The 144,179-nt window shown below is 31.6% G+C and overlaps 4 protein-coding genes across 8 annotated transcripts in view; 3 read left to right on the top strand and 1 right to left on the bottom strand.

Annotated features, from left to right (window-relative positions):
- LOC142321764 (adipokinetic hormone/corazonin-related peptide receptor variant I-like) overlaps positions 1–11,535 on the top strand; it is a 737,321-nt gene extending 725,786 nt beyond the window's left edge. For all 3 annotated transcript variants that reach the window (XM_075360128.1, XM_075360129.1, XM_075360130.1), the window contains one exon: positions 11,326–11,535. In XM_075360128.1, coding sequence (XP_075216243.1) covers positions 11,326–11,520 — 195 coding nt within the window. In that variant the 3' untranslated portion in view covers positions 11,521–11,535. The remainder of the gene's footprint in view (positions 1–11,325) is intronic.
- An 8,040-nt stretch (positions 11,536–19,575) lies between these two features.
- Positions 19,576–37,704, top strand: LOC142321161 (protein CIMAP1D-like). The gene is made up of 4 exons (XM_075359155.1): positions 19,576–19,591; positions 22,308–22,520; positions 26,746–26,947; positions 37,295–37,704. Exons 1-4 carry the CDS (start codon positions 19,576–19,578, stop codon positions 37,572–37,574), a joined length of 711 nt encoding a protein of 236 aa, XP_075215270.1. The 3' UTR covers positions 37,575–37,704.
- Positions 37,705–57,842: 20,138 nt separating this feature from the next.
- mRpS16 (mitochondrial ribosomal protein S16) lies at positions 57,843–61,129 on the top strand. Its single transcript, XM_075360127.1, has 3 exons — positions 57,843–58,206; positions 59,423–59,582; positions 60,887–61,129. Exons 1-3 carry the CDS (start codon positions 58,069–58,071, stop codon positions 61,006–61,008), a joined length of 420 nt encoding a protein of 139 aa, XP_075216242.1. The 5' UTR covers positions 57,843–58,068; the 3' UTR covers positions 61,009–61,129.
- Positions 61,130–69,700: 8,571 nt separating this feature from the next.
- Cdk7 (Cyclin-dependent kinase 7) lies at positions 69,701–128,248 on the bottom strand. Of its 3 annotated transcripts, XR_012755713.1 has the most exons (10): positions 128,038–128,248; positions 118,845–118,904; positions 113,330–113,438; positions 110,334–110,506; positions 105,945–106,072; positions 98,376–98,553; positions 87,699–87,871; positions 86,400–86,509; positions 82,954–83,060; positions 78,249–79,174 (listed from the first exon to the last, which is right to left on the bottom strand). XR_012755713.1 is itself a non-coding variant. In XM_075360124.1 (9 exons), the coding sequence occupies exons 1-9, from the start codon at positions 128,089–128,091 to the stop codon at positions 69,716–69,718; spliced, it is 1,113 nt and encodes a 370-aa protein (XP_075216239.1). In that variant the 5' UTR covers positions 128,092–128,248; the 3' UTR covers positions 69,701–69,715. The 3 variants fall into 3 exon arrangements, 2 of the variants coding, with proteins under 2 accessions (XP_075216239.1, XP_075216240.1); XM_075360124.1 differs by lacking the exons at positions 78,249–79,174; positions 82,954–83,060 and adding an exon at positions 69,701–69,843; XM_075360125.1 differs by having other exon boundaries at positions 78,249–83,060.
- Positions 128,249–144,179: the final 15,931 nt, after the last annotated feature.

Here is a 144,179-nt window from a genome sequence, read left to right as displayed (position 1 = left end):
TCACTTAATAATAAACTTATATCACTTAATAGTAAAAAATGAATGATTACTTAAAAAGAATTTTTTTTATTTCTTATTGAAAATGAATGTCAAGATTCTTAACAGTTGAATAAATAAATGTTTTTTATGCGTTTATTAATATATTGTTTTTCATAGGATCAGCTGTCACAATTAATACTACATCATACCCTAGTAATATTGGTTTACAAAATGAATAATATGTCCTGCACTATTTATTATGACTTGTGACTTTTTATGTACTTTTTTTTTGTCTTCAGTCATTTGACTGGTTTGATGCAGCTCTCCAAGATTCCCTATCTAGTGCTAGTCGTTTCATTTCAGTATACCCTCTACATCCTACATCTCTAACAATTTGTTTTACATATTCCAAACGTGGCCTGCCTACACAATTTTTTCCTTCTACCTGTCCTTCCAATATTAAAGCGACTATTCCAGGATGCATTAGTATGTGGCCTATAAGTCTGTCTCTTCTTTTAACTATATTTTTCCAAATGCTTCTTTCTTCATCTATTTGCCGCAATACCTCTTTGTTTGTCACTTTATCCACCCATCTGATTTTTAACATTCTCCTATAGCACCACATTTCAAAAGCTTCTAATCTTTTCTTCTCAGATACTCCGATTGTCCAAGTTTCACTTCCATATAAAGCTCCAAACATACACTTTCAAAAATCTTTTCCTGACATTTAAATTAATTTTTGATGTAAACAAATTATATTTCTTACTGAAGGCTCGTTTAGCTTGTGCTATTCGGCATTTTATATCGCTCCTGCTTCGTCCATCTTTAGTAATTCTACTTCCCAAATAACAAAATTCTTCTACCTCCATAATCTTTTCTCCTCCTATTTTCACATTCAGTGGTCCATCTTTGTTATTTCTACTATATTTCATTACTTTTGTTTTGTTCTTGTTTATTTTCATGCGATAGTTCTTGCGTAGGACTTCATCTATGCCGTTCATTGTTTCTTCTAAATCCTTTTTACTCTCGGCTAGAATTACTGTATCATCAGCAAATCATAGCATCTTTATCTTTTCACCTTGTACTGTTACTCCGTATCTAAATTGTTCTTTAACATCATTAACTGCTAGTTCCATGTAAAGATTAAAAAGTAACGGAGATAGGGAATATCCTTGTCGGACTCCCTTTCTTATTACGGCTTCTTTCTTATGTTCTTCAATTGTTACTGTTGCTGTTTGGTTCCTGTACATGTTAGCAATTGTTCTTCTATCTCTGTATTTGGACCCTAATTTTTTTTAAATGCTGAGCATTTTATTCCAGCCTACGTTATCGAATGCCTTTTCTAGGTCTATAAACGCCAAGTATGTTGGTTTGTTTTTCTTTAATCTTCCTTCTACTATTAATCTGAGGCCTAAAATTGCTTCCCTTGTCCCTATACTTTTCCTGAAACCAAATTGGTCTTCTCCTAACACTTCTTCCACTCTCCTCTCAATTCTTCTGTATAGAATTCTAGTTAAGATTTTTGATGCATGACTAGTTAAACTAATTGTTCTGTATTCTTCACCTTTATCTGCCCCTGCTTTCTTTGGTATCATGACTATAACACTTTTTTTTAAGTCTGACGGAAATTCCCCTTTTTCATAAATATTACACACCAGTTTGTATAATCTATCAATCGCTTCCTCACCTGCACTGCGCAGTAATTCTACAGGTATTCCGTCTATTCCAGGAGCCTTTCTGCCATTTAAATCTTTTAATGCTCTCTTAAATTCAGATCTCAGTATTGTTTCTCCCATTTCATCCTCCTCAACTTCCTCTATAACACCATTTTCTAATTCATTTCCTCCATATAACTCTTTAATATATTCCACCCATCTATCGACTTTACCTTTCGTATTATATATTGGTGTACCATCTTTGTTTAACACATTATTAGATTTTAATTTATGTACCCCAAAATTTTCCTTAACTTTCCTGTATGCTCCGTCTATTTTACCAATGTTCATTTCTCTTTCCACTTCTGAACACTTTTCTTTAATCCACTCTTCTTTCACCAGTTTGCACTTCCTGTTTATAGCATTTCTTAATTGCCGATAGTTCCTTTTACATTCTTCATCACTAGCATTCTTATATTTTCTACGTTCATCCATCAGCTGCAATATATCGTCTGAAACCCAAGGTTTTCTACCAGTTCTCTTTATTCCGCCTAAGTTTGCTTCTGCTGATTTAAGAATTTCCTTTTAACATTCTCCCATTCTTCTTCTACATTTTCTACCTTATCTTTTTTACTCAGACCTTTTGTGATGTCCTCCTCAAAAATCTTCTTTACCTCCTCTTCCTCAAGCTTCTCTAAATTCCACCGATTCATCTGACACCTTTTCTTCAGGTTTTTAAACCCCAATCTACATTTCATTATCACCAAATTATGGTCGCTATCAATGTCTGCTCCAGGGTAAGTTTTGCAGTCAACGAGTTGATTTCTAAATCTTTGCTTAACCATGATATAATCTATCTGATACCTTGCAGTATCGCCTGGCTTTTTCCTAGTGTATATTCTTCTATTATGATTTTTAAATTGGGTGTTGGCAATTACTAAATTATACTTCGTGCAAAACTCTATAAGTCGGTCCCCTCTTTCATTCCTTTTGCCCAGCCCGTATTCACCCACTATATTTCCTTCCTTGCCTTTTCCAATGCTTGCATTCCAATCTCCAACTATTATTAAATTTTCATCTCCTTTTACGTGTTTAATTGCTTCATCAATCTCTTCGCATACACACTCTACCTCATCATCATCATGGGCGCTTGTAGGCATATAGACGTTAACAATCGTTGTCGGTTTAGGTTTTGATTTTATCCTTATTTCAATGATTCTATCGCTATGCGTTTTGAAATACTCTACTCTCTTCCCTATCTTCTAGTTCATTATGAAACCTATTCCTGCCTGCCCATTATTTGAAGCTGAGTTAATTACTCTAAAATCACCTGACCAAAAGTCGCCTTCCTCTTCCCACCGAACCTCACTAATTCCTACTATATCCACATTTACCCTATCCATTTCCCTTTTTAAATTTTCTAGCCTACCAACCTTTTTTAAGGTTCTAACATTCCACGCTCCGACTCGTAGAATGTTATTTTTTAGTTTTCTGGTGACCCCTTCCTTAGTAGTCCCCACCCGGAGATCCGAACGGGGGACTAGTTTACCTCTGGAATATTTTACCAAGGAAGGCACCTCCATCATTGCTATATGAAAATGCAGAGAGCCACATTTTCTTGGAAAAAAAGCAGCTGTAGTTTTCCATTTCTTTCAGCTGCGCAGTACTCAGAGGACTGAGTGATGTTGATATGGCCGTTTAAGTCATTGTGACTCACGCCCCTAACAACTACTGAAAGAGCTGCTGCCCTCTTTCAGGAATCATTCCTTAGTCTGGCTCTCAACAGATACCTCTCCGATATGGTTGCACCTTCGGTCCAGCTACTCTGTATCCCTGAGCACTCAAGCCCCTCACCAACGGCAAGGTCTCATGATTCATAGAGGAGGTTTTATGTACTATCACTTAAGAAAGTGATAGTTGTTATAATACACTGATTTTACAATTTTTTTCATTTAATTATCTTGTTTTAATACAGATTTATGAATAACTTTTTAATTAATTTCTAGATTATGTCCAGTGTATGAGAATGTGAAATGACCTCTTACTTTCTGTTACTTATTGCTATACTACATTATAATAATATTGTAACATAATAGTTTATGAAATCATACGAGTAAGCCTTTCTTTTTTTCTAAAAAGTCAGATACTACAGGTAAATTAAAAAAAAATTAATTTAATAATTTATTGATATAAATATGTTACCAGTCTTGAAATTGTGACAAGTTAAAAGTTGATTTTTTTTTCAGGTGTTCCACACTTGTATCTGTATTACATCTAGGGCCAGATTAACCAATAGATAAATAAGACAAATGTCTAGGGCTCATAATTCAGAAAGGCCCAACTAGAGTAAAGGAAAAAATAAATAATGATTTTTTTAAAAATTAAAAAATATTTTTAAAAGGATGTCTCCCAACATGGTGTATTTTTTAAAAAGATAAATATTTTAAAATATTTTAAGTACTACAATTTAAAAACAAAAGATAATAAAAAATTTTAAAAAGTATTTTTCATTTTAAAATCAAATAAAAATATAAAAAGGTGGCTTTTTGTTTTTTCTGATACTGAAAACGGAATTTACCAAATACCCTTCAATCTTTGTTTGAAGTTTTCTGTAACTTTCTTGGACACCAAATTTAAATTTTGTTTAGAGCCCAATAGAGGCTTAATCCAGTAGTGATTACAGCCGGTCAAATTGTAATTTATGATCTTCCAATTACAACCAATGATGTGATTCATTTCATTTACAGTACTCTGAAAATAAATGGAGGTTGATAAAAAGGCCAGTTGCTTGCAACATATAATTCCTAAATTAATATCATATGAATATGGTGCAGATAAAAATGAAGAAAACAACATCAGATTACATAATATGATCTTTAATTTCAGTAAAGTGAAAAGATAATAAGCAAATTTTAATAGGAAGCAATAATAGCACTCTACAATTTTTTTATGAACATGTGTGTGGTGTGTGCTCCATGGAAATTAGCAACAATTCTGATCAGTTGCTAAAACAACTGAAGGAATGTGCAACTGAAGGAAGAAGAACAGAATTTTATGATCGTTTTATTTTATGATCGACACTACCACACTTCTGAAATTTTATAAAAATATGTAACTATATTTCTTGTTGGTAATTATCATTTATTTTATTTAACGATTGTTTTGATAGATTGTCTTTTAATGATAAAAAAAATTTATTGCTAAGATATTTTGAAATTAGAAAAGTTCCATAGGCAACTAGAGGAAACTGTTTATAATTTACTTGCTAGGTAATAAATATTTCCTGCTACGGCAGGAAACCCCACACACCCAGCAGAATGGGCTGCTGGACATCTGGTTGCAGATTTTCCCTCCTCCTATGTAAACCAAAAAAAAGGTAGTAAATGTAATAATTTTTGGCTTAGCCATGAAGATTAAAATTTAAGAATGATTTTGCTTAAATTATATATATACAGGTAGTAAAACTAAGAAAGTTTTCATCCCTGACTTCCCAATAATTGACCTTAATGTAATTTTATTGTTTAAAATGTAATATTTCTCATTCATGTAAAGTTAATTCAGGGTTGGGTGTACATTAACGTTACACATGGAAAGCAGTTGATTGAAAATTTAAATTTGTTAAATTCATTAGGTCCTTACCTTATCAGAAATGCAGGAGGGTAACCAAACCAATTTTATTTATATTTTAAATAAAAGAAATATTATTATTTATTTAGCATATGGCATACAAATCTCATAAAACAAAAGTAAATTGCATATAATAATAAACAATATCAAAATAGAGTTATTCTAAATTAGTCACTGACTTTGTATAATAAAGAGTGATGCTAATGGAGTAATATTAAATAACTAAGTATAGGCAGTAAATTCACAAAATTTGTTTCCAATACAGAAATTTATAGAATAAAAAGGTTTTTTTAGACATTTTCGATACAGCTTCCTGTTTTCTCTTGGCAGATATCCCATGAATAAAGAATTTTATTCCAGAAACGTAGAAGTAGGCCAACATTTGCTTGTGTCAATGTATCTGGATATGCATAACAGAATTGAGAGTTTCAGAAAGTGAGGGGATAAATAGACATTCTCTTTCATATAACTTCTACAGAGAAAAATCTAATTATGTTAGTTTTGAAGATCATGATGGCCAGATATTATTCCAGCATGACCAATTAAAACAGAAATTTTATGAGAGAGATATACTGTATACCTATGATAGCAACAATATATTAGTATAGCATCTTGAACATGAAATTTTCTCCCACCTCTTGCTACAGCTAAGGCATCAGCCATACTCATCACAGTGCTTAGAACTCAAAAATATTTATTTTTGGCCAGTCTCATATATGTTGGCATTACCTAACAGATTATAGTTTGTGCCAATTTTTTATGGTTAATTTTATTACTAAAGAAAAAGGTTGCATCATCACTAAATACAATCTTATCAAGAAAACCACCTTCAATTTCCATTCTATTCTTTATGGTTGCACGAAACTTGTACTGTTTTTTTCACCATCCATCATTCAATATTTAAAGCAGTTTCCTTTCTTCAGTACAAAATTTTAAAATCCTAAAAAGTGACAAATTTGGATTCTTAGATGCACAATGGGTTGATATACAACCTTATAAGAAAGGGTAAACTTGAATTTTGGATTACAGATCCAAACTCCTAAGCATTTAAACACTTAATAGAAAAAATATATTTTACCTAATTTCTATTGAAGAGAAACATTGGCCTTTGTACTTCTTGACAGAGTATTAAAATATTATTGAAATAAAATAAAAATAGAATAATTTTAAAAAATATAATGAAGGATGGAAGGCCAGTAAAAATGACACTACACACTCTTAACTATCAGTGTCTATTGTAACAAGGTATATTATACTCACAATAATAAAATAATGAATGCAAAGCTCCCTGAAAAAATAATTTCCAATTTTTTTTTTTAAATAAACTTTCTGGCCAATTTTTTGGACTTTTTTACTCTTGAAAATGTTTGCCTGGAAGATCAAGGTTTGAATCATTAACTGTTTGATTAGCAATAAAGATATTAAGACTGGCTATAAGCAGTTGTTTTTCTTCAGTTTTGAAGGGCTACCTTTATTTACACTTCCACCAAGATTTAACACTTCATTTCTTTCAAATAAGTTGAATATTTTCTCTTAACAGATATATTTCTAACATTTTTTAAAAAGTAACAGACTGTTCAATTATAAATCGCCAGGACAGGCAACTTCTATTTTTCTATTCTTTGTAAAGGGTAAATTTATTTTACTCTTGCATTTCAATTTTTTATAATAAAATTTATATGTTGTGCAGTAAAGTTGAGGCACATACTAAAAAATGATCAATTCCTATTTGGGATCAAATTAATGTGGCAACAATGATAATTAATACTGATCTTTATGATAAAATAATGCACAGTATTGTAAATACTGTCTGTACTCCTCAGTAATCTATTCATAACACCAAATGTAGTCAGTTATTGTATTATGTAGTTATTTTTGTATCATTATTATACCTGAACCTGTAATAAATTAATCATACTAACAATAAAACATTGAAATAAAAATTTAAGATAGATCTAAAAAGTTAAAGTACAAACATATAAGCTGGGATATTATATAATCAAGCTGATATTTCATCACTAAACCTTTTATGATCCATAATTGTAAGAATTTCAACTAAAAGGCACATTTGGCTCTGGACCAGATGTTAAATTACCTCAATGAATAATCTGTCCTCCCCAACTGCCCCATTTCATTAACCTTCATCCCTTCTTCCCTGTTGATAATTGTGTGAATATGCCTAATCCTGCTAAGTTCTCCATGTGAAGATGCCAGGATCTGAAGAGCCAAAACTTCCTTGATAAATGGTAGGGAGTGCCAGTGAACCTAACAAAGGAGCTACAAAACTTTATAGTAGTGAACCTATCTAGTAGCTATAAAATTAGGCCAGGGGCTGAAGTGCTTTTTGGACCTCCCTATTCCTCCAAAAAATTATACTTTCACTGATAGAAAATGCTCTCTAACAGGAAAGGTGCTTCTTGCTTTCATTTTTGTAACTACTTTTGTTACTTTATTTTTCTTAACCATATAATGATCTGGACCCTATTTTTTTTGTTTTTGGGGGTTTGCAACCTTATTTCTTTTTTTCCACTATTTTTAAAATTTCTTGGTACACCAAAAACATTTTGGCTATGTCTTTGTTGATACTCCTACATAATACAAAAAATTAAATGATTTTAATTCTGTTGGTTTAATTGGATTGCAGAATTGCACAATTCTTTTATCTATAGCATCCACCATAATGTTAATCTTACTGGTTCTTCATCCATGAAAAAAGAATAGCAAAAGCGTATTTTGAGATAACTTTTTCAGAATTGATTATTCTTTTTATAGTAAGAAATTTTTTTTATCATACAAGCCAAAGAATTTAATTTAATTGATGCCTTATTCTGAAATTTTGCATACTGCCTGCCATTTTAAAATAAATTATAAGACTCTAGAAAGTTATATGATACGAAACTTTTCATAAATTAAGAAAGTTTTATACTGTTATTGAACTAAATAAAAGCAATACAAGCAATTAGTTATCTACTAAAGAATCCCTCATAAATAAATGACAAATTGCCATTTGTTAAAATTTCCAGGTCAGTAAGCAAAATAAACTTTTAATGATTTGACGATTTTGTGTAATATATTTTATGTTTATTAAGTGGAATTTATATCGAGTATCTGATATAATACAGTTCTTAAAATTCTTATTGATATTCACAATTTAATGTACTATATATTATTTAAAACTGAAAGTTGTTATTGTAAATGCTGTCATTAACTTTTGTGAGTGAAGTTACTTTTTCATTTTAAAGACTATGAAGAAGCACAAGAAGAGTGAAAAAAGTTTAACATTCAAATGTAAAAATATTATCTTACTTTCAGATCATGCTTACAATCAGACCCCATTGCCAAAAAAAGCTGAAATAAAAGTTAATTAAAAATAAGCATATTATTTTATTTTTTTAAGTTTTTCATTCAGAGATTTTGTATATAATTGTAAATACACATAAATATATTATTTGTAGTATTAGTAGGATTTTATGTATAATAACAATCAAATTAATTAAATTTTTTTCATAAGCATAAAAATGTAAGTTTTTATTATTACTTTAAGAATGTATTTTTGATCGATTCACTGATTCCAAAATGCATATTTATTCAACAAATAAATCCTCACATATAACTCTCAGTATATTATTTAAAATAAAGAAATTTAGGCATAATAAAAAAATATTCCAAGTTAATCAGTGTGTATTACGCATCTCAAGCAGCCAGCTTACTCCATTACTATGAGGTTAGCTCATGTCTAATTTAACAATATTTTTCATCTCTTCCCATGACTTCCAAGTTGTCTTCTTCCTATTGCTTATGAGCCTTTCTTTTTCTGTTTAGCCTCTGAAACCACCATAAGGTATTACTTCAGAGGATGAATGAGGATGATATGTATGAATGTAAATGAAGCATATCTAATCTTACACCGTCTCAGGTCGACCACTCCTGAGATGTGTGGTTAATTGAAACCCAACCACCAAAGAACACCAGTATCCATGATCTAGTATCCAAATCTGTTGGAACTCTCAACTTTGAAATCAGCTGATTTGCAATGACAAGTTCACCACTAGACCAACCCATTGAGCTTGAGCCATCATCACCTGCTCATCCTCCTCCCTTTCCATAAAACATACCCCACATAGTACAGAGAAATTGAATTTCACTAGCATCAGTACCCCTCATTTGCTGTGTTGTCAAGGTACAAATTTCTACACCATTTAATAAAACTATTCTGCCAATATGTTTTAAAGTTTCAGGGTTCTCTAAAATCGAACTTCATTCTTATCAGTCCGGTCATCCTTTAATCATATCTTGTTTAATGATCATAATAGTTGATGCCACATAATATTTATATATTTTTTTAAATCTTTTGTAGACAACAGCATTTTTTTCACTTATTTCTTTCATCTAATCTTCCTCATAAGGTTGTAATGCAATAATAAACTTTTTCATTTATTCTTGTATAAAATTTATCCACTACGATGTTTGTTTAAAATGGATCTTCAACAATGATATATCAATAACCTTAATTTTTCCATGTTGTAATTACAAAGCCAAATTTTTATAGAATAATGAGTAGAGGGGGAAAATATAGCACATTAAAAACTAACGACTGAAAATTAGTCATTTATTCCATAAAAAATAAACTTAGAAAAAAATTGTTTTGTTCATTTTAAAATTTGTCAACAAATTAAAAATTGTTCTGATGTAATAATGCATCTTTTACCATTTTTAGGTAAACACCAATTCATTTAAAGGATTTTCCTACCACTTTATTTAAAATTAAATTAAAAAATTTTCTTTTACAGTCCATATACATTACTCAATAACATATATTAACTGGAAAAAGAAATTTCCATTTATGTTTATTATATACAATCTGTTTACTATTATTTTACATATTTATCCCTTCTTTTTTTAAATAGATTCTGTTTTGTTTTTTTTAATACTGATCAGATTACAGTTTTAGTAAGGTTCCCTTTTATCAATTACAGGAAATGTGGAGGAAATGTCTCTGATGTAATAAAGACTCTGTTTTTCATACAGAAAGTTCTGGGTTTGAACCCCAGTCAAGCATTATATTTTTATGCTAAAAAATTAATTTCTCATATAAAAGAAAAAAAAAGGTTGGTAAGTTACATACCATTTAGAATGAAATATTTATTTATCAGCTAGTTTTAACATATTCGGTTGAAAGCTTGTATTGCAAATAGCAGATATGTTTTGTGTGCTGTTGGAAGTAAAATAACAATTGGATAGCAATGAGACAATAAGAGAAGAAATAGGAGAGCAAACAGGATTTGGATGAGTGAGAGTAGACTGATTTGGCCATATTGAAAAGATAATATTGGGAAGTTACTATATACAGCACTGTATTGATAGTAAATGAAAATAGACTGTCAAATTAACCAAATTAAAGAATTTAGATATCAGAAGATTTTAGTATAAAAATTAGTATAGAGGGAAAAGATGATAGGTGGAGGGAAAGTTTTAATCATTGGCAAAAATTAAAATTTCATTAAAAGCAACAAAAAAATCTATGCTGACATTCCACGACAGCACCATCAACAAATGAATTTAAAAGAACATATAGTGATGAGTAATTTGTCTGATTCCCTGTGTTTTCACTCTTTCCCCCATCACTATCACTTCCCTAAAGTTTAACTGATATTTGTGAATTGCAATACATAATACTCTGTATTACATTGACCAGGTGTTATGGAATTTTTTTTGTTGCAGTACATTTCACAACTTTAATGTTCAACTTTATCAGAAGCTTTAAGTATAAGCAGGAGCTCTGATTTTCTAATTATGTTCTCAAAATAACTTTTAAATACAACTTATAACTTATAAGATCTAACAATATATAAGATGTATTAAATATTATAATATATAACTTTTATATATTATATTGGAAGTACATAACTTTAAACTATTATTCTTCAGGAAAGACTTTTTCTTGAAAAATTTTCATTTAGAAAAATTTTCTAATGGATTTATTCTTTAACTGAAATTTCATCATGAAAAATAATATTTCTCAGTATATTTAGTAAATAAACAATAAATTGTACTCTTGTTTCAGTGTAACACTCAATTAGAATCAGTCCACGGATCAGCTGATGTTGTACGTTTGGTAAGTTGGAGAAGATCTGCCTCAACACCATCTCCATCAGCAAAACAATCTCCATCTCGTCAAGACAAAATTTGTGTATCATGTCGTGCAAGAGTTATTGTCTTTAGGAGATCAGATAGTGCCAAAATTGTAGCAAAAAATTAATTAATCTCATTTATATGAGGTTATTTAATACTCATTTTTATTAAAGAACTATAATTAATTACTATTTGTATTATTGTTTTCACTGCTTCAGTATTGATATTTTTTTTTTACTGTATTTAAATAAGCACAAATAACAGATACTATGTTTCCCTTAGTTTGTAGATAGAAGATATAAAAACATATTAATAATTCGATTTTGTCATTCATACACTGATCCCTTCTTTATCCTTAACTGAACAAGCTTATCTTGATGAAGTAGCATAAATGTACATAACTGTTATAAATGATGACGATTTTCATGAAATCAAGTATATCAATCAAACAATAACTAAATGACTGTAAAAATCCTTGAATGCACTAATATTAATAATAAAATATTCCTGCACATCATCTTCCAGTTATTAAACATTTCTCCAACTGTGGTCACATGCTGTGATAATGGTCAATAAAGGTACATGTTCTGGCTGTGAAAGACAAACAGAACACCTACTTACACTATTTGTTCATAATGCATCATACTATACCAATTACATATGTTAATTAGTATTCACAATTGATTGATATGTTTTACTGATTGTATGCATTCATATAAAACACCTCCATTCATAAAAGATTATAAAGAGTACTACTGCTTACTATTTTGCTAAAATAAAAATTTATTAAAGATGAAATTTCAACATTGTTAACTGATTTACTAAAATCAATCTCTGCAATATACAGGAATATTAAAAAGTAAACAATACTATAAAAACAGATATATTGTTACATGTTCGCCACTCAATCAGGATATTAAGAGAGACAATTTAAAATGTTTATATAATTATTAGTTTAGAACATAATTAGTTTAAGAACATAAAGAAAATAATATTAATAATAAATTACAAACCGGATTACGTGCATTTGCATATTAAGCCCATTCTCACCGATTATTGCATATTTTCCTTAAAATCTAGTGATAATGAATATTTTCGCTATATTTACAATATTTTTTGGTAGAGTACCTAATTAATAAATGAAATCTTTTGTTGTAGCTAGCCAAACCTATTAGCCACACAGCTCAGAGCTAGGATTACCATATTTGTTTGGCACCAACCCAGGACATATTTTTGAAATTACTTAAAAGTCTTTAACAGTTTACTGAAACATTTTTTACTACACATGACTCTTTTCAGAAATGATTTCTTTTAATTACATCATTAAATTAATTACAACAATAAATTCTGAATTTATTTTAACAATTAGCAGATGTTTAATTGTAGATACTGAAAGTCTACCCGTTTTTGCAAACCAAATGTTCCCCGTAATTGAAAAAACTCTTCTCAGCTGGAGCAGATGTCCCAGGCAAAGACATTGCAAACTCAACCATTTTAGAAATATTGCAACATGAAATATCAGTCTTTTGAAAAACCTTAAAAATTACTTTCCACTTCTCTTCAATAGTATCTGTTACTTTTTCAGAACTTGAACCACAACATACCCTTTGGTTTTGAATTACCTGATTCAACAATGTACATTCATCAAATAGGTCATAATATATGGAATGTTTTATAATTTCATTAACAACTTGTGCACTCTCTTCTAAATCAGACTAGACAATTTCAGTTTGTAAATTTATCCACTGAAAATTACTAACTTATTTAAATTACTAACAGGTTCTCCATAACTTGTATTGGATACTAGAATTATAAAAATTGTCTATGCTTGAGAAGAATTTTTGTTCCTGAATATCATTTTCTTTCAGAACGCATAGCAATTCTTTGGCAGAAGATTGTATAAATTTGTGGGTTTTTAAGTTTTCCAATATTTTTGAAACATCTTATAACAATCGGAACAAGTTTTAGTTCACTTCTGTTTGAGCTGTCTATCCTTACTGTTCCATAATAAATGTTTTCCAAAGAACACAGCACATTATGAAATATAAATGGCGAAATAATGTTAACAATAGTCTCTGTTTTGGTTCAAGCAGATGAAAATTTTGGGTGAAATAATTTCTTAGCCAGTTTAGATGTGCAGTCTGATGTTTTGAATCAGAGTTCATGTCAAGCAGTGTGGTATGAAAATGTCTTTAGCAGCACACTCCAGATCAATGTTGTTGTTATTCCAATCTTTGCCTTTAAAAAAATCTCTTATGTTTGCTGAAGCAGTAACATTAATAGCACTTCTATGTTTAGCTGTTTTCACGCGGTCTTCAATATCACCCTTTCCTTTATGTGCAACAGAAAATTTTCCAGTATATAGTGTGTGCAATAAACATGTTCATTGTTACTGTCATTACACAATTTCAAAAATTTGTATTCCTGTTGCGGGTTATAGTAAACACATTTTTTCGTTTGCCCATTGCTAAACGATGAGACAAAAAACGAATAGAGATAAAATGATCAAAAACTTGTAGATGAGTTACTTCACACAAGAAAACAAGAAACACATTGCCCCTGTTGTGTTGCCAAATTACTAAAATGTTGTGGTGAGACCGGTAGCTACGCCAACATCAAAACTGACATCACCACTTGCTCCAAGGTTGGCTGAGAGATGCACAGCCATAAGAGAATGTTTAAAAACACAATGTCGAACATATAGGTCTAAAATTAGAAAAAAATCCTCACCAGTCATAAAATTCTCAAACCACATACATTTTTGCAACCCCAGACATTACCCCGGTCAACACTAAAAAGCCAGGACTCTCTGGACGTCCTGGGATTAGCCTGGGCTAATCCCATATGAATGGTAAGCCTATATATGAGTATATAATAATGATTGTGCCATGAATAGTATCACTAATGGTGATAGTAATAGGACTAACTAAGACTGACTAACTAACTAGGACTACACTTCATTTACCCTCATACATATCATCCTCATTCATCCTCTGAAGTAATACCTGAACAGTAATTCCCAGAGGCTAAACAGGAAAAAGAAGTTAAAATCAGCTCTACGTTTGTCTTTTAAAAAACAAACCAAATCTATATGAACTGAATTTTGCAATATGGCTATCCCCTAAACATTTTTACTATTCATCACAACCCTAATAAATGCCACCTTTATTTAGATTATTTTTTTTATCATATTTAAATGTAACATTCTCAAATAGTATTTTTATAATTTTTCTTTCATATTAAAATAAAAATGTAAATTTCCTTCTCACAAAACCTGACAGCTTACCTGTATTTCTTCTCAAAATTTATTACTCAAGGTCAAACCTCATTGTTATTAAATTAATATTTCAAGTAAAACCATTTTAATTGAGCCATGTTTAAATTGTCTGTCAGCTCCCATTGTACTGCTTGGATAAGGCTGCTGTAGCTCTATCAAAAACGAAAAAATTTCTAAAACAAAGTTCCTGTTCCCACTTTCACATATTTCAAAATATCTACTAGGTTTGTAAAAAAAAGTTCCAAATGCTAGAGGTGCTAAAAGACAGAATAAAAGTAACTCAATCTTATTTTCAATTAGAAAACCCTGAATCAACAGTAATCAGTAGCTGATTAATTTTTATCCATTAACATTAGTAACCTCCTAATAAGTTTTAGTAAGTTCTGTGTGAAAGATATACTATGGTTATTAACAAACTCTACAAATAAGACATAACTCTTAATTACCCTAATTCATTCAAAAATCTTATAGTTTTAAAAAACCACTAAAGTTAAAACATATATATATAAATATATATAATATTCAAAAATCTTATGCACTAGCTGATGACATTTATTTACATTATTCATGTTAAAAATCAGAGTTGTAAGTGATATGTCTTGTGAAAATGTATGCCACATACAAAAGTTTGATTCAAAGGGATACTGTTCTGCTGAATAACATTAGACTTGCTTCTTGTAACCATCAGAAACTACTACTGCAATCCATTTCCTCTTTGCAGTCAGCTTCAACTACTGTTTTCCCAATCTTATCCCAGATTATCTGAGTTGATTGTCCAGTTAAAAAGTATTAATTTTAATAAGTTATGATTGTTTCATGTTAACATTTAATTATAATTTTTCATTACATTGTTGAAAAAGATATGTTAGTGATGTACATATTGACAACAAGAGTTCTAATTTAAACTGAACAATGCAATACTGATAATATAAAATATTTGCTGATAAAATAGGCCAGCTGTATATAAACAAATTTATTTACTTTTATAAATGAATAAGAAGAATGAGACAGATTATGTATTTTATTAATGAAGAAGAAAAAGAGTGAGTCTTAACATAACTGCCTGTTCTTTTTAAATATTAAAAGTGCACATATTAGAAACAATATGAGAAAATAATCATATTAATAATCATTCATTTTTAATCACAAGTCATACAAATAATCATGTAATTAACAGTATAATTATAAATGAATGAATCATATAAATAATATAACCTAAAATGTTGTATTCTTAACAAATGTGCAGTTATGCATATCGCTTAAACAATGAATGACATCACAAATAAATTAATATAGATATTGAGAATAGATTATACATAATACAATATTTATGAGCATAGTAACAATCATACAGTGTGAAAACAAGTCAAATGAAATTACAATAATAAAATATGTAAATAATTAAATTAATCATTGTAATTTGGTAATAAGCATACTTTTTGGACAGGTTTTTTTTACCATTGACTATCTAAATCAACAAGTTTTCAATGCATGGGTGAAGAATTTTCTTTGGTAATTAATATTAAATCTTCAATACAAAGGTTACAGGAAGGAAAACACCATTTATTGCATTGCTGAAGATAATGTAAATAGTTCTTAGACCAGCATCTCCAAATAGATTGCACAAATTTTTGGAGTAGTTGCCAATGGTCTAAATGGGTAATTTCAATTTCTGGTTATTCAGACACTGAAGTGAGCAAACCAATGAGAAAGTATCCTGGTGATAGAGGTTCTGAATTTCTGATCTGTATAAATAGTGAAAATATCATGGGAATTGAGCTCCCCCATAAACCATCAAAATGGGAAGAAAATGGAGGTTTTTTTTTGTCTTCAGTCATTTGACTGGTTTGATGCAGCTCTCCAAAATTCCCTATCTAGTGCTAGTCGTTTCATTTCAGTATACCCTCTACATCCTGCATCCCTAACAATTTGTTTTACATATTCTAAATGTGGCCTGCCTACACAATTTTTTCCTTCTACCTGTCCTTCCAATATTATTCCAGGATGCCTTAGTATGTGGCCTATAAGTCTGTCTCTTCTTTTAACTATATTTTTCCAAATGCTTCTTTCTTCATCTATTTGCCGCAATACCTCTTTGTTTGTCACTTTATCCACCCATCTGATTTTTAACATTCTCCTATAGCACCACATTTCAAAAGCTTCTAATCTTTTCTTCTCAGATACTCCGATTGTCCAAGTTTCACTTCCATATAAAGCGACACTCCAAACATACACTTTCAAAAATCTTTTCCTGACATTTAAATTAATTTTTGATGTAAACAAATTATATTTCTTACTGAAGGCTCGTTTAGCTTGTGCTATTCGGCATTTTATATCGCTCCTGCTTCGTCCATCTTTAGTAATTCTACTTCCCAAATAACAAAATTCTTCTACCTCCATAATCTTTTCTCCTCCTATTTTCACATTCAGTGGTCCATCTTTGTTATTTCTACTACATTTCATTACTTTTGTTTTGTTCTTGTTTATTTTCATGCGATAGTTCTTGTGTAGGACTTCATCTATGCCATTCATTGTTTATTCTAAATCCTTTTTACTCTCGGCTAGAATTTTAATTTAATTTTGTTTAGCCGATGTAATCTTAATTTTAAGTTTATTCCTGTTTTATAAAGTTTAATTAAATGTACGTTATTAGGGTGCGCTTTTGTTTTTTTGTATAATGAATTGCGTATTGATATCATTTCACATAGTTTATCTGTTATCCATGGTTTTAATTTTTTGAATTGCTTACCCTGTATGACTAATTGAGTTTTAGATTCGTTTATATTTTCAGTAAATTTTCTTATGAAAATATCAAAAGCTGCTGATCGCCAGTCTACTTTAGCGATAAGGGAAATGAATTTATGAAATTTATGATAATTTTAATAGCATTCATATTATTCTCATTTTTAATAGTATTGGAATGCGACACATTACAGATATGTGATATCCCGACGCCTATAAGACTATGATCTGTTATCTGCAAATGACTCACAGTTGAAACTACTTCATAATTATTTTTATTTTCTATTCTTGACAATAAATGATCAATGCATGTTCCACTTGTAAGTCGTATGGGTTCATTGACTAATGATTCAAATCCATGGCAGTTATAAATAGTTTTATATTCATCTATTAAGTTAATTATGATAAAGTCAGATCAATATAGATCTGAATATGAAGGAGGTTCAGAAAGCTATATCCACTAATTTGTTTACAACTCTTTTTGTAGATGTTTATTGATCATTATCTCCTACTTTCATTTTTTTTCTAAAATTCATTATCACATACTCTGACATATGTCTTCTAATTTCTAATTTTGAAATCATATGTTCAATCATTTGAGATTACATAATGTTGAATTCTTACCTTCTGTTGTGCTTACCTTACTCCCAAGTTTAAAGCAGTTTTTTATGTATTTTATTTTCATAAAACTGCTTTCTGATTTAGGTACAATTCCTTAACAAATCTCTTATCTTTCTAGTGCAATCTTTGAACTTTAATATTTCCGTTAACATATGCTTTTTAACTAATGTGAGATTTTCAAGTGTCAAATTGGTTTGCACAAAGTATAAGATGTTATCTAGGAGCAGCATAAAAATACCTTAAGATACTGTTTATTAGGTGCTACTTACCATGGTCATAGAGAAGATTTTGAAAAAAACACCAAAATGACTGAAATTAAGTTGAGGATCACCAATGATCCAAACTGTACAAAAGTAATGCCACAGTACATTATTACCACAATGCCATGAGGATCACTGGTGAACCTCAGTAATAAAATATATGTTACTTTGATTTAACTTTTATGAAATCTTAGTTATAAAAGATTCCGTATATTATCAGAATACATGGGCAGATGTATGTGTGTTCACAGGAGAAGGAAGCTTTTTATCTTGCTTTATATCTTTCTGATGGTTTATTTTTATATATTAACTTTGATATAGTGGCATAAGTAATAATGGAAGGGAATCAAAATATTGTTCTTTATTATGTAATGTTTGGAGAATCACTAACTGCAGCCTCTCTTAATATAGGAACAGATCCTACTCTGCAGTTACCTCTAGCAAAGGGAGCAGTTGCTTAAGTGCTAAGTTCTTCTTAGTCTACTTTGTTACTTTCAACCTTTTGCCAGTTATCACAAGGCACAGAGTTGGGAAACCCTATGCCAGTTAGAATTACCTGTCAGTAATTAAGCTACTGGCATAAGTCTCAGGATCAACACAGAACCAAGTCTTCAGCAGGAATAGTTATGTAAAAATTGTAAAAATATTTCTGTTCTGGAAGTCTTATTTTTAAAAATATACCTTTTATTGATATATATATATATCTTCTTTTTTTTTAAATTAACAGTAGCAAAATCTAATCATTTCTTAAAAATATTTTAGACAGTGTTTAAGGAAATTTCTTTAATTTAAATGGGAATAGAAAAAATAAATTTCTTTGATTTAAATAGGTTTAGGAAGAAGTTAAGCCAACATCCATACAATTTGACATTTTGTCAGGGCACAATGTTTATTATTACCATAAACTGAAAACTGAGATTGTCTTAATCTATGTTGTTAAATTATGGTAAATAGTAATGCTTGACGAATAAAATAAAACTGAAAGAATTTTATTTTACACAAGTACTTTTCCATAGAAAAATTATACAAATTTATAAATGTATTTTGTTACCATGGATTATTTAAAAACTATATAAATTTGTTAAAAATGTTGGTTTTGATGTATTATTATATTTACTTTGTTTATAAATATTAAAAGAAAATCGTTAAATTCGGTTGATTTATAAGTTATATTCAAAATAAATTAGACATATGAAGTTAAAAAATTAAATTGATATTAAATTTAATTTCCCTCTATATTACATTTTATTCAACATTCGACAACCATATTGCTGACAGCATTATGGTTGTCAAAGGAGGTATGTAAATTATTGTTTAAAATATTTTTATCACACGTTTTCAAAATACACAAAACGGCCTGTAAAAATTTTGTTTGGTTAAACTGTTACACTAATTAAGAATAAGATTGTATAAACTCAAATTTATTTAATAATTAGTAACATAAAATACAATAGTTATTCTGTTGAAACGTAATAGTTATTCAGCTTGCACCATTCGACTATTTTATCAATACAAATTATTTTTTTCTCACTGTTGCATACCGTTGCCAACTTAATACAAATTTATTAAATGTTACATATGATTAATTTATTATATATTCAACGCACCTCCTTAAATTTGTATTTTCTTTTCTTTATAATTTCAACATTTCTCTAAATTTTACAAACTTTGTTTTACACAACAATGTAGTACATCTGAATTATTTTCCGACTTTATATTAATTATCTTTATTATAATTTTCATTTACAGAATGATACTACACTTTAGTATGCTTAGATTTTTTTAAGTTAAATTTATCGTATTTCACTAAAATTAACGCTCCGGAGTTACCCTCCTACATTTTAACAGCTTTATTAATTTCTTTCAGTATACCACGTACAAAGTTAACATCTGGCACTGTCTCGGTTAACTCTACGTACTCGGCGAACGTTGATGATTTAACTAGCAAGATTACCAATATTACCATTATTGAATAATCTTATTACGTACCCTGATGACGATTTCATATCCGTAATATCATCTGCCCATCAGCATCAACTTAACAATGAATAATCTTAATTTAACAGCATCAACTAAACAATTCATAATCTTAATTTAACACTTTGAAAGTTAGTTTTAAATCTTTAATGAAATAAAAATACAGTATTTTAAAATTCTAAGAGCGTATTTAAATTGAGTTTCATCGTAGCATCTTTGAAATATGCTTAAATAACTCTTACCAAAAGCAATTTCGGTCTCGTTCCTTTACTTATGTACATAAGTGCATCTATAAATGTATGTATTTTACTCTACTACCTATTTCATGTGCAGGTTCTAATTTTAAATTGGTATCCATTGACGATTAGAAAAACAAATTATACTTTAAGATAATTAGATTAGTAAGGCTATGGCCAGACGAGCGTTTTTTTCATGCTGTAAACACAGCTTCTTTTCACGCGGTTAAAAATCCACACACAGCCGGCCAAAGGTGCGTGTTTCTTTAATGTGAGCTCAGTCGTTTGTTTGTGCTTTCCAGTACAACGTGGATCCATTTTCAAAAAACAAAAATGTTGTTAACACGTTAAGTGCCTTATTAATTGTTCCCCTTCAAAGAACGTACTGGTTACATTTTGTTGTAAGTGACCGAAAAGTAAAGGGAAAATACGCTTTTACAGAGTAAGCTGAAAAGGGACAAAAGCGTGATTTTTGCAACAGCCACTTTGAGCTCATTAATTGCTTTCTTGAATTCAACTAAAAATAATGTCACTTATGAAGAATTTTTTCATTTCGATACCTTCAATATTAACCAGCAACTTTAGTCTAATGGTTAAACTCATCATCTCAAAATCAGCTGATTTTTGAAGTTGAGAGTTCTGAAAGTATAGCAAGCTGGTAGCAGCAATTGTATTTGTGTATATACACACACGCAGACTTGGTAGGAGCTGGAAAACTGGTTGGAGAAAACAAACAGACTTTCAAGATTATTTCTACAAATTATTTATAAAAAAATATATTTCATTAAGTGTTTTCATAATTTTATATGTTGAATCAAGTTCTCTGATATATTCCAGTTGTTTATTCAAAATGGCAACATAAATATAATTTATAGCTTTGCATATAATTCAGCTGCTTTGCAAACATTAGCCTCATCTCCTTTTGCTCTTGCAGCAACATCTTTACAATTTTTGAACTAAAGAAATTTGAGAATCCTTTTTTCTAATTTGAATACTCAGTCCCATCAAAAAACAGTATTATTTTCATTTATACCATTTTTCTTAGCATTTAATAAAACAAAGATAGACTTTTTCTTCTTATACAAGTTCTTTTCATTTTTAATTCCCACTTAATGTTTATTTTCACCCTTTTTATTAATATAACCATGCTCTGTTACCATGTTATAATGTTACAATAATATTGTAGGAACTTAATTTATATAATAATTAGTAATAAAAATTAATACAATATTACTCAGCTGCAGTAGTAATATGTATCATTGTTCTGTTTTATTAAGACTAAAATTAATCATTTTCACCTCTTTCATAGTATTGCCAACTTAAATAAATACAAATTTATTAAATATGACATACAATTAATTTAGTACTTATTCAACACTAATTTCAGGACTTTTCAATTTTTTATGGGGAAAATAGAAGGGTTAGTACTCTGTAGATATATTAGTATTTGTGGGTTTTTTTTGCAATTTATGGATTCAAAATATTTCCCTTGGAAAAGGCTGCAGATAGTTAAATCCCTATAAGAAAGTAGTTGCTTCAAAAAATGTGAATGCACTTTACATTGAACTCAGGTCATATTTATAAAAATAAAGAAACAGATACAAAAATACAAGAAGTAATAACAAAATAACTTAATCTTCAATTAGATTTAATTCAGATCTACTGCATAAAATAAGCTATGAGTGTAAAAAGTTTAATATTTTACTCATATTTATTCCTTTTGTTAAACTGATTTTTTAAGTACTTATCAGATTTTTATTTACTTCAATATCTATCAATTCTTTCATCTTGTCTTTAATAGGTCCTGCACCAAATGTTTATAAGCTGCCAACACTTGTTGGATACCAAGCTCATGATACAACCAAAACTAGAAATCCAGCATATACTATCAGAAGTAAATTAGCACCTGATAAAACTGGTCTCGGTCCTGGATTATATGACCTTAGTACAAAAACAAGATATGGGCCTTCAAAGAGTCCAGCATATACATTCTCTATATATCATAAAGAATATTGTGAGTAAAAGTTTAGTTTTATTTATAACTTAATTTCTAATAAATTTTATAGATTTCATTGAGATTAGGACTTTTATAGTGGATTAATTGCTTGAGGCATCAGAATTACCATTAAAATACAAATCCGCAATACTACCCAGTTGTTTTACTAAAAGTCAAGTAAAATTTAAAAAATGTACTTAAGATACCATGACCTGTAGAAGACCTATAGATGTGTACCATTCCAAAAATACCGGCAAATTGTACTTCTAACCATTAAATTGGAATAATTTGGTAAACTAATTAGAAAATTCTCTGCTTTCCTAGCCTTAAGAATAATCAGTATCACTCTTACTAAATTATGTAGAAAGTCTTTTGTCTAATCTTCTAAATTTATATATATATATGAGGTGCGACAATAAAGTAATGAGGCTGATTTTTCTTTGCAAGATGTGGCAACCCTGCAGCTTGCGTAGGCACACCATCTTTGACCTTGGTCTATAAGCTATTTCTAGTCCAAGGCACATTGATGCAACTGCTCAGTCGTGAGTAGTGCTGTAATAAGTGAACAAGTGTTTGTGTCTCTCGTCACAGAAAAGAAACCGCAAAATACTGCGGAACGGTATGCCATTTCTTTTTGCGTTAAATTGGGTGAAAACGCGACGACAACTTATGGTAAGCTTCAGAAGGCTTTTGGAGAGGAGGTTATGTCAAGAGCTCAAGTTTTTCGGTGGCATAAAATTTTTAGTGAAGGCAGAACGAATGTTGAAGATGAAGACCGCAGTGGACAACCATCAACCTCACGGACAGATGTCAGCTTGACCAGGGTGCGTGAAATCGTACGATCTGATCGAAGATTATCCGTGAAAATGATTGCAGAAGAGCTCAACATCGATCGAGAAACGGTTCGTCTAATATTAACTGAAGATCTTGGTATGAGAAAGATTTGTGCAAAAATGGTCCCCAAAAATCTCACACAACAGCGAGAAACACGGGAAAATGTGGAAGCCGATCTGTTAGAGCAAACGGAAATCAATCCAGATTTGTTGAGCCGTGTTATCACTGGTGATGAAGGTTGGTTTTTTCAATACGATCCAGAGACAAAACGCCCAAAGTTCGCAATGGTGCTCAAAGAGATCTCCCAGACCAATAAAAGCTCGCATATCAAAAAGTCAAAAGTGAAATGCATGCTTGTGTGCTTCTTCGATTCCAAGGGAATTGTTCATAAAGAGTGGGTGCTTCCTGGACAAATAGTTAACCAATAAATCTACAAAGAAATTTTAGAAAGACTTCGTAAACGAGTTCTTCGTGTCCGTGCCAACATTGCTGATAATTGGATTCTGCATCACGATAATGCGCCATCCCATACTGCTCTGTCAGTACCACTGAAATATAGAAATACTGGAATGGGCACTAGCGTTAGAAATCCGTGCCAACAAAGATAGCTGATTTAGAGGTATACCTCTCTTTGTCTACAGTCCGTTCAAAAAGTATGTGACCAACATTCTAATCACAAATCACAAGTTATCTTTCATAATTCAAGTTATTGTAGAAAGTTTTTATAAAAACATTTATATGATACAATGATTAACTCAACATTTATTTAATATTCATAAGCAATGAAATTTTTCTATTAATTAAATAGAATTATGAGATTTTATCACTTAATACAACTACAATTAAGTTAATGGAATCACTTTCTGAAGGGACGGTACGTTAGGTACAATGCGCATGCGCTGCACTGTGCGACAGTGAAAACTATACCTCTAAATCAATCTGTCTCACGTTCGTTTTCCGCTCACGTTGGACATAGGCAGTGCCCATTCCAGTATTTCTATATTTCAGTGGTCAGTACAGCAATTTTTAACCTCAAAGCAATTTCAGTACTACCACAGCCACCTTATTCACCAGATATCGCTCCGTGCGACTTTTTTCTATTTCCAAGAGTCAAAATGGCGGTCAAGGGACACCATTTTCAAACAACTTAAGGTGTACAAAAGGCTGTGACGAGGGTCTTGGAGGATATTACCGAAGATTGGTTCTAGAAATGTTGCCATCAGTGGCAGAAGCGCTGGAATAAGTGTGTGAAATCAGAGGGGAACTACTTTGAAGGAGACAACACTAAAACGGTAAGCAATATTTTTTTCACATCAGTCTCATTACTTTATTGTCGCACTTCGTATATATAATACTTATTACTGCATTAGAAAATTGTTCTTAACTTATTTTCTGTGTTGTTAGATTATGTGCAATTCCAGTTTTACTATTGAAAACAATTTTTTTATACCAATAAAAAATGTTCTATTTCCATGATAAAAATTACGCAACTTCCTTGGTGATAACTCAGCAACATTAAAAAATGCTAAATTGAAGTTCCAGGATTCAATTTCAGGTAAGGTATTTCACTACTTTTGTAGCTAGGTAAACTATCTGAAGATCTTCTTCCTATCAACAGATGCCACTTCTCAAGAATAACTATAGAAACACAGCATCACTAAAATGTTGCAAATGGGTATTAATGGTATTTTCATGACTAATTATTAAACCTAATTTAATTTTTACTTCCTTGTACGAAGTAAAGAAAGTATTGTGATCATGGAAAATTTAGGTTTTCAGATTTAACGGGAATATCCATTTTGACCATCCCTGAATCCATTTTGCCTAGTTTCGGCGTGATGTATGCATGTGTGTATGTATCTCGCATAACTCAAAAACGATTAGCTGTAGGATGTTGAAATTTTGGATTTAGGACTATTGTAACATCCAGTTGTGCACCTTCCCTTTTGATTGCAATCGAATGAACCAAAAGTGTTCAAAAAATCCAAAAAACTTTGGATTTTGAACTTTTTCTTGAACTGTAGTAACAAGCCCTCATTAAAAGCTTTTCAACGATACATCAACAAAAGTGGTACTTATTTTCATTGGTTGCAGAGTTATAGACAAATAAAATTTTAATAAAATATTTGGACTTACAAGGAGAAGGCACATCAGACTTCATCTCCTTTTTTATCTTTTTTTTTTAAATATATTGTTTTATTAATAATTATTAACCTCAGATTGTAAAAAAAATTACTATAAATAATAATTAAATAATAACCATAAAAATAAAAAGTATGAAAGAATATCAGAAGTTATTAATGAAATAAAATTTTATGTACTTTTAATTTTAAAAGAATGTGTAGATGTAATTTAATAGGTGTACAAGGAAGTCATGTGTTGTCCAGATCAGATTTTCTACCATATATTAAGCGACTGACAAATTTTTACGATGCAAAATAGTAATCACTCCATGTATATTAACTAACCATTCAGGTTGATTCTGAACTTCTAACAATCACATTTCTCTTAGCAATCAAAATTACAAAGGAGATATAATATTTCCTGATATGTTTAATAAATAGATCTGCAACAAGCTGCTCAAAGCTAATAATTCAGCTGGAATAACCATATCAGACACATAATTACCTCCATTATTACACAAGAAAATGTTTGTTTTGTTTAATTGTATATTTTAATTAATAGAAACGGGACGCAGTAATTCTCCTCTCTTAAGTTATACTTAAATTTACCTTTCCTGTTTTGCATCAGGCTTGTTTAGCAATAAAACAAATTAGTTTTTGGCCAGTTGAAGCACAACCCATATCCCAGGTTTTTTTTAAAACAAATAACAAATTTTAATAATTGAAGTGTTAAAGTATTATATTTACATACATTAACAGGAAAATTGTTAATTTAAATCAAGAATGGGTTGATGTATATTGTTCAGTCTTTGAATTAAAATATAATTTCGCTACAAAGTCCATTTTCATGATGTAAGATACAGATTGGTAACACTGTGGGTCATTAGGTGACTGCAAAGATTAATCATCTACTTTTCATTCTGTAGGCAGTACAGCTGAATTGATTGATGGACAGTGCAATTCAGTATAATGTATCTGTTTACATCAGTCTAGAAATTAGTAATCTTGGTAATGTCTAGACAGTTTATTATAAATAGAAGAAACTTACCAATAATTAATTGTAGTTTCAAAGTCAACAGTATAAAATGCATTAAAAAAAGTAAATTTTTGAAATAAACTGAAAAACAACTATCTTCAGTCACTTTGCTGATACGTGTAGATTGAAGTGATTTTTTTTTTTTCATCTAAGAACAAGCAAGTATGATAACTAGTAATGTTAACAAAAGATATGTGTAGTTATATGTATTACATTAACATTAAATACATATTTAATTTATTTTTCCCAGCTCCAGTCACCAAGTCTAGATCACCTGGACCAATTGTTTATGCACCAGTTGGTGTAAGGAAAGAAAACCCACCAAAGTATACTATAGGCCATCGTACTAAGGAAAATCTTCATAGACATTCACCTGGACCAAATATTTATACTTTACCTCCAGTACTGGGACCAAAAGTTCCCAATAAACCAACTATCGGAGCATTCTCTATGTAAGTACATTATCTTGTTTTGAGATAAATTGCTTTGTAACAGTCTGTAAACTCTAATTGGGCTACATAACTATAAGCACTTAAAAATAATGTTAACAGTAGTTCATAACCATTCAAACAGTTTAAAGTAATGATGATACTTTATAAAGCTGTGTACTTTTAACTCTTGTGTATTTGTCTTTCAGTTAAATGTTTGAAGTACCGGTACTTTATGTTAGTAAATTTTAAGTTATTTCTGCTAATTTTATCCTGGAAAAATTCTAATCAAAAGTACAGTGTAGTTAATAGACTAAAGAAAGTGTGAACTAAATATGTTTGGCCTGTGTGGATTACCAAATAGTATTAAGAGCAAACAACAACAATGAGATAGGGAAAAATAAAAAGCAAACTTGGGAGAATTGAAAAGGATACTGGTTAGGAAATGCAGGAAAAATTATATACATAAATGATTAAGTATAAAAGAGAAAGAAAGAAAATGAAAGAGAATAGTACAAGGCAGTTCGGAATTAAGTTTTTACCATAGTAAAAACTATGGTTTAAAACTGTGGTTTACTATGGTTTAAAACTGTGGTTTACTATGGTTTAAAACTGTGGTTTACTATGGTTTTTACCATAGTAAAGAATGCACATCATAATGTGCATTCTTTACTCTGATTTTAGAAAAAAGATATAAACAGAGAAATAAATTGCAAATAAACTAAGGAAATAGATGTTATTATCTCAAGCAGAAGAATCTTTTAAAAAACTGTATACTTAAAAAAGGCAATGCTGTAATCTTTGTGGTGTTAGCTGTGTATATGAGTCTAAATTTCAACCCACCGGTTTGGTCTAGTAGTGAATGCGTCTTCCCAAATCAGCTAATTTGGAAATCGAGAGTTCCAGTGTTCAAGTCCTAGTAAAGTCAGTTATTTTTACATGGATTTGAATACTAAACCGTGGATACCGGTGTTCTTTGGTGGTTGGGTTTCAATTAACCACACATCTCAGGAATGGTCAAACTGAGTCTGTACAAGACTACACTTCATTTACACTCTTACACATCATCCTCATTCATCCTCTGAAGTATTATCTGAAAGGTAATTACCGAAAGTTAAACAGAAAAAAAAGGATGAGTCTAAATTTCAATTAAAGTTACAACTGTATGTACTGTATAGGATTTACTTATCACAGTAATTAAGCCTTTTTATTTTTGAATATTGAACTGTGTGTGATAAATTAAAACAATAATCATTATATATGATTTACACGATTTTAAACAAAAACTATACATAAATCTATATGTATTTTTAAAAGAAAAAGAAAAAAGTGGAACTTACATGAAAATTTGAGTTATTGAATAATGTATTTAAAATTATTTAGGCGTACTCTGCAAACATTTTAACAAAAATAATGTTGCAAGAAAACAGTATAAATTAAAGAAGTTTTACATTACTGTGAAATTTCAATATAGTATAAAATGTAATAGATCAGTAATGGATAATATTACAAGTTTATAAAAAATCAGAACAAGGATTTAGGTGAGTCCCACAATTATCTTAGAAAAAAATCAGAAATAAGAGAAAGAAAATGGATAGCAAGGACAAGCAACAGCAACAGGAAGTAATATAAACATCAGAGTACAGTAAATGTGGTATGTAGGAAGAGCACATACAGACAGATTGATGAGATCAAGCTAATGTTTAAAAATGACTGAAGGATTTTTAATTAAGGCCACTGGATTGGACCAGATAAAGAAGTCTTTATTTTGAGGATGTCATGGACTTTTTCACAACTAAGAACAGGCTGAATAAAATATACTTTTTATATATTAAATATTAGTCATTTATTCAATTAAGTATTTAATAAAGTGATTAATCCAGTCAAATAATATTTAACCAGATTACTTAAACTGTTGTTCTTTAATAAATTTATTATTATTTTAGTTTTTGGTAAATGTAATTAGCAAGGTGTTAGTAATGTCCATAAACCCCCTATAAGCTATACTAGCTTATCCTGTATAAAATTAGTCATATTAGAATGGTAATCATCAAAATTGTTATTCAAACTGTCTATTCACCTAACATATGAGTGAGACACGCTTTTTCCTAAATTGAATTAATTTAAGAGCAAATAATGTAAGGCAAATTTACATTATTAATTAATTCAATTTAGGAAAAAGCGTGTCTCACTCATACATGTCTCACACCTCCTCTATGAATCATGAGACCTTGCCGTTGGTGAGGGGGCTTGAGTGCTCAGGGATACAGAGTAGCTGGACCGAAGGTGCAAACATATCGGAGAGGTATCAGTTGAGAGCCAGACTAAGGAATGATTCCTGAAAGAGGGCAGCAGCTCTTTCAGTAGTTGTTAGGGGCGTGAGTCACAATGACTTAAACGGCCGTATCAACATCACTCAGTCCTCTGAGTACTGCGCAGCTGAAAGCAATGGAAAACTACAGCTGCTTTTTTTCCAAGAAAATGTGGCTCTCTGCATTTTCACATAGCAATAATGGAGGCGCCTTCCTTGGTAAAATATTCCGGAGGTAAAATAGTCCCCCGTTCGGATCTCCGGGTGGGGACTACTAAGGAGGGGGTCACCAGAAAATTAAAAAATAACATTCTACGACTCGGAGCGTGGAATGTTAGAAGCTTAAAAAAGGTTGGTAGGCTAGAAAATTTAAAAAGGGAAATGGATAGGGTGAATGTGGATATAGTAGGAATTAGTGAGGTTCGGTGGGAAGAGGAAGGCGACTTTTGGTCAGGTGATTTTAGAGTAATTAACTCAGCGTCAAATAATGGGCAGGCAGGAGTAGGTTTCGTGATGAACAAGAAGATAGGGAGGAGAGTGGAGTATTTCAAAACGCATAGCGATAGAATCATTGTAATAAGGATAAAATCAAAACCTAAACCGACAACGATTGTTAACGTTTATATGCCTACAAGCGCCCATGATGATGATGAGGTAGAATGTGTATACGAAGAGATTGATGAAGCAATTAAACACGTAAAAGGAGATGAAAATTTAATACTAGTTTGAGATTGGAATGCAAGCATTGGAAAAGGCAAGGAAGGAAATATAGTGGGTGAATACGGGCTGGGCAAAAGGAATGAAAGAGGGGACCGACTTATAGAGTTTTGCACGAAGTATAATTTAGTAATTGCCAACACCCAATTTAAAAATCATAATAGAAGAATATACACTTGGAAAAAGCCAGGCGATACTGCAAGGTATCAGATAGATTATATCATGGTTAAGCAAAGATTTAGAAATCAACTCGTTGACTGCAAAACTTACCCTGGAGCAGACATTGATAGCGACCATAATTTGGTGATAATGAAATGTAGATTGGGGTTTAAAAACCTGAAGAAAAGTTGTCAGATGAATCGGTGGAATTTAGAGAAGCTTGAGGAAGAGGAGGTAAAGAAGATTTTTGAGGAGGACATCGCAAGAGGTCTAAGTAAAAAAGATAAGGTAGAAAATGTAGAAGAAGAATGGGAGAATGTTAAAAAGGAAATTCTTAAATCAGCAGAAGCAAACTTAGGCGGAATAAAGAGAACTGGTAGAAAACCTTGGGTTTCAGACGATATATTGCAGCTGATGGATGAACGTAGAAAATATAAGAATGTTAATGATGAAGAAAGTAAAAGGAACTATCGGCAATTAAGAAATGCTATAAATAGGAAGTGCAAACTGGCGAAAGAAGAGTGGATTAAAGAAAAGTGTTCAGAAGTGGAAAGAGAAATGAACATTGGTAAAATAGACGGAGCATACAGGAAAGTTAAGGAAAATTTTGGGGTACATAAATTAAAATCTAATAATGTGTTAAACAAAGATGGTACACCAATATATAATACGAAAGGTAAAGTCGATAGATGGGTGGAATATATTGAAGAGTTATACGGAGGAAATGAATTAGAAAATGGTGTTATAGAGGAAGTTGAGGAGGATGAAATGGGAGAAACAATACTGAGATCTGAATTTAAGAGAGCATTAAAAGATTTAAATGGCAGAAAGGCTCCTGGAATAGACGGAATACCTGTAGAATTTCTGTGCAGTGCAGATGAGGAAGCGATTGATAGATTATACAAACTGGTGTGTAATATTTATGAAAAAGGGGAATTTCCGTCAGACTGACGTGTTATAGTCATGATACCAAAGAAAGCAGGGGCAGATAAATGTGAAGAATACAGAACAATTAGTTTAACTAGTCATGCATCAAAAATCTTAACTAGAATTCTATACAGAAGAATTGAGAGGAGAGTGGAAGAAGTGTTAGGAGAAGACCAATTTGGTTTCAGGAAAAGTATAGGGACAAGGGAAGCAATTTTAGGCCTCAGATTAATAGTAGAAGGAAGATTAAAGAAAAACAAACCAACATACTTGGCGTTTATAGACCTAGAAAAGGCATTCGATAACGTTGACTGGAATAAAATGCTTAGCATTTTAAAAAAATTAGGGTTCAAATACAGAGATAGAAGAACAATTGCTATCATGTACAGGAACCAAACAGCAACAGTAACAATTGAAGAACATAAGAAAGAAGCCGTAATAAGAAAGGGAGTCCGACAAGGATGTTCCTTATCTCCGTTACTTTTTAATCTTTACATGGAACTAGCAGTTAATGATGTTAAAGAACAATTTAGATTCGGAGTAACAGTACAAGGTGAAAAGATAAAGATGCTATGATTTGCTGATGATACAGTAATTCTAGCCGACAGTAAAAAGGATTTAGAAGAAACAATGAACGGCATAGATGAAGTCCTACGCAAGAACTATCGCATGAAAATAAACAAGAACAAAACAAAAGTAATGAAATATAGTAGAAATAACAAAGATGGACCACTGAATGTGAAAATAGGAGGAGAAAAGATTATGGAGGTAGAAGAATTTTGTTATTTGGGAAGTAGAATTACTAAAGATGGACGAAGCAGGAGCGATATAAAATGCCGAATAGCACAAGCTAAACGAGCCTTCAGTAAGAAATATAATTTGTTTACATCAAAAATTAATTTAAATGTCAGGAAAAGATTTTTGAAAGTGTATGTTTGGAGCTTTATATGGAAGTGAAACTTGGACAATCGGAGTATCTGAGAAGAAAAGATTAGAAGCTTTTGAAATGTGGTGCTATAGGAGAATGTTAAAAATCAGGTGGGTGGATAAAGTGACAAATGAAGAGGTATTGCGGCAAATAGATGAAGAAAGAAGCATTTGGAAAAATATAGTTAAAAGAAGAGACAGACTTATAGGCCACATACTAAGGCATCCTGGAATAGTCACTTTAATATTGGAAGGACAGGTAGAAGGGAAAAATTGTGTAGGCAGGCCACGTTTGGAGTATGTAAAACAAATTGTTGGGGATGTAGGATGTAGAGGGTATACTGAAATAAACGACTAGCACTAGATAGGGAATCTTGGAGAGCTGCATCAAACCAGTCAAATGACTGAAGACAAAAAAAAAAACAATAATGTAAAACGAAGGGTTTGAATAACATTAATTTAAGATAAATTTTTAATTCACATGATGTAGCTGGCATCTGACTTAAATATACCACCAAATATCTTGCATCAAGCCTAGAAAAGCTAGAGGAATATAGACTTAAAATAATTAGTTATGATTTATTTAAATAGATTCTAATTCCAGTTTAAATAATTAGGTAAATACTATAAATCCCAGAAAATAATTAGACATTTTTTAACCTTTTTTTTATAATTAACTCTTGCAGTGTTAATGCTTTTTATAAGCATAATTAATGAAGTCGAGCTTTAATATCTGTTTCTGATGCTGTTAACTACAAGTAATGAACACTTATTTTGTTTCTCAGGTCATCTTTTAAATTAAAATTTAATGACTGCTGTATATGTTTCTTACTTATGATCAGTTTTAATATATTTTTATAAAAATCACAAGATAAAGTAGAAGGGTAGTTAGAAGAAAATGTAAATGATTAGTTAGATGATAATTTTTATCATTCCATATTTTAATCTGGAATATAAAAACTGAAAAATGCTATGATGCCCAACAGAGAAATCATCATGCCAAAAATTGGGCCACCTAGTCTGAAGAAATCAAGCAAAAAATAGGGCAACTTACTTGCATATGTACACGTATATATCCTAACAGAATTTTTCAATAGTAAAATTATATTTTTTGGTTGGAAGGGATAATGAAAAATCAAGTTCTGCAAAAATCTTACATACAAAATTTATCTGATTAGCACAATTATATATAGTATGCTGTGTAGCTCTGCAGCCAGGAAAATAAAAATTTTAAACCAATTTTTAATGTCCTAAAATATTGCAATATGCTAAAAAATCAAACTACTGTCGCAGGTCGATCAGGATACTGAGAGATTTATGTTAAGAACATAAATAAAATAAAACAAATCAGTAATAATAAACAAATAATAATAATAATGGTAAACATAACCACAACAATATTAATAATAATAATAAATGTCAATAATAATAAGCAGTGATTGCATACAAAACACAAGGTTAAGGTAATTGTCAGGATTTATTTACAGGTAGTTAAACATTGAAAACCAGAATTCAGTCTCATTGACAAGATATTAGCATAACCATTAATCTTAACACTTTTAACAACTAGCCTTGTATTAACAACAATAGATATGACAAGTATAAAGTTCTTTTACTGCAAATATGTTTCCTGTTACAAATAAAACTACCCGAACAATTTATGGATGAAATTTAGTAGATATCTTTTTCACCAATTGTCTAACAGTAATTCACCAAACCACTTATTGTTTTCAAGTACTGGAATTACTTGTGATATCACCTTAATTGCATCGAACTTGTACGCACTAGAAATTCGCTCCTTCACTGACCTCCTTGCAGAATGCTCTTGCTTCAAATGTGCATAAATAACTCCTTCCTTAGAACTCTATCGTAGCACACTCTTGCAGACTCTCCTCAAAGACAGATTTTAACTCATCTTCCCTGGAGTATTATACTCCTATCCTTTTGACCTGCAGGACCAGATTCCAGTTGAGTGTGAGAAAGATTGACTGAACCCTTTCCCATGCATTAATAACCTGGATCTGGTAACTATTCTCAGAGAACATCTGTTTAGATGTGTCAGCAGGCAGTATTACAAAGGACAATTGTTAAATGGACCTGTTAGCTATACTAAAAGGATTTCTTTTAGCCCCTTTCTAGATTCCTCCCATTATTATATTTGCTACTACTTTCTTCTTAATTGGCAGGAATTTGTTACTCAGGTTCGTTATACTGGTCTTCTTACACTACCTTTTTGTTAATTATCTCATTATTCTTCCTCATTTGAATGTAAATGAATGTTGTATACTCAATTATCACATCTTGTCACTAATGAAGTGTTCTTTGGCATTATAGTGAACAGTTATTTCAATCTTCAAGTCTTCTGTTACAAATCTCTTTTAACTGTCCCAAAATAAAACCTGATACCAAGAAAAGTGTCATTCTATGACAAAAGAGTTAATCTAGAATATAGTAAAATTTTCATTACAACATACATTCTTAATGCTTGTAAAACATAGTTTTGGCAGTCAACATTCTGAATATGATGCCACAAAATTTGATCAGTGGCAAAAATACCAACCATTGATTACAAAATATCACTGAACATTAAACAATTCTACAACCCTCAAAATTTTGAGAGAAAATTACTTATTATATTTATATATGTTTAAGAACTATTATACATATATGATAGTTATTTTTGTTTAAATTACATCAAACCAAAAATTGTCTCATTAACTAATCTCCCATTAATGAACAAGTCTTTTATTTTACTAACTCTATGTAAATTGGGTGTCTGAAAAAGAACCCAGGGTTTCAAGAACAAAAATTGTTTTTATTTTGTAGTACTCAGTAGTGTTTTTTCAACATAAACTTGAAGCAGCAACAATTAAGTTTACACATTCTCACTCAGATAAAAGTCTTATATTAGATTATTACACAGATCAAGCTGTTACCAGCTCAGGCTTTAGTATTATGACCATAAGAGAAAGCACTGTGCATGAACTGGTTCACAGAAAAAAATTAATGACTTTTAACAAAAATATTACACTCTAGCCTATCATATAAATTCTTTAATGAATGACAAAATTTTACATACATCTTGTGATCAGTTTTTGAGAACCAAAAGGTTTTTGAAAGGGCATTCACCAGCTACCTAAAACAAGTGCCAAAAACACAGAAAGAATGTGACTTTCTTTCTAACAAAGTCCAAAACATTCAGTACGTAGTGTTAGCTGCCAATTAAATATTCCTAAAAGCACTGTCCATGATGTCAAGCAATTGAAACTTTGTCCTTATAAACTTCAAATACTCCATGAAATTATCACCTCAAACAGTTCAATTTGTTAATAACCATGTTAGATTTCATTACTGCTGATGAAAACTACCGGCAGTGCATTTTATTTTCTAATGAAGCAAGATTTCATGTTCATGGAATCATGAATTGCCATAATTGTCAAATAAGCAGCTCAGAAAATCACGCAAATTGGTGGAATTCATCTGCAACTTCTAGAAGTGAATGTCAGGTGAGTCATCCATTATCAAATTTTTGGGTAGTATTTTTTCCATGAGCAGACTATTACAGATACAGTGTACTGGGACATGTTAGAGAACTTTATTTTTGCAGATTGAAAATATGAAGACCTAATTTTTCAACAGGATTGAGCCCCTTTATATGATGCAGACTATGCTCAACAACAGGGTCCCAGAAGGCTGGATAGGCAGAATAGCTCCCATTGTTTGGCCACCACGAAGCTTACTTGAGCACTGGCACTAAAGCATACCAGCAGCCATGAAAGTGATTCCTGCAAATATATTTGCCAAAGTGTGGATTATTATGGTGGTCTACTTAGGTTTTGGTGTAGTTTAAGGTTTGCAGAATTGTAAACAGAGCTCATATTGAATTACATTAAGAGGTATATTAACGAAACTTTAGACTTTATACTTTAATGTAATAAAACAAAACATCTCTAATTCTAAATGTAATAAAGTAAATTTATTTTAAAGCAGCATAATTTTTTTTGAGCATCATGTAGAACTCATCTCATTATTGTATGAACAGATATTTTACCGCAATACTGACAATTTTTAACATTATCAAAGGATCATGAAATATATGATTTAAAGCACTCCATTGTTAAAAATACAACACTCCACTATATAATCAAAATTAAATATTAAAGAAATGACTATCGGTATACTGCACATTCTCCAAGTACCCTTTGCAGCGTTGTCAATCAATCTCATGACCTCGTTGGTGGCACCAGCAGTTGATCTGATATACGTTTTTGCATCGAGTCTTTCTTCCCCATAATGGTCGACTCGTGGTTGGGGGTTTCCGGAGATCAGGATAGGTATAGATACCAAAGGATTTGGCGGGGTTAAGAAGAATTTCTTCTTTAAGAAAAAATTCCCCTTATAAGACAGCGTTTGACTTAGAATATTTTCACTTACCATGAATTGCAGAAAATTTTCAGTCCTACTAACATTACTATGTAGTAAACAACTTACAGTCTTGTTCAAACTCGTACAGCTCGAAAACAAACGACCATAGTCCCTATTACTAACAACAGTAAGGACTATCTCCAAAAAAGGTTAATAAAAAATATGTCAACCAAAATCGTTAATTCATTGAAAACAATCCACTACACTTTAACCAATAATTGCCTATGCATGTACCAAAAAAATACACAGAAAAACCCAATCAAAAGGCCAAAAAACGTGGAGCAATTTTACACACGTCTCACCTGTACGAAGTCTCTTACTCAACTAATAAGTAAAATTAAAATACAATAACATCAGTTAACAAAGCCAGGTACTAATAATGATTACAAACACTCTCGCAAAATTATAATAATTTTTTTTAGCTTTCAGCTACCACAGCCCCGAAATAAAACAAATTTCATGATAAAGTAAATTACTCTTTAATATTCCAAAACACCCTTTGAAATAAAGTTTGACATTCAGAGAATATCAGCTTATAACCCAGGATTTTTGAAGCCTATACTACATTTAAAAAAATTAAGCTTTGAAGATATTTAACTAGGAAAAAACTAAAAAAAGGTTATACCCAACCCTTTAATACATAATTAATTAGGCATTAAGTGAAGTGGTACTGGCTACAAACTGTTTTTTTATATATAATTAATTTATAGAATTGAAAAATTGTTCACAGGTTTATATTATAGAAATTTAATATTACATATGAAAAATACCAAGCCCGATTGGAATTTAAACCTGGAAGCCCTTTCCAGTGAAAGATTGAGAAACACTGCCCCTCCATCCTAAGTTGGCGTTGTACTGATATTATATTATTTGTAAACTAATATATTTTTTTTGTAATTTTGCAGGGGTTTAAAGGCTAAAGAAATGAAAAGTGAAGGTATACCAGGCCCAAATAAATATGACAGTCATCGATGTTTAAATGCTGTAAAAAAAAAAATGCCAGGCTACACTATGGGTTCAAGAGTATGGCCACCTGATCCTAAAAAACCATATCCGTCTGCTAATAGATATTACATTAAACCGCCAAAAAAACCAGGTTTTACATTTGGTGTAAGACCAAATTCTTCTAAATATACATATTTTACTGTTGATGATTTACAAACATTGACTACTCAAAGAATTTAACCAAAATATTTTATAGAGATAAATGTTTTATAAAGTGTAATTTTATTGTTACTTCTTAAATTATTTGTAACAGTTTGAACTCTGCTGCAAACATAAAGATGCTGTTTAAAAATGTATCCCTCTTAACTGTTTTCCATTTTATAATACACAGATATAGGTTTTTTCTACATTTCTCAAGAGCATGAAGTTAAAATGATAAGTGATTTTGTATGTTTATCTAAATTTAAAACTGATTTTTTTTTCTTTAATTTATGTATGGTTTCAAGAAAATACATGAACATTCTTAATCACTAGCCCATTGTAAAAATTTTTTAATCTGAGACCTGCAATGCATCCTCTCATTTCTCCGACAGCTCTGACTAAAGATAAAGTCACTTGCCTGATTAACTGTCCTGTCAGTCATTGCAGGCCACAGTGAATCCTCTCCTGGTCTGCACTTCAGGACACAGAGGTCTAGATTTATTTATTTTATATTAAATTATTAATGTTTTTATAACATTCTGGGATTTGTTAGGCTTATCTAGAACTAATACAGATACAAATCTGATATACTATCTTACCATGATAATTTTTTTTACATTATATATGACATCTAGTGTGAGTCACTATTTTCTTTCACTTAGGCATTAAGATCAGGTACGCTCTCTTTATTTAATTAAATGTATACTACAACTAATTGTGTTTGTAAATCCTTATAGTAAATGAAATTATGTTTCATTTAACAAAACTATTTTTCAACTTATGACTGATGAAACTTATGAATTTCTTTAATAGATGTGTGTGTTTCTCTCTCCGCCTCTCTCTCCTCTCATCACTCCCCCCCTTTCCACCCTATCTCTGTCGCACGTGCTCTCTGTCTGTCTGTGTGTGTGTGCATGTGTATTCCTACCAAATCAAATTCCCTTCAGTTACTAGTCTACTATTCAAGTGTACTGATGCAAAGTGTATTCTAGTTATATAGGTAAAAAACTTGTAATATAGATATAATTTTAGTAAAAGGATGGCATCAGTGAAACAACAAAGATGTAAGTTTTCCTAAATTTAGACATATTACTGGAAACATAAGTAGTATTAACCCTCCCTCCACCAGATTTGACAGAAATTTAGAAACAAGTTATTTTCTTTTTTTGCTGACGAGCTATTGCTTGAGATTGTTACTGAAACCAATAGATATGCAAGAAAGAAAATTGAATTTCTACTCTCTTAGCAAAAAATTCTTCATGGAATTTATGGGTAGATATTATTACATTGTCTGAATTAAAAGCATTTATTGTTATCTTGAATATGTCCTGTAATCCTAAACCAGTCAGAAAATTATTTTTCTTAGACTGATTGGATTACCAACCCTTTTTTACTTCCTTGTATGAAGTAAAGGAAATATTGAAATCGCGGAAAATTTCAGTTTTCAGATTTAATGGAAATATCCATTTTGACAATCCCTGAATCCATTTTGCCTAGTTTCGACATGATGTATGTACGTATATATGTATCTCGCATAACTCAAAAACAATTAGCCGTAGGGTGTTGAAATTTTAGATTAAGGACTATTGTAAAATCTAATTATGCACCTTTCCTTTTGATTGCAATCAAATGAACCAAAAGTGTCCAAAAAACCCAAAATCCAAAGATTTTTGGATTTTAGACTTTTTCTTAATTACAGTAACAAGCCCTCATTGAGAGCTTTTCAACGATATACCATCATAAGTGGTACTTATTTTCATTGGTTCCAGAGTTATAGACAAATAAAATTTTAATTAATGAAATATTTGGATCAATAATAACAATAAAAAAAGAAAAATATCAGAAGTTACTAATGAAATAAAATTTTATGTACTTTTCATTTTAAAAAAATGTGTATAATAGGCGTACAAGGAAGTCAAGTGTGGTGTCCACATCAAATTTTTTAAGGAACTGTTTGTAAAGTAGAGATTTTTTTCAAATATTTTGGAGTTTGTATGTAAGAGTTTATTTGTATCACAACAAATGTTAGGCTGTTAAAAATCATTAACAAGCCATCAATAATATGTTGCTATAATAAATTTATGGGGGAGTGAATCTTGTTGACCAACATATTGCGTCGTACCCGATGACTAGAAGATCCATTAAATGGTAGCGTAAAATATTTTTTTGGCTGTTGGAAATTTCGATAGTAAATGACTTAAGTTATACAACACCAATAGATCACATGGACAAACTGAGATGAGACAAAGAAAGTTCTGTAAAAAAGTAACAGCATTGGTTAATGATGTCAGAAATTCAAGAAAGTGAGGAAGGCCCTCAAATACTGATGATGAAAGGTTGAAGAGAAAATTTCATGTGCCAGGATTTTTGGATGCCAGAAATTCCAAGGACTGTGACATTTGCAGCAACAGATCTGGCAAAGGATAGAGAAAATGTACAAGATTGTACTGTGAAACATGCCCAAAAAACCCAGATTACTTCCAAGTGTCTGCTTTAAGAGGTACCACACACTAAAAAAATGTTAAATGCAATGACTTTTCTATATTTTCAAATTTTACCAATTTTTTTTTTTAGTTTAAGCTATGTAGAATTTAATTTATTTTTTTATAACATGTTTTTTATACTTATGTACTTGGTTTTTTAAATAAAATTAACATATTTATATGTTTAAACTTGATTTATTTTTTTTTACTTCCTACCAGAGTTAAAAAATTATTTTTCCTCAGACTGACTGGATTATCAACCCTTTTTTCTTCCTTGTATGAAGTAAAGGAAGTATTGTGATCACAAAAAATTTTGGTTTTCAGATTTAATGGAAATATACATTTTGACCATCCTTGAATCCATTTTGAATAGTTTCAATGTGATGTCTGTACATACGTATTTCACATAACCCAAAAACGATTAGCCGTAGAATGTTGAAATTTTGGATTTAGGACTGTTGTAACATCTAGTTTTGCACCTCTCCTTTAGATTGCAATCAACTGAACCAAAAGTGCCCAAAAAAGCCTACTTTTTCTTAACTGCAATAACAAGCCCTCATTGAGAGCTTTTCAACAATACATCATCATAAGTGGTACTTATTTTCACTGGTTTCCAAAGTTATAGCCAAATAAAATTTTAATTAATAAATATTTGTTTCTTACAAGGAGAAGGCACATCGGTTCGAATCAGACTTCATCTCCTTTTTTTAACTTTTTCTTTTAATTTAAATATATTGATTTATTAATACTTTTAAAAAAAGAGGTTAATAATAAATTAAACGCAAACTGTAAATAAAAGTAACACCAACAAAAAAAAAAAAAAAAAAAAAAAAAAACTATAATCAAATAAAAAAAAAACTCTAAAATAAAATCCTCCTATATTAACCTCTGATTGTAAAAAAATTTTCAATAAAAATAAAAAATATCAAAAGATATTAATGAAATAAAATTTTACGTACTTTTCATTTTAAAAAATAGTGTATGTAATTTAATAGGCAAGGAAGTCATGTGGTGTCCATATCAGATTTTTTTTGTATTATATATAAACACTCAATAATAAAACATTACCTATTTTTAACTATATAAATTCAGAACATCCTGGCCTGCAATGCTGGGTAGAAGAGAGCTAAGGGTTAAATAATTGTGCACTTTTCTGAATAATAAGTACACATTCTACTTTCCAAATAATAATTATTTTAACTAAGACAATAATAATGTACATCAGTAAGTCTTTTCTTTGATGCAAACAATAGATGATTTTTTTTTTTTTTAGTGAGCAACCATCTTGGTTTTCTCCCCACCCCACCATTAAGACTGCAATAATTAAGCTTCTCCATTACTGCACCATCATCTTTGATGAGAAACCAGTAGGATTGAATTTATTCATGTGACACCTGCCTTTTTGAATTTACACTTTTCCTGTGGGAAATTCCCTTTTCCCTCACAGTGTTGCTAACCAAAATTTTTGTACGCAATAAATATTATATTATTCAAATATTTCAAAGGTTGGTAGAACAAGACTATAACTATTGTTGTCAGTTCAGAACCTGAGAAACGGTACCTGACAAAACTGGAATTGATCAAGAGAAGAAGACAGGTACAAAAGAATTATTTCAATAAATCTATAACATAAAATAGAAAATTTAGTTAATTCTTGAATGAAAAAAATGCTAGATATTATAGCACCACTATACAGATAGGACCGTATATATGAAATCTTAATTATAAAACTACTCATGCTTTACACAGGTCACATAAATATGTAAAATATATTATTTATAATTTCTATATATTATATCATTTATTCATTTTAACTGCATGCTCTTGAGGAATGTAAAAACCCCTTTATGTAGACCCCCTGACCTTCTATGGTATCATTGATTCAATGATGATATCAGTTTTGCTCAAGAACTGTCCATATTGCAACACTAGTCATGCATAAATTACAGGAGAAAAAACAGCTTTAAAATAAGCTAAATAATCAAAAACAAAATCACTTAATAATTTTAACTGCATGCTTTTGAAAAATGTAAAAACCTATGTCTGTATATGAATTGCTTCACAATGACATCTTTGTTGCTCAAGAACTGTCCACATTACACTACATACATGAAATATACATTTTTTTACAGTAGTTGTGAAATAAACACTACAAAAAGTTATTTAATTATTATTTAACATTATAAATCCAAATTAAAAATAATAAAATAGAATAAGAAGTTTTATTTTTTACATTTATAAAAAAAAAATCCTGTAACAAAAAAATGAATTATATGTATATGGTATTTCTAAGCATTTTGGTACATTTACACTCATTTTGCTAAATTTTCACCACCAGCGAGTGGTATCCTTCTTTTTCCTTTGTCTATTTTCTTTTCTTTCTTTGTCAAAACAAATCCAATGATTTGAACAGTATACTGAGCAAAATACAACTCAAACCAGCTAAAGATGACTGTTTGCTCAGAACTGCTGAAGTTATACTTTTCCCTGTTCTTTCCTTATCCATTTACCTCACCCATTGTAAAAAATTGAAAAATAATAATTTCTTATATCTCATAAATGTCTTTTTATTAAAACAAACATATTAGCCCTGCAGTTCACCTGTACTGTCTAAATCTCACCTATTTTTATTTTAATACAGTATGTCTGATTTTTAAAATTTTTTTTTCAATTTACCTTCTGACAGCCTTCTTAGAAGTTGTCGCTTTATATTTTATTAAAATACGGTTAAAGTAATGGTTGGAATTCCACTTACAGCTAAGTATCTCTCTACTCTTAACAGCAGGTCTTTTAACTTCAACATAAATCTCACAATTTAAAGAATAAACTGCTGAGTAATCACAAATAATTTATAGTTTCATTCTATAAACTTTTTGTCAACTCTAATATGAATGAGGATTATTTTGTTCTTTTTCTTGAATGTAGGGTATCATTCATTTAATTAACTACAGTAAAATTAAAATGTAGTTGTAAATATAAAATACTGATAAATAGTCATATTAATATTCACAAAAACTACCCAGTCCTTTGTTCTAATTATATTAATATAACAATGCATATTGCCATATACAGATTATAATAGACCAAAAGTCATATAAACCAGAATTTAAAAATGTACCTCTTAGCAGCATTAATGGCATATACTGTTGGTAACACTCAAGTTTTATCTAAATATTGCAAGCATTCCTGCTTGCATAAGATAAATATATTATATATTTAAATATCCAGGCATATTTGTGTTGTTAAATAGTTGTGTTGACAACAAATTATTTTTTCCAAGAGAGCATCAAGTTCTTATTTTAAAAACATATTAATTGCTGTAAATGATTTCAATCAATTTCAAGTAGCTTCAGTTTTCAAGCATACATATGACATTAGATAGTAATTTCATGATGAAGCATGATGTTCTACCTAATTACACAAGAACAAATGAATTGCAATAGTGTAAAGCAAATTACACAAGCTTCAAGAATGCATTTACATAATGAAAATATTGCCTTGTGTATCATTTTGCAAAAGAAAATAAACAGATCTTTTTTAGTAGTAGGTCTATTATTAATAAATACAATTGAAGTACAGCATAAAAAATTACAGTAACTACAATAAAAAAAGGTATTCACAAATGTGATTAAAAGAGTAAAAAGCTTTCATGGAGAAAGGAAACATAAATTTTCAATAATAAAATTAAAAATATATATTAAAATAAGTAACTATTTTATTAATATTAATAAAATATTAATTTTTATTTTATTAATCACTGTTCATTTCCTACTTCTGGCTTGCTTGGCTTTTTGGACCAAGTATTTCTTATAAATACAATACAAATGATTTATAAAACAATGTACTTGCAAAGAATATCTGTCATTGTTTTCTTGTAAAAAATAAATTTATAATAACTGTAGCTTCACATTAACCTTGGTTGAAGTTTTAAAAATTTCAAATTCTACCATTGAATATGCCAGAATGAACCATATAAGTTGTATATACTTATTTAAAACAGTTGTCAACACAACCAGCAAAAGTTGGTTTTAAATAATTTCTTAATTATTATTTCCACAGTATGGTATACCATACCAGTGATAAGTCACTGAGCGTTGTTTTTCAATTGCATGTTTGAATATATCTGAAATTTTTTGTCAGTCCTTAATTAATGTGATCCGAAAATAACCAGACCTTCAATAACCAATTTTTAGGATTTTAACCTTTCATAATATTAACCAAATAGTCTGCAGAATTTTATCATCTTAAAAAACTGTTTTTTTCTACTTGTTTATTTTACATGAAATACTTCACTGCCATTCAGGAAAGAATCCTAAACAGGACTGACCTTATAAGTGAAATGTTTCAACGTGAAACACTTCAAATAATTGAGCAGACTTTCAGAAACCAAGTTATGGGTGTTATACAAATTAAAAAGTTGTACAATCATTTTCAAAATGGCCGAATTTCAGCTGAGAGTGACCAACTAAGTGAAGGCCATCAAGAAGCCAAGATCTAAATGTCATTATTAAATATGTGTACTGATTTTGATAATCAAAAATTGTTGACTGACCTTCAATGAGTAATTGCAAATGACACTGGAATTAGTGATAGTTCTGTGCATACTATTCTAATGGACAGTTTTGGCACTCACAGGTAGGCTGTGAAATCTATGCCAAAACTGCTTTCATCTGAACAGCAAAATATTTATTTTGACTTTCACAGAACATGCTGGAGTGTGCTAATGGTGACTATAATTGGTAATGAATCGGGTCAACTCAGAAACCAAACTTGTCATCACAATAAAAATCATCATCATTCCAAGGCCAAAGAAAGCAAGACAAATGAAAAAAGGCAATGGTTTATGCAAATATAGCAGACTTTTACATCATGAATACACACCAGAAAGCCAAACTGCCAACAAAGTGTACTATCTAGAGGTCATTTATGTAATGCAGTTTAATTTGATTACATGTGTGAGAATCAACACATAGCTGTTGCATCATGATAACACACTCACCCATTTATCACTTCTAATCTGGAACGGTCAAACATGGAATTTTCAGGTTTGTCCAGATTCTTATTGCCAAACACAGCTACTTGTGATTTTTTTATTGTTCCTAAAGCTGAACATGCCACTGAAAGATTTCCAATTTGACAGCCAGCAGGACACAATGACAATATAGCCAATAGCCATTCCAAAAGAGGACTATAAAAAATGTTTCCAGCAATGGAAGAACCACTGGTTAAGTGTGCTTTGTCTCATCAAAATAATGAGCTTCACATAAACATAACTTTGACAACACTTTGTTTTTCTGTTATAGTTAGAAATTTTGTCCATATTTCTGGTATAACCCACCGGGTTGGTCTAGTGGTGAACTTGACATTGTAATCAGCTGATTTTGAAGACAAGAGATCTAAGGTTCAAATCCTAGTAAAGGCAGTTACTTTTATACGGATTTAAATACTAAACCATGGATACCAGTGTTCCTTGGTGGTTGGGTTTCAATTATCTACACATCTCAGGAATGGTTGACCTGAGATTGTACAAGACTACACTTCATTTACATTCATACATATCATCCTCTGAAGTAATGTCTTACAGTGTTTCTGGAGGCCAAACAGAAAAATAAAATATTTCTGTTATAAAGATCAAATAATACTAAAACTGTATGGACACAAATTACAATTAGTAATTGTATATGCAATCTTCCATGAAAAATATTAAAAAATGGGTCCCAGAACTGTAACCCCAGAAATTTCTGAAAAAATTATAAAACCCCAAAAAATAGGAGTAGGAAAGCATCCTTTTTAAATCTGAGATAAATTTACTTTGTTAAATTGCCAATACCCTGACAAAGTACACACTGAATCCTTTAAAAAAATAAATTGAATCCCTACAACCAGATGATTTCAAGAGCATTTGATATTCAATGACTATTACAAAGGAATTCAAGCATGCATAAATATAGCCTCACAGGATACTGACCTTCCTCTATGAATCATGAGACCTTGCCGTTTCTGAGGGAGCTTTTGTGCTTAGTGATATAAAGCAGCTGGACCGAAGGTGCAACCATATCGAAGAGGTATCTGTTGAGAGTCAGACTAAGGAATGATTCCTGAAAGAGGGCAGCAGCTCTTTCAGTAGTTGTTAAGGGCATAAGTCAGGACAACTTAAACAGCCATATCAACACTACTCATTCCTCTGAGTAATGAGCAGCTGAAAGCAATGGAAAACTACAGCTGCTTTTTTTCCAAGAAAATGTAGCTCTCTGTATTTTCATATAGCAATAATGGAGGTCCCTTCCTTGGTAAAATATTCCGGAGGTAAACTAGTACTCTGTGGGGACTAGTAAGGAAGCGGTCACCAGAAAATTAAAAAATAATATTCTACGAGTTGGAGCATGGAATGTTAGAAGTCTAAAAAAGGTTGGTAGGTTAGAAAATTTAAAGAGGGAAATGGATAGAATAAATGTAGACGTGTAGGAATTAGCGAGGTTCGGTGGGAAGAGGAAAATGACTTTTAGTCAGGTGATTTTAGAATTGTTGGGTAAAGTTAACAAAAAACACACAGCTCGTATTTGCCAAAAGAAATTGTACTTTAATTGGAAAGAAAACAAAATGAACTTAAGTTAAATCATAACCTTAAAAAATAAAAAGAAATTATGAAATTAACAAAACTTAATGATAATTAATAAATATCAGCTGAATCAACATATGAATAATGATATTAAATAAGAAAATACATGAATAAACATTTTTCAAAGACAAGTTTTGAAAATATACAATTTAACAAAGCCTGAAAACAAGAGAACATAAAACACGTTATTTACAATTATATACTTAGAAAAACATAACATCAATAAACATAGTATGACTTTCTTTCTTTCTTTTCCTGTTTAGCCTCCGGTAACTACCGTTCAGATAATACTTCAGAGGATGAATGAAGATGATATGTATGAGTGTAAATGAAGTGTAGTCTTGTACATTCTCAGTTCGACCATTCCTGAGATGTGTGGTTAATTGAAACCCAACCACCAAAGAACACCGGTATCCACGATCTAGTATTCAAATCCGAGTAAAAATAACTGGATTTACTAGGACTTGAACGCTGGAACTCTTGACTTCCAAATCAGCTGCTGATTTGGGAAGACGCGTTCACCACTAGACCAACCCGGTGGGTCAAACATAGTATGACTGGAAAACTGTTGCATTACTGACATATGCTGTAATATTGAAAAATTAGCAATGAACAAAGGTCATTAGCTTAGACAAATAAACTGCAGTAAATCTTAATTATTGGCACTGGCCTTTCCTGATTTATGAACAACAAACTTATCATTAAATAATTAAAACATGTAATTCTAGTTTAGTATAGAGAAAAGGCCACAATAATATTCTAGTACAAAAGGAATTAATTACAATAATCAAATTGACATAAGTAAACATATTAATAGAGTTCATTTTAGTAGTAAGGTTTCTTGAAAATATAAAATTACAAAGAAGTCCTAAAGCATAACTTCACATCAGGAGTAATTTTCTTTAGATTAATTTAAGAGAAGAGTACGTGAATGTTCCTCAAATTTTAATGATAAAATAACTGTTTAAACGTAATAAATAATGAAAATTGAACTTGCCTGTAGCACACAAATATTAGCAAGAGACGAACTCGTGAATGAAGGTAAATGAATACATACAGTAATCCTGGGCGTAGTCTGCAGTGGTGTATCAGGAATGCAGAGGTGAGACGTGGTTTAGAGGTAGAATAATACGTAGCAACGAGTTTGGAGATTCTGTATCGATGAAAATATAGAAAATATAGCTAGAGAAGATCCGGCGTCGATAGAATTAGCAGTTTGTAGTAATTGAAGCACTTACAAGAGAGACGTAAAATACTGAATTTGAAGATTATCTTAACAAAGAAACGAGGCTGGACGAACAAAGAAAACTGCGAAATCACGAAAAAGTGACGAGTAGAACTAGAGAATATTTTGACAGAGAAATACCGCAACGTTTATAAAGACGAAGAAAGTATTAACATTATACGAGCGAAAGAGAACATCGAAGCCTGGTCCAGGATCAAAGCGTGAAAGTCAGGACTAGAATGACCAAAGCTGGCGTGGTGAGAGTAGGGGAAGCGAACAAAGCTATGGACAGAAGAGTGTGTGTGTGTTGACAACAAGAGTAGTGTCAAGTGTTAGTATGAGAACGATTAGAAAAAACGTGTGGAATTCGGGAACGAAGACATAACAAAAATAATTTACAAGCAAGCAGACCACTAAAGAATTACGTAAGGCTGATAAAATAAATTCCTGAATACGCAAGTTGAAGAAATGACACCAGGGCAAACAAAGAGAAATAGACTTCTAGGAACTATGACAATATTGAAATTGGTTGAGAATAAAAAACAGTTAAGAATAATATATATATTAAGACTAAACAGTAAATAATAATGCGAGATATGAAATAAGCTAACACCAATATGATGATGCAACAGTCAGACAAGCTGGAGCCTGAGAGAAATGATATCGAAAACAAACCCAAAACAACCTATTTAAAAATACACGCCTTACAAAAATGCAAAATAAATTACCAAGCCTGTAAACTAAAAGACTCGACCATAACCTTGAATTCATTGGAATAAAACGACTTTACGCAAACGGCGTAAACAAGAATAATTAACTCAGCTTCAAATAATGGGCAGGCAGGAGTAGTTTTTGTAATGAACAAGAAGATAGGGATGTAGAGTAGGGAGTAGAGTATTTCAAAATGCATAGCGATAGAATTGTTGTAATAAGGATAAAATCGAAACCTAAACAGACAACAATTGTTAACATGGGATCTATATGGCTATAAGCTCCCATGATGACGATGAGGTAGAGTTTGTATACAAAGAAATTGACAAAGTAAAAAGGAGATGAAAATTTAATAATAGTTGAAGATTGGAATGCAAACATTGGTAAAGGCAAAGAAGGAATATAGTGGGTGAATATGGGTTGGGCAAAAGGAATGAAAGAGGGGACCGTTTATAGAGTTTTGCACGAAATACAATTTAGTAATTGCCAACACCCAGTTTTTAGAATCATAATAGAAGAATATACACTTGGAAAAAGCCAGGCAATACTGCAAGGTATCAGATAAATTATATCATGGTTAAACAAAGATTTAGAAATCAACTCGTCAACTGCAAAACTTACCCTGGAACAGATATTGATGGCGACCTTAATTTAGTGATAATGAAATGTAGATTGGGGTTTAAAAATCTGAAGAAAAGGAATCAGATAAATCGGTGGAATTTAGAGAAGCTTTGATGAGAGGAGGTAAAGAAGATTTTTGAGGAGGACATCGTAAGAGATCTGAGTAAAAAAGATAAGGTAGAAAATGTAGAAGAAGAATGGGAGAATGTTAATAAGAAAATTCTTAAAGCAGCAGAAGCAAACTTAGGCGGAACAAAGAGAACTGGTAGAAAACCTTGGATTTCAGACGATATATTGCAGCTGATGGATGAACGTATAAAATATAAGAATGCCAATAATGAAGAAAGTAAAAGGAACTATCGACAATTAAGAAATACTATAAATAGGAATTACAAACTAGCAAAAGAAGAGTATTAAAGAAAAGTGGAAAGAGAAATGAACATTGGTAAAATAGACAGAGCATACAGGAAAGTTAAGGAAAATTTTGGGGTACATAAATTAAAATCTAATAATGTGTTAAACAAATATGTACACTGATTTAAAATACAAAAGGCAAAGTCGATAGGTCGGTGGAATATATTGAAGAGTTATACAGAAGAAATGAATTAAAAAATGGTGTTATAGAGGAAGAAGAGGATGAAAGGGGAGAAACAATACTGAGATGTGAATTTAAGAGAGCATTAATAGATTTGAATGGTAGGAAGACTCCTGGAATGGATGGAATACCTGTAGAATTACTGCACAATGCAGATGAGGAAGCGATTGATAGATTATACAAACTGGTGTATAATATTTATCAAAAAGAGGAAGTTCTGTCAGACTTCAAAAAGAGTGTTATATTCATAATACCAAAGAAAGCAGGAACAGATAAATGTGAAGAATATAGAACAATTAGCTTAACTAGCCATGCATCAAAAATCTTAACTAGAATTCTGTACAGAAGAATTGAGAGAAGAGTGGAAGAAGTGTTGGAAAAGTCCAATTTGGTTTCAAAAAAAGTATAGGTACAAGGGAAGCAGTTTTAGGCCTCAGATTAATATTAGAAGGAAGATTAAAGAAAACCAAACCATCATACTTGGCATTTATAGACCTAGAAAAGGCATTCAATAACATAGACTGGAATAAAATGTTCAGTATTTTAAAAAAATTAGGGTTCAAATACAGAAATAGAAGAACTATTGCTAACATTTACAGGAACCAAACTGCAACAGTAATAATGGATGAACATAAGAAAGAAGCCATAATTAGAAAGGAAGTCCGACAAGCATGTTCCCTATCCCCGTTACTTTTTAATCTTTACATAGAACTAGCAATTAATGATGTTAAAGAACACTTTAGATCCAGAGTAACAGTACAAGGTGAAAAGATAAGATGCTATGATTTGCTGATGATATAGTAATTCTAGCTGAGAGTAAAAAGGATATAGAAGAAACAATGAACAGCATGGATGAAGTCATACGCAAGAAATACCACATGAAATTAAACAAGAACAAAACGAAAGTAATGAAATGTAGTAGAAATAATGAAGATGGACCAGTGAATATGAAAATAAGAAGAGAAAAGATTATGGAGGTAGAAATATTTTGTTATTTGGGAGATGGACGAAGCAGGACTGACATAAAACGCCAAACAGTACAGGCGAAACGAGCTTTCAGTCAAAAATAACTTGTTTACATCAAAAATTAATTTAGAAGTTCAGGAAAACATTGTTGAAAGTAAATGTTTGGAGCGTCGCTTTATATGGAAGTAAAACTTGGACGATCGGAGTACATGAGAAGAAAAGGTTAGAAGCTTTTGAAATGTGGTGCTATAGGAGAATGTTAAAAATCAGGTGAGTGGATAAAGTGACAAATGAAGGCGTGTTGCGGCAAATCGATGAAGAAAGAAGCATTTGGAAAAATATAGTTAAAAGAAGAGACAGACTTATAGGCCACATATTAAGGCATACTGGAATAGTTGTTTTAATATTAGGGGGTCAGGTAGAAGGAAAAAATTGTGTAGGCAGGCAACATTTGGAATATATAAAACAAATTGTTAGGGATGTAGGATGTAGGAGGTATACCGAAATGAAACGACTAGCACTAGATAGGGAGGAATCTTGGAGAGCTGCATCAAACCAGTCAAATGACTGAAGACAAAAAAAAGGGATACTGACCTGTGTAATTTTAACATTTTTACTACAATCTAGTAAAAATCAAGTAGGTTTATATTAATACGAAAGTAGCTAGTTCACTTTATGGGAACTGTCTAACAACCTAAAGTTGGTAAATAAGCTCAGATTATCAATAAAAGACAAAGTTGTAAATAAAGGCATTTCTTAAACGAAGACTTTCCTAAACGAACTTTCTTATTATAATTGTTCATTCAGTTATTAATCTATTTCTAACAAAGTTATTATCTCTAACTTCTACTTAACTCAGATTATTACATATTACACGTTTGTATAATACACAGGTGCTTCTAAAATTGTGGGCTGGCTATACTTTTTCGGATTCTACTTGTAAAACTAAACAAAAAATATGCTTAGGAAAAATGGCGATTTCTTCTTCGTTCTCCCCCTTCTCAAAAAGAGCAGCAGTCATCCGAACAACTTTTGCAAATTATTTTAAGGAACACTCAATAATATAACTCAATAACCTAATATTACAGTACCGGCTAAAATCTTTGTGTTTAACAAATTTTATACACATCAATTACTATTTTATTTACTATTAATATTTTATGATGATTATTTTAAATTCATAAAAAATTACTAAATATTTGCACAAGAAATTGTTAAATTAATACATTAATTAATCTTTCATAAATTTGTTTCTGGAATTTTAAATTTAATTGCCCTTCTCCTCTTTTCATTACTTTCTTTGTATTTCTATTATTTAGATAATGACGTCCAACTCAATGAAATAATAATTATATATATCTGTCTGTTTACTTTACGTTGTGGCGATACATTTGCGAACAACAGTACACAATTGTACGCAGTGGCAATTAATGCCGAACAGCGTGATTCATTTACGTCCTGGTCGTGGTACATTATTGTTTTAACATTTCATGCACTTGTAGCACGTGTAAACAAATTTTAATTTATATAAAGGAAAAATATCACTGTACTGCAAAGAGATAAACGAATAAAAAAAATACATTCCGTGTTGCAGGGAATGACATCCACATTTTTTTTTTATTCTTGAACGAGAATAAATAGAATTCTTCTTAAAAAGATTTGTTTTAAAAACAAAACAAAATGCTTCCATCTTGGTTTTATTTAGAATTTCAAAGAAAAGCTCACTTATAGCTTGGTTGGAAAAGGGAAAGAGCCTGCTCCAAAAAGTACTTAAAATATTAATTCAGTAAAAGTTTCATTAAAAAGTTATGTTTTTTTAATAAAATAATATACTCACTTGTTTCGTTAAGATCAGCGGCACTTCATCCCAAAGTTTGTCGTTAATTTTCCTGTTATGGTAGTTGTTATCTTTCATGTTCCATAAGATTGATCTTCTTTGGATTTCACAGATAAGAAGCTCAGTGAAATCAGACATAGCGAAAATGTACAATTTAAAATCTAATGCACAACTAAATTCACGAAGTCCGTGTATCGATGTATATCGTTCAACTTCTGAAAGCAAACTGTTTAGGCGACAAGAGCGAACGGAACAACATTTTTGATCGCTTCGCTCTTGTCGCTCCGTCGTTCCATTCGCTCCGGTCGCTCACGTAGGACACTTTAATAAAGAAACTAGTGTGTTGCTATCGCGTCCCTCGCTTCGTTCTTGTCGCTTAAACGTTGCGCAATACAAATTGTTGCGTTGACGACTTTAAAACTGTCTTGTCTGCCGCATTTGTTTTTCCAGATTTTTCTTTGTGATGATTCACCATTTTGAATTCGTAAAATTATCCACCCGCGTTCAAATTCAAAACAGGCACACACACAGTACTGGTTACACGCAGTTTTTAGATTCACACATTCACAGATTTTACGCGCGTAAAACCATACGTATTTACATTAAGACATTTATCAATTTCAATAACATTACCAAAATGATTACTCGCTAAACTGAAAATAAAAACAGTAAGTTTTAACTATAGTATTAATAATAAGTAAACCACACAAACACGGATTACATTGGTGATACACGCTAAATTACTAACTTGTAAACTGCGGGAATACTATATAGTAACTGGTCATGGGTTAGCAGTTGTCCGCGAGTGGATGTTATGCGCTGCAAACGTCAACAGCATATCATTCTTCGAGAAATGTCTGCTGGAATTAATATCTTCGAGTGTTTTTGGTGCTATTCCCTTTCAATTGGGCCACAGTAGAACCAAGTAGCTTTTAAATACTGCTTAAGGCGTCCACTAACTTTTTTTTTTTGATAAGTCTGCTTCAACTCCATCAACAGTGAAATCTTCTTTCAAGATAATTGAAAATGGTTTTTTCCTTTTCTAAAATGATTTCCCTTGTTTACAGCCAATTTACTTTAAGGTTATTTCTCTTCCTCCTATTAGTTATAAATTGTTTTTGCTGCTCGGTCACATAAACGTTTTCGTTTTACATTTTCTTAACTGTGAGACTTTTTCTTTCTACACTGTTCCATAACCTTTATGTAATCTGATAGATGCTACATTCTCTGTAGTTTAGACAAAACAGATTCAATTTTGCCGAAATCATCGTCGTTTGGCAGTTAGCTGTGTCCAAGAATAAGGTGCCGTAGAAAAATCATTGTAATTGTAAACCTGAACGTCCTCAACTTAAATATCTCTTATACTAAAATATGATGAACAATAGAACTAGTTCAAAACAGAAAAACATATAGTAGTCGTTGGAAAGTAGTCTTTATCTGTGTAGACGTCATAGTTGATAAAGCGCTCAAAGGTCGTTAGCGATACTATTATTGTACTGCACTGAGTTACGGCTAGCTGTTCAGAAGTAAGCCCACCGGGTTGGTTAACGCGTCTTCCCTAATCAGCTGATTTGGAAGTCGAAAGTTACAGCGTTCAGGTCCTAGTAAAGCCAGTTATTTTTACTCGGATTTGAATACTAGATCGTGGATACCGGTGTTCTTTGGTGGTTGGGTTTCAATTAACCACATATCTCAGGAATGGTCGAACTGAGAATGTACAAGACTACACTTCATTTACACTCATACATATCATCTTCATTCATCCTCTGAAGTATTATCTGAACGGTAGTTACCGGAGGCTAAACAGGAAAAGAAAGAAAGAAAGTCATACTATGTTTATTGATGTTATGTTTTTCTAAGTATATAATTGTAAATAACGTGTTTTATGTTCTCTTGTTTTCAGGCTTTGTTAAATTGTATATTTTCAAAACTTGTCTTTGAAAAATGTTTATTCATGTATTTTCTTATTTAATATCATTATTCATATGTTGATTCAGCTGATATTTATTAATTATCATTGTTTTGTTAATTTCATAATTTCTTTTTATTTTTTAAGGTTATGATTTAACTTAAGTTCATTTGTTTTCTTTCCAATTAAAGTACAATTTCTTTTGGCAAATACGAGCTGTGTGTTTTTTGTTAACTTTACCCAACAATTCTAAAATCACCTGACTAAAAGTCATTTTCCTCTTCCCACCGAACCTCGCTAATTCCTACTACGTCTACATTTATTCTATCCATTTCCCTCTTTAAATTTTCTAACCTACCAACCTTTTTTAGACTTCTAACATTCCATTCTCCAACTCGTAGAATATTATTTTTTAATTTTCTGGTGACCGCTTCCTTACTAGTCCCCACAGAGTACTAGTTTACCTCCGGAATATTTTACCAAGGAAGGGACCTCCATTATTGCTATATGAAAATACAGAGAGCTACATTTTCTTGGAAAAAAAGCAGCTGTAGTTTTCCATTGCTTTCAGCTGCTCATTACTCAGAGGAATGAGTAGTGTTGATATGGCTGTTTAAGTTGTCCTGACTTATGCCCTTAACAACTACTGAAAGAGCTGCTGCCCTCTTTCTCTCGGATTTGAATACTAGATCGTGGATACCGGTGTTCTTTGGTGGTTGGGTTTCAATTAACCACACATCTCATGAATGGTCGAACTGAGAATGTACAAGACTACACTTCATTTACACTCATACATATCATCCTCTGAAGAATTGTCTAAACGGTAGTTACCGGAGGCTAAACAGGAAAAAGAAAGAGCTGTTCAGAAGTACAGTGGTGTGTTAGTGATAACTGAGAATTAACCATAATTACCGGCACTGAACTTTCGCAATCGGTTGATAACGATAATTGTTAGGTTAGGTTTGGGCATCTCGCAAAGTTCTTTTGCAAAAGAAAATACAGGGACTACAAGACCCGAGTTCATCATTTGTGGTCCAGTCTTGCTTCATTGTATCCTGGCTATAAGATGGAGTTGCCCAAAGCAGCTGATAACAACGCCATTACAGATTCTTAGGAAGAATACTAAGGTAATTTCATTCTTCCGACTTTTAAAACTTGTATTTTTATTAATTATATTACATATTTTTCAAAATACTTCAATTTGAAAAAGATTAAGGTCTCAACCTTAATCTTAAAAAAAAATCTTAATCTTAAAAGATTAAGGTTGAGACCTTAATCTTTTTCAAATTGAAAAAGAAAGGTTCAATTGAAATTGAAACGTCCAGGCTCACAAGTACCACAATCTTTTTTAATGTAGGATGAACTTGTAATACTGTTTTTAATAATACAATTATATTTCAATTCTGTCCTCAACACGAATCGCTCCAGCGGAACAGATCAGTAACTTTATCCTAAGATTTTCTTTAATGTGTTTAATTAGATTGAAGCCTACTTCCTGGGCCCCTCTGCCAGCTACTCCTTCTACCCAAACATAACAAAATCCTCTATCTAACTTCAAGCATTCAAAATTATCTATTTTTTTTACTCTTTTTAACTCTTCTTTCATTAGATCACGAGCTTCTTTCCGCAGCTTAATATAATGGTCATGTTCTCTCATAATATTAAGTTTTTATCTAGATCTTTTTTCATCTTTTAAGATGTCAAATGTATCATATTTGCTGCAAGTATTTTTTTTATGATTTAAATCGCACCTTAAACTTAGCGTAAAGTACTTTTTTATATATTGAAATACAAAAAGTACAGTTTTTTAACCTTCGTATTTAAAAATTTTTTTTTTCATAGATATCGTACATCTTATGAAGCGTCAATCCTAAACGCCAATAATTTGATTATGTTTCTGACCGACAGTAATGGAATTGATAACAAGGAAATTTATTAATGTATTCAATTATACTTTTTCCCCTTCTTCAAGTGTTATTTTGTTAAACCCACCATTTTTACTTCGTTTATCTGTTTATACTATCTGCATCGTTACTATGATTTTTAACAAGAGAAGTAACAACCCTTTTTGATATGTGAATGTATTCAGAAAGTTTGTGGATATTGTGAAAGATATGTGGAATGTATTCAGGAACATTTTCTGACACATATAATATTTGAAATAAAAAATTTCCTAGTAAACTTCCTTTTACTTTCATATCCTCTTCTCAGTTTTTTTTTAATGTAACATAATGATTTGGTCACTTCTTTAACATTTGCTACTATATACGTAATTTGAGCATTGTAGGAACCAAGTGAATGAAACGTATTGAATTATTTCTTCCTTTAACTAGTAGTGACTGTCCTTAGGTTTCATAAATAATTGCAATCAAACTTAATTTTTTTATAATTATAATCCTTTCTGTTAGAATATTTACGTTTTCTTTTCATTCAACGAGTAGTATCACCAATGAGTTTCTTTTAGGTCAACCACTGCAACTTTATCAACTAATCAATTTTCTTCAAAATGAATAGAATCAGTTCAATTTGTGTTATATTCTTTATTAACTGGAGGCAACAGAATAGTTATGCATTTTTTATTACCATCATTTTTTGGAGGAGTTGGAAGAACATAGTCAGAACATTAATCACTTTCATCATTTATGTCAGGTTCATACGTGGTATCTGTCTCAGAATCATTTAGGAACGATAAGAGCTGTTTACAAAAAGAAGGTGCAGGAGATGTCATCAACCCTCCGGGTTGGTCTAGTTGTGACCTCATCGCAAATCAGCTGATTTCGAAGGTGAAAGTTCTAGGGCTCAGATCCTAGTAAAGGCAGTTACTTATACGGATTTGAATACTAGATCTGGATACCGGTGTTTTTTGGTGGTTGGGTTTCAATTAACCGCACATCTCAGGAATGGTCGACCTGAGACTGTACAAAACTATACTTCATTTACCATTCATACACATCATCCTCTAAAGTAACACTTTACGATGGTTCCAGAGGCTAAACGGAAAAAGGAACGACAAGAGCTGTTCGTCTAAAGAAGATACAACTGATGATTCATTAAAAATACCATCAAGTTTATCATTCTCAGTAGGAATACAATTTGCCATTTGAACGATTTTTTTTATTTTTGTCCGAAACATTTAGAAATTATAATTATATTATAGGTAACAAAATTTTTAAATTAAAATTGAAAGGAATGTAAAAGTGCATCTAACCAGTCGCGTGACAAAAAATTAATTTTGAGTAAAACGTTTTGATGTAAGATTTGCATCACTACATTTAGTTGTTTTTTTATCCTTCGAGTTTTCTTTTTGAGAACCGAGATCTACCATTCCTTTAAAAAAATAAAAAATGTGCTCATTCATAGCCTGCGTATAACTATTTCACGCGGAAATATATTTCTGTTAGCGAGAGCTGTATCGCCTTAAGGAAAATGAGCTCCCTATCACACTTTTTTTCTTCTTATTTGATGCTTGCCCGAGTTATCGATAGTTCGTATGCATACTATGACTAAACGCGTCATAGGTTATGTTGTGTGATTTTGTGTGTAGTGTGAAAAAGTAGAATTTAGAATATGCGAGTTCGTTATCCATTTCCGAAATTAGTACCTGCAAGTGGAGGAGGAATTGCAGTTCCATATGCGGATAAATCTATTCGATTTGTTCGTCATGGTTGTCGTAACCGACCTTTTTACTACATTTCAGTGTTCATGGTATAGTATAATTGTTTTTTTATGAAAATACTAAATACTTCATTATAAACAATTACAGTTTTTGATGTTTTATGTTTAAAATAAGTTATAATTAATTTTTATTCACAACTTGGTTGTACTTTACAACGCGTGTAAATCTTGGTCAATCACATACTGCTTCTAAAGAAATCTCGAGTTTATTGATACATGTACTAACTTGGTTTGGCCCATAATTTTTGCCATTATTATATTTTTCTTAGTCATTATTACACTCACAGTAATGATAAATTGTTCTGATGATTTATTGTTACAAATAAATATGGATTGCTTATTTGAAAAATATATACCATGCCTACTATATCATTTTACTAACATTGAGAGATCCAGAAGTTAATTCTGTAACTCTTAACAATAGTTGAACCCTTTCTTATACATTATATCACATACATTCATATATTTTGTTTATACATTAAACATACATCCACATGCTAAATATAATCCAAGTATTATTTTTTCAATTATAATCGACCTGCTGTTTAATAAGTAAATGTATCAAATTTTTAACCATTTCTTTTATGTATTTAAACCTTGAATTATTGCATACAAATGGGTTTCAGATTAATAGAACTTTTTCTTTCAAAGACCTTTATTTTAATTTTTTTCTATTTAGCCTCTGGAACCATTGTAAGGTTATTTCAGAGGATGATATGATGAATGAAATGTGCAGTCTTGTACAGTGTCAGGTTGACGATTTCTGAGATGGGTGGTTAATTGAAACCCAACCACCAAACAACACCAGTATCCAGAATCTAGTATTCAAATCCATATAAAAGAGGATTTGAACCTTAGAACTCTCAACTTCAAAATCAGCTGATTTGCAGACGAGTTCACCACTTGTCTTGACACATTCTTTGGTCTGTGGGACTAGAGACCTTCCAGAGGTAATTATCGTTTACTTCTTTTGGTAGACTGTTTTGTAGCATTTTTGTTTAACAGTGCCTCTCTTAAAAAGATTAAGTAACTCCTTAATTATGTAATTGAATAATATAATCAATTTATATTGTGTTTGTTGTGCATTTAACAAGTTATTTTACTGAAGATTTGTCTATAAAGTATGTTATGAATAAAATTACCTGTTTTGGCTAACGTGTGAATGATAATGTCTAAATAATTATTACAATTATTTAATCTATAATTTTATTTTTTAAATTTATAATCTTTTATTATTTATTTTTAGAAAAGACGTAACCAGTATGACCAGTCGATTGAACAGCTAGGCAGTTTTGATCCATTGCTTAATCAAAATAATGAAAGATTGTGTTCACTTAATATTGAAAGGATTCAATACTGGTTTGGAGAAGGAGCTACAGTTAGCAAGCCGGTGTCACAGTTGTTAGGTAACTCATATATTAACTTACTGTAATATGAATTCTTAAATTAAAATTATATGAAGCAACTGCTGATTAATATATTTGTGATGTTTTGATTAAAAAGTAAATCATTACTAAATGGAGACAGAATATCCAATGATTCCTATCATTGGAATCAATCACCAAAAATTTGATTTCTCATTAGAAGTTATTGAAATATAAAATTACAACAATTTTACTGATTTTCACAGATTTGATGAAACAATTTATGGTCTTAATGAATAAAACAGTTTATTGTACAGTTGTTGGTAAATTGATTCTTTAGTAATACTGAAAAAGTCTTGGAACATTACTCATTTTTAGTGACTGCAGTTGGTATATATAGATCTTTTTTGCAAACTGACTATGCAAAGATTACACATATTGTATGTTTGTAGATTATACTAACAATGCATTGAGACTGCTAAGCATTTCCTTTGGCGAGTTAAGATCCCACTTTGACACTTAACCTTCGGTGTAAGATATCACATGGATTTTGTCTCAATTCTGGTTAATTTTTCAGTCACATAAGTTGTGAATTTGAAGGGTTCTAAAAATTTAATCTTGTATCTTGTTCAGATATCATATTCAAAATAGGGTCTAATAATGTAATATTTTGCTTTGATTGGAAGAATGACCATGAATAAAGTGATACTTTTTCTACAGCAATAACAAATATAAAAAACACAACTAAAAAGAGCAGCTTCAAACTAATTTCCAGAACAAGCTGTATTACTCTGTTTATTTTAATGTGGTATGTATAAGTAAAAGATTATACAATAAAAACTAAATTCCTTAATTATAATAAAGTAGATGTCAATGTTAAGACTGCTTGAGACCAGTTAGTTTGAATTTTTAAATTGTTTGAATTCTTGAATATTAAATTATTGATTTAATTAATTATTTAGCAATAATAAAACAATGAAATTAATCATAATAAAGCAATAAATACATGAGTTGTACTTTCATATTTTTAGATAGAAAAGGTTTATTTTTTTTAGTAAAACTAGCAATACATCTCATGAAATCCAGTTTTCTTTTTGTGGGGTGCTGAAGTTGACCTCCTATCTTTGTATTTAATTTCTATATTCCTCTCCCCTCCCCACAGTAGAACTATTTTATTTTTATTGAAAACTTAGAAATAAATGAATTGAAAACAGAATTGTATATTTTTTTTCTGAGATGTCAGTGTTTGACGTGCTAATTCATACAATTTTTAAATTGTACTATTTTGTGAACTTATATTATAATGATCTTTATTTATTATTTTTACTTTTTTAATTGTTCTCAAGGGCTGGCAGGTTTATTGCCTATTCATCCACTTTCATACATGAAGGCTTGGAGAAATAGGAAGAAACAAAAAGAAGCTATAAAAACCGAGGAAGAAGAAAAAGAAAGTTCTTCTGCAGCGTAGCTTTTGTGTATAAATTTTATTTACATTTGTGCTGTTAAATAAAGTGTAGTTTCATGAATTAATTGTAAATGTTATGTAATTTTTATTAAAATAGTAAGTAATTATAATATTTATTGTTGTATCAAGTGTCTTATTACTCCCTTAATTAATGATATAAGCCATTCAACCATATTTGAAGTGTAGAGAAAAAAGGAGTTCATAGATGTCAAATCTAGCTACACATATTGCATTACCGCGATGATAGATGTCTCATTACAAACATTTTTTTCTTCAATTTTTTGCTATACATTTGATGATTTAATTTATAGTTAAATAAAATTTTTATTTATCATTTGAATGAATTGTTTAGAATCTAAAAGTTTTACAGCTAAGTTTTTTGCCTTAATTCACAAGTACATAACGTGGATATGTCGTGTGTTTATATTATTATTATTTTTAAAAGGCATATTTACTATTTCATATGAGCCCACACCATTTTGTGGGATTTAATTTCTTAAAAGTGCAAGTCTCAGGACTTCAACTCCAGTCTTCTTTGCTTTTTCTTCCAAATGTATATTTTCTTATTTAAATTATTTTTTATTAAATTAGTTATCGTTTCAGTAGGTCTTCAAATTGTATATTGAAAGCTGTTATGATATCATATTTTCTGTATTGCTTTTGTTAACTTTCTTTTCATCTGAATTAAGAATAAACATCTTCCATTGTTTTAAAAAGTAACAAAAAATTATGTTTTCAATTTTATCGCACACTTTCAACTTGTTTCCTTTCTTCACTGTTACCTCATCACTAAGATTATTATTGCATTTACAATAGAACTTTACAAGAAAAAAATCAACTACACCTAAATTCACCAGTAGAATTAATGACATAAATATATGAATTATTTATGATGAATTTATGTTTTGATGTTTAGTATTGGTTAACTTATTAAATGCCAAAACTGTAAAATAAAATCCATAACAATAATGCCATTAAAAAAAAACAATAAAAGATTATATGCTTTGACCTCAACGATATTTCTCCATATATAAATACTGACGTGCAATTGTTGAAGTAAAAATTATAAAATTATTTTATTATACTGTTAGGAGTGATTGGAGAAAAATTGACATCACTAAGAATTATCCTCAAGTCCACTTTAAAATCAGGAAGGAAAAATCAGAAGGCAAATTCAGTAAGTATTGGGAGAATATGGAATGGATTCAAATTTCAATTTTATAAGAGGCTCAGCAATAGCTCATGATGTGTAGCATAGTTACAGAATTATCAGCTCGGTGGATTTTTATTTTATAATTAACTTTATTAATCATTTTATTCCGATATTTATCTATAAGTAAACTGGTGGGACTAATAAATATGCCATATAACAAATTTATTTTTGTAATTTTCTTCCAGTTATGTTAATTTAAGTTTATAAAAAAAAAATATACAACTGAAATAAATGATGCTGACCTAATATCATTTTTATCTGGCTTCACAAATTAGCTCAGCTAATTTATTATTATAATGTCTTACCTATAATTATTTATTAACATTTTTATCTTCATATAAATTTTTCTTTGGTTAAAAATATTGAGTGCACAAAAAGAATATTGGGATTTTAATTTGTTATAATATCTTTTGGATGAAATGTAGTGTTGATTTAAGGCTAGAATCAAAGAGCAAAAAGGATTTTAGTTTCATACATGGTCGTAGACAGGGGTATACTCGTAAAATTTTCTGTATCATAAAGACTGGAAGAATATTACAATGCATATCCATTTCTATCTTTACATTGATAAGAAGCAAAACTTATCTTTTATTTGTCAAATGTTTTGTGAATTAGACTTTAACAACTTATTTTGTCACCATTTACCTACAGGTAAAAAAAGCAAGGATATTTTCATGCAATCTGATTTTTATAATTTACGTGATATAAATCAACTCATAATTTGTTAATAATACATCCGTAAAAATAAAAGTGAAGTGAGGGTAGGAATCAAATCAAATATTGTAATACGCACAAAAACATTTATTCCCTAAATATTCACACCAGTTAAGGAAGTAATATCTTTCATTAAAAGATATGATAATGAATACTTAATGTTAAAATAAAACGTAAGTCAGCTTTTTTAAGTAAACAAAGTATATGTGAAAGAACAATTTTTTATTTCTCTCAAAAGAGCAGTACTGGAATGGCGATCCGACACTAGTGCATTACTGGCTGTTGATTGACTGGCTATCTTTGCTCTTAACAGCACCTCTAACAAAGATGGTTACTCCAGAACAGAAAGGCTTTTATGTTTTGGAGTATGCTAAATATAAATTTGTAGTTACAGTTCAATGTGTATCTGTAGAAAGTTTAGATGTGATAATAAAATCTGTTGTTGGCATAATCTATTGGAAACGACTGGATGTCTGTGTGAAGGTGAAGAGCCGACGGACATTACCTGAAGAAAATGTTGAATGTGTCAAGAGTATTTAAAGCATAATCTTAAAAAATGTTAGGAAGCCCAGCCTTGAAATATTGAAGCTGGTTTGATACACTGTTTTAAGAAAACATTATAAATGTGTATATACCATTTACAGCCATTAGAGATATGCTGTGCATGAAGACTTCACAACCAAAATGTTGCAACATGAAGATGATTATTTTCTTAATCATATTGTATTTAGTGATGAGTTAACGTTTTATTTTATATCTGGAAGTCAGAAAGTCACCATGAAATCTTTTCTGTCTTTTTTTTTCACTGAAGCAAGCATAACAGAATTTGCTTACTGCGTGCGTGCTCTTTCCTTGACTGAAAAATGGACCAGAGAATTTTATTTATCAGCATGGTAGTGTGCCTGTTCACCAGGCAGTGTTACTCTATAGAGGATCAGTTGAATGATGTTTTCTTTCCCCCAACCACTGGATTTGTAGGCATGGACCTGATAATAGAGTTAGTCTTTGATAGAGTTGTTTGCCAGTAGTATTTTAGTAAGGTCATCCAAACTGATACCATTTGATTTTTCCTTTAGGTTTTCATAAACATTCAGGTTAAAGTGACTGAATGTGCTGCTGGACAAAAGATGCTCACTTAAACTTTCAGAAGTTCCAAGGGTATAATATAAATCCTTTACCAGCTAGCAATCCCTTGCTCTCTAACTGAAAAGCCATAAATATCATTCTATCTTCAATGTTAACTCCTTATCTCTTAACTAGCAAATACCAAAATGTAACTAGTGTTTACTACATGGAAACATGTAAGATGCTAATCAATTAAAACACTCAAATACTTTTCATTTTCAATTTTTGCTGATGGCAAAAGTGGTTGTTGCCGCACCACTACCTACGCAATCCCCTTTGAGAATTCATATCGTACAGCTTACTATCTAAATCAGGAAAATAATTGGGTTTGCATGTTTAAGGAAGAGGTCAAGCCAGTTTTTCATAGCATTTAAACTATTCTCTCCCACTATATAAGCTTCCTTCCAGAAAACACAACACTGTATTTCATGTCTGTAAAACATTTAGTTGTCCCCTTAATTTTTAAATAAAATAGATTTTTAATGTATAACAAAAATAGAATTGAACCAATACTGATGATGTAAAACTCCATAAACAGATGTTAGCAATTCACTTATGTGACTATTCTTACTCTGTTCATGATCTTCAAAGTAAACTTCCAAACCATTTCAGCATATTACCCAAAATTCTATTAGTTTTTTTTTAATGTAAAATGGTATTATCTTGCCTTAACAAGATCTAAAAAAACTTGTTTCTGTTTAAATTATTTTAACATTTTTTAAATAAGTCTTATGATATTTATGGTCTGTGTTTTTGTTTCTGAAGCTATATTCTGTTTTATCAAATTTTGTTCATCTAGGACAGAAGTTCCCAAACTTATTTTTCTCATAGACCACTTTCAAAATGTTGCGGTGGACCCCTGCAGCTACATTTCTACCATATTTCCAGTCGACGGAAAATGTGAAGATTAGATCTAACTATGAAAATTTGCGTTACGGCTGAGTTCCACGAACTAACAGCTTCCGAAAAAAAAGTGAGAATTGATTGGTTAATTTTTGATTGACTGTGCTGTGAGTGGATGTCAAAAAACTAAAGTTGGCCGATCAAAAAAAATGCTTCCATCCAACTTTACATTTTTGACATCTACTCACAGCACAAGAAAGCAATCAATTCTCACTTATTTTATTTAGAAAACTTCCCATTCAGAGTGGTAAAAAGCAAAAGAAAAATAGTATATTTTTTTGTGTTGCATTTATTCAAATATGTAATCATTACGCTATTAATTATTATTTTTATCATATTGCAATGTAATATAATAAAATTGTCATATAATTAAAATTAAACATTAATAACGTAATGTAACTTCTACAATGACAATCACAAAATAGTCACAATTTTAATGGGAGGGATGTACTTGATGGATTGACAGCAAATTATCAATATTTGGCTTCAGTTTTGTTAGGAATAAGCGCAAATCTTCCCGTTCTGTGATATTTTTCGACAAGATATGACAAGGGAGACGCTATCAAAAGCTTTCTTGCAATTCCCCACAGTCCAGGATATTTTTCTGGTATTTCTGCCTGCAGCCAAAATGTTTGATACCCTCTTTTAAATTTCACCTTCAGCTCCTCATTAGTGCTAAGCTCGAGTAGCTCCTCTTGTAATATCACATTCTCCACTTCCGTTTCATCAAATGGATTTATGATCCGTGGTGGTATTTCCATCGTCAGAATATCTTCAAATCTGATTTTGAAGTCATCATGCAGGGCAATTAAATTTTGAACGTATGTCTGAATATCCTCATCAAGGCATTCTACCTGTGACAAGTTTGAAAACTGGGAAAATACGCGCCGACTAATATTTTGCTTCATAAATTTCAATTTTCCAAGAAAATCTGAAATTACACCCTTTGTTTTTATTAAATTGAGACTGTCCCCTTGTAATTGTAAGTTACAGTCGCTGAGCTTCTCAAAACATTATCTGCCTAGATTGATACGCAAAGTCAAGCCAACATTTTAGTTCTTCACTATCAAAACCAGATGAATTTTCGTGGACCCCTGCTTACGAATTGTGAACCCCCATGTTTTTGTCACGCCAACGTAGACCCCCCGTCGAGTCTCCCGTGGACCCCTGAGGGTCCACCTGGACCACTTTGGGAATCAATGATCTAGGATAACATTTCATACATTATCAATATCTGACGTTTGTTTTGAAATTTTTTGGTTTTTTGTTTTGGATAACTATGTTTTATGAAAAATTTTAAAGTCATTATCTAGATTAATATAAATGGTTTACTAACAATAAGGATTTACATCTGTATTCATTACTAAATATAGAGTCATAAAGTTATCTCTATTTTTTATTTTTTAACTGTTTTTAATTCAATATTTGTGCATTCTGTGAAGGCACTCGATAAAGAAACATAATAAAGAAATAAAGAAACATTAGTAAGTGAATAAGGATTTATTTTTATAAACAGTAAATGGTACATGATGAGTACACATGACTTCCTTGTACGCCTATTAAATTACATATACACATTATTTTAAAATGAAAAGTACATAAAATTTTATTTTCATTAATAACTTATATTTTTCATTTTTTATTATTATTATTGAATTATTATTTATTGTAAAACTTTTTTTACAATCAGAGGTTAATAATTATTAATAAATCAATATATTTAAATTTAAAAAAAAGATGAGGTCAGAATTAGTCTTCCCTCTTGTAAGATCCAAATATTTCATTAATTAAAATTTTATTTGACTATAACTCTGGAACCAATGAAAATAAGAACCACTTATGATTCATTGTTGAAAAGCTCTCAGTGAAGGCTTATTACTGCAGTTAGCAATTTTGATGCAATCAAAAGGGGAGGTGCACAACTATATGTTACAACAGTTCTAAATTCAAAATTTCAACATGCTATGGCTAATTGTTTTTGAGTTATGCAAGATACATATTCATATACGTATGTTACACCAAAGAAGCTAATAGAGCAGGGACAAGGAGAGGTCGGTTGGGATGGCGATGGGTGCCAGCCTTGGGGTAGGTGGCAGGGTCGGCTTGTCATCACCAATGGCTCCCGCGAGACACGTTCCTGTTGTTTGAGGCCGGCATAGTTATAGTGTATATATTCTGAGCTGTATATATTATTAATTGTAAATATTGAGTGTAAATTATGTCTGAATGTGTTATCTAAATATTGGTGTGAATGAGAAGTGTGCCTGTGACAGGTGGTGCTGATGTTATGCCTTTATGTCAATTCTAGCACCACCCTGCATGAAGGAGTGGGATTTTAATGGGTCCTACCACATAGGTGGTGAACCCCACACACTCAGTATGTGTGGGGAAAAAAAAATGTTACGCCGAAATCAGTCAAAATGGATATTTATGTTGAAATTAAAACCAACATTTTTTGTGATCACAATACTTCCTTTACTTCGTACAAGTAAGTAAAATGAGAATTTGTGAGTAGTTTATTGAGTTTTTATATATTTGTTGAATAACATGGCAATTATATGACCAACAACTAAGTTGTCCATCATGAATTAGTCAAAGCGATTTTAACTATAAGGAATCTACTTCATAATTCATTTTCTGTATGGTTGAACTTCTTTATTGTTTTTTAAAATGAATATGTAAAACAAATTGTTAGGGATGTAGGATGTAGAGGGTATACTGAAATGAAATGACTAGCACTAGATAGGGAATCTTGAAGAGCTGCATCAAACCAGTCAAATGACTGAAGACAAAAAAAAAAATGAATGGATTCTAATGTAGAAAATGTAGTAATAAAAGACAATATAAAGACTACAAAAAGTGAACTTTCATTCTTAATACCAATTTTAAAATAAGAATGAATACAAAAGAAAGATCTGTGTTATTCAAGGATGATTCAATAATAATACATGTGATTTGAGCAAATGAAAAGTGGCGAAAGAGAAAAGTATAAATAATTATATTTTATTTTTATAATTTAAAAATATTTACAAGTGCCCACGCAATTGTAATTTCTACATGGAACTAAACACCACAGCCAGTTTAAAACTTAGCTTTGGGCGTTCACATAATGAGTACATATGTTTACTTTTTAAGTGCAGTACTTTTATCTCTAAAATATTCATACTTTACATAAATCAAGTAATACTGATTGAAGCTTCATACATTTTCAGCAAGGAAAACACAATATAACCAAATTTTTATTCAGTTGGTGTGCCCATACTAAGAAAATTTTAGTGCTAAATTTACCTTTAATTATATCAACAAAATATTTTCTTTGATATAAAGTACTTTAATCATCTTTCTATTCTGTGAAAGTGGTCGATTTACATCTTCTCTCTCATGTCTTTTAATTAAAATATTTAATGACATTTTTTGTATTCCTTTTTATTGATTTTTTTATGAATGATGAGTTATTAATCCCTTAATTTTTCATTATTATCAAATATTTACTATTCTTTTATTCTGGTTTTAAGAAATAATAGGTCTATTGTCTTTCAAGGGCCCTTCAAATATCAGCACATGATGTAACTAGTGATCAGATCGTTGTTTGGTGCACATATTTATTTATTTTTATTAAATAAATAATTTTTTATTTTAAACAGTAAAAAATACATTTACTGTGGCATCAATTTAAGATATTTAGATCATGCCAATTTAAGATAAATTATTAATAAAAAAAACAATTCAAGTGATAAAAAATACATATGATTAAATTTCATACTGATTTTTTAAATATGACTACATGAAATAATATTAAGGTGAATGGGTTAAATATTACTCTAAACATGTATAAAATTGATTATAATTAGGAGACAGATTCAGAAATAAGCTTCCTACTAAAGTAAAATGAGAATTATCGAGAACTTTGTATAGAGTTTTTATCAAGTTTTTATATAAAATATTGGAATTATGTGACCAACAACTACGGTATCTCTTGTAACTTAATAAAAGCTGTTCTATGAGGAACCTTACTTCATAATCGGTTTACTGTATAGTCGAATTGCTTTAGTTAGTTTTTAAAATGAATGGATTTTAATATAGAAAATGTAAATAAATAAAAACTAGAAAAGTGAACTTTCATTCGTAATACCAGTTTTAGAATAAGAAAGTATGTGAAAAGAAAGAAAGAAAGATCTGTGTTAATCAAGTATGATTAAATTACAATACATTTGACTGAGCAAATAAAAAGTAGGGAAAGAAGGAAGAAGTGTAATTAATTATATTTAATTTTTGTAAATTAAAAATATTTAAATTTCTGTTATTTTTTATTTTTGAGGAAAATGCTCACACAATTGTTGTTACAAAACCAGACACCACAGCCAGTTTAAAACTTAGCTTGGGCTCTCAAATCATGACCAAGTATGTTTTCTTTTTAAGTATAGTACTTTTATCTCTAAAATGTTCATACGTTACATAATCTAAGTAATATTGATTGAAGCTTAATACACTTTAAGCAACATAATCTAAGTAATACTGACTAAACCTTCATACCTTTTTGGAAATAAACGACCTTTATTCATTTTCTAAGCCCAAACAAAGATAATTTTAACAATAAATCTACCTTAAACATCAATATTTAGTACTTGGTTTGGTTGTTGCCAAAATTTTGAAGAGATGATGAAGAAATGAAACATCAATAAAATGATTGCATATTATCAGTATCTGATTTATGTTAGTCAAACTGTAACTTGAACTTCATTTACTCAAAAACCTTTAGTTGAGGTTATACACAAACTTGAGTCCTGTAAACAGAAGCTCTCTTATTACACGACTTTGTTTCTGGAACTCAATGCAACTCCACCTTAATGTTGACAGGTGAGATAGTAAGACCTGATGCCACACTATAACAATCCAGAATTAAAAAGATATAAACTAATGCTTAAAGTGCTGTCTGAAATCAGTGTAAATTAGAATTCACTTACTTCTGCAGCTTTTATCAGCACACATCTCTACATTGATTGACATGCCTTATATGCAATGCTACAACTCTTAACCTGAAAAATTATAGAATACTTATCAAGGCTTAACCACGATATACGGTAATCATCTTGATACCATATATATTCCGGCCCCTGCCTGTTCTCTAACCTGGATCTGTTAAAATAAAATAACAGTGGGGCTGCAAATTGATATTTGGTTTAAGGTTATCTTAGCCCTTAGATTTTTCTTCCTTATCAAAGGAATCGCTGTTGACTAGTATCTCTTTCATGAGCTAATGTTGAGTGTTTAGAACATCGTTCAATATCTCTAACATTACCCTGACTATTTTCCTCTGAATAAGGTCAACAAAATCTTACACATAGCACTGTGTGACATCTTGGGAATACTATATACTACTCTACCATCCTCCATGTCTGTTCAGTAACAAAATGCTCAACACCTTTTCTTTTTATTCTGATACTTTGATTTCTAATTAATATTTTCTTTATAACTTACAATCTTCATAATATCTGTTAATATATAATTAAAATTGCACATCTCTTGAATTTTTTAAGCTTTAAACTTTCATGTGCAATACTTAATGAATATAGTAATTTCAAATTGTAAATATGAAGGGATAAAAACAGTAGAGCATTTAACAGATAAACTGAGATTATATGATATAGGTATTACTGGCATTTGAAAATTGCTTCACCAAAGTTGTATTAAACCAGACAGATGATTCATTAAAATATCAAGTGTTCAAAAATATGTACACATCTTTTTATCAAAATCTGTTCGAAGACTACTTAGTCAATAGAATTCTGTTGTAGTAGTGATTACTTCATCTAAATGTGCTTTGATGAAAATACTTTACTCATTCATAAAGTAGCTAACCTATTAGTATCCTAAGTATCAAATTATTTACTTTAATGGTGCAACATACATTTCTCTAATAAGTAACAAGTTAAATTTCATAACAGAAATTTAGTGTATACTTTAACAAGTGTGGAAAGTTGTTCTATGAAACAACAAACTATTTTATAAATGAAAGTTTAAATTTATTGTATAAAAAAAAAATTATTGCATACCTTAACAAATGAGGAAAGCTGTCAGCATATATCCAGTTATTTAGGATGTAAATCATGCATTTTGGAGTAATGTACATGTAAAATAAATGCTAAATTACTGTTAGAAATAAAATTTCTGTTGGTTAATTTTTTGTGGCAAACATGTGATCAAGGTAATTCAATTATCTTTAATTCACAGAAGTATTTGTGTTGCCAAAATTAAAATTGTGTTTCATAAATGCAAATATCATGTTAACTATGATCACTCTGGTATCCATTTGTATCTAAGCAAAGCAACATGTTATGCAATCTGAAAATATATCAGGAGCTGAAATATTAGTCTTTAAGTACACTACAGGTGTTTTACCCAAACAGAGAATCTACGAGAGGACTGACAATTTCAAAAATGTAAATCACAAGTAGTGTTAAATGCTCAAATGTAATGTTACTCATGAAAAAGGAGCCAGATAACCCATGCATGGTTACAACTCACAACACTGAGCATGTATGTGTCTGGTTCTGAAAGACTGATGAGTCAGTTTAAGAAGTGGTAAATGATCTACAAATTAATTGTGGTTCTGCCTTCACAATCACCCATGATACTTGACTTTCATGAAGTTTGTACAAGGGGGGTCCAAAACAACTCAGAATTCTGCATGAACAAATGTCTTGGGATAACTTATTTTACCTTCTATAATTTAGTTGATGATACTTTATTGTTCAGAATCACTGGTAACAAAATATGGGTCAACCATTTCAAGCCATAGAGAAAAGAGCATAATGTGGAATAAAAATAACCACACAAAAAAAATTAAAAAGTAAGTCATCAGTAAGAAAACCGATAGCTTTTTTTTATAATCATTAGATCTAGTACTTGAACATAACCAGGAGAGGCATTTTACAATTAACAGTATATGACAATGTCCATCTGCGCATTGCTGCCCACATAGTTGTAACCCTCCCAAAAATCAGAATCAATTACAGATGAGAGAGTTCTATAGTTCTAATCTTCCTCCTTCAGACTATCACCTGTTTGGCTCGGTTAAAGAGATATTAGAAACCATTGGTTCATCTTCAACCTAGGACTGAAGGAAGTGATGCAGTGAAGCAAGGCTTCTCAACAAAAAATATTTTTTATAAAGTCAAAAAAGAAATGCATTAAAAATCAATGGGGTTAATGTCGAAAATTTTTTAAAAATATTTTTACTGAGATTTACTTTATACCTCCATTGTGGATAATTATTCACTCGTTCTCACGTATAAATCTTGCAGTAGAAAGGTACAAATGTTGAAAGATTCGAACATAAAATACACTTTTGTAATATCAGATGAGATGATTTTGTGTTACTAGATGAGAAATTCATTAGCTTTTCTTCCTAAAGCAAGCAAACTGAACCACAGCCTTGACAAGGTTATGTAGCCTTGAAATCTGTATGAATTTCCAGCAAGTAAAACAAAATGATCTAGAACAAGAATTGAGTCCTTAAAAATTTACTTATTTCATTAATTAAGGTAGTATATAAGATGATGATACGGGCTCAAGCTTCAAGTACCATTAGGAAGCCTTATTTTTAGCAAGGGCCTTTTATAAACAAAGGTAAATACATACATAATGCAAAAGTGCCTACACATTAATAATATATTAGTAACCCTAATTATTAATTAAAATTATTTTGTTTATATTTCCATTCTGTTATGTATAATGCTTTACCCAAATTATTAACTTGTTTTGTTTTTCTGCTTGATATTTAGATCAGCTACTATGAATCACAATAATAATAGTAATGACACCAGTAGTTACATGATGCAATCATATGAATTAACAGAAACAATTCCAGAAATACAAGGTCTGTTCGGAAAGTTATGTCTGCAAGTATGAAAAAAAAAACATTCATTTACATAATAATAAGAATAATAATAACACCTGTACATTAAAATTCTTCAAAATCGTGTCCTCTTGTGTCAATACAACTTTGCCAGTGGGATTTCCAATCTGTGAAGACATGGTGGAAGGCCTGTTCAGGAAGTGTCATTTCACAAGCTGCTTTGAAGTCGTCAATTGTTCTGTAACAATAATCTTTCAGGAGGAATTTCAATTGGGGAAACAAAAAGAAGTATACAGGAGCCAAGTTGGAACTGTAGGTGGCTGGGCAGCATTGCTTCTTTAGATTTAGCTGATCTCAGTGAAGGCAGTGTGGGCTGGCATGTTATCATGGTGAAGTTTCCAATTGCCGCTGATGTCTGATCTGACGTGCCGGATCCTTACTCTGTCTCTTGAGACTTCTACATAAAATTTTAATTTAAGTTTTGTCCCGGGAGGTACAAGCTCATGGTGGACAATCCCCCTGATGTCAAAAATCACAATGAGCATGGTCTTGATTTTTGATTTGCCAAGGTGCATCAGTTGGCACTTTGCCTCTTCATTTTGGGGTCGTATCCACCTTACATCACCTGTGATAAGATTGTCCAAAAGTGAGGATCATTTTCATATATTCCCAAAACGTCTTGATCACTCAGCAAGATTTTTGGTTATCGGTCAGAATTCTTGGGACAAGCTTCACACACATTTTCCTCATGTGCAAATCCTTGGTCACAATCTCATGGAAGATAGTTTTTGTAATATTTAACATGTCGACCATTAAACAAACACTCATTTGAGGTCTATTTGCAAAGGTTCTTTCACACAAGTCACTTTTTTGTCATTTGTGGAGGCTGACAGGCGTCCAGCACAGGCTTCATTGTCGACCTTTTCACGGCCTTCCAAAAACACCTTGTGCATATTTAAGTATTAATTGGTAGGTTCAGTTATATATATTTTTTTTTATTTGTCATCTTAGTTATTTTTATTTTAGTAATTTCCTTTACCACCCATTTATATTGGCTGGTAGTAAACCTTATGAAACAACATCACGTATACACAATATACATATTCACAATATACAAATAAGTTTAACAAAATAATTTTTAGGTTTATTGTATTGTCTCTTGTTTCAACTAGGCGATTGATAAATGCTGTTTAAATTATTGTGGACTGCTGTTATTATTTCATTCTATATTTGTTTGAAACCACAAACAAAGTTTGTTGTATCTTTGAATAATTCCAAACTTTGTATAGTGTAATCTATGAACTATCAAATTATAGGATCTGGTATGGAAAAAATCTACTCAATCTTGCAAGTAAAATTTTGTCTATTCTCAAAATTTCCTCAATTTTGTCTAACCAGTAGCTACAAATAACAATTAATTCAGATTTGCTCTCTTCTCTTGCATCTGGTATGAATTTCATGTTTCTATAAATTAAGATTCAAAATATGTGATTTTTAACAAAATTTACATAATTAAAAATTTCATTTTTGTAAGTATAAAAAAATTATTGTCATTTTTATGAATATACATTTTTATGAAAATTTAATTCAAATTAAATATATGCTTATACTAACAATAGCCAATGTTGTTACGGACTAATTAATTTCAAGAAATAAAAACGTTTTTTCTCTTGATTTAAGCATCTATGGACTGCATGAACAACTTTACATATGTTTTTTAATTATTTTATTACGGTAGTTTTTCATTTTTTGCGAATGCAGCTTTTTTTCTCTCTTCAGAGCACACAAAGTTGTTTTTGACTTGTTTTGTGTTCTTGAAACTCACTGAAATTCTGGATTTCCTCTTAAAATGTATTCCAGCCTCATGTTTCTTTATCAGTGATGTTTATTTCTTGCATATATTTACGGATATCATCAATCCACCTACAGTTCTTTGAGTTTTGATGAACATAAGGATATATTCTGTGATCGCTACTCATGCAAGCAATGTGTCCACATAGGATTGATCCTGCGTTTTTAGATCATATTGGCGAGTTTTCACAGTGTGCATAGAGCACCTTGTTTGTTTGCATTTTGTAATAATCATTAGTATTCCTTTGTCTCTTAGTGTATAATAAGCGGTAAATATCAATACGATTGGCATATGTGTAGATTTTAATCACCGAAGTACATTTTGTACCATTATTACTTTAAAATACCACTTACCTTAATCAGACAAACTATTTTGTGGCGTAGTTCTGCATAAATTGTTGAATCTTTTCATTACAAATCTTTTTAATGGATTATAAAAATTGATCAGTTTTTCATAATATCAATTTTTTTATTAAAGGAATTTTTTTAAACAGGTGTAAAAAATTTATAAAAACAAATTTTAATTTTTGAATCGAGTACAATTATCTATCTACCTTTCTTACTTTGTCAAAATTAAATCATATGTTGATGTGTTTCAGATATACTCCATTTTAAAAACTCACTTTGACCAACACAGTGAAATAAAGGTACTAATACAAAATTGTATTCAATTCAAAAAGATGATGATCATGGGAGAAAATATAATTTTTGTTTATTATTTTAAAAACTAATAAAATTTTATCAACTACTATAGCTGATCAGGACTACTTTGCTCACCCATCCTGTCTTGCCATGGGGCTACCTGGACCCCACTGTATTCATTATCCTCATACTTGTGACAACAATATTGATAAATAATGATTAAAGACTATTCAGTTTATAAAAGTTAGTTACAAGGGTTATGTTTTTCAAGGTCCGATCAGTCGCGAAATAAAAACCCGTGCAAAAATTGGATGAACCTTTGCGCATATGTGTTGCGCAGCGTCTCTAGTATGGTCTTCAATCATGCCATGTCACTTCATTTAGTTCTGAACACGCAGCTAGCACGTAAACATGTCTACAACAATAGCATGTCCCGCCAAGTGTGAAGTGCGTGTGGTAATTCAATTTCTTCAGGCTGAGGGGTGTAATGCAGCTGAAATTCATCGACGAATAAGTAATGTGTACGGTGAAACTTCAATGAGTGACAGCAAAGTGCGACAATGATGCAGGAACTTTAAAGCAGGACGTACAGATGTTCATGATGCAGGCGGTCAGGGAAGGAAGTGAGTGTCAACCGAGAACTCGTTGAGCGAGTGGATGAGGCAATTCAAGAAAATTGTCGGTTCACAATTTCTGTATTGAGTGATTCATTTCCTGAAATTTCAAGGTCAGCTCTCTACACCATTAGAGTTCAGTACTGCAAACTGTGTGCAAGATTGGTTCCCAAGATGCTGTCCGACCATCACAAAACAATGAAAATGGACACCTCCATAACGTTTCTCCAGTGCTACCACAATGAAGGAGAAGATTTTTTGAACAAAACTGTCACAAGAGACGAGACATGGGTCCATTTTGAAACTGAAGAAACAAAAGAACAATCCAAACAGTGGATGCAATCTCATTCTCCCAGAAAACCAAAGAAGTTCAAGTAAACCTTCTCCAACAGAAAGTGTATGGCTATTGTGTTCTGGGACCGGAATGGAGTTCTCTTGGTGGAATTCATGGAACGTGGCACGACCATCACTGCAGCCCCATACTGCGTGACTCTTCAACGTCTACGAAGAGCAATTCAGAATAAGCAGAGAGGAATGTTGTCATCAGACATTGTCTTTCTCCATGACAGTGCTCGGCCGCACACTGCAGCTGTAACAAAGAAGCTCCTGCAGCGTTTTCATTGGGAAGTGTTTGATCACCCACCATACAGCCCGGACTTGGCTCCTTCCGATTTTCACCTCTTTGCTCACATGAAACACTGGCTAGGAGGACAACTTTGGGCACAGACACCAAGCTGCAGACAAGCGTAGAAACATGGCTGAAAACACAGGCGGCTCCATTCTATGACGAGGGTATCGGAAAGTTGGTACCATGTTATGACAAATGTCTAAATCGGAGTGGCGACTATGTAGAGAAATAGCGTAACTATGTTACAAATAAAAAACTATGTTACTTATTACAAATAAAAAATTTGTTATTTTCACTATGGTTTTAATTTCATGATCGATTGGACCAAATAACCCTCGGATTTAACTAAGCAACTATTGACTAGAACTAGTCAATAGTACTAGTAGTACGTTATTTATCTTGTGTTATGGCATTTTTTATGCAATAATTAAAAGTTGATTTTTCTGCATTTTTGGGGTCTTACACTTGATTTACAAAATTGATATTATTATAATAAACCTTACATCAGTTGGTTTGAACCAACTTGATAGCTTATACCATTATTACATGATTATTACAAAACTTTAATTTCAGTGGCCATTTTATAGTAAACCCAACAGCCCATTGTGGCCATTTGTATATTTCTGTAATCCTCTAAAGATCTTTATTCTGAATCTGAAATCAAAATCTGAGATAAAAGTGTTCACACGTACGTATATACTGAATTCAATAACGAACTGTCATTATTAAATATGTAAGTAGGTATTCCTTTAAATTAATTTTTATGTTTGGTAGCAGGCTTATTAATTAATTTTCAGAATAACAATGGTAATAATTACATTTCAAGAATAAAATAAAACAATTTAATTATTTAAATAAAAATAATTATGAAAAAAGTATTTTTAGGATGAATAGTATAATCTTATTTTTCTGTTGATCTTTATGTTAGAAAGTAAAAGTGAGAAGAGAAAATAATGCATGGTTTCTTTAAAGGAACTAAGTTTTATTGTCATTTATATTTTTATAACCCATCAACCTAAATTTAACATAACCAACACTAATTTTATTAGTAAAAAAAATTACTAATGAATAATATTCCTTACATTACTTGCAAATTATAAATAAACAAAAATCTTAACAATAATTATACATTTATCTGTTTTTTCAACAATAAGTATACATTGCAGAGATTTTGTTATTACTGCGACTACTAATAATTACATATTTTTATTATTAATTAAATAAACATATTCAAGAACTATACCAAAGTAGACCTCCAATGGCCAGGCTGATTAATAAACTAATTAGGTTTATAGATTGAAATAACAGAATATTAATTCTGTATCAAGTATTTAACAATTTATACTCTTATCACATTCCATTTTCCATATAACTTGAGCTGACTGGCTGATGTGCAAAATATGTGATGTGCTTGTGAATTTTTTTTAGTCTAACTATGCTTATTGAATTCTCTTGAGAAACTTCCTTAAAGTCTCTCAGTACTGATTTTTACAAAGGAATTTCTGTATTCTGTTATAATAAAATTTATCATTCCAATGAGTTTATTAAATCTTTCTTGAGTTAGTTTTATTATAAATGTTTTGTTATAGGCTGTCTAATGTTAAATAGAAAGCATCATGCCAAGTTTTATAAAGCTTTATAGTTTTTAAACGAATCCAAATAAAAAAAATGCAAAAATTAAAAATTATCAAAGCAAAATCTCAAGTTTACAAAATGAAGCTTTTATTAATGTATCTGGTTAATCCATTGACTTCTAAATTTTTCACTTAACATTTTGGGTATACTTATACACACTTCCACACCATGGATGTGCATAACATATAATATTTTGTTTCAGAGCAATTAATTTACTTTTTACCAGTCACAGATAAAAGTTCTGCTGCCCTGCTGAAAACCTGTTATCTAGATCAACTAATTATTGTACAGGATGACTGAGAGAAACAGGAAATCCTGAAATTTGTATTGGACCACTGAAAATTTTGAAGTGAAATGGTATACCATTTGGCAAATGCCTTGGCAAGATCTGGAAAAATTAACAAAGCTTTTTTATCAACATCCAAAGAATGACTCATACCATTAGTTAAGCCTGCCAGTGTATCTGATGTACTCAAACCAAGTCTGAACTGAAATTGATTAGAAATGTTAATGATGTCATAATTGTTTCTGTTTAAATTATTTTTATAAATTTTTAAGTATGTCTTATGATAATGCTTCATTGACATAAGCTCATGGCTTGTATAAGTCAGCTCATGACATTGTGCCATTTATTTATAAAAATGACAGTAGGGAGACTGCCTGTCATAATTAAGATGCCATGATTGTGTATCATTGCATGCACATGCAATTAACAAATGGATATGTAATTTTGAGGAAATAGGTTCAGTAATGAAAAAGAAACCTCCAGACAATATGCAGCTCGATCATATACCATACAATATCAATACTGTTCGATTCGCTGTCATAAGATGCATATACCATTCCATTCATTGTCATGCAGTGCCTTTACAGTTGCATAGTTGAAGTGTTCAAAGAATACTTTTGCAAGACTTACTTTATCACCCATACAAGTCGCACATCATCCAGGAATTAAAATCAAACAATCACATAATGCGGCATTCATTCTGTGAACAAATGATTGATTATAAAGAAGTACGAGGACTATGTTAGTAAACTATGGTTGTTGGATGAAACCCATTTCTACCTTAAAGAATTTGTTAATAAACAAAATTTTCATTTTTGGGGACTAGAATCCAACACAGGTACACTAACACCCGCTAACAAGAACACGGTTACTGTATGGTGTGCTGTGTTATGGTCTGGGTTAATAGATCCTTATTTTTTTTTAAAGTGAAGGTGGCCTCACAACTAGTCACATCAGATGGATATGTCACCATGCTGAAAAACTACAGACATTTCCACAAATTATTGACAATGCTTGATTTCAACAAAATGGATGGATCAACATCACACATAGCATAAATATCAATAGCTGCTGTAGGCCAATTGTTTGACAACTGTATAATTTTGAGAGACGGTGATATTCAATAGCCTCCCTGGTGTCCTGATTTGTCCATGTGCGATCTCCTATGGAGTCACCTTGAAAGCAAAGTGTTTAGTAGTTGACCTCCTACGACTAAAAACCAAGATCCAAACAGCAATTTCTGGAATTCCTGTTGAAATGTTGCATTGAATCATGCAGTTTTCACTAGACTGAAGAAATGTCTATGCAGAGATTGAGCTCACCTCAAGATGTGATCTTCAAAAAATAAATGTCGTGTATGTATTCATAAATGGTACGTTTTTCTATTTAAATGTTAAAATAAGTTAATTTAAAATGTAATAATTTAAAAATAAGTTAATTTTTTCACAAGAAAAAAATCATCAAGATGTAGATGGCGTTTCATTGGTGTCATTTGGTTTTTAGAGCTTTGTAAATTTAATTGGTTTTTTACTAATATAATTTATTTCATGATTTTGCCTAGTTGACAAATTCAATGTTTGATAGTTTGTCAAGCCAATAAATTAATTAAAAACTCAAGTTGATTAAACATTATAATACAATGTTTTTAGTGGTCATTAATGTGTAACTTAACCTCACTTTTCTCATTTATTTTATTACACTGTGTTAATGTCTGGTGGTTATTTACTGAAATTCATTATTTGTTGCATCAGCAATCATATCAGGAGTCAAGTGTTTCATGTGCCCGTACAAGCAAAATGCTCTTCTTCTCGAGAATGTAATTAAATACTCTGTGTGCAATATTTACTTTCAAAAAATCATATGCTGATAGAATTCATTTAAATAAAAGTGGTGGTTTCAGGCCATGCTATAATAAACTTGAAAATAACAGTCAATTAAGAAAAAAATCAATCTAATCAAAAAAGAGAAAATTTTATATCTACACCTAAGCTCATTTTCTGCAAGCAAAATTGAAACCACAATTAATACAAAGTTTCCACCACTATCATTAAACATACATATACACATAATTATATAGCCTATGACACTTCCCATAATGTTGAATGGTCATGCATCTAGATTGGTTCGATCGTTGAGCTGTTATGATGGAAGATACATACATACATACATACAAACAACCTAAAAACATTACACTCCCTTTTTGGGCAGTTGTGTAAAAAAGGTGATTTTCCAAGTGCTCTAGTAATCGAATTATTGGAATTATTAATAAGAAAAAGTTCCATAAGCTTTATAAACAATATAGATCTCTTTATTATTGTGAATTATTTAACAAAGAATCAAGTATATGTAATAATACTCTTTAGTCGTAAAAACTTATTAAATTATACAGTGAGGAATCTTTACCTGACAATTCCAGATTTTTTTTTAAATTGCTAATAAAAATGACAATGGTAGATCTTATCCATCTCGAAAATGAGTATCCTAATAAGGGCACTTGTATTTTAGAAATTTTGCTGAAACATTTGTGAGTGTCTTTACTAACAATGATTTTTCCTAAACTGAAATTACATTTATCTATGACAATTCCTTTAGTAACATTATTTCAACTGAGAATGATGTTGAAGATGCCAATTGCCAACTTAATGATAATTCTTCGATGGGCCCAGATAATATTCATCCTCTTTTAGTTGAGAAATGCTCTACCTTTTTTATACCATTTTCAACTAAGCCTTTCAATCACTCTTTAAATACTAGTGTTTTTCCTAGCATTTGGAAAATGTTTTACGTAAGGCCATGATTTAAAAATGGTGGGACTTCAGATAACAATAATTATCACCAGCAAATGCAATGTCTTTTTCAAACTCAGATAAATTAATTTGTATAAAAATTACATGTTGCATAACGAAATTTATATTTTTTGAATAAGATGGAATTTTGGAAGAGAAAATCTACACAAACAAGTTTGTGTGTATATATGGAACATATTGTTGATGCGCTAAATAATGGTATTATCTTGATGAAATTTAAACAGACTAATATCAAATTACTAATTAGAAGACTTGCTGCGTCTGGATATAATGGTAAACTGTTGTCTTGGTCACATTCATTTCTTACCAGCAGTATTCAGCATGTCAAATTTTATAATTTTATCTCTATGCCTATTTATGTTACATCTGGAGTAGGACAAGGCATGCACGTGGGTCCTACAGTTTTAATAATATTTATAAATGACATTGGTTTAATTATGAATAGCATACATATATATATTCACATTTTTAATTATTTATGGATAGTATGAAATTGTTTAAGCTTTAAATTGTTAAATGCTTTAAATTGACTTTTACTAAAGGCAAAAATGGTGTCACTTAGATAGTGTTTCTTGTAACTTAAAAAAGTTTTCTTATTCAATTTGGAAGGTTTGCAAATGCTGATAATCATTTACTGAATGATTCTGCAATACAGGAAGTATCTTCTTCTATTTAAGACTTAGGAATATATTTTGTTACAAAGTTATCCTTCAGTGAACACATTGGTTTAACTATATCCAAACTACTAAAAAAAAAGGTAAATTTTATTTAAAAGATTCTTTACAAATTTTAGAAATATCAACTCTAACAGAACTTTATATTATGCTGTTATATAACTGATACTAATTAACCTCTGTTGTGTGGCAAGCTTTTACTAACCTGGAATTAAAATTACTAGAAAAATTATGTAAAATCTTTCTTAAATATGCCGCCTTTAAAATCAATGATTTCTTATGCACTTTACTGATCATAACTTTACTAATATTTCAAATTTGTTAAAAATACAAAGTACTGAATCTTCTCTAACTAGGACAGATTTAAAATTTACCTATAAAATTTTGGATAGCTTCTTTGACTGTCCTAATCGATAACAACGTTTTGACTATCATGTATAAATAGATATCTTTAATATGTAATGAACACTTAAGACATTTACAATATATTAATAACTATAGCTACTTTAACTTATGAATGATGATTTTGTTATTTACTTACATTGTTTTTTTTTTGTTTTTTTTTAATATGATTCTGTATTCATTGGTTTTTTCATGCCCATTTATTTGAATTAAGTAAATAAGTATATTTAATTTTCAAAATTTCATGTTTGCCTGAATCCCCTTGTATTTAATGATCACTATTTAATTTTTTTATATTTTTTCTTAAATTCTTTTTTTTTTGTCACAATAGTTTATTAAAGAGGAAAGGTGGAAAGATTTTTCAATTTTATAAAGTTGGTTCACATTGCTACATAGTGGGAATGATGGTCAAACAGATTGTTTGCTAATTAAAATAAATGTTAAAAATAAATTTAATAATAGCAAAATAACATGCATTTTCATTTATAAATTACACAAAACCAACAAATTTGTTTTTTACAAATATATATATAAGATTAATATTATAATTGATAGAAATTAAATAATTAACTTTATACATTTTAATTATTTCTTACTTAATTTTCTCTTCACACATTCTTCGAATCGATATAAAATGATGAATGAATCACAGTAAAATATCTATTTCATATACCATCAAACATTAATCGTTTTGGCTGTGCTCCTTAAAAATAAAGTCACAAAATTAAATTACATGATACAATTCTTAAACAAAAAGAAACAGAAATAGAAAATTTAAAACAGATAATTCAACTTATTTTATTATGCAACACTTCAGCAGCCATGTTGGTACACATATTTAACCAAATAAAAGTGCAAACCAATAATTAAATAGATGGTCACAGATCTTTAGAAGAACTTCATAATATCATAGCATTTTCAGCAATGGGGCCATTTCCCAAAATCTTTTTAATGTGGTAGGACATTAGTTTTTAGACTCCTGATAAAATAATTTTGAAAAACTACATTCCTTACAAATTATTCTGCAATACCTAAAACATCTAAGAATTAGGATTTTGGAAATTGAGATAAAAGATAAAATGCCAACTGCCTAAATAGGTTTTTATTTATGTATTGCATCTTTATATCACCCAAGTTAAATAATACCGAGTTAATTTAATAATAATAGGTAATGCATGCTGCTTGCATTTATTAGTGGCTAATGATAGCAAATGTAGTCACTTAAAATTATGCTGTATGCTGATAATTCCCTATTATCTTTAATAAAGATAGAGAAAACCAGTTATTGCATGCAATTTATTAGTGAGAAATGGCTCAAAAACGTTTGCGTCACATTAGTAGATTAAAATTAAAAGAATAACACTAATTTAATTTTTGATTCCAAATAAAAATGATATAAGGACTTAGTAATCATAGTGTTTGAATGGTTCCTTATGCAGCTGCCTCCACCAAACCACACAAATTTCTAGAGAACAGTAACTCTATAGGTCCTCAGGTCTTGCACAGGTCTAGTGGGCATCCACCATAAGAAGGTGAATTCACCATAAGGAAAATTGGGTGAATAATGAATTAGGAATGAATTACTTAAAAGTGTGATTGCAAAATGAGACACACATTACCATCTAAAGGAATGCACCAGACCTATCCAAATAGCAAGCCTACAATCCCTTCAAAAATCTGGATGCTTTAATCCAGAATAGATACTGCATATTACTAACTGACATTGATATGCTGATCAGCTCAAATAAATGGTAAAAATTATTTTTTCCAACAGAAATATTAAAGATGACCTGAGAACAAGCATTTAATTTAATATTTCTGTAGTTATATAGAATAATTTTATAAAGATCAACTCTGCTAAATAAGATTTCTCTTAAGTCACATTTCTCTTTAGTTTTTCACCTCCCTATTCATAACATTAAATGTTGTGCAGCACCTTCCAGGTGATAATACTTTACCTCACAGCCTAATTACAAATGAAGCTTCATTACAAATGAAACATCCTGAAAAAGATCACTAGAATATTTTTATTCAGTAGAAAGTGGTATCCTGGTAAGACGTGTTTTCGGTTCACAGCAGTTATTGATTTATTTCAAAATGTAAGAAAAACAGAACGATTGTCAAATTTTGTTTGAAAACTAGGAAATCAGATTTGAAAAGTTATGAACTCTTAAAAACAGCTTTCAGGGATAAACATCTGAGATAACCAAATGTTTTTATTTGATTCAACAGATTCAAAGCTGGCATGAATTAGTCAAAGATAATTTCTGGTCCAGCTGGTCTTCCACTTCAAAAATCAACGAAAACATTGTGAAAGTTCATGATTTAGTGCGGTTTAACCATAGACTTACAATTAGGAAGATGGCTGATGAACTTAAGTTTCCATGGGGTTCAATCAATTTTAACTGAATATCTGAGTCAATTAATTCCTAAACTGTTGTAAACCAGCAGAAACACAACACCAACTTGAAGTGATTAATCAAGCTGAAACTGACCCATATCTGTTAAATAGAGGTAATTACAGATGACAAATCATGGGTTTATTGTTATGATCCAGAAACAAAGGCACATTAATCACCATAGAATGGTCCAAGTTTGCCACGAATGAAAAAAGCACAACAAAGTTGGTCGGATGTGAAGTCAACTCGAATGGTAGTTTTCTTCAAATCTGGGGGATCAGACGAATTTACCCCTAGGGGGCAAGTCAACCAGAAATACTATAAAAGTAGCTTTCAGTATTTGCGCAAAAATGTACAGAATGCCTGCACTCTGGAGAGACAAGAGTTCGGTCCTCCACCACTATTGGAGTCTGTGTATTCATTCAGAAGGGAACTAACTACTTTGAAGATCTATCACAATAGCCTGTAACTACTGCCATTTTGAAACTAAAACCCTAGTCTTAAAAATTTCCAATCACACCTTGTATTTTATTTTTCTTAACACTGTTCTAATGTCTCCTACAAAAAATTTATTTCCATTTTTTTTATTAAGTTTTTAATTTGCAATTTTATATATATTTAAAACTGTGGTAAATATACTATGTAGTTTGCTTAAAACTTTTTATTTTTTTACACGTTTCACCTAAGGTACTTTTTTCTAACATCTTTTACAACACAGAAGGATCCTCATATGTTAATGGTACCACTTGTCATTTTTTGATTGACAATAAATTTTTAAATCAGACAGCTACTTTTTTTTTTTGGAAGATAGCAAATGAAGATACATAAAACCTTACCCAGGTATAAATCTGAAAGAACATTGATACGTTTCCCAGAAGTCTGCTACTTTTTTCTACAAATGTAAAGAAATAAAAATGAATGAATGTATTCAAAATTAATTAACCACGTTTGAGTAGTTTTAGTAGTATGTACAATTTCACTTTATCTTCTAAAATTTAAATAGGTTTGAGTCTTCTGGACATGTCACAATTTTTATAAATTACAAGTGGCAGTAAAAATAGTCTCGGTATTCTGCAAACAAAAAGCCCTCACCTGAGATATTCAGTTCCAAAATAATTTCATATTACTTAACGGTGCAGACTTTACTTAGATACAGAGTGATGATAGAGGATACAGGATGTTTTAGTACCTGATATGAATAGGCTAGGCTTATAAAACATGTAACTCTAACAGGATGATTTTATCATGATCAACAAAGCTCGCATAAAAATTGACGCATTGAGGAATTTTTTCCAGACCACTAATCTCAGTTTTAAGTGACACATTCATAAAATTTGACAGCCCTCTATCCATTTCAATGGAATAATATTTCTTTCTTTTATATAATCTCTTTAAGGAACAATTAACACACTTAACACTTAAATTGGATGACAATTTTGTTCCAAAATTTAACTATATATACGACCAGTACTACATTTTTGGTTCAACCAAAAGAGCTAGGTAAATGATAAAAAAAGGTACCTGAAAAAAACTGGTACTAAAACCATTAAAAAATTTCAAGTACTAAATGTTTCCTGACTCTAAACAACAGTTTAAATTCTGCACAGAAGAAAATAAAAATAGCAAAAGCAAAAAATTATTACCTCTTTCTGAATCTTCAAATTTTCTTTTTCTACTCCCTCTTTCTGCTTCACGAGCTGACAAAGTAGCAGGAAGAGGTAACTGAACACCAGTAGAAGGTGGTGGTTTATTGCTAAAACAGTTACACAATACGCATTATATTTCTGTTTATACATTCATATGAAATGGCAACAAGATCAGATAAATATATCTTAAGTGTACAGAGATTGGAAGTAAGCTGAAATGAAATAGTTATCAGTACAAAAACGAAACTGATATTACTTAAAAATAGAAAATGAAAAAAATAAATAAAATATGAAAAAACATAATAAAGTGTAATTGTTTTGTAAAATAATCAAAATAGTTTTTATTGCATGAAATTAGATCAAAAATTATTAAAACAATCTTTAAATAAAGATTAAGTCAACAGGTAAGTCAGGTGCTCAGAGAACATCTAATTGGTGCAAAGAAGAAACAAAACAAAACAGTAAGTTGATGCTGTTGCAAATAAAATCAACTGATAATACTACAATTCTTATGGTAATAAGTAAGATAATCATTTCACAAGAAACCAAAAAACCCAGAAACCAATATTATTACTACTGATAATATTATATGAACATTTACAACCTTAGGTATGTCTAAATTTGGTTTCTGCTGCCACACACGGTCATATATGCAAGATCAACATATTAACTAAAAATTAAGTAAATAATCATGAAACTAAAATGACGTTTTCCTCTATTAAACTTAACTAGTGATTTTGCCCATAATGACTAGAACAAAAAAACATGGAAGCATAAGAAAATGTGCATTTTTAAAATGGATACCGTTAATTAAGGTTATACTCATTCAAAACTTTTGCTGGTACATCTATAAAATAGCTGTTACGTTAACTTTTTTCTTTTTTTTTTTTAAATATATAAAATTTGTTGATTTAGCTCATCTGCCTGGCTTAGAAAGTTAGAAACAGTTAGAAAGTAACATCACATCACCAAATAGAAAAAGCCAAATAATGACAAAAATAAGTGTATTTTTTTTATAACACAGTAAAAACAGTGCTTGCTGACTTATTTTGGCAGTACTTTTTTACCTTACTTTTATTTTTTTTTAAGATGTTACCAAAAAATATTAGAAGATGAAAAGTTAACTTATGGTAAACTAACAAAAAGATTAAGGTATAAAAATACTGTAGTCATTATTACCAATATGGTAATTTTATTCCAAACATGAAATGAATATACACATACATATGTGTATACGAATACACACATTCATGAAATTACATAAATAACAATACATTAATGTAAGATTTGACCTACCTGAAGTACGGCATCTGTAATGCTTGCTGACATGTAACTCTATACATAGGATTAATAGAAAGCAATGAACCAATTAGATCTAGTAAGTCATCACCAGCTGCAGTAAAAATGTGATTAAGAGGTGTTCCTACAAATGTTTTGAATTGGATATAGTCATGTAATCCTTTTACACCCTGACAACAAGAAATATAATTTTATTTATACATTAGTCTACAAATAAAAAATAAAAATTATTATCAATAAATAACTAGTTTTTTTTATATTAAGAAAAATACTCAGACCACGGAAAACTAATGAGGGTTGGAGATTATTTAAGAACAAAGAACACTACCTCTATATAGACAGCCCCAGAACAATGTAAACCAAACAAAAAAGCTTCACTCACTTTTTCTTTCTTTTAATGCACCCTCCATAACTCTTGATGCATACCATTTTTCTATTTCTATTCATTTCCTTTTCCAGTCTCTTACTGTTAGATCATCCAACATCCAACACCAAAGTCTTTAGTTACTTTTCTGCATTGTCTCTCCCCCTAGTCCAGTCTCTTGATTGCCTCAAGTTTTTTGTTCCATTGATACAACAACTTTCTTTCTTTTAGTGCTTGTGTAAATTTCAACTTTTAGACACCACAACAATGTTTGTCAAATTAAGATACACCACACACAGACACATACATATGAAAAGTAACAGATGATAGACCGATCCACATACAATGATAAAATGTACTGCACTGAATGAGAGACACAAGAGTTATAGTGTAGACAGGCACGCCATGCTGTAGTCAAGAGCAACAAAAAATAGACTATGCTCACAACTTGCAGTTCTTGCTGCTGATTGATGGTATGTTGGATAATGTAGAATGTAAGCGAGAGACTCTACTGTATTATTCTACTGATAGGATGAATAAAAATATTAATCAAAATATTTAATTGTGACATAATTTAAGCGTGACAGTAAATGCACAAAAATTGCTTCTACGTATTGTATTGGGTAAAGTGAATAAATAAAGTTGAAGCTACCACTACGGTATTTCTAAGTTGTAACTTCACTTTTGATGTGAATAAAGTGAAGATACAACTCCTCTATATAGAGAATGAGGAATATTCAGGACATAATCTCACAATATAATATGACAGCACTGCTTGTTTGCTAGGATACTCCGATTTTTGTATATCTCCATGGCTGATCATGCCATTCAAGATACCTGAAGGTGACATTCAACATTGATTTAACACCAAACACACTAAAGAAAGAGTGTTTGGTCAGCTTAAATAGAGGTTCTCAATTCTTGGTAACTGCATGTGAGTATCACTAAAAAGAGTAACAAAACTAATAGTGAGTTGTGCTGTGCTTCACAATGTTCAAACACCTTCAATTATTTAATTTCAAGAACTTGGAAGATGAAGAAGAAGATGAGTTTCATGAAGAGGAAATTGGCAGAGAGATAGATGAAAACAAAGTGGCAAAACTTTGAGGGGGAACAGAAGTGGCAGGATATATTACATTTTATTTATGTATTGTCATTGTAAAGAATTTAATATTTTATCATTTGTAATGTTATATGTTGCATGATGACTTTAAATTTATTATTTAGAAGACATTGCAGCCTCAATTGTAATACAGTTTATTAATAAAATCATGGTTACTGGTTTCTACAAAATAAAGAACAAAAATATAAAACTATAAAAAATTAAAATTATACTCTGATATCGGCAATAAACAGCTAGTTTATTGGTTGACCTGTCAATGTCACATCACAGTCATGGCCCAATGCTTAGTGCCATGCCGGCAGCACCAATCTTTTGGTTGTTGACTAGGCCTGTGGCTATGATTATTAGGCCTGCCACACTGCTATAGAAAGGACAGCTATACTCATGGCCAACATGGGGATACAGCTAAGCTAGTAACTGTGTGCTCAGATAGACCATTCAAATTGTACTGACCCAAATTTCTAATTTTTTTATTTTTTAATCATTTATCTATTTTTTTTTTATTTATTATTTTTTTGAAGGGAAAGAAAAGGAAATATACACAATAGTTATTTATGATTTTAATTTAAAATCTCATAAACGTCTGAGGTTATGTCAGTTTGTGTTTTATTGTCAGTGTAGTTTTTACTTAAGTTTCTCTAATTCTTTTTTCTCTTTCTCATCTAGATTTTCTGCAGTTCAAATTGCTGCAACAGAACCTGCCTCTGGAGTTGATAAGTCTTCAGTTTCTTAATTTCATAGGACATCATCTTCTTCATTTTGGGTCCCACATAAGACTTTGCAGATGTGATATTCGCCTATTGTACAACTTGAGAAGGCATAAACTTATTAATTTAAGAAGCTTCTCAAGTCACTTAAGTCTCTGCTTTCATCATTGCTATTAGACACAAAGCTGTTGTCTTTGGTTCACTGTGGTATTCCAACTTCCAGGCACTTTGGTGAAAACTGGATTGATCTTTTTGTTTTCATTGTGTTTTATCTGTTTTCTTTTTTATTTTAGTCTTCATGTTTTGTAGCATTTTCTGTATTTGGGCAACAAATCTATTTTCAAGGTAATTGAAAATATATGCTACATAAGTCTTCCCATTCTTTTCATTAATAACATTTAGTTTATTAACAGTAGATAGTAGTTTATTTGGCAGTCTTGACTTTTTCAACAACATAGGGTGTTCTACAGGTAATTTGATGAATATCTGTCCACAGTGTTCTTAACATCCCCTTCATCATCATTTAACAACATGTTAAAATAAGATGAGTGTTCCAGAACAATAAAAGAATCTTCTCTTATGAGCTATAATCAGATGTGATTTTCGAGACTGACATACAATCTTCTGAGATCACTAAGGTGGAAGTGCGCCACGTGATCTGTAGCATGGCACAGCACAAGGCTTCTAGATATGATTGTATCACAGTGGAGCTCCTCGTCCAAGCGCTTCCAGTGTCCTTAGTCCTCTAACTAAAATAAATAATAGGTTGCTCTTTGCTGGCCACTTTCCGGTGTGTTGGAAGCGTGGAGACTTGGTGTTGTTGTTCAAAGGTGGCGGACAAAGATCCTACTGTTAGTTCTTCTTAACATCCACTAATATGCTCTTGTCCATAATTGGCAAAGTTCTTGAGAAGGTCCTATATTTGCATATTAATGTTAGATTGACCACTGATCATTTGCTAATGGATAACCAGTAAGGTTTCCGACCAGACAAGAGCACTGAGGATGCCATACAAAAGGTGATGGATATAGCTTCATCTAGTCCATGTAATTATGTATTAGGGATTTTTCTGGACATATCCGGGGCATTTAACAACTTATGGTGGCCCTCTGCTCTGTTTCAGATGCAGAAGCGTAAGTGTACATGAAATGAACTAGATGTGCTCTCAAGTTATTTCAGCCATCGGACCGTTTCCCTGTATGATGGCGGCTCAGAAGTTTAGAAGACCTTAACTAAAGGATGCCCTCCGGGCAGTGTTCTGAGTCCCCTTCTTTGGATCATAGAATTCAATTTGATGTTGCATTTAAGGTTGCCATGTTATCTTATGCTGACGACGCGCTGCTACTGATTGAAGGGGATTCGCGTACGAGGTAGAATTCGGAATTCTACCTCCGTGATTCTACCTGCATGAGCAGCTCGGAGCTGCTCATGCTTGAGAGACACCCCGACTGTGGAGTCTCCAGCATAAGATGATTTTCAGCCCACAGAAAATCACAATGATGTTGCTTAAGGGCCGATTGGCTGCTTCCCGACGAATCCGGGTTCAGATGGCTGGTCTCCCCATTCGGTAAATTAAAACTCAAAAATACCTGGGTGTTATCCTTGATGAGAATTTTCAGTTCAAGGAACATCTACAGTATGTAGCAAAAAAGGACACTGATGCTTTTTATGGAATCCGTAGTCATTCATTCTGATTAGGGGTTGAATTACCGTACCATGTGTATCCTTTACAAAGGTGTCAGCAAAGCTATTATGCTGTGTGCTGCGCCTGTCTGGGCTCACCGCATGGCTTTTAGGTATTGCACAGACATATTGCTGCGGGCCCAGCGACTCCTCTTGCTGGCTGTTATAGGCGGTTACAGAACAGTCTCGCGGGAGGCAGTCTGTGTTATAGCCAGAGTCAAACCAATAGATATCTTGGCTAATGAGCACAAGGAACGCCACATTTCCAAGGTAAATAATCTATTGATGGCAGAACAAAAGCAGGAGATTGAAGACCTTGCATCTTGGCAGGTCAGGTGGGACAAATCCCCACAGGTTGCTACATGCACGGTATATTTCCTATAGTGTCTAAATTAGGTGTGATTAGATGGGTCTCCCCCAATCAGTATATCACACAGTTTCTCTCCAGGCATGGTGCCTTTCATGCGAATTTGGCTAGGTTTCGTTTGGTGGATTCCAGTCAATGCCCGGACTGCAGGAGTGATGATACAGTGGACCACGTCCTCTTCATCTGTCCTTGATACGAGGTTACGGGCTGTTAGGGAACTTGAGAGAATACATTCCTTACTGGCTCTCCGTACCAACTGGACGATCCGCAAGTTATGGTCTATAGTGGTTGGTTTTCTTCGCACCCTTGCGATGTGTAGGTCTGCAGAGGGAGTTTGATCGAGGTACTTGATCGTGGTAGGATCTCGGGTGGCTAGGGTTCCAGCTTAGACATTAGATTGGTTGGAGGTAAGTGCATTGGCATCATGCCACGGTAATGTTGGTATTGTTTGAGATTTGACTTGGGGGTCCCACTGGTGGAGGTGGCTGCGCTGCCAGGGTGCGGTAGCCCATGTGACCGGGAGCGTGGCTTCTCTCCGCCAGTGGCGGTCCTGATCCTGATTTGGTAATGCCACATGAGATACCATGATGGGACCGGGTGGGGGTGCAGGGTTTGTCCCCGGCTCCTGCGCAGACCGGAATGAGGTTGCATTCCCCTTGTTAGGTGACCTAAACTGGTCAACTTATTTGGGTGCAGGTCTGAATTTCTATGTTGTGTAAAACACAATTTTGATTGGTATGAGTGTAGCAGTGATTTAACTTTAAACTCGTTTGTTTTCTGATGCATTCACAGTCACGAACAGTGTTGTCAAGTCTGTACTAGGTGCAGGGTTCACGCTTCCATGGTTTCGGTTAGTTAGTTTGAGGGAATCATGTTAGGTTGGATGTGAAGATGTACATTTGGGGCCTACATGAAAGGCCTGATTTGATATTTACTGATGCAAATTTCTGCCAAGGCATTTACATCGATGGCATCCCGACCGAGGCCTGGCTGATGACTGTGAGATGTAATGAGTTAGAGGGTCTAAAGACGACCACCGGTAAATCCACTCAGGGCTTGGAACAGAGGGGGTGGTGTGGCGACTGGTAATGTCACAAGGCGGGTGTCTTCCCCCTAAGGGGTTAGGATGTTCTTCAGACCAAAGATAAGTTTTCAAATCATTACTGAAAAAACTGGAAAAGCTGAAAACTCACAATTTCATGTCAAAATCTCAAGCTCAGTTTTTCAACAAGAAAAAATCAGAGTTAGGTAAAGAAGAATGTTTGGTGTTGGCAGACTTTGCAGAAAATGTTTCATTTAATGTCTGTTTTAGTGAGATACAAAGCTTCCATTTGGCCAACAGCCAAGGCACAGTTCACCCTTTTGTGTTCTACTTCAAGGAAAATGATGTACTGCAATACAAAAGTGTCTGTATTTTAAGTAATCACTTGAAGCATGATACAGCAACATTTTAATGCTTTCAAAAACTTTTAGCAGACAATATCAAGGAAGTACATCCGAGCATTAAAAACTAATCTATTTTACTGATGGTGCTTCAAGTCAGTATAAAAATAAAAAAAATTTTGCTGACTTGTGCAGTCAAAAAAAAGATTTCAACCTTGAAGCCAAATGGCACTTATAATCCCATGGAAAAAATGCCTGTGATGATGTGGGAGATACACCAAAACGAGAGGTGGCAAAGTCAAGTCTGCAAAGGCCATTAAACAGTCGAATACTAAACGCTGATGAAATGTATTCATTTTGTAATCACAAGCTGAAAAACATCAAGTATTTTTTTGATTAAATTAGATGAGATAGCTAAGATTTCAGAACCTCTAAACAACCATTTTGACTTCTGTGAAAGAGTTGTTGGTACTAGAAGCTATCACAAGTATGTTCCTGTGTCAGAAAGCACTGTAAGATGTTACTTTACTTCAAACTTCAAGGGCTATGAAGACCATCCTGTGTCAAGTATTATACCACTTTCACTCAATGAAAAAGACTATTGCTTGTGTGTATGACAATCAGAGGTGAATAGAAGAAGTGGTAGATATTAGCCTCAAAAATGACAATGTGCAGGTTCATTTTTTCCACCCACTTGGACCACGTACATCACTTCAGTCTCACAAAGACAAAGTGTGGGTACCAACCTGCAAAGTCCTGAGAAAGTTGACATCACTTGAACTAACTACAGTGACGGGTCATTTTCACACAATTTCAGGAGAATTATCAGAAGAGATATCACAGCTGTTGGTTAACCATATTAAATAATAAACTTTCATTGCTACAATTTATTTTTTCTTCAATAGTGTTTAAAAAATAAACCAATATAAAAATAAAAATAATTCTTGAAAAAAGATGTAGGCTACTCATTGAAATCTCTGTTTGGGTAAGTTTTACAAGCATTTTTGAATCAAATATTAGGTTACTGGTATTGGTTAGGTTATCATTAAATTATGACCTACCATTAATTATTTTAAAAATATTGAAAATGTCTATTTCAACAACATAGGGACTAAATATAAAAAATAGTTAAAAAACATAAAGTGCAAAGAAAACAAGAAACCCCCTTGGAGCACTTACTTAGTGAGTCAAATTGGTATCGCTTTTAACAAGTTTTTATGATTTTTGAGGGGTTATAACTTTTTTTTATTAGTACAATACACAAGAAACTTTTTTATTTACCATAAACATCTACAAAAACATTGCATGTTATGCAAATTTGAGTTTTTATCACCAGCCCAATCAGAGTTATTTGAAGCCAAAATTTGAATGTTTTTATAAAAATTAGTTTTTAAAGTCATAAAAATTTAGGGTTAAGTATATCACCATTAATATTTTTTATGGTAAAACTACTAACATATACCTAGATACAAATAAATAATTCAAACTATGTATGCCATCCTTGCCTCTTGAAAAAAATTACTAAAACTGAAATTTCACTGTTTTTCATGTTCAATTTTACTGGAATTTTCTCATAGAAAAAAAAAGAGATAGGTAAATAAACCACTGGACCAATCTTTTACCTTGAGAAAATATGATTAAATTACTTTTTGTTTCATCTTTCCAGGACCAATAGTATTTTTGTTATGATTTTTTCCGTAAACCCTTACAATCACAAAAATAGGTGTCCACACTATAGCAAAAACAGCCGCCACAGGTAAACTGCTTAGATAAAAAATAAATAAAAAAATAGTTTTAAGGTCCTGAAACATTTAGGAAACAAGTGGGTAAGTTTCAATTTTTTCTGAATTGGTCAAGCAACCAGCTTATGTTTTTTTGGTATACTTCAAATGGATTGACCTGTACACAAACATCTACTGTAGTAATTGAATAATAATTTTTATTTCTCTGCTCTATTTTTTATCCTACCCTTCAGTTATTAATAAACAAACAACCCAAATAAAGTAATAAAACAAATCATTCTTGTTGAGACATATTTTGATTCTAAGATTATCTTCAACTTGATTTTTTAATAATTATTATTATTACCATCTGAAAATATTTAATGTAAAAATAAATGTTAAAAAATAATAAATTTTCTACATACAACAATGGCTGGGCATGTGAAATTTTATGATTTCTGGTCTGCCCAAAAAATGTAAAATATGTGTGACCAACAGTTTGAGATGTACAGGATAATCATAAACTATTAAGCGCATTTACTTTATTGCTATTCAAAAACTACAATAGCATGCAAATTAATCCAAACACAAGGCATTTTTTGTTTATTTCTACATAGTGGCCACACTGCTTGACTACACCCATTCTTTAAGTTGTCTGTATAATATAAGGTTATTGTTCTTTGGTTAGTTAGCAATTTTCATCTTATAATGTTTTGTTAAAGTTTACTTAACTTTTTTTATTAGAAAATCATATTTCATATTTTTTGTTCTGTGTGTCTTAAATATAAATGGACTTAACTCAAAGAAAGCATTTGAAAATTGTTTCTAAAAAAGTTTCTGAACATACCAGTATAAGACAATAGCTTCTGACTGTGGTGTTGGACTAACGAACAACAGATATTATTTTAAAAAACCAGGTTCCTTTTCACCTCGAAGGAAAGACAAATGTAGCCATAAAAGAAAAACTACTCCCACCCATCAGTATCAGTTTTTAATGAGAAAAACTAAACCTGATCCAAAATTATCTGCTGTGGACTTAAATTGAAAATTATCAGGCAGTGGAACAAATTTACACATAACTATTGGATGCCTACTTCATGCAGCTAAATGGAAAGCTTGTCAACCAGCTAAAAAGCAGCTTTTAACACCAGCAAAGTACAAGAAAAAGCCCTTTTAGACCAAAGACTGGAAAAATGTTGTTTTTTGACAAATCACATTTTTATGTTCAGATGCAAAGGGGTCCATGTATTAGAAAAACACCAGATGAAAATACATCACTGGCTTATACCAACAATCTGTTAAACACCCCCAGAAAAAAATGTTTTGAGGTTGTTTCACATTTAAAGGTCCTTGTTCATTACTTCCAGTAGTTGGTATGTTGAGAAGTGTTGGATATATTAAGATTCTGAACAACTTCAAAACAATTTCCCACAAGGCAATGGAGTGTTCCAATAATATTTGGCGTCATGCTATACCGCAATAAAGAGAGAAACATTAAATGGCCAGGCAACTTCCCAGATTAAATCCAATTGAAAATTTTTGGGCAAAATTCAAAAAACAACTTTCAAAAGTAAATTATACCATAAAAATTGACATCTTTAAAGCAATAATATTGGTATGATTTCATGATGAAAATATCAAAAAATGTGTATTACAGTTGTTGAATCAATATCAAATAATTACTAATTATTCAAAACTGTATAGGGATGGTTTTTTTCTAAAGTTACTTTTTATTAAATAACATCTTTGCTCGGATTAATTTACACGCTACTGTAGTAAAAATCAATCTCTTTCTTTTAAATATAATTTTAAATTGTAATTAATTTTATGTTAAATATTTTTGAAGAAGATTCATCAAGAAGTTTGAAAATGATAACAATTTTGGTATTTTAATACAAAATTTCTATATTCATTCTCATGATTATGTAAAAGCCAAAAGCACTCTAGATGTAATTTGGGTTCTGTTGGTAGAAGTTGATTTTTATTATTAACAGTTTTATAATAAATTTATAATAATTTTTGTACTACTCATATATATCAGATGCCAAAACACAATTGAAATGAGACACATTACTCAAGAAAATGGCACGCTACTCCCAAGTAACAAGTACATCTTGCAATGCTTACAAGGAAAATTGAGAAGTGATATCCTGTTTCTTTTTTAATGAGCTAAATAAACTCATACTTATTTTCAATTAACACCTATTTGTTTTACTCTTAACTCCTTATCAAATTAAACTTTCTTTAAAAACAACAAAGCTGGACCATTCACTATTAATTTTCACATATTTTCAGTTTCCAGAAAAAGAATAGCGTTATCAGCGAACATTAACATATTTACTTTTTCTCATCACTTTCTTACTAGGAGAAAAGATCAGGATTGGGCTCTCCAATCCAGATTCTTAAATCTCTGGCTCTTTAAATCTTTGGAATTCATCCAAAGATTTAAAATTCATCAACAACAAAGCATTCTACTTTACTGATGGGACCCACCTTTGACGGTGAGACAAAGAGTTTGGCAAGATACTCTACACACTGTAAATTCAAGAGATGGTGAGGATTTCTTTAAGTAAACCCACCTTTTTCTTAAGTGCGTATAGAAGTAAAGGAAAAACAAATATATATATATATATATATAAAATTGCTTAAAAAAGCTGTTGACCAAAAGCCAACCTTGAAACCCTCTTTATAGCAACCCCTCAACTTCACAATGAAATTGGCTATCTTGTTTCAAAATTTTTCTGAGATCAGTCTGATCTTTGTTTCACTATTCATCCTTAACCCTTATCCTTGATCCATTCCTTACCAGAGATGTTCTGAGGTTTTGCTAGGAACTTACTGGATCTGTGCTAAGGACATGCAATTTTTTTAAATTTACTGCATCCATGATATACACACAATTAGCTCATCAGCTAACCTATCCACGGTTACTGATTCCTATGCAATGGCTGTAAAAAAAAAACCCCAACCAGGGTTGATTTGCACATCAGGTAAATACATACATAATGCTGAAAGGCTATCTATCCTGCAACTTCATAAAACTGCAGTACTCCCACACTGCACACATACTATAAGTCTATTAATGTTTTTTTAATTTTTTTACTTAGAAATTAAAAAATTTACATACTTAAGTTCTTTTAGTAAACTTCATCATTATTAACTCAATTATTCTAGCTACTAAAAACATCTTCCTAACCTTTAAACAAATCATAACGTACAACTTCACTTAAATGTTTCTAAATCAATAATATAATCTCTTTTTTTCCTAATTCAATAACAACATAAAAATAAAGAACATGGTATAAAAATGCAGTTTGACCACTTACAGGCCAGGATTGTTCTGTTGGAGTGCCAAGGGTTTGGAAAATACGGGTAAGTTGATCCAAATCTGATTCACCAGGCAAAAATGGAACACGAAGCAGTAATTCAGCAAGTATGCACCCTACAGCCCACATGTCGACACCAACTCCATACATTTTTGCACCAAACAACAATTCTGGACATCTGATATAAAATACAGTAGAAAGAATTACTTTACAATAAAACAGTTAAACAAAGGACTTTTCTACAATGTATATTTTTGAGTAATAATAGATATACAATAATAATACTTGATTAAAGTATATTTAAACTCTACAACAATGCAATAACACAGTAATTGATGCATACAATAGTGTAGCAATTAAAATATTACAGAAAGAAAATAATCTTATCAAGTTAGTAGAGACTAATTTTTTTATACTTTAATCATATGAATATTATGTAATTTTCTATTTATAAAAAACAGAAAATATTAAATATTCATGCTGTATTTCTTATTAATTTTGTAAAAATCATGAAAAATTCCTTTTTATTTTAAGTACTGGAAGGCTTTGAATTTCTTGAATTTCATATTTTAAAATAATCTGTAATGTTGGATTCTGATATTTTACTTAATAAAATCCTGATACATAAGAATATAATCATAATCCTGATTTCCTTAGGGGAAGACAACCATCTTGTGACAATCCTGATCACCACACCAACCTTTCCATTCCTAGCCCTGATGGGCTTTACCAGAGGTCATCTTTTAGATTCCTCTAAACCTGGTAACACATCACAGTCATCAATTTGACCTCTCTCAGGATCACCAATGCAAATGCCTCAGCACATATTTCCATCAGTGTATTAACCCAACGTATCACTTACATATGGCTTCCTCCAATCCCCGTGTCTTCCTCTACCACCAAAGGTTTCACACTTCCAATATCTAACTATGCAGTCAGATAATTACATAATTGAGTCTTCTAACACCAAAAATACTATTCTCATACCAACAAAATAAGTGTTGATCACAATAATAATAATTTTGTCCTATAATTCAATTTTCTCAGTCCTATTGATTTACTCAAAAATCAAAAAAACAAATTCACAAATTTAATAAGCTAGAAGAAAATATCACCCTATTTCTCTCTTCTCTGGTCTGCTTTCAGGAGAAAAATCAATGCATACACCCATCTACACTGCAGCTCCATTACAGAGTTCTCCACACATCCATTATAATCCTAAAAGCAAATACCACAGCTAACCAGGGCTCGATGTCAAAACACCTATCTTGGCAAAACAAGCACCCAGGTGGACCCCTAGCCACACAGGATACTATTCTATTTATATATCTATAACAGCATCAGACTCCTTCAGCCATCATCCGCAGGGCTAAGAATCTCAGGAAGCTAGCAACTATGTCCCAGTCCCTTTCAGTTTTCCAATTAATTTGCAGATCAAATTCAGAATTGATCCACGCAAGCTAACTAATTTGGTATGTTCAGCTTCATGCCTGGGACAGAGTTAAAAGACACGGCAAACATCATCAATCAGCCTACACTCAGGACACAAGCCTGACTTAATCAGATCAAATTTATCTCAAAAAGACCATGTCCAGAAAGAAACGCTGTAATATGCCGATTGGGAAAATCCATCTAACAACCTGCATACTTCTCACATCAGGAAAAATACCAAGTGTGTAACAACCATCAGACAATTCAGTCATAAATGGAACCAGCCATAAATGGAAATCTTGGTTGTCTATTTGTTTTATGTGCCCAGAGAGGCAAGTTGGCATAGTTTCTTGTCATCATAATGTAACTGTGCTCAGTCCCAAGGATATCAATGGGCTTAATACCAGAAATAACAAAGACCACCTCTCGAGAGACAGTCCCATAGGTATCATTCATAACAATAGAAGACACTAGATAACAATAGGAAGATAACAATAGGAGACACTGGGCTCTTAACAAAAAATTCCAATAACATTTATACCTCTTTTGATGACACCAGATAGGTGCACCTTAAAGCATTATAGCTTTATTTACACCCCTTATATAGAACACACATGATTCTGAAATTAAGCCCCCAATCAGGATGAACTGCTCTCCAAACACTGAAGAAAGCATTACAAAACTGTTTGGCAGCATATTGAAAGTGCTCACTAAATTGAAGATTCTCATCAAGTATAACATCCAGATACTTCTACAGCAGAACATAACTAATTCCTGCCATTAATAGAAGAAATCATTGTACACCCAGTCTGCCTTTGAGCAACATCATCATTGTTTTCTCTGGGCTAAATACCATCACAACTGGAGTATCTTGCAAGCCTGGGCTGCCCTAAATTCAATCTCAATCCTCAGATTTCCTTTAACCAGTAAAGGCTATCATCTTCATAAGCTATGATGGCATCCATTGGGTAAACATTACCAAAGAATCAAATTCTGAGCAGGAATTCTAAATACTACCAAGCATACAGCCTTTAGATGGCGTCTTTCCTACTTCTAAGATGCTGTCTCAAAGAATGACATCTTAATTGCTGAAATAACTATACAACACATTCAGTTCATTCTGCGTACAATCATGCTTCTTCTGCAGCTGAAACAAGGCAGAGGGCCACCACAGATTATTAAAAGCTCCTAATATGTCCAAAAAGATATTTAACACATACTCAGACTCACTAAAAGAAACAATTCTCATAACCTTAAGAATAACATCTTTCATGCCCCTACCTGGGTGAAAACCATACTGATGATCCATCAACAACTTTTTAGAATTCAACCTATCACTAATACAAAGATATAAAACCTTCTCGAAAACCTTTCCAATAACTGGCAGGAGCATTAAAGGCCTGTAAAAAGAGCTCACAGTGGGATCCTTATCATCACCTTTAAACACCTTTTTTCCAACAAACAGGGAAATAATAGCAATCTATTATAGATTCTATTCAAAGTGCTAAACAAAAATTCTGACAGAACAGACAAGAAACTCCACTGTGATTCCATCAAAACCAAGAACTTCCACTATGATTCCATCAAAACAGAGAACTTTATTCCTACCAGAACTGTAAATTACCTGTCAAGCCCCTCCCTCTGTAATTTTCGCAGATAACATCAGAGTGAAAAGCAGCAACTTCCTCCCGAGCTTGCAGATGAAATGAGGTTTCAGTAGTCATATCATCCAGCAATAAATCATTCAACAGAATTAAAATTTCAACTTTATTAGAAAAAACATCCTGCTGGATCGAAAGAGCCAATAAGAGAACATTTTTCTTAAGCTTGTGTCCTAGGACTCTTAACACAATACTCCTAGGATTCTTATTTCATTGCTCTCTAACAAAAGATTGCCAAGAATCCCTTTTTGATATCCTGACCAAATAAAAATATTCAGACCTATGCCTTCAATAGTCATCTACCAAAATCGCTCGCCTTTCAGAATGAGCAGCTCCACTGAGCTGCTCTCCTGAAACAGCTCACAGACTGTTTCAACAAAGACAACTCTCTAGTCCACAAAGTGATAATTCTCTCTTGACCCGAACTATAGGAAACTGAATTCTCAGCAGCATTGATGAAAGCCAGAGAAAATCTTTCTGCCAGGTTTTCCAACTGAATATCATCCAGACTTTGGTTTAAGAGATGGAGTTTAGCAGACAGAATATTAATTGTGACATCTTTTGAAGATAACATAAAAACCTAACGAAAAAAAAATACTTTTACAGTTTTTAAATTTTACCTTTGAGAAGCTAATGCCAAATTAAAAACAATTAGCCATCAAGCCTTAATTTGGCACCAACTTCAAAAAGTTAAAATTTAAAGAATCTTTGTTTAATTTAAGAATCATATAATTATGTTATTGCCAACTGTTGGTGATAGGAAGCTGCAAATTCAAAACGGGCCTTATTTTAAAAACACATCTCATAATTCCACAACTATAGTGATTACTTATGTAAACCTTATCAAATTTCAATTAAAATAAATTATTTTTTAAAGACTCCAGGAATCAACTTTTCAATTTTTTTACCTTATTTTATTTTTAATAAAATGAATTCTTAAATAAGTTTATAAAAATTAATGAGTAGTAGATTTCACATAAATTAACACTAGAAAAGAATACAGAAAGCACAAGGTACTAGCAGGCATCAGTAAATGGGGGTAAATAAGAGAGGAATAAGACAAAGAAAAAAAGAACAATCATAAATAAAAGTTTTTAAAACTTTCATTTCTCATTTTGTTTCTCAGCATGCAAAACATTGTTTCTCAATTGAAGGTGTACAATAATTTGTACACTCCTCTATGAATCATGAGACCTTGCCGTTGGTGAGGGGGCTTGAGTGCTCAGGGATACAGAGTAGCTGGACCGAAGGTACAACCATATCGGAGAGGTATCTGTTGAGAGCCAGACTAAGGAATGATTCCTGAAAGAGGGCAGCAGCTCTTTCAGTAGTTGTTAGGGGCGTGAGTCACAATGACTTAAACGGCCATATCAACATCACTCAGTCCTCTGAGTACTGCGCAGCTGAAAGCAATGGAAAACTACAGCTGTTTTTTTTTTCCAAGAAAATGTGGCTCTCTGCATTTTCAAAAGCAATAATGGAGGCGCCTTCCTTGGTAAAATATTCCGGAGGTAAAATAGTCCCCCATTCGGATCTCTGGGTGGTGACTACTAAGGAAGGGGTCACCAGAAAATTAAAAAATAACATTCTACGAGTCGGAGCGTGGAATGTTAGAAGCTTAAAAAAGGTTGGTAGGCTAGAGAATTTAAAAAGGGAAATGGATAGGGTAAACGTGGATATAGTAGGAATTAGTGAGGTTCGGTGGGAAGAGGAAGGCGACTTTTGGTCGGGTGACTTTAGAGTAATTAACTCAGCGTCAAATAATGGGCAGGCAGGAGTAGGTTTCGTGATGAACAAGAAAATAGGGAGGAGAGTGGAGTATTTCAAGACGCATAGCGATAGAGTCATTGTAATAAGGATAAATTCAAAACCTAAACCGACAACGATTGTTAACGTCTATATGCCTACAAGCGCCCATGATGATGATGAGGTAGAATGTGTATACGAAGAGATTGATGAATTAATTAAACACGTAAAAGGAGATGAAAATTTAATAATAGTTGGAGATTGGAATGCAAGCATTGGAAAAGGCAAGGAAGGAAATATAGTGGGTGAATATGGGCTGGGCAAAAGGAATGAAAGAGGGGACCGACTTATAGAGTTTTGCACGAAGTATAATTTAGTAAATGCCAACACCCAATTTAAAAATCATAATAGAAGAATATACACTTGGAAAAAGCCAGGCGATACTGCAAGGTATCAGATAGATTATATCATGGTTAAGCAAAGATTTAGAAATCAACTCGTGGACTGCAAAACTTACCCTGGAGCAGACATTGATAGCGACCATAATTTGGTGATAATGAAATGTAGATTGGGGTTTAAAAACCTGAAGAAAAGGTGTCAGATGAATCGGTGGAATTTAGAGAAGCTTGAGGAAGAGGAGGTAAAGAAGATTTTTGAGGAGGACATCGCAAGAGGTCTGAGTAAAAAAGATAAGGTAGAAAATGTAGAAGAAGAATGGGAGAATGTTAAAAAGGAAATTCTTAAATCAGCAGAAGCAAACTTAGGCGGAATAAAGAGAACTGGTAGAAAACCTTGGGTTTCAGACGATATATTGCAGCTGATGGATGAACGTAGAAAATATAAGAATGCTAGTGATGAAGAAAGTAAAAGGAACTATCGGCAATTAAGAAATGCTATAAACAGGAAGTGCAAACTGGCGAAAGAAGAGTGGATTAAAGAAAAGTGTTCAGAAGTGGAAAGAGAAATGAACATTGGTAAAATAGACGGAGCATACAGGAAAGTTAAGGAAAATTTTGGGGTACATTAATTAAAATCTAATAATGTGTTAAACAAAGATGGTACACCTATATATAATACAAAAGGTAAAGTCGATAGATGGGTGGAATATATTGAGGAGTTATACGGAGGAAATGAATTAGAAAATGGTTTTATAGAGGAAGAAGAGAAAGTTGAGGAGGATGAAATGGGAGAAACAATACTGAGATCTGAATTTAAGAGAGCATTAAAAGATTTAAATGGCAGAAAGGCTCCTGGAATAGACGGAATACCTGTAGAATTACTGCGCAGTGCAGGGGAGGAGGCGATTGATAGATTATACAAACTGGTGTGTAATATTTATGAAAAAGGGGAATTTCCGTCAGACTTCAAAAAAAGTGTTATAGTAATGATACCAAAGAAATCAGGGGCAGATAAATGTGAAGAATACAGAACAATTAGTTTAACTAGTCATGCATCAAAAATCTTAACTAGAATTCTATACAGAAGAATTGAGAGGAGAGTGGAGGAAGTGTTAGGAGAAGACCAATTTGGTTTCAGGAAAAGTATAGGGACAAGGGAAGCAATTTTAGGCCTCAGATTAATAGTAGAAGGAAGATTAAAGAAAAACAAACCAACATACTTGGCGTTTATAGACCTAGAAAAGGCATTCAATAACGTAGACTGGAATAAAATGTTCAGCATTTTAAAAAAATTAGGGTTCAAATACAGAGACAGAAGAACAATTGCTAACATGTACAGGAACCGAAGCGATATAAAATGCCGAATAGCACAAGCTAAACGAGCCTTCAGTAAGAAATATAAGTTGTTTACATCAAAAATTAATTTAAATGTCAGGAAAAGATTTTTGAAAGTGTATGTTTGGAGTGTTGCTTTATATGGAAGTGAAACTTGGACAATCGGAGTATCTGAGAAGAAAAGGTTAGAAGCTTTTGAAATGTGGTGCTATAGGAGAATGTTAAAAATCAGATGGGTGGATAAAGTGACAAATGAGGAGGTATTGCGGCAAATAGATGAAGAAAGAAGCATTTGGAAAAATATACTTAAAAGAAGAGACAGACTTATAGGCCACATACTAAGGCATCCTGGAATAGTCGCTTTAATTTTGGAAGGACAGGTAGAAGGGAAAAATTGTGTAGGCAGGCCACGTTTGGAATATGTAAAACAAATTGTTAGGGATGTAGGATGTAGAGGGTATACTGAAATGAAACGACTAGCACTAGATAGGGAATCTTGGAGAGCTGCATCAAACCAGTCAAATGACTGACGACAAAAAAAAAAAAAAAAAACAATAATTTATTGTTTTACACTAATTGTCCCAGTCTTTAATATCACCAAAAGTGTTAATTTTCACTAAACAGCCTTTTGGTGAACAAAGTGAAGATGTCAATTATAGATCAGAAAATTTCTTGAATTTTGTAGGGTTTGCTAATGTACCTTTTGATCAATGAAGAATACAAAAGGAAACAAATTCATTCAATATTTTCTTTAGTTAGTCTGCCATAGATGCTTGTTATTTTGATGATGATTTTGATGGATGCTTGTTATTTTGATGCAGTTTCAGGAGTTTTGCATCTTGTGTATCGTGAATCTTTTTGATTACACCATTCATGTTCCTCTATTTTATTTTGTTTTTTTTTTTCATTTCACAAGAAAATCTCTCAGAAACCTAATTATAACTTCAGAAAACTGATTATACATATCATTAAGTATAAAAAAATGAACTCTTTTTTACCTGTACCATCTTGTTACGACCTGATGAGTATAAATTCGGTTAGGAGAACCAAAAAACTTTGCTAATCCAAAATCTCCAATTTTCAGTACTCCAGAACTATTCACTAACAAGTTGTTTGGTTTTAAATCCTATAAAATCAATAAATATTCAATATAAATATTCAAATATAGAGTAAAAACATACAATTTAAATAAACTCTAGTACAGTGTTACAAAAATCATTAAAAAAACCTTCCTTCACAGCCACCAAACCAAATCAAGTTAAAGCATTATGGTTAATAACAAATTAAACATTTTTTTTTATATATGTATAAGCAATGTACTCCCTCTATGAATCATGACACCTTGCCATTGGTGAGGGAGCTCTTGAGTGTTCAGAGATACAGAGTAGCTGGACCGAAGGTGCAACCATATCGGAGAGGTATCTGTTGAGAGCCAGACTAAGGAATGATTCCTGAAAGAGGGCAGCAGCTCTTTCAGTAGTTGTTAAGGGCGTAGGTCAGGACGACTTAAATGGCCACATCAACATCACTAAGTCCTCTGAGTACTGTGCAGCTGAAAGTAATGGAAAAACTACAGCTGCTTTTTTCCAAGAAAATGTAGCTCTGTGCATTTTCATATAGCAATGATGAAGGCCCCTTCCTTGGTAAAATATTCCGGAGGTAAACTAGTCCCCCGTTTAGATCTCCGGGAGGGACTACTAAGGAAGCGGTCACCAGAAAATTAAAAAATAATATTCTACGAGTCGGACGTGGAATGTTAGAAGTCTAAAAAAGGTTGGTAGGTTAGAAAATTTAAAGAGGGAAATGGATAGGATAAATGTAGATGTAGTAGGAATTAGCGAGGTTCGGTGGGAAGAGGAAAACGAGTTTTGGTCAAGTGATTTTACAATAATTAACTCAGCTTCAAATAATGGGCAAAAAGGTGTAGTTTTTGTAATGAACAAGAAGATAGGGATGAGAGTAGAGTATTTCAAAATGCATAGCGATAGAATCATTGTAATAAAGATAAAATCGAAACCTACACCAACAACAATTGTTAACTTCTATATGCCTACAAGCGTCCATGATGATGATGATGAGGTAGAGTGTGTATACGAAGAAATTGACGAAGCAATTAAACACAAAAAGGAGATGAAAATTTAATAATAGTTGGAGATTGGAATACAAGCATTGGAAACGGCAAGGAAGGAAATATAGTAGGTAAATACTGACTGGGCAAAAGGAATGAAAGAGGGGACTTACCCACTTTAAAAATCATAATAGAGAATACACACATGAAAAAAAGAGAATATACACTTGGATACTGCAACATATAAGATAGATTATATCATGGTTAAACAAAGATTTAGAAATCAACTCGTCAACTGCAAAACTTACCCTGGAGCAGATATTGATGGCATCCTTAATTTAGTGATAATGAAATGTAGATTGGGGTTTAAAAACCTGAAGAAAAGGTGTCAGATGAATCGGTGGAATTTAGAGAAGCTTGATGAAGAGGAGGTAAAGAAAATTTTTGAGGAGGATATCGCACGAGGTCTGAGTAAAAAAGATAAAGCAGAAATTGTAGAAGAAGAGTGGGAGAATGTCAAAAAGGAAATTATTAAATCAGCAGAAGCTAACTTAGGGGGAACAAATAGAACTGGTAGAAAACCTTGGATTTCAGACGATATATTGCAGCTGATGGATGAACGTATAAAATATAAGAATGCTAGTGACGAAGAAAGTAAAAGGAAATATAGACAATTAATAAATATTATAAACAGGAAGTGCAAACTATCAAAAGAAGAGTGGATTAAAGAAAAGTGTTGAGAAGTGGAAAGAGAAATGAACATTGGTAAAATTGACGGAGCATACAGGAAAGTTAAGGAAAATTTTGGGGTACATTAATTAAAATCTAATAATGTGTTAAACAAAGATGGTACACCAATATATAATACGAAGGGTAAAGTCGATAGATGGGTGGAATATAATGAAGAGTTATACGCAGGAAATGAATTAGAAAATGGTGTTGTATAGGAAGAAGAGGAAGTAGAAGAGGATGAAAGGGGAGAAACAATTCTGAGATCTGAATTTAAGAGAGCATTAAAAGATTTAAATGGCAGAAAGGCTCCTGGAATAGATGCAAAATACCTGTAGAATTACTGCGCAGTGCAAGTGAGGAAGCGATTGATAGATTATACAAACTGTTATGTAATATTTATGAAAAAGTGTAAGTTCCATCAGAGTGTTATAGTCATGATACCAAAGAAAGCAGGAACAGATAAATGTGAAGAATACAGAACAATTAGCGCTTAACTAGCCATCGCCATCCATCAGAAATTTTAACTAGAATTCTGTACAGAATTGAGAGGAGAGAGGAAGAAGTGTTAGGAGAAGACCAATCTGGTTTCAGAAAAAGTATAGGGACAAGGGAAGCAATTTTAGGCCTCAGATTAATAGTAGAAGGAAGATTAAAGAAAACAAACCAACATACTTGGCATTTATAGACCTAGAAAAGGCATTCAAAAACGTAGACTAGAATAAAATGTTCAGCATTTTAAAAAATGTAGGTTTCAAATAGTGTTAGAAGAACGATTGCTAACATTTACAGGAACCAAACAGCAGCAGTAATAATTGAAGAACACAAGAAAGAAGCCGTAATAAAAAAGGGAGTTTTGACAAGGATGTTCCCTATCCCCATTACTTTTTAATCTTTGCATAGAACAAGTAGTTAATGATGTTAAAGAACAATTTAGATCCGGAGTAACAGTAGAGTGAAAAGTGAAAAGATAGGCTACGATTTGCTGAATATATAGTAATTCTAGCTGAGAATAAAAAGGATTTAGAAGAAACAATGAACGGCATGGATGAAGTCATACGCAAGAAATACCACATGAAATTAAACAAGAACAAAAGAAAAGTAATGAAATGTAGTAGAAATAATGAAAATGGACCAGTGAATGTGAAAATAGCAAGTGATAAGATTATGTAGGTAGAAAAATTTTGTTATTTAGGAAGTAGAATTACTAAAGATGGACGAAGCAGGAGTGATATAAAATGCTGAATAGCACAGGCGAAACAAGCTTTCAGTCAGAAATATAATTTATTTACATCAAAAATTAATTTAAATATCAGGAAAAGATTTTTTGAAAGTATATATTTGGAGTGTCACTTTATATCGAAGGAAGTGAAACTTGGACGATCAGAGTACCTGAGAAGAAAAGGTTAGAAGCTTTTGAAATGTGGCGCTATAGAAGAATGCTAAAAAATCAGATAGGTGGATAATGTGACAAATGAAGAGGTGTTGCGGCAAGTCAATGAAGAAAGAAGCATTTGGAAAAATATAGTTCAAAGAAGAGACAGACTTACAGGCCACATATTAAGGCATCCTGGAATAGTTGCTTTAATATTAGAGGGTCAGGTAAAAGGAAAAAATTGTGCAAGCAGGCAACGTTTGAAATACGTAAAACAAATTGTTAGGGATGTAGGGGGTATACCGAAATGAAACGACTAGCACTAGATAGGGAATCTTGGAGAGCTGCATCAAACCAGTCAAATGACAGAAGACAAAAAAATAGCAATACAAATAAACAAAAAGCAATACAAATAAAAATAAAACAATCTGACAATCTTTAAATTTTATTGCAAAATGAAGTTTAAACATATACACATATGTTTATTCATTCTTAAAATATTTAACAAATTACAATAAACTTTCAACTATTTAAATGTACACCAAATGGCTTATCAGACATTAGAGCTCTTCTCTAATAACAATGAACATTTAAACCATCATATTTTGTATATCATATATAAAAATTGTATATTTTTTATATTTTCAGAGCTTCGTCAAATACTGTTTCTTACACTGAAATTTCATTAATTTCTTTCTCCCCTTCTACCACATAATCAGATGAATCCCTTGTTCAGAGAATAGTCCTATGTATCAGCACACATTTCTTTTCCTAACAGCCTCATTCAATCTTTAACTGTAATATTAATATAATTTGGCCATTACATTATACCAAAAATCTAAACTTTAAGAGTTTGATACAATTGAGATCTTTTTTAACATTCAACTTTATATTCTTAGTATAATTTCATTTCATCATAGTTTATTTACTATTTTTATACATTCTTGTATATGTTGAATAGATTGAAACATATAACTAATGTTACATATTTTAACCAATATCTGATTTTTGCTCTGCACTTTCTATTAATTTCATTCCTTAGACAGCAACCACCAAACTGACACAAAGTCACTAGATCCACAACTGTATACTGAGAACTATGATATAAGGAAACGTTTTCTCTGTTATTAATTACATAACAACACAGTTTGAATAACTTAATATGTTTTTCTATTACTTTATTAAATATAAGGTAAGTATAAAATTCATACATACTCTATGTAGAATCCAGTTCATGTGAAGATATTCAAGACCTTGTAATGTCATTAATATATAAGCTTTAATATTAGCTGGTGTTAGTACGATACTTGTATCCTTAATGATAACCTCTAAATCCGTATCCATGTAGTCAAATACCAGTGAAACATTTGATTTGTACCCAAAAACATCTGAAAAAATAACAATAATGAAAGTTGAAAGTAAACTGGCGTAAGTGTTTTATATATCTGTTTATATAAAAATACATATCATAATGATATCGAACTTGTTTTTATCTTTAAAATTCCAATTTTTTTTTTTAATAAAAAAAAAACTAAATTTTATATTAGATAGACTAAAATAAAATTAGTTAATAAAATAGAATTAATTAAGTATTAATAAAACACAGACTGTTGTCATGAGACCCAATTTTTTTCGCAGGCTTGATGGGTCAGGTCAAGTTAAATTTTTTGTATTACTTGATAATATAAAACCAGCTCCTAAAATTAAACAAATATTTTAATAATATAAGTTTAGAAATATAACTCAATGGGAAAGATGAGAGCCATCTTTATAATCACATTTTATCCACAAAATTGTAATTTGCAATGTCTTAATTACACATTTCATCTGGCTTCTTAAAACAACTCCTTGACCTAAATGGCAAGAAAAACTGGGTTAAAGCAATTCTAATCAATTTTATAAATATTTAATAAGCAAAAAATAAAATTATAGACGAAAGCAAAAGGAAAAAGAGTAACGAGATAGGGTTGCCATAATAGAAGTGGCCACCTATTTACTTATTGCCCTTATTTTATTTATAGAACATATTTTTATTTCCAACAGCTCCACATTATAAAATGTTTTTATATCTAATTTACAGATTGTTACTTTACTAAAGAAAATTCCTGATTTACCTTATTTAAAAATTATTTAACTTGCAGAATAAGAAATTATAAGTCTTTCTGATATTATTTTTATAATCCTTATTTGTGCTACCCAACTACACAAAATCTTTTCCAAGAATGGAGTAAATACACATCTCATCAGAAAAAAAAATTGTTGGTCTTCTCTTCTAAAACCTTCAAGTTATTTTAGATAGCTGATTTTATTGGGACTAATATTTTTTCCCATAAATTTTTGTGATTATCCTTGTTTGTTTCCACCTAAACCCCAAATTTAAAATATACTTTGTCAACATTTCTCTACACAAAACAAATCCAAGAGCTGAATATTCATTTCTAATATCAAAATAACGTCCTGATACAAGACAGTAGTTTCTTATGATATTATAAATTAAATTTTTTTAAACAATTTGTGAAAATAATCAAAACTGACTTTTTTGTTTATTATATCATGTTTTACCATTAAATGTTTCAATCTCTCTTAAATTTATTATGCTAAGTCAACACTTTTCTTATGTATCAACTGAAACTGAAATACCACCGTATATTGGCAACTTCAGGAAGAAGTTCTCATCAAGAAATTTCTTGATTTTATTCCGAACTGATGTGAAACTATTACTAATTACATATTTCATCTGGCTTCTTAATGTAACTTCTTACCTAAATGGCATGAAAACCTGGGGTGAAGCATTATCAATTTTCTAAACTTTCTAAATATTTAACAAACTAAAAAATAAATGATAGGCATAAAGAAAAATTACAATGTAAACTGTTAAAATAACATGCACTAAATGTAAAATGTATTAAAATTGTTAAACTGCCATTACACTGTTCATAGAACACAAGATCATCATTTAAGAAACTTTGTGATTGGCTGTGCCAGATAATACATATTGTTAACTGGTTGAGGTAAGTAACCTTTCCTACCAAACACAACGACACACCAGTTGTACACTACACATCTCAAAATCATACTACATGGTATAGATATACAACTTCTACTAATCAGTTTGACATTCTTAAAACTCAATGGGGATAGGAATACAACAACCTAAAGTTACCACCACCATCATACAGGCCAGGATTAAATCTGAATGTACATCATACAGCATCATTTCTAAACAATTGTATTAAAAATTATCACATTTCAGTATGGCAAATGTGTAATCATTTTATTCAGAAATTTATAATTTCTTAATGTGTATGCATACCATAACAGATAATACACAACATTTATACGAGAAAACATAGAAAAATTAAAGTGCAAAAGACTTAAGGTAGATTACCATATGATTATTACCATTTAATTGTAGATCTTGACTTGATAATAAAAATAAATCAAATCAAATTATAGCTCTCTATAAACTACATGTAAATTTTATTTTACAACTACAATCTGAAGATGGTTTTATACATCATATTTACCTAGGAAAGACAATATGAACAAAACAAATAAGTTAAGGTAAACCAGAACCTACCTCAGAAATGGGTTTAGGACCAGCTTCTAGAAGCCTGCAAAATGATCACTACATCATCAGGCAAAAATCTGATATGTATATACTTGAGGAAATTTTGCCAAATACTTCTAAACACCACAAAATCATGGGATGGGCAAGAGCTTTCTTCAAGGAATCCTAAGCCCGTTCCCACAAGGCTTTCTAATTTTTTTTTGTTTTCAGTCATTTGACTGGTTTGATGCAGCTCTCCAAGGTTCTCTATCAAGTGCCAGTTATTTCACTTCAGTATACCACCTACATCCTACGTCCCTAACAATTTGTTTTACATATTCCAACGTTGCCTGCCAGCACAATTTTTCCCATCTACCTGTCCCTCCAATATCAAAGCAACTCTTCCAGGATGCTTTAATATGTGTCCTATAAGTCTGTCTCTTGTTTAAATTATATTTTTCCAAATGCTTCTTTCTTCATCAATTTGCCACAACACGTCTTCATTTGTCACTTTATCCACCATCAAGATTTTTAACTTCTCCTATAGCACCACATTTCAAAAGCTTCTAATCTTTTCTTCTCAGGTATTCTACTATACTATGAAAAGTTAAAAAAAAGTAAAACAGTAACATAAAAGCATTAAATATAAATAGATAAATACCTAATAAGCCTATCACATTAGGATGTTTAAGTTCTTGAAGTATTTTAATTTCCCGTAATGCAGTTCTGTTAATTCCATCTTTAGCTTCTGCTTGGCTTCCTACTTTTATCTGCAAAATAAAAATTACAAATGAGTTAATTTTTTTTTTTTAATTTTAAACTGACTTTAATTACCTTTAAAAATGTTTATTATAATTTCACATTTTTAATAAACTAAAAAAAGTAGAAATTTCTCAATCTGAATACACATATACCACAATTTACATCTACTTTTAGTGAACTTATCCCTGACACCATTTCTCTGTACACATTTTCCACTTTGTAAATCTTCTATATCCTCCACTATCATTTTACACACCAAATTCAAATTTATTCCAATTTCCACCAACTTCTTCCCTGATCTAAAATTCACCTGCTTCTTTCCTTGAATACCAGCAGTTTACCACTCAATTAAGGTTTTTAAAACTTTTAAGCAAACTCTGTATAAATGGAGTAACTGCCAAACCTTTATAATTCTTAGGGTTAGCTAGTGCTCCTTTTTTATGTATAGGTGTTATACAACATGACCTCCATTCTGAAGGGGTGTCTTCTCCATTTAGAAATATTTCAAACAGTGCCATCATCCTGAATAACTCTGTAGTACTATTTTTAATCATTTCTGAAAGCAATGTTCCCTATCCCTAAGACTTTCTCAGTTTACTAGTTCACATGGCATTCTCTACATCCTTCATGTCTAATTCATAATAACCTTCCGTATCTAACTGTAACTAACCTCATTCTAAAACTCTATCCTTTTTTCATTAAGTACATTTTGGAAACAACCTTCCCACTCCTTATATCGTACACTCTGAATATTCATCTTATTATTGCTATTTGTCTTAAGTCTTCTTAATATTTTCCATGCCTCTGCAGATCTTGAACTTCCAACCATTCCGTCTATAAATCCACAAATATTATTCCCAGTCAAGTCTTTTTCATATCACCTCCTTCTTTACTATCCTATTCAATCAACTGTACACATCCTTACTCTCAGCATTTTTTTATTAAAAAATTTAATATAAATTTATATTAAATCGGATTGTGGACCGCTACCTGGACTAACCAATTTTTCATCCAGTCTTGCTCTACATAGTCTTTATGTTTTCATCCTGCATACTACAAAGATTATTCTTCACCAGGTCGATAGAAAGGAAGCAGCTTCCTTCCTATTACCCTCCCACCAATTCTTCCACACAAGTGGGGCAAAAATCTTACCAAACAATAAACAACAGTCCCTTCCATAATTGTTTCCTACTCTGATCCTAACATCCTGTACAACCAGTCTTAAATTCTATTTAACAATTAAATAATTTATTACAGATTCCAAACCCTAACTACCCTTATGACATATAAACTTATAGACAAAGAACAAGTTCATCTCCTTCAACTTACATTCTTCTAAAACACTAATTAATCTTCACCATTATCATTCCTCACTGCTTCTTCATACCTTTTTCCTATTTAGCCTCCGGTAATTACCATTCAGATAATACTTCAGAGGATGAATGAGGATGATATGTATGAGTGTAAATGAAATGTAGTCTTGCACAGTCTCAGTTCAACCATTCCTGAGATGTGTGGTCAACTGAAACCTAACCATCAAAGAACACCGGTACCCATGCACGATCTAGTATTCAAATCTGTGTAAAAATAACTGACTTTACACTTCTCCATACCCGTCCATGATCAAGCTTTCTTTTTCTGTACTACTCTAGCATTAAAGTCTCCCAACAATATCACCTCCTGCCTGCCAGGGATTGACCCAAATCACATAATGCAGCTTAGCTTCAAAATAGTCTTTAATTCTTTTTACCATCACTATTTTGAACATACACAGTGTGCCAAATAAGTAATGAGACTGATTTTTTTTCCAAGAACACTTTAAAGAAATGCACCAAATGTGGCAACCATTTCACCCGCTAGATTGTGCTGAACACGCAGACGCTTCAATCATGTCGATGACTCAGGCAGTGCATCCACAGCAGCCATGAACGTAACACTGTGCAAGTAGCAGTGATCAAACATAGCATCATGGATCAAAGAGCTGTGATAAAATTTTACTGTAAATTAGGAAAAACAACATTAGAAGTTTACAAAGCTTACAAAGATGTTTTAAGTTCAACCCAGAGACAAAACATCAGACTATAGAGTGGCACAGAACATCGTTACTGAGGCAGAAGAAACTCAGGTTGCACAAATCACGCATCAAGACGATGGTGATTGTTTTTTCTATGCTTCTGGAGTGATCCATCATGAATTTCTCCTTGAGGGCACAATAGTGACCGGACAGTACTACTTAGGAGTCATGCAATGTCTCTTTGCTCACATGCATCATGTCAGGAGGTATCTGTTTCAAAGCAAGAGTTGGGTTCTTCTGCATGATAATACACCGGCTTACTGTGCACTACCCGTGAAACAGTTTTTAGCATTAAAACAGATCTGTGTGCTCAAACACCCACCCTATTCACCTGATTTGGCTTCTGGAAACCTTTTTCTATTTCCAAAAATTAAATCTGTTTTAAAAGGAGAATGTTTCAGTGACATTGAGGAGATCCAACATGCTGTGACCAACAGACTGAAGGAGGCACACAATCAGGATTTCCAGTGTTCTTTTAACAACTTGTATGATTGATGTAAACATTGTGTGAAAGTACAAGGGGATTATTTTGAAACCATGTAACTGCATAATTAAAATAAAGTTCTTAGTTTCCAAGTAATGCTAGTTAACTCATTAATTATTTGGCACAATGTGTATACAATAATTATTATCACAAATTGTCCTTTTAGTTTCGGCAAGATATTCATTAATGATAAGACCCACGTCAAGACGTATTTAGAAAATTATTTTTTTTATTAAAATGCATACTTCTGACTTAGCCCTTTCGCTTTAGTCCACACCACTATAAAATCGCCTAAACGATATCCACTTTTTATAGCGAGAACTCTTCTTTCTTCTTAATCTCAATTAAAATAACCAGATCAAGTTTTGTTATCTTATTTAAACCTTCTTGTTGTCTATTCTGTATTCCCTGATAATTCCATATATCAAAATACATAGCCTATTTTTGTTCCTATTGTCTTATACCATTAAAACCATGTATATTCCAAGACAAATAATGTAAACCACAACATAAATTATGGTAATATAAATTTATCAATCTTTATAATAAGCTTTTCAAATCTTTGGATTCTTCATCAGTTATAAAATACTGTAAATCAGGTAACGTTATACATATAAGTTGTCATGACTGACTAATGCCATAGACAAGCACCAGAAAATAATAATAATTATTAAAAAAAAAAAAAAAACAGATTTTCATAGCTCATAAATAATAAGTTAGAAAAGGATTTGCTAGTTATAAATCATTTAGTAGACAAAGTAAGCTGATTATCTATAGTAAAACTTTTAATCTGATCAATAAAATTGTTTTTACTGTACATTCAAGCTTTTTATCTTTAGACTCATTTTTTATAGTATTTCCTAAAATACATTTTTGTTGCCTAACATTATTAACTAATTTTTTTATTAAATAAATCATTACTCTGATTGGTACTTAAGTACATTATAAAGATCATATCAATATGGGATAATTAATATTTAAAAAAATTATAAGATAAAAATATAGTGTTTAAAGTCCACTTTATATTTTTTTAAATTAACAAAACAATCCTAAGGTAAATAAATTAATTATAAAAAATTACAACAAAATAATTCAGAAACCGGTATTGAAAATTATTTTGAGCACAACTTAAGTACACTTTGAATAGCATGTAGATAAAGCAAGCTTTTTTGTTCTGTTTTTAATTATTATAATTTTTTTTTTTAATCATCAACAACAGGTACAATAATATTGTACCTGTAAAAGAAAATCTTTAATTATATTTTAAATAAACTGGTGGAAGGTTTTTCATGATTTAGCAAATTAAAAATGGCAATAGTAGCATAATAAGATCCTTTCTCCCGAGCCAAAGTATTGGGTTGGGTTATATGAAAACAGTTCTGTTATTTGGTTTGGTAAAGGTAGATACTGCTATTTTTTTAAGAATTCACCATTCTTTTTAGCAAACATTGCACATTATAAATATAAACACAAGGATAAGTTAAAATATTTAATTTTCTAAGTATAGGTCTACGTAATTTTTTCATATTTATGGTGCCAGATAATGATCTGACAACCCACTTTTGTATCTTGAAAATCGTTCAGATTTTTTTTGATGGAGCACAATGTGATGACATTTAACAAGAAAATACGTAGGTAAAATAAATATTTAACAATGACAGGCTTAGAATTTTATTAAGGCATTTAATAAGGGAGAAACAGTATGGCTTTATTTTGTTACAAACGAAAATAATTTATCATCCCATGAGAACTTGACATCTGATTAAACACCCAGAAATTTCACTTGAGAAGTACTATTGTTATCCTTAATGGGAATACTATCCGTGCGATTAATGTTATATCTACCTGAGGAGCACAAAGCAACAATTTTATAAATAATTAAAGTTGAATGGTTACAATCCATCCTGTGAATAATTTTTTGAGCTACTATCATACAATTTTCTATTCCTTTTAAATTATTATCTTTTGATACAGATGTAGTTGTGTTGTCTGCAAAAAGGAGAGGTCAATTATAAACAATAAAAGAAGCAAGGGACTGAGAATACTTCCCTGAGGCACTCCGGGTTCTACACCTTGAAGTGACAACCTAAATTTTATATGTGTATTCTTGTCAAAAGATGAAATTATATTTGTTTCAGTTGGTAAGATTAACCATTACAAGTAGCTCTGCAGATGCCATAACTGCTAAGCTTTTAATCAGTAAAACATAAGGAACTAAATCGAATGCTTAATTGAGGTGATAAAAAAGTGAAAATAAAAACTTTTGTTAATAAAAGAATTTAGAATACTTTCCAAAACCTGGGAAATGACTTTTAGTAGATATTTTTTTTCCTAAAACCATGCTGAAAGTTTGTTAATATAATACATTATGCTTTTCAAGAGAAGTTGTATTTTCATATATTTTTCAAATACTTTAGAAAAAAGATAATAATTGGCCAATAATTTTGTAAATGGAGAACCTTTCTTAATGAGGGAACTAATAACAGAAGTCTAAAGACAGTTAGGAAATACTCCATTATTGAAAGATCCAATAATTAAATTTGCGAAGGGATAACAATAGCATTTACAATTTATTTTAAAATACTAGTAGAATATCAACAATAACACAGATTATTTATATTTATTCTTTACATTTAAAATATAAGTTTTATTATTATGTATGAAACAGTGGAAAAGAAGTTATTAAATTCCTCTGCTACCTGAATATGAGGTAACGGAAGTCGAGACCTTTGTACTTTTCATCAAACCAGTTTTATTTTCAAGTTCTTTTTTGATAACTGCTCACATGGTTTTAGATTTATTATTTTACACATTTATTATTTCAGATTACATAGTTCATAAACAATCAATTCTCACCTTTTTAACAGCAACAATAGTATCAGTCTCAGTGTCCCTAGCTTTATATACTGTAGCAAACTGAAAATTAGAAAAAAAAATTGCAATTAAAATCTTCCATAAATATAACCAATACTACTTTGCATGCGCAAAGAAAACAAAATTTACAAATATTTATCTTAGTTTTTAATAGTACTACTACTACAAATATTAACTTACATAATTCTCTCCAAAACATCTCTCCCTACCTTTTCTTACATCTTTCAATCAATAACAATAATTTGTCATCCATAATTATAATAAATTATATATTAAAAAAAAAATCATAAACACCTTACATGGAAATTGCTCTTACCAAAGACTTTAAGAAGCTTCAAGTTTAAATATATTTATACAAATTTTAAAATCAATATTCTACTTGTAATTCATAAGAAAAGTGAATTGATGGTGTTAGATTAAAAGAGAATTTTCAATTACAAATATAATACATGGCAGCACTTAGTAATAAAAAAAAAAAATAGGTAATAAAACATTGTCTGGTTGTAGGTTCTAACAACAGAAAAATTGAATATTATCAATTTTGAGCTGTAATTTTGTTTTATACAATTTGGACAAAAAATTTCTTTTTTACTTTTTACATTTAGACAGGTTTTTGAGAAATATTTTATGATTTAAAATTGTTTACTTAATTTTATTCTTATGTTTTTACTCATGCGATGGGTGGGAGAGAAACTTTAATTTAAGGAGGAGGTTTAAATTTAATTCAAACAGTAGTTTTAGTTTGAGATATTTTACTATTATTTTATTTAGCATAAACTAATTAATTTAATTGTCTAAGATATTCAATTATTGTATCCATGTTCATGCAAATCATCATGTTGGGATTGCGTTCATATGGTCATTAATTTCCTAAAATTTTGAGTTTGAGGCAAAGAAACTTTTTGGACTTATTTTATTGTTTAAAGTAAATCCAACATTTAAAAAATCAGCAAAGGGTTACATAATTTTCCAATCTTAGCTGTTAAATTTTTATTTCAAATACACATAAAGTTTAATGACTTAATTATGAAATATCTATAATCTATTTGTGAAAATGATCAAAATGTTTGGTAAAAGAAATCTGGATCCAATCTGACTCCTTGATCAAATGATGTCCTTACCTTCAAAATTACACAGTATCAGAAGTATAATTGAGAAAAGAAATGAAAGTTTTTGGTAAAGGATCAAGGAATCAACTGGGATTTCAGTTTGATAATCATCACACTGAGTATTATCAGTTTTGATAATCATCAAAATTATTATTTAGAGTATAATTGCTAAAAGGTCAAATTTTTAGTAAAAAACAATTTGGGTTCCATGAGATCTCCTAGCTCGATAGCTACCTCATATAATTTTTAATTACACCCTCAACATGAAAAACAGATAAGGAAATTATAAAAAAAGAACTCAAAAAATATTTTTTTAAATCTGATCAGATCCCTTGGAAGAACATTTTAAAAAAAATTATCATATCATCTGTATCAAAACTAGATACAGTTGGATTTTCAAAGTTGAAAATTTATATTTTAATTACAAGTCCCATTCAGCCCCTTTTTTGGGAGGCTATATATTTGTATACAGCCAAATTTCAACTTTTTTGCTTTTTTGATCAAGTTTTCAAGATATGAGACAAAAGCTGTTTAGAGATAATACTAAATTCAATTAATTAAAACTTTGGAGTTTTAAATAAATTAATAAGTACTTTCATCCGATTAAAGCTTAATTTTTTACAACTGGTACACAAAAAGTAAAACATAAAAAATGCATAAACTACCCCTCCCTCTTTTTTAATTTGTCAAAAGTTTAATCACAAATAGCTGGTTCAACATCTACATCCAGGAGACGGTTCCCTTCGCTTGGAATTCTGCAACTGGTGGAATACAGATCAACAACTCTACAAGTATGTTCTGTTTACCGACTAGACAAATTTCATTCGAGATGGCGTCAACAACTTACATAATGAGCATACATGGGCAGAAGTAAATCCTCAAGGAACGGTAGAAGGCAATTTTCAACACCAATTTAGTGTCAATGTATGGTACGACCTTCTTCACAATTAGCTGTTTGGACCGTTCATATTACGTGACTGCTTAAATGAGAGGACTACTTGCACTTTCCTACAAAATTGCCACAGCTGCTGAAAGATGTTCCTCTAGCACTAAAATGCAAAGTTTAAGTCCAGCACAATGGTGCGCCTCCCCACTTCTCTTGTACCATTTCCACTCACTTAAATCATTTTCCTGAGAAATGGGTTGGTCATGGAAATCCACATTCTTGGCCAACAAGATAGCCTGATCTAATAACACCTTTAGATTTTTGCGTCTGGAGATGGATAAATATGTTGTATACAAAACAAAAATACATTCTCGTGAGGAATTAATTGTCTGCATTTTGGATGCAGCTGAGCAACATAAGTTCAGCCCTTTCTTATTTTCTTTTTCCTGTTTAGCCTCTGGTAACTACCTTTCAGATAATACTTCAGAGGATGAATGAGGATGATATGTATGAGTGTAAATGAAGTGTAGTCTTGTACAGTCTCAGTCAACCATTCCTGAAATGTGTGGTTAATTGAAACCCAACCACCAAAGAACACCGGTATCCACGATCTAGTATTCAAATCCGTGTAAAAATAACTGACTTTACTAGGACTTGAACGCTAGAACTCCAACTTCAAAATCAGCTGATTTGGGAAGACGCGTTCACCACTAGACCAATCCGATGGGTTTAAGGACAGCCCTCAAGAACCAAAACAAGCAACAAAAGCAGTACAGATGCGTGCTAAGATATGTGTTGAAAATGGCGGGCTCATTTTGAACACTTATCATAAACTGGTATGTATAATGTAATTTGGTCTAGTGTACTGTTTCTAAATAGGAATAAAATTTTGTAACTTTTCTTTGTTTTATTAAACTTATCTTACACCATTTTGTTCAGAATTAAATTCTCTACAAATTTTGTTTCAATGTTTTATGCGTTTGTTACCCACTTAACAAAGTTATTTTACATCAAACATGAAAAACACGGTTTTTTACCTCAATCTATTGTTTTTCCTCACAGATTTCTCAAAAACTACTGCAAATACAGTTCTGGGACATATTTTATTTTATTTTTAAGGTTAAAGACCGTAATAAATCGCTAATTCTGACCCTAAATTAATGTCCTAAAAATTTCAGTATGACCTCATTTCACCAGGGTAGCTGAAATTAAAAAAAAAAACTTTTTCACTAGCCATACCTAGCAAACAAAACATCACTTTAGGACATGTTTATATGAACTTTCCCATTATTTTCATGAGCAGAGTAGGTTATGAAAGTCTGGGGACAACTTTGTGATACACAGGTGTATGTACAAATTTTCCAAAAATTTGTATAATTCTTTAGTGTTTTTTGGACGAAGAGGACCTTGAAATTCAAAAGTTTGGAAAATCCTGATACCCAAGATTAAGAAAAAAAAGACTGCATGTTTACTGTATCTTACAGTTTTTATTTCAATTCTTTTTTGCATTAGACAAAAATTAATTTTTATTTCAATATAATTCACTTGTAAATAAATTAAATGTTTAAACAGTAATTATTTTTTATACTAGTCTACACACTAAAGCAGGTATTTTTCATTAACTCAGAGACTAGAGATTAATTTTTTTATAATTTATTTTAGATTTATTATTTAAACTCAAGATTTATATGCATAATAAACCATATAAGAGTAAACACTACACTAATTCTTATTTATTACAAGTAGTGTAAAAAAAGAGCAATATTTTTTTAAATATTGACATAAATGTGGTGCAACTGAAATGAAAAATATACCTGAATTATTAAAAGTAATAAGCGTTTTATTGTTAACATAATGACAAACTCATCGTTCAAACAATAAAACAATTTCAAACATGACCCTCATAACTAATGGCAACACAAGCAGTGAAAGTGCATACACTGTTTAACTTGTGTGATGGTATAACAACTGATTCATTAAAAAAAAAAAGCTTTTGCAAATGACAATTTATCTTTATTTTATACACTTCAATTTCCTGGAAGCTATTCACCAAGGAATTCCAAGTATTAGAGTATCATCTAATTATACAGTCTGCAGTTCACCACTTATCTAATACATCTATTATTAATAATAAAAATAATATTTTAATTTTAAATCAATTGACATTAATTAGCTATTATTGACTATTACTAATCAGACATTGTTATTTCAGCTCTGACAGAATATATGTGATTATTAAACTAGAGTTGTGGAATATGTATTAACTTACAATTCTTTCAGAAGAGCTGAATGGATTGTTGTGCAAGATTTAAATATTTTTGCAAGCCTAATGCAATCTGGAAAATATCTAAGAAAAGATATTTAAGAAAAGATGACATAATATTCCAATTTATTTACAAAGTAGACATTTTGTATTGAATTTGGCATAAGAGTATATACTGTTTTAAGCAATGATAGATCCAAAATTTGATGGGAGGTTAAGATTTAACTTTTATATTTTCTCACTTAATTTGTTTAACTTTCCTTAAAAGTCATATACTGTATATATGTAACAGGCAATCCAAAAGTTAACAATCCAGAATTATTAAAATTACCTCTTAACAGCAGGTATATTTAGGGAAATTATTATAAAATCATTGTTAACAATTTTTTCTTTCCAGTCTAGATAGCTAATTATCGGTCCAATTTGGGCATATGCGGTTTTCACTGGATATTGATGTTTTGACACCTAGGAACCCAAAAAACCAGACGGAAATTTTCTGGATGTTAATGTTCGTATCTGTGTTCAATGTTGGCTTCTAATCACCTTATATCTGTAGAACTACCAGACCAATTTTGACCAAACTTTATCAGATTACTTCTACATATATATGGGACATTGATGCCATTAAATTTTCAACTTAAAAGGTCACCCACCCTCAGTATCTCGAGTTTTCGCCTAATTAAGGTCATAAGTTTTTTAGGCACATTTGTTAATTAAAAAATTACAATATTTGCAAAAAAGATTTTGCAAAATCGCACCCCCACCCCAAAAAATGCTGTTGTAGTAGTCTTCTATGATGCGACATCACTGGTGGGCGATAAAATTAAATAAATTAATACTTTTTTTTCCTTCTTTCTTAAACACCGCCAAGATAACTAGCCTCCACCTGTTGAGCATCAGTGTGTCATGGCAGCAGTCTCTGCCCACCCTATCTACCCTCTTTTAGAGAGTTCTCCCTTTGGGCTCCCCAGAGCCTCATCGGAGTGCAGCAACCCCCTCATCTGGACAGCTAACACACTCCTCCACTGTAGGGCTACCCTCCCCGTTCCTACCCTAGTTGGCTTCGGATATGCACTGCGCGCATCCGATGCTGCCCGTGACCCTCTCACACCATGAGGGTCCTTTATGTTATCATCAGGGAGCCCCGACCCCTCCACTCTTGCATGCGGGAGGGGCCAGAACACCCTAAGCAAAAGGCTACTTCCCTGTTCCCTGGCCCTACATGTCGCCACAATTCGCCCCCGGCTTCCACTATTTTTTTTTTTTTTTTTTATATAATACCCTTTTATACATCGGTGTCACGTTACTGCCCACCATCAAAGACACTGTATATCCTCCTCTTGTGGGTTCACACAAACCCAGTCTAAAAACATCTTACCTTAACCCAAAATAAGACAAATAAATAAATAATACGCATCATCTACACCTAGTACTTAACCTAACAAATTATTACACATTATCTTACCATACTAATTAAAAAATCCATCTCCAACTTCCCCCATGATCATCCCCCCATTCTAGTCGTGGCTTTTCCTATCGCAGCCACAGTTCACAAGTATAAATTCCTAGATTACGCAACAGAAATACATTTAACCTAACAAGTATTATGCTATAACTGAAGACAATTCCTCCAGATGTCCCGAAGAAAAACAAGTTAATGACACAAGAAATCGTATTCACAAGACAATACCTTCATACCTTCTTTCTTTCCTGTTTAGCCTCCAGTAACTACCGTTCAGATAATACTTCAGAGGATGAATGAGGATGATATGTATGAGTATAAATGAAGTGTAATCTTGTGCATTCTCAGTTCGACCATTCCTGAGATGTGTGGTTAATTGAAACCCAACCACCAAAGAACACCGGTATTGACGATCTAGTATTCAAATCCGTGCAAAAATAGCGGGCTTTACTAGGATTTGAACGCTGGAACTCTCGACTTCCAAATCAGCTGATTTGGGAAGACGCGTTCACCACTAGACCAACTCGTTGGGTCAAGCTAACATACCTTAATAAAACTTAACCTAACACTTCACCCGTGTACTTGATGGCAGCCTCCAGTAATTAGTGTGAAAGACTTGTGTGCTTGATGTGTATGATGCATGTTTGTTGATCTGTTGTGGTGTGCTTGTGGCATGATGAGTGTGATTTTCTTTACCTTGCTCTATGCATGATTGTTGTATGACTGTGTCACTCCCTTCTTGATGAAATGCTTTCTTAAGCTGTTTCAGGAAGGGTGGGGAGTCAGTGGTGGAGGTTTAGTCAGTAATGTGCAGGTATACATACACACTTAATAACACCTTACGGTGAACCCAATGATGCCGAGGCACCTGTAAATGACGTGAAGATTGGAACAGTTATATGAGAGAAGTCTATCTTTTCACTGTTGAAAAGATGCCAAAAAGAAGGATTAGAGAACCTGACAAAATTTTAGAAGCATGTACACCGAACTGAAGATAATACCATATGGGTTCTACTACAAGTATAGTTGTTTAATCAAATTTGTCAAGAAACAAGAGAGATTTCTGCAACAAGTTTCCAATAGGTTAGCGCGCACTTAATAGACATCTAAAAGAAAATCCTCTTTCCACAGAACACATTAACATCTGAACAGGTCACTGTAATTCATACAACTGATTCCTTATTGACTAGAGTTTCGATAATGTCGCACGGACTTTGATCTTGCTTGGGTCACTCACTGTCAAAACCGTAGATCTTGTGTTTTCCTGATTCTAAACACATAAGTATATTAAAGTATGAAAAGACTGAAGTTATCAAGTAATAGCTCAAAATTACCAACAAATTCAAGCAGTTGGTTTTGTAATGAGGATAAATTATAAGTATATATTCATTGATTCCACAATTGGCGCAAATATGCAGGATGTAAGGGATCAACTAAATGGCAGAATTAAAATCAATGAGGAACACTTTGACAGCTACCTAGTGGAATTTACACGGCAACAACTTTCCCAATTTGACAATGAAAACTTATTTCATGCTATTCTAAAACAAAAAACAGAATTTGGCTTTCCACAAAACTAAAAGTTAAGTGGTTCAAGAGTCTCTACTTAATGCATTTTCATTAATATATTTTATTAGGGTTGATAATAGACAACATCACAGTGGTGAGGGGGCATGATCAGAGAGACCTAAATTACTCTATTAATTTTAACCACTTTCTCCCATTACTTTTACGGAAATGTGATTCTGAAAAATTGTATAATATATTAATTTGCTGAAAATTAATTTACAATTCGAAAAATGAAGGGTTGATTAGATACTGGAAAGTACCAAAACTGCAAACCCACCAGATTGGTCTAGTGATGAACGCGTCTTCCCAAATCAGCCGATTTGGAAGACAAGAATTCCAGCGTTCCAGTACTAGTAGTCAGTTATTTTTACATGGATTTGAATATTAGATCTTGGATACCGGTGTTCTTTGGTGGTTGGGTTTCAATTAACCACACATCTCAGGAATGGTCAAACTGAGACTGTACAAGATTATACTTCATTTATATTCATACATATCATCCTCATTCATACTCTGAAGTATTATCTGAAGGGTAATTATTGGAGGCTAAACAGGAATAAGAAAGGAAAGTATTAAATCTGCAATATAATAAATCTTATAAATGGTATATAGCACTGATGTTCAGCCCTACTGGAACATAGAGTAAGGTAATAGTGTGCCATAGATATTACATAGCAAACTCCAAGTTTGCCAGTAATTCTGGTAAATCAAAAAATACAAAGATTTTTTTACGAGTTTGATCAGTGCTACAGGCTACATACCGATACACTGACAGTGAGTGATCTTAATTAATTTGAAGAAAAATAGGTGAGTATGACCTTCAAAACTGTGAAATTAATTGGAAAAAATTAAAAAAATTGTAATCCTCCTACATTATCCAATTAAACACAGATTTTTTTCTCCACTCCCTTTATCTATCAAGTGACATTCTGTAGTAATATTGTTTCATTCTTCTTGTTTTTTATTCCTACTCATTAAGTCATAACATGTGACATTCCACAGAACTGGATGCTGACAAAACAGTTCTATCAATTTACAAATAAAATCTAATACTATTCAAACTTCCTTAACACACTTTCAGTGTTACAACACTGAACTGCTTTTGTTGACAGTCACAATACAGCTATAGAAATAGAGGGGGGAAGGTGTCTAGGATTGCTGCACAGAAATATTATATAGCATCCTTTGATGTTAATAGATAACATATGAATAGCATCTTTTCAGTTGTATAACATAAAGCTTGCATATAGCAAGTGCAATACAGCACTTTGCTCTTGCGTATTTAACAACTATTAGCATTGGTAAATACTAGGTTTTGTGAAACACGCGTTTATGTTTACCTTTAGATGCAATTGTTTAGTTTTCTTAATAAATTTTAACCCTACCAAGGTAAAGTTATACTTATCAAGAAAATTCACATTTAACAAAAATTACTTACATAACACCCTAAACAAAAAAAATCTCACCCTAACTTAGGTTTGCACAATCTTTCCGGCATTATGATACCATAAACAAGTCTGAATTTGATTTACAATAGCTCGTTAACAGTTACATACCTATCTCGATTGGAAAACCGCCCGCACGTTAATTTTTGTGGGTTAATTTTCCAGTTACGATTGCAATATAAATACGAAAAATGTAGTTGTTTATTGATAATGAACAGATAGCACCACAAATCGTTACCTGAAATTAACTAGAGTTCGATATAATTTTTTTTTTAATTTACCACATTTGGTAGAGAGATTAATCCAAATACCTTCGTCCACTGAGCAATTCTAATTAAATAAACTTAAACCTTCAGACAATTAAATAATAAACTCAAAAATTAACAATCTTAAGATTTTTAGGTATTGATATAGGTTATGGAGTATATTCAGGGCACTTACTTGACCTTCTCCAAGAAATTCTATTTTTTCATACCGTCTAAATCGTTCTTCCATATTAAAATGTAAAAGTTACTATTCTCAAAAACTCTAAAAATAATATACATACAGAATCTAACATACGAAGTTAACACATGACCTAACGTGTCAAAAGTCACTAACTGAAATACGCAAACCCGCGAAAGAGCTGCTCCCGGAATCGAGCTTTCCTACTATTGAAAACAAAGATCGACATACACATGGTGTATCCGATTTCTATATGTAATATCGATTATGAACTACAACGTTCATAATACAAATAAATGTTAATTCGATCAACCAAAATTCCAATTTGGTTTTTATGAAATGCAAACGTTTTTTATTTGTACCCACGGTTGGAAAAAACTTAGTACAATCACACAACTTATTATATTAACCTCAGATACATAAATGTCCTACTTCGATAGGATTTACGTTTACTTTGTCACTCCGGGTAAATAGGATGCCTTCCGTAATTTCAAACTACAAACAAGTAGGATAACATTTGACACAGTAACCTTTATCAGGAAGATTCTGATATGCCATTCATTTATTTAGTTTTTTGTTCAGTAATCGTCTTTTCATCTATTGAATTAATTATAAACGTCATAATGAAATTTAAAAACTAATAAGAACAAAATTTATTCTTAAAAAGTTAGGAAACTTGTAAATCATTTTACAATATTTGAAGTTTTTTCCGGTTACGCTACCGTTAACTAGGGAAGAATATAGAAATACAGTAAATATAAATATACTTATTATATATAAATAAACAATACCTCATCTTATAATTACTAATATCATTACGTAGATCATTTATAGATTAAGTAATATCAAACAATACTAAATTGTTAATATTTATATAAATTTTTATTGTTAATATCTATCGTTGCAGTAATTATATTTCAACCTATCATAATTCTATCGTTGGCTGTACATAGATCGGTGCAGCCAATTATTTTAATCGAGTACTGCGCATGTTTGCTGTACTTGTCAGTATTCGTTATTTTCATCAAAAATGGGGTAATTGACTTCATCCGTAAGGTGTCAGATAAACAACATGCTGCTCATTTAAAGAACTGAAATTGGAAGTTGTTTATTTTCTGTATGCATGGAGTAGAAAATACACAAGTTTTATGACAAATAATTTGGTATGGGTAGCGACGCTGTAACCGATTGGTAAAGTTTTGTAAGGGAAGAGTGTGCGTACTCCACAAATCAGTAATAAACAGAATGATCTGATCATGGAAGTAGACGAATATATTTTTTCAAAGCGAAAATACCATGTGAAGATGTTTTACTCTCAGCAGTAGTTGCTTTCGGTTACTTTTTGAGAAACAAAAGAATATTTCGTGTATGAGAAGGACCCCAATCGAACGAAAAACAAGTTATTTAGTGTTACAAAGTAATTTATTAGATCTGGAACGATATAATTTCTGATTGTTGGTGGAGTTATGATTATATACCTAATCTACAATTTTACACATCAAACTGTTAATCACACGGTTAACTTTCGAGATTAATCACTAGGATACCAACACAGTGGAAAGTTTACGTGGAGTAGTGAAAAGAAGAATTACAAGGAGTGGGGTATAACGAGATCTGCACTACTAATAATGCGATTTCATATGACGCAAACAGTACAGAGACAGAGACACGTTCCATCAAATTTTCCAGTATATCGCCTTGTTTTGACCTCAACAACACTGAATATAAGTGAGACTTACTTTTTTCTATTATAATAGCGATTTAAGGAATGTGTTGCCTTTCAAAATAAGACCCACAAAACCTTCTACTACGGTTGTAACTATGCCTTGGCCATTCAGACCACTTCCTCTGTCTATCGGAGGTTGACATTAAACTCGTTCGGGGAGCGGGGTAAGATATTTTAAAATCAAATTTTGAAACATGTCATCAGCTTTAATTTTTTCTTCTTTACTTTTTTTTATCGAAATAAGTATGAGGAGGCATCCTTTTCAACAGTTTTCAGTAAAAGGCTTTGGGATCTGTTCATCCATTCACGTTAAAACTTTTGCCGTATTTCTTTCGCCAGTAGTTACACATCATTGTATGGAAGTTTAAAGAAGACCGTGATAAAGGCAATTTATATATATATATGTATATATATATATAGAAAGAGAGAGAGAGAGAGAGTGTGTGTGTGTATGTGTGTGCGACATACATACTTTTCCAATACAATTGTTCTACTACTACTTCTTTCTTTTTCCTGTTTAGCCTCCGGTAACTACCTTTCAGATAATACTTCAGAGGATGATATGTATGAGTGTAAATGAAGAGAAGTGTTGTGCAGTCTCAGTACACCATTTCTGAGATGTGTGGTTAATTGAAACCCAACCACCAAAGAACACCGGTATCCACGATCTAGTATTCAAATCCGTGTAAAAATGCCTGACTTTACTAGGAGTTGAACGCTAGAACTCTCGATTTCCAAATCAGCTGATTTGGGAAGACGCGTTCACCATTATTTTCTTCGTTGCAGATTGGTTAAAACACCGATGAGAGTGTCTTTCGAAGCATTTGCATCGGTGGCATCCTGATTATATGATACACGTATATATGATATATGTATTCAGGTATTGAGGGTCTGGAAGATGACCTTCCGGTAAAGCCCATCAGTACTAGGAACAGAGAGGCTGGTGTGGCGACCGGGAAGGTCACAAGGCGGGTATATTCTCCTACGGGGTCAGGATGTCAGCCAGGCTCCGTGTCTTGGACCGGGGTTAGGAAAATTTTGAATTAGAGAATTTGGCAGACCAGTTGACTCTAAGATATATGGATTCTGCAGAACACTCTACCCTACGTAGTTCTGAAGGAGAGAGTTATCGATTCTGTGAGTCGTCTCAGGCGAGCTTCTCAACAAGAGGGTGACCCTGAACGGCGAGCAGAACTCGCTTCAGAATATAGGGAGTTGAGTACGCAGTATTTTCGTAAGACCCTAACGGCAAAAAGGGATTCTTGGCGTTGTTTTGTCCAGGATCAGAGTAATAAGGATCCTTGGGGGTGTCGTTTATAGTTTTTTAAAGAAATGAAAATCATTCTTCTGTCTGCTCTCTCGACCCGGCAAGGTGTACTGACTGACAGAAGGGGGATATTGCGTGCCTTATTAAATGATCTGTTGTCGGATGATAAAGTGGCAGGTAAGGGTCAGTAACATCTGCGTATTAGGCATGAGGTTGCTTCATGTCATTCTGATGTGGCATCTTTGGAGATTACTGAGGTCGAGGTGCAACAGATTATTTTGACTTTTACAATAAATAAGGCTCCTGGGTATGACGGAATCACTGTGGAACTCTCCATGTTCGCTTGGTGAGGATAAGTGTGGGTGTAATAACAAAGATTTTGAATAAAATGCTTCTTTTCGGGTATTTCCCGCTTTGTAGGAAAAGACGTTTGATGAAGATTTTGTTTAAAGGAGGGAACAAGGATCCTACCATGAGATCGTCGTGCAGGCGTCTGACGCTTCTGCCAGTGCTCGGTAAGGTGTTTGAGAAAGTGCTATATTTGCGGATTAATGGAAGGCTGACCTCGCGGACTCTGTTGATGGATGATCAGTAAGGTTTTCGATCAGGAAAGGTAAAGAGGACGCAATGTTACAGGTGACTGACATCGTCACGAACTGCGGCTCTGAATATGTCCTGGATATATTCTTGGATTTATCCGAGGTATTTAACATGTGCGAAATGAGATAGAAGTACTATAAAAGTTAATTTTGTAACCGACATGTAGTACTTAGAGATGGTGGCACTGAGATAGGTAAGATGCTGTCCAAGGAGTACTCCAAGGCAGAGTTCTGGGTCCTCTGCTTTGGGTTGTGGAGTTTGACTCTCTCATACGGTTGAGGTTTCCCAGCGCATGTCGTGTCATCGCTTATGCTGATGATGGGCTTCAACTAGTCAAAGGAAACTCGCGAAACGAGGTCAAATTCCGGGAAACTCAAGCTTGTACAATACTAGAGGTGTGGAGCAATCAACACAAAATTGAATTCAGCCCTCAGAAGACCACCATGATACTGCTGAAGGACCGTTTGGCTGCAACGCGGCAAGCACACGTTTTTATGGCCGGCCATCCTATTCATTATGTTTCGGTGCAACGGAATTTGTGTGTTCTTGATAAAAATTTCAGAATCAAGGAGCACTTTCAGTGTCACAAAAAGGCATGTGATGATGCCTTCTTTGCCATTCGTAGCGTGGGCCACCCCGTTTGGGGTTTAATTCAAGACTATGAGAATTTGGTATAAAGGTGTATGCAAGGCAGTTATGCTTTACGCACCACCAATTTGGCCGAACAGAATGAGGTATAAAAGCTACCGTGATATACTGTTGAGAGCTCAGCCTCTCCTGTTACAGTTACTGCGACGTGGGGGGTCTCTAGTTATAGCGGGTGTAAAACCTATTGACGTCTTTGCGTCGGAACTCCAGTTAAATATAACTGGAGCGTAATAACATTTGCAGTAAATAACATTTGACTCTCTCATACGGTTGAGGTTTCCCAGCGCATGTCGTGTCATCGCTTATGCTGATGATAGGCTTTAACTAGTCAAAGGAAACTCGCGAAACGAGGTCAAATTCCGGGAAACTCAAGCTTGTACAGTACTAGAGGTGTGACTTTTTTTTTTTCAGCCGAAAAAGTCGGCTGAACTGACTGCGCAGCACATTCGAAATAGAGGAGGTAGGTTATGGTATTTGGCAGGATAGGTGAAATGAGACGGCAGATGGGGGATATACGAACGGTCTCTTTCCGGAGGGAAGGGCGTTAAGAGTCTCCTCGTGGATCTCTCCGAACCGGTACGTAACTCAGTTCCTTTCGAGAAACGGAACATTTCGGGATAGGCTGGCTCGATTTGGCTTGACTGACGGGTCAGTGTTCTCAATGTTTAATATCAGATGATGCATATCATGTGCTGTACGTCCAAAATATTAGTTAAAATGTGCAGAGGTGAATAGAGAGCTTGAGGGTATTGTTTCAAGTCTGAATCTGCAGGTAAACTGAAAAGTTAAGAGTTAATTAACATTAAAATTAACACCAATGGAAATGACTATCGAGGCACTTGCATCGATGGCATCCTGATGACTACACGATGACTGAAGCTGTACTAATGATTGATATATGTAATCAGGTATACAGAATGTGGAAGATTACCTCCGGTAACGCGCATCAGTGCTAGTAACGGAGGGCTTGTTTGTGGCGACCGGAATTGTCACAATGCAAGTCTTCTACAAGGTGGTCAAGTTGATCCTGTTCTACCAACCTTTGAAAACATTGTAATATAATTGTTGAACTAGTCAACACTGACACTTTGATTGAGTTAGGTACGTGGTACACAAGCAACACATCTTGTGCTACCATCCTTTAAAATTATCAATTTTCATACTTCAAAGATAACCGACTTACATTTGATGCAGTGCGAGCCATTAAGGAAAATTAGATTTGTATGGTCACTATTTGGGGATTTACTCTATACTTTTTAAATTAACTGTGAAAAATATTAAATGGCCAAAATTTCAGTTGGGTTGACATAGCTTGTTTCCAAATTAAAAGTTTTGTTTTTCAGTGCCCTTTATAATATGTCACAATCCAACTCTTTCAATTTAAAAGTTTTGGATTTCCTCATGGGTCTCACACCAAAAAAATTTTTCAAGGTAGGAGCAATTTCTAAATTTATTTTTTCAACTTAAGTTGAAAAGTTTTTTAAGGGTCATACTTTATTAATGCTTCATAAAAAAAAGAAAGAATTATTTTTTGACTAATCTCACAAAGAAATGTAAAGAATTTCAGGGCATGTTCTACAAGTGAAAATAAAGAAAATAGTTAAAATAAACATGTGTATGAAAATATTTCATTTTTGTTATACCTTTAAACATTTAAAAGATTTCTGCTTCAAGAGCAAAATTAAGCCATATTGAAATTTTTGAGACTTAAATTTGGTAGTTTCGTATGATTTTGGTCTGAAAATTTTGAATAAAATAGATTCCAGAATTATATATGTAGTAATCTTTGGAGAAATGATTGTAAACAAAAGTAATCGGTGTTGCAAAACACAATATTTATGTTTGACATAAAATAACTTTGTGAAATTGTCAATAAACAAATAAACTTTTGCAACAAAATGTTTAGATAAAATATATGTAACACCAACTGAGCATAAAGAAGAGTTTAAAAAGTTTTATTTAAAAAAAAAAAAAAAATACAGACCAGACATTCCAGAAAAATTGTTCTGATTTGATTCTTTAATATTGAGCAATTAATATTGATGGTTAATCTGTGCTGTGTAACAACTGACAGAGTGATCGGCCTATTTTTCTTTCATGAACAACTATAAGCGGAAACATTTACCTTAATTTGTTAGAAAATTTTTCCTATTCTTAGTTACAACATTAACAAACTAATATCATCTTCCTGCAAAATTATATATTATATCCTAACTCATTGGACTTCATCCATTCATGAATTTTTGAACAAGAAATTTTGTAATTGGTTACGATAATCAACAGGCTGGCCACAGAGGTCATCAGGCTTAACACCTTGTGATTTCTTTATATAGGGTTTTGTTAAAGATCATGTCTGCAACATTCGAGTAATTAAAATGGATGTTTTAAATCCTATAGTTGTTGCTGATATACTACAGCGTATTTGGCAAGAGTTGTATATCTTTAGCATGTACAATACACATTACAATGTAGTACATGTTGAATGCTTGTGAATTTCATATCAACAAAAAATTTTAAATTCTGATCTTTCTTACTGCGAAAGAATCCTAATTGCAGTCAGTGTAATATTTTCATTTATAATCAAAGTTGTAAAGGTGTTTTATGTATTTTATGTTTACATAAAAAATGTAATAACTTTTTTTTATAAAAGGAATATATCACAATTGGTTGTTTTTTCTACCTCTTTGACTTGCTATAAATGATCATTTTCCTATTTGATTAGCATAGTTATTTGTTAAGACCTCATCAGAGAGTTAGAAGTAATAAACGCCCTAACCTAAGCATTAACTCTATGAATTTCTCTAAATTTGTATGTTACAAGTATGAAAATAACTTCAAATTTACTGTAGGCTGCTGGCAAATTATAGTTTTAGTTAATTTTTTCCAGGTAGTCCAAAATATTGCTACTTGAGGTCTTTGTACTAGATTTTATTAATATTAAGACAGATGACTTTGGGTAAGATTAATTTTTTTTTTTATATAACATTTTTGTTTAAGAAAATACATCAACAAAAACGTAAGATCATATAGGCATCACATGTTACAATAGGCTGCCAATTAAATTAATGGAAAGTACTACATTTTAAATTGATCTTACGAAGTAACTACCTGAAAAAAAAATTATAATATTGATGTATTAAATTTTTTTCCTTGATTTTTTTCTTTTTATATTAAAATTGTAATCCGTTGTAGTATATTTTTATATTTATTAATACATCTTTAACTGACATAACTAGTCAGACATATATGTGACTAAATTTTAATTTGAGTATCAGTGACTAGAAACATGATTAAGTTCATGTAAATTGCCACAAGTTTTTTTAATCTTAAATTACATATGAAAAGATAGCATATTCTCAGAATCCAATCACCATAAGTTGAATTGTTGAATGTTATGTAATGCTAATGAATAAATAAAATTTTCAGTTTTATCACTAGTTGAGGGAGGTGATTTCACAATCTGGAAATGCTGGGAAAGTTCATAATTGCCAAATTTTTATTTATTTATTTTTTTTTTAATAGAAAAACCATTACTTATCTCTACTTGAAGTATTTATGAATAAACTGCCTGTTGCAGTCTTACATTAAAATATTTTTTATTTATAATGTGTATGGTGTAATCTGTTGACAACTTATGAATAATAAGCAACTTCCCCATGGTCCAATGAAATGAGAATGATATGTATGACATGTAAATGAGGTGTAGTCTTGTACAGACTTAGGCTGACCATTCCTGAGATGTGTGGTTAGTTGAATCCCAACCACCAAAGTACAACGTATCCAATGTCTAGCAATCAAATCTGAATAAAAGTAACTAACTTTCGCCAGAATTTGAACCTCAGAACTTTCAACTTTGTAAATAAACTGTTAAACTAGTGATTTGTGATGAGTTTACCACTAGACCAGCCTGAAGGGCTAGATTAGCATAATATTATTTTATTTATATCAGTTATTTAAAGCCAATTAATAAACAAATTTTATTTACATAGAGCAAAAAATACTTTTTTCATAATTACAACAATTTTAATGTAATAGGTAATTATACATTTATTTTAATTTAATAAAATTTATTTCAAGAGATAAAAATATAACAACTCTTAATAAAAATAGAACTGATTTATTATTAAAAAATATGATTAATAGAAAAATGGATAAAAATTTACATTATAGTGTAACCTTTGCTGGAACAGATAATTTATTTAATATTTAGATGAGATTCCCTAGGGATGATGGGGGGAATACAAAATATCATAGAAACAAATGACCATATTTTCGTTATTCTTTATCAGTTATCCCCCAATAGTTTTGATTAGGATGGATTAATAGAACAGACTAGGGCATGTGAAGTTGTTCAAGTCCTAGTAAAGCCAGTTATTTTTACACGGACTTGAATACTAGATCGTGGATGCCGGTGTTCTTTGGTGTTTGGGTTTCAATTAACCACACATCTCAGGAATGGTCGAACTGAGAATGTACAAGACTACACTTCATTTACACTCATACATATCATCCTCATTCATCCTCTGAAGAATTATCTAAACGGTAGTTACCGGAGGCTAAACAGGAAAAAGAAAGAAAGAAAAGGGCATATGAAGTTACCATGCCTGTACTGATGGCAATGCAATTCAGCTTGCTTTACTCCTCATGTCATTTCAGAGTATCATGATGTAACATCCATGAGCACACACAACACTCTACCGCAATAATTCCTGAAGTTGGCAGATAAAAGTGAAGGGGCACTAGATAATTAAGGAGATAACTGTAGAGATAATTTAAACTATTTTTTCAAAATAGTTTAAAACACATAAATTCAACCAGGTAGAATTCAAGAATATATTGATATATGCATTACATGCATTTTTATTTTTAAACCGTGGGTGCAGGAGACGAGAAAATGAATTTATAGCAAGCAACAATTAGGTGAGACACTTTCCACTAACGATTACATATATAAATAAGAAAGTTTATAATTCTTATATGACTTTATAAATGTTATTTAGAAAAGATCTTATGTCTCAACTGTTTAAAAATAAACAGATAAATTATTCCACTGAAAACAAGATTTCAATCGGACAAAAAATATTTGTTTAATCGAAATCACTGAAAGGAGAACATATCAGTTTAATGGGATAGTAATATGTAACCTGCTTGTAGATAAGAGTTAATGCAGTCAAACTGGACTGTATTAACAATCCATTAAAAAATTTAGTATACAAAATAAATCCATCAGAATTCTACTAGATAATGGCATAATCTGCGATTACGTAAGGTAAATTTAAATTAAATGTAATTATTTCATTATATTTTTATATTTTAACAATTTTAGCACAAATTACAAACTAACAATGTAACAATACTATATTTACACAAACACAACTATAACAATTTTATAGTTTTACTAAATTACTTAAATATTAGACAACCTTTTTTTTTTTGTGATAAAAATAGAATGCTAAATGCATGATTTTACATTACTCAAGCTTCCTTAGTACATTATAAGCAATCTACTACAGTATTTGTTTTTCTATGCTTACAAAATTAAAACTCTTGTGATATTACTATTGAATGTATAGTGGCTTTACTAAATTACTGCTCTAAATTAAAATCAACAATTAGTTCTGTAAAATAATAATAATAATAATAATGTAATTTTTAATTCATTGTAATGCTTGCTACAATTAAACTAAAATAATATTACTATACCTTTTGAAACTCTTATTCATCAAAATAATTCATTGTTCATAAATCGTCACAATATTGCAAGACAAATGTTGCTCTTTAACGTTATATATGAATATAACCATATATGAATATTGCATATATGAATATGCATATATGAATATTGCCATAATGAATTTTTTTTTTTTAAATATGATTTTGGTGTACACACAATTATATTTTGGTGATCGCATGAATATCCGTATTTTTGTTTTCAGAAAGTCATGATTTTAAAGATAAATCTCTATTATCAATAAATTTCATCTAAGAAATCTAAATCTAAGAAATTTTAATGAAATTATATTGATAATAGAGATTTATCTTTAAAATCATGACTTTCTGAAAACAAAAATACAGTTGTTCATGTGAGTTTACAACAATGCCTGAAATTTAAGTCTTTCTAAAACTGTGAAATTAATCATATGCGAACACGTTCACAAAAATATCAGCTTGAAGTATTTTTAATTACATAAGATTTTTTAGGCTGTAATATATGAAGTTAACAGAATCTGTATAAAAGCATGATAAATATTTTCATAAATATAACGTATGAATCTATAATCTCGTGTGCATAACAGCATAAAAAACCACTGGAAGCATCTACCAGCCAGTAACTTAAACTAGTAGGAACTACTAAGCCAATACAAAGGGCAAAGAAGGCTGGTACATTCACTACAAAAGATAGTTTATAATGTTTATAATGATGAAAATTACTCTGGTTAAAAAAATTCCCCAATGTTTGTCTGGAAGAGTTAAAGGAAAGATTTCTTAAGAATAGCTTCATAAAATAATAAAAAAAGAAAAAAATCATAAGAGAACAGGATTAAAGCCAATATTTGGAGATATTTTTCTATTAAATATTATAACTTTCCCAGTATGGTATGAGGCGTTGGAGGTTAGGAGGTACATTGGGAGGCTTTCTTCACTCAAATGCCGGATCAATATCAGGATTATTTCGGCATATAGGACCATATCGGGAGTAAAAGCAGAGGTGATAGCTGGAGTGCCACCAATTCATCTCCGGGCACTGGAGATGAAAGGAGTGTTTGATGAAACAGCAAAGGTGGGGGCCAGACGACACGACAACGCACATCTGAATGGCAGTCTGATTGGAAGGTGTCAACAAATGGTGCCGGGATGAAGAGGCTCATATCGTGCCTCGAACCATGGCTGCGAAGGGTATTTGGGGCATATCTCTACAGATTTGACAGGAGGAACACTCTGACCTGTATCTATTGCGAGGAAGAGGATACAGTGGAGCATGTATTCTTTCAATGTAGATGGGAGTGGATCAAACAGCTGAAGGGACTTAGCTGGTTGACCCTAGACACCTTGGTGGGATACTTGCTCGAGTTGGACAGTGGGCTGAAGTTGTGTCACTAGCCTCACAGATACTGCAGACTAAAAGCAGGGAAGAATCTCTCTGGGGCATAGAGTAATATGTTGGAAAGAACAAAGGAGTTATGGAATAGGGAAACCCAATCTAACAAGGTTGGAGCTGCATCAGGCCTTAAGTGTAATAAACTTAGTTATTAGATTAAGGTTCTTAGTAATTAGTACATTCTGACTGTAATTGTTCAAGTTATTATGTTGTTTTTTGTCTTGTTTTATATTTGATGTATTTTTTTTGCGATTTCAAAAAATGAAGGAAGTTGGGACGAAACATGGCAACGTCTAGGGCCAGGTAGACATCAGCCTCCTTGCCTAGGACATCTTGGCTCGCTCGCACACAAGAGTGGGAAGTCAGGTTGCTTCTGATGATGGCATGGAGGACCCTGATGATACGAGAGAGCATGCGAAATGCATGCCTGGAACCTAGTAGGTTAGGGCTGTGAAGGGCAGTTCTCCTGGGAAGGGGCATCTTGACTATCCAGAAGCAGAAGTCGGGCTGTTCCTATGATCCAGGGCAGACCCCGATGGGGGTCTCTGGGGGGGCCAAGTCAGGGTGAAGTAATCTGCTGCCATGACACTTCGGAACGATTGAGGTAATGTTAGACTGTACTGGTTGCTCTGGGGTTACAAAAAAATAAAAATAAATAAATAAAATACCATAACTTTAGTAGGTGATTTGACATGAGATCCAAATATCCCTATGAATGAAATGACCATTCTCAGAAATTACAATTATCTCAGACCAGGCTTACAACAGAAAGTGAAAAATGAAATAATTTCTGTTGCCTTCTTCATACAGGATTATATGAAGTTGCATTTCACAGCTCAGAACAAGAACTCTGTTAAGGGCTATAATTTCAGAACATTAGATCTGAGATATCATATGTTTGTGGTATAGGACACTATGCTTTACATGAATCATAACTGTACAGCAAAGTTGGTTGTATAATAAAACTAAAATATTAAATACTTGTTTGTTGAAAATAAGTAAGTAATCTCACCTCTGCCTTTACCCATAAGGAATTAAATTAAATATAAAAAAAATTAATACTAAAATAGAATATCTATTTGGAAAACAATTACAATTGGGCACAATTTACCTTTACATAAAGAGTGAGAATGCTGAAAATTTAGTTGTTTATATATAAAATATGTGTAATTAGTAATATTTAAAAACTCAATACAATAATATAAAGCTGATGTAACTTATATCTTGATTTTAAATAAATGGTTCAAAGATATGTGTTGGTAATTTATTAAAAATGGAATGAAAGTTCCATTAAAGAAATGCCCTTTCTTGTTTATTAAAATATTGAACTAAGTTACATAGCAATAATTCTGTTGTTTGGTTTCATAAAGGAGGTGGATGCTGTAATTTTTTAAAAATGAATTAACAATTATTTGTTGTAACTATAGCATGTTTGTAAACAAAAATATACATAAAAAATTAAATTTTCAATTTACCAAAAAGTAGGAAATAATTCATCATATGAGGATTGTCTGAAAAACTTTGACCCTCAACATGAAGATGGCAGCAATCGCCAACAAAAGTTAGGGAATGTATTCACGCATGCGTTGAAAGGTACTCACTAAAATTTCAACCATTTTGGATGCTCATTTGTTGTTTGATAATCATTTGAGACTCACAAAATACTTGCATTTAAAAGGCACTACGCCTACGCAAATTAAAACAGAGTTGGACGCTGTTTAGAGGAATTCTGTCCAATCATTTGCCACCGTGAAGAGATGGGCAGTTGATTTTAAACAGGATCATACCAGTTTGGTTGATAATGAGCATTTGGGACAGCCAAAAACTGCACCTACTAATAATAACAACGAAAACGTTCACCAAATGGTACTGGACGACTGATGAATTAAGATTAGAGATATAGCAGAGGCTATGGGCATATCAAAAGAACATATTTATCATATATTAACTGAAAAATTGGATATGCGTAAGCTATCCATGCATTTGGTGCTGTGTTTACTCACTCTGGACCAAAAACGCATTCAAATGAAAATTTCCAAGGTCCTGCTGGAGCAGTTTAAGCAAAACAAGTCAGATTTTTTGCATCGATTCATAACTGTAGATGAAACACGGATCCACCACTACACTCCTGAGACAAAACAACAGTCAAAACAGTGGCCTGCAAAGAGTGAACCTGCTCCAAAAAAGGAAGGTGATGGCAACTATTTCTTGGGATAGTAATAGAATTTTGTTTATCGATTATCTTCAAAAAGGTAAAACAATAACAGAACAGTATTATGCAGCATTATTTGACAAGCTGAAGGCAAAAATTGTAAAAAATAACCATATTTGAAGAAAAAACTGCTTTTCCATCAGGACAATGCGGCTGTTCAAACTTCTGATGGTTGCCATGGCTAAAATTCACAAATTGCCCTTTGAATTGGTTGACCACTTACAGATCATTCACCAGATCTGATTCCCCAAGTGACTATTTCTTGTTTCCTAACCTTAAAGTTTCGCTTGGAGGAAAGAGAATTTTATCGGTCATTGAGGTTTACGCATACGTATTTTTTGGGAGTAAGATGCCAGCTACTATTTGAAAGAGTTAAAGAGGTTAGAACATCGCTGAAAAAAGTGTATCAACTTGAAAGGAGACTGTTGAAAAATAAAACTATATTTGAGAGAAAAAATACGTTAGGCTCAAAACTTTTCAGACAACCCTCATAATATTTAAGCATGTCAAATGATGATCTGACAGTCCATTTTTATAACTTTAAAACTTTTTCTAATATTTTGAAGACATTCCAAGATATAATAGCACATTTCAAATGAGAACATACACAGACTTAATTATAAAAGTGTAACATTTTATTAAGATATCTAAAACTGAAGCAGTATGGTTTGATTTTGTTATAGGTAAAATCAGTTTGATCAATCTTCAAATTTCATGCCATGGATAACAAAATATTGCCATTTTCACTAATGAAAACAATCAATCACACAAACAATAATGAAAATAAAAGAAGCTCACACAATTTACAAGTAATGAGAAGGAACACAAAGTGGTAAAAGGTATCTTGATCATGATCAAATTTTTGAATATTGAACAAAAAATTCCCTTGTGCTTATTCAAATCTGTATAACATTAAAACTAATTCATTTAGGTTTAATACTTGCCAACCATACTCAGAACAGTGTCTCAATTTCATCCTTATACCAGCATATCTCATGAATAAGTTGTTTATTTTATATATAACAAACACACACACCCTCATACACACAGTGTCCTGAGAGGTGTTGGCCTCTTAGGTTAAGAGGATGATTCAGAACATCAAAATACACTAAAAAATTCATGTAAACAAATGCCTTATCTCACTTCATTTTCCCTCTGTTTACAATTTTCTGTTTTTTTTTTTTCAATAAAATCTTATATCTTAAGAAACACTGAAATATTTTAATGAAATTTTATATACTCAATAACAACTACAAAATAAATAAGTTTGAAAATTCCAAAATGGGGGGGGGGCATTAAAATTGTTTAATGATTACTAGGTTCATAGATATCAAACTTTATCAAATTATGTTTTATTAAATAAAATGCTAAGCCTTTTATATTTCTGAACAAAATATCAATTAATTTGTTCGAACTGGTTGATAAATAGGTGAAATATGACTGAAATTTTGTTAAAGTGGATTGAAAAAATTATGTAGTCTCAATTTTGTCCTTAAAGTTGGTATAAAATTAATTGAAAATATATAAAATGTTAGACAGAGAAAAAATGAACTGAGGTAGGGCATTTGTTCACATGAACTTTTTTTTATTTTGATGTGTCCTAAATCATTTCCTTGGTTAACACTTCACACGACACCTGAGTATACTGTATATATATATATATATATATATACATACACTTGATACATGATCTCACAGATTCATAATTGGCACTGAGATAGAGATATTAGTCACTTTGTAAGTTATTACTTACAATAATAGTCCCTTGTACTATTGTTATTTATAAATAGAATTGTTTCAATCTTTTGAAGACAGACAATTTTTTTACTTACGCTTGACTTAAGACAGTATGGGTAATGCAATATACACATTTTTTCATTACTTCCTGGTAATGACAGTACTAAGTATACTGTACTAAATGTGGATTAATCAGAAGTTATATTAAATGACAAATTCTCTTGGGATGATTGAGTTTGAGTGTTATTTTCTGCCCTTCCTAGTATTGTCACTAACATTTGCAGTTGCCGTGTTTCAGAGTACCTCCATTCTCAAAACTACTTTTAGCACTTGCTAAATGAGACACATCAACTACGAATGTTAGCGACAATGCTAGGAAGGGCAGAAGATAACACTAAATTCAATTATGATAATCCTAGCTGAAATATAAAATGGGATGATCAAATTGATTTCCCAATTTTGTGGTTGCTACAAAATCAAGCCATACTGTTTTGCTTTGAAGCACTGTAATAAAACATTGCTAAGTTTGTCACCATTATATTAAATACTTGTTATAGTTCTGTACATTCCCATCTGAAGTATTAAACCAATAATCTCTTTAGGTTCCCTCAAAAAGTATGAATTTTTAAGATGTAAAAATGAGCTCTCAGATCATTGTTTGACGCTGATGATTATGAATCATGTAAACCAATATTTAGAAAATGAAAGATGTTAACTTATTTGTGCATTTAATTTGCAAATATGCAATCTTTACTAAAAATAACATCCATTCTTGAAAATTAGCAATATCCATCTTCATCAAACCAGATCAGAAACCAAACTTTTCATTTTTACTCAAAACAATACTTCA

The sequence above is a fragment of the Lycorma delicatula genome, chromosome 3 (genome assembly GCF_047948215.1).
Source record: "Lycorma delicatula isolate Av1 chromosome 3, ASM4794821v1, whole genome shotgun sequence".
NCBI classification, from domain to species: Eukaryota; Metazoa; Arthropoda; class Insecta; order Hemiptera; family Fulgoridae; genus Lycorma; species Lycorma delicatula.
This window is presented reverse-complemented; position numbering and strand designations above follow the sequence as displayed.

Bases quoted from the DNA above. Each gene is read 5' to 3' on its own strand.
- LOC142321161 (XM_075359155.1), top strand. The intron at 22,521-26,745 runs GTGAGTAAAAGT...TATTTTTCCCAG, and splicing joins TATATATCATAAAGAATATT to CTCCAGTCACCAAGTCTAGA. The intron at 26,948-37,294 runs GTAAGTACATTA...GTAATTTTGCAG, and splicing joins ACTATCGGAGCATTCTCTAT to GGGTTTAAAGGCTAAAGAAA.
- mRpS16 (XM_075360127.1), top strand. From the start codon at position 58,069: ATGCGAGTTCGTTATCCATTTCCGAAATTAGTACCTGCAAGTGGAGGA. The intron at 58,207-59,422 runs GTATAGTATAAT...ATTTATTTTTAG, and splicing joins ACTACATTTCAGTGTTCATG to AAAAGACGTAACCAGTATGA. The intron at 59,583-60,886 runs GTAACTCATATA...ATTGTTCTCAAG, and splicing joins GCCGGTGTCACAGTTGTTAG to GGCTGGCAGGTTTATTGCCT.
- Cdk7 (XM_075360124.1), bottom strand. From the start codon at position 128,091: ATGGAAGAACGATTTAGACGGTATGAAAAAATAGAATTTCTTGGAGAA. The intron at 98,554-105,944 runs GTAAAAAAGAGT...ATTTTATATCAG, and splicing joins GTCGTAACAAGATGGTACAG to ATGTCCAGAATTGTTGTTTG. The intron at 87,872-98,375 runs GTAAGTGGTCAA...TCTTGTTGTCAG, and splicing joins CAACAGAACAATCCTGGCCT to GGTGTAAAAGGATTACATGA.